We start from the raw sequence: 124,504 nt of genomic DNA on the forward strand, positions 1-124,504 counted from the left end.
AATTTTTAAATCTTCTGGCACAACAGCTGTTTTCAAAGACAAGGTGGAGATGTGAGCAAGTGGCTGCAATATTGACTGTTTCACCTGTTTGACAAGAAATGCAGAAAATGATGTCATGGCCAGTTGAAGATGTTTTAAGATCATCGTTTATATCACTTGAATATCAAGGAGCATAATATTAGAGACAGTGGTGGGCCGTCAGGGCCTGCAAAGCCTTCTCTGCTGGCCTAAACAGAATCACAAAGTTATAGCTATTTTGTAATTTAATAATTTTTCTTAAATACACTACATGTATTATAATTTATACAAATATTTTTCCCATTATCTTATTTTCTCATTGCACAGCTACTGTGCTCCTCAGTTGCTCTGCTTCCAGTGCAGCTTGTTTAAAGTAGAGCTTTTATCCAATCAGATTTCACCTCTGTGTCTCTAGGTAAGGAGAGAGGCCCGAGGCCTTCAGACTCACCAGTGAATCCATGTGCAGTTTAAGTGAATGGGGATGATAGTGTTGATTGGCATAGTCTTCAACCAATCAGATCTTTAGTTTAACATTCTTTGACACGCCAGAGCGGCCTGCAGGCCTACAACTACGTCAGCATTACGTGCAGCTCTGTTTGCAGCAGCAGCGCTGCAGTGAGAGTCAGCGTGTGCTGTGATTGGTCAGTGGGCGAGCACATGACTATTGTGAAACAAAACTTACAGCAGAGGCTTGGTCGGAGTAGTAAGAGTTCAAATTGAAAGATATGGATGAAATTATGATAATTTTTGGATTTTGCTTGGTGTAGATTTTTTTTTTACCTAGCTTTGTTTTTTAACACTCAATGGCTGAAATTGTTAGATAAACGGATTTGTGAGTTGGGATTTAACTGTGGGATTAAACTCTTTGTCAACAAAGAAAAGAGGATGTGATCAGCATTTGGTAAGTCAACTGGTTCGTTTTTGTACATCTAATATCTGAATGGCCCTTGAGTGTGTAGCAGAATGCGTGTTACTGCTGTTGTTTTTCCATTAAGCTAGTTAGCCTAGCCTCCCAGAACACTTGCGGGGCCCCAGCTGTTTTTGTTCCGGTTCAGAGGTCACACAGACCGTTGTCTCCTAGTGAGCGCAGAAAACATTATATTTCCTACAATTTAAGCTTCTGCATTTTCCAAATGCACTAGTATTATTCAAACGTATTGTTCGGTTTGTAAGCCTCGTACCGAACGGTTTAATATGAATACATAACGTTTTATAGTTACAGCCCAAGAAACGAATAATAACCCTAGCTGTGGCGCCATCATGTGGTTATAAGGTGGTATTTCAGCAGTGATAAAATGGTATAAAATGCACGGCCCGCCACTGATTAGAGATAATAGGGACATTTGTTGAAATAATAATATTCCCATGACAAGCAGGAATATTGTTCGCTAATTCATGACCAATATTTTCAAAGAATTCATTCAATTTTTGAGCGATATCAATTGGCTTGTCAAGAGAATTTTCACCATCCAAAAAGTCTGAAGGAAGCTCTGGGGTCGTTTTTTTCTCTTTGCAACACCTGATTTATTACTTCCACATGTTTTTTTATATCTTTTGAACACTTCAACATTTTTCACTGAAATATTTCTTTTTTGCAGAGCTGATGGTATGAGTGCATTTATTTCTATAGGATTAATTAGCAACATGAGTGAATGGGGATTTGAAACATATTTTCTGTCTAGTTTAATTTTTTTCCATCGGTTGACCCAAGCATATTTTGTGATGGCTGACTTATCCTGCATGTAACTGGTAATGCTCATGTTGCAGATGTCGATTTGCAATGGCTTGCCGAGAGAGAGAGCATTGCTCTAGCAACCTCTGCAAAAGTGCTGGAACACATCAGATTTATTTTAAATCCGAAGTCAAGCAGGGTATGGGTGTTGTTAGAGCCCCTTCCAGCTAGTGAGATATATATCTGCTGGGCAATGCATTGAGACAAGATCTTCCAAGAAGGCCAAGAACAGAATATGCAGGGTGTTAGATGTGGTGAATTTGTGGAGTGTCCTAGACTCCCGAGGTTCCCAACCCCAACTTACAAAGTGAACTTTGGTGTTAGAAGGGTAGGCCAGCTGATGGGGGACCGAGGTGGTTTTGGACCTTACGTTATACTTCTTGCTTGGGGTTCCACTCAAACCGAACCTCCCTCCTTGGTGGAGAGGTATTCTGTTGCTTTGGTTTGGTTCTGGAAGTGACCTTGGTTCTAACTTCACCCAACTGGTTCTGTTGGCCGCCCTGCTGGCGAGTTGCTTTGGCGTTTACCCTAGCACAAGGCATTTGTGAGGCCTTTTTTTCTTTTCTAGGATTGTAACTGTTGTATAAACCAAAAGCTTGTAAACTGAGTAGAAAGTGCAAATAGTGACCGAGTGATAATCAGCGAGACCGAGACCAGAGAGACCGAGGGCTGCTGACACTATTTCAACATGTATGTTACACTAGAACTGCTACGGTGCTGCGACAGGTGTGTTACTAATATTACAGTATCTGTGAATCATAACGATCCTAGTAACTGTACACACTGTTCAGCTGGTCGCTACAGACAGTGTTATTACACTTTTACATATTATTTAGCCTGAGACAACATTGAAACTGACTTCACGTTGCAAAGTCTTTAAATTAGCTCTCCGTGGTTGAGAAGCAGCAAGAAGACGTTTACAGACTTTACCAATAATTTCTCCTCCGCTGTGATCCACAGCTGTCTCCTCTGAGCTCATCCACTGCGCCCGCTCTCCCTACTCGCCCACTCACTAGCTACGGTAATCCTTTTATAGTCAAGAAACGTTCGCCCATACAAGGAGTATGTCCCAGTGAATTGCTTCATAACAAAAGACACAGTGCAAAAGTCTAAAGACATAGTATTAATTAGGTTATTTCAGCTAGTGTCTCTTTCAAGGGAGCAGAGCTTCTCAGTAAGACCGGCCTGAGCAGCTTCAAGGCATTCTGGCAAATAAATCTACACACTCAACAGCAGCAACGTGCCGTGTGGATCACGGCGCAGACGGGCCTTCGTGCTAACAAAGCAGCTTAGCTGCATTGCAGTACACAGTTTCACAAAAGGCAACAAGGAAAAAACTAAAAACAGTTACCCACATCCAACCTACCCACCTACTGTCTTTACTGGCTTCATATGAGGCTAAATGTCCACACAGTCAAGAGGCCTAAAAAAAGGCTTAGGGTTCAAGAGTTGACAGCTGACTCTTTGTTGAGGAGATCAAAGTGAGCATAAAAGGTGTTCAGCTCATTTGACAATGTGGCCTCACACAAAGCTCCTGCTTTTATAGCCTGTGACATTCTGGAACGTCTGCCACGTATCTTTAGTGTTGTTGGTGTTGAGGTCTCTCACCAGTCTCTCTCGACGTCTCCTCTTTGCCTCCTTGATGCCAGCTTTCAGTCTTGATCTGGCGATGCTGTATGCGTCCTTGTCACCTGACTGAAAGGCAGCTTTTTTGACTTTGGATAGTGCCATCACCTCTCCATTCATCCAGGCAAAGGTAATGATTTTATTGTCTTTATGATCGCCACATCATAAACACATTTGCTGATATGTCACTGTTAATGTATATTCTTCCAGATCGATGTCATTCTCTTGGGTGGCAGCATCCCTGAACATGTGACAGTCTGTACATTTAAAACAGTCCTTTAGAGCAGCTGTAGCTTCATCTGTCCACACTTTAGCTGTTCTTTCTGATGGTTTAGCCCGTTTAATTAGCTTGGCGTATGGAGACAGCAGGAGCAGGGAAAAATGACCTGATTGTCCAAAGTGGGGGCGGGGGAGAGCTCTTTGTTGCTGCCAGGAATACCTGTGTAGACATGGTCTTGTGTATTATTTCCTATGGTGGCGATGTGGATATGCTGATGGCATTTAGGGAAAACAGAGCTGACTGAGGTTTGTTTGATTAAAATCACCAGCTCATATAAAAGTACCATCCTGTTGTTTGTCATGTGTCTGCTGATGACCTCATACAATTCCTGCCGTGCATTTTGTGAATTTGCATCCGGAGGAATGTAAACAGCAGCAACAAAAACACTGGTGAACTCTCTGTGCAGATGATATGGCTGTCATCTTAGCATTACAAATTAGACATCAGGGAAACATTGTCCATTGACTTTGACTAAGTTTGAGCACCAAGCATCATTGATGTTTACACACAGTCCGGCTCCCCTCTTCTTACCAGAGTCCTGTGTTCTGTTGGCACGGTATACAGTCCGCCCGTCAAGTGCAATATCTTGACCTGGGACGTTATGATGAAGCCAGGTTTCTGTAAAGATGTGTGCTCAACAGCCTCTGATCTCCCGTTGCTGGGTCAGCCTGAGTCTTAATTTATTGATCTTTCTTTTGTCGCGATAATTCTCCCAAATAGACATGGCATCTATTCTATTACTTGTTGGGTTGAAGATTTACAATGTGTTGTAAAGCCATGGCAGTTTGAGCTTAATGTTACGGTTACAGACCCAAATGAAGAAGACTAAGAAGAGTAGAGAAGAGGGACCGTGATACGCCAACAAAGACACCATGGAAGAAAAAGCTGTGCCATAGTCTCAAGTCGGCATCTAGTAGCAGAACGACAGAGGAATAAAATAAATGTTTCCAGACATCAGAGCAGAGTGATGTTTGCTATTTCAATCTATTTAGAACCGCCTTGACAGCCTTGACAGCAGTGACAGTTTCGTCTGCACTGCATCTCCATTGTCATTATTACTACTCCTCGGTCCACAGGGGACAGCAGCCTTAGTCCCGCCCCTGGCCTGATTGGCTATTTGTTAGTTCCCTTGCTGCACATTGGTTGAGCACACTTTAATGGAGAAATAGCTGTTTCATGTCAACATGCCAGACAACTCAGTCCACTCGAACTCAGCAGAGTGGGATGATTCAGAGATCTGGACACAGGCAAGGCAAAACTCAGACTATTAAAAACAAAATGAACGACTAAATCAAATACATGAAATATAAACTGCCACTTTTTATAGAATTACTGGTAGAATAAATCTTCACCAAGGAATAAAACAAGGAAATGTATAAGAGAGCACCGCACCAGCACACACGCACTGTGCTGCTAGGCAACACAGTAGTTGTTTTCTTTTACCTATACAAGATACAGTAATGCTAACCTTCACCCATAATGATCATCATGCGTTATTTTATTGCTTTGTTGTGCTGTTCACAAACTCACTCAACATGTAACTGTTCTAGAATGTCTCCTCTCTGGAGCGCTACAGCCGCAGACGCATGATGCTGATTTATCTTTTTTCTTTTGTTCCATTCTCACAGTTTATCAGGACATTTTCCTGTGACTTTTGTTTTATCACAAGTAGGCCTACAATACGTGTGATTAAAAAAGTACTCTATCATTTTTTTAAATACAAATACACACACACACACACACACACACACACACACTTTATAATGACAGTACATTTAATTATTACTTCCACCCCTGGAAATAAACAAAAGCCAACTGAATGTTACCTGCACAAGTCCATTACCTATAGTGACCCGTCCAATCAGCGCATCTCTTCCTAACCCCTCAGAACCTTAGTTTAACAATAATTGTATTGTAACTGCTTACTAGCTTTAAACTGCATCTTCTTTCCTCAGCGGATGGAGTTTGTTCAGTTCATGGCAACTATGGCTCAGCGGCAGCAGAGTCGTCCTTCAATCAGAGGATCGGTGGTTGAACAAACATTTGTTTTTATTTAAATATATTTATTTCCCCCGATATAAAAGAGCGCTGTACAAGAACACAAGGAATAAGTTTAGTTTTTTTAATAAAATGCTAAAAGAAATCTGCTTTTTATCCAATCAATAATTCATTAATCAAAGTAATCGACAGATTTGTTGACTAATTAATCCTCAAAATAGTCCTTAGCTGCAGCCCTAAATGGAAGAGGGGAGAGATAGTGAGGAGGACATAGGTGAGAGGGGAACGGTGAGGATGAATATGTCTAGAGTGAAGAGGCAGTAGGCCTGTTAGAGGAGAACAGGATTAGAGAAGGACTGGGCCAGAGAGAGGGAAAGAAGTAGACAGTGAATATAGCACTCTTCTATTCTGCCGCAACCTACCGGGCGGGCGGGGGGGGGGGGGGGGTTACTGCCGTGGAGCCTGAAGCTTGACGCGGGACGTTTCTGGTCCCGAGCGCCGCGGCTTTACTCCATCTGGCACGCGCATGATGATAGAAATGAATATGTAATGATAACGACCGATAGCGTGAGATGGGCAGGCGTTAAGATCAGCTTTAACTTCCCCCGGTGGCGACTCAGCTTCGACATGGTAGGACAAAACCTGTTCCGGTACAATAATGTAGTGGAGTGCTCCTTCCTATTGGTGTGATGTTTCGTGTTTTCCAAAAAAGACGCAATGCAAGGAGTTGAGCGAGTAACATTAGCTACGCAGCTTAAAGTGGAGCAGAAAGCGGCAATGGTTACATCCCTCTCTCTATTACAGCAAGCCGCTTTCTCTATTTACCTCCGTCTTCAAGTTTATAGTCGCGTCCGAACACTATAGTCCGATAAGTGACGCTTGTTAATGGAGAGAATCTGCCGCTGAATTTCATTCAAAAATCTGGCAATTAAAATATCCCTGGCACCCAGGCAAATATGCACACCTTGCACAACACAACTTGACAACAATGTTGAATTGTCAGGATACACTCTTCCATTCGGCAAACATACGACTCACGAACCACCTCCTACTTTATCAAAATCTGAACTCTTAGAATCGATTCGTCATTCCGTCACACTCTGTGCTGGGCGGAAGCCAGCAGTGTGACACGATTATAAAAGTTAATATTTTGTTGCCATTAAGCCATTTTTGAGCATTTAATAAAGGCCGAATTTGGCTGAAGACCATCAATAAGGAGATTATTTCATGTCGCACACGAGGCGAGAAGCATGTCAGACATTTAACAAGTTCATTTTAAATTCCTACAGTTTTGAATGAAGTTTGGAGCAACGTCGCCTCCGTGCGGAAGAGCGGGCGTACTGACGTGACACTGGCACATCTGGTTTCCGACCACTGGCGGCGCCTTAGTTACTGGACAACATGATTTGGTGTGCGTATATATCAGCGCGTGCAGTCGCGAGTGAAAGGTGTCGACTCTCTGGCGTTTGTCCTAGAGCGTGCAGCGGCAGGCCTGTCTGCTTTGGCTCTGTTCCCCCGGCAGGACGGCGGAGGCCAAGTTAAAGTTCAGCTCGATCCTTTTCCCGGTGTGTGTGTGTGTGTGTGTGTGTGTGTGCGTGTGTGTGTGTGTGTTATTCAGCAGAAAATGGCCGCAGTAAGAGCCAGCGGCCTGAGTTAGAATGGCAGTCCGACATAGGGCCTCCTGCCTCGGCATAAACACAGCTGCAGTTGTGGAAGTGAACCACTAGACAACTGCAGATGCCACTGTAGAAAAGAGAGCAGCCAAATGTTGCCCCTCCATCACCACGGGCTCTATCAGAAGGAACAGGACACAGATTAGGCCTACATTTCATGGAAGCTAAAATGGAATGCTGCTCCAGTTGAAGGATTAGAGAACTGAATAATATACAACTTATTTCTAGCAACAACAATAATAGGCTAATGGGTCAAAAGACTTCAAAGTAAAACATTGTTGTTTTTAAAAATACAAGGAAGTATAATCAGTGCAACCGTTTATAAGTGTAGAGACAAACATTTTACTAGAGACCACCTGGACGATCTGTGATCCACCAGCCGTGACGTCAAATCGAGTAAGGGGCATAAAGTGGGGGCCAATGGCCGACTTCCAATTTCGTTACGTGCACATTGGTGCTTTGGTCTGAATAACGAAATGACATTAATTTTAATAGAATAGCATACGGACATATATCAACCAAGCCTATTTATTGGGCATGTCCATAATGTACCTTAGTGACATGTCAGCTGCATTATATATATTAAAGTTATATCTCAATTACAATCACGACAATACTTGTTTTTAGCAGTGCATTCATAGCATTTAAGTAAAAGTACCGCTCCGTAAAGATACTCTATTTTATTAACTTTAACAATGTGAAAAGTGCATGATTATTATTAGCAACATGTACTTAAAGTATTCCGAGCAGAAACATGCATTCCATTGTTCTACAGATTATTCTGACTGTATAAGTAGCATTTTGGTGGAGGCGGAGCTAATATGAAATATTTTACGTAGTGTTGAGCAGTTAACAATGTGTCATACTATATAAGATATTTATATTTTAGATGTAAAATATTGATATGTTCAGTGGCATTGCAAGTTGCAAGATATATATAAATACTGTATAGTAGGGGTGTAACAATACACATATTCGTATTGAACCGTTCGGTACGAGGGTCACGGTACGGTACGCATTATACTAATATATATACTCCCACCACGGAACAAACACATTCTACTCCGGTGAGGTGACTGGCTAAGTGGAGAGCAGGGCTGTCCTTCAATCAGAGGATCGACGGTTCGAGCTCCGGCTCCGCTAGTCGCATGTCTAGTCTATGTGTCCTTGACCAAGACACTTAACCCCAAATTTGCTCCCGTAGCTGCTAATTTAGGCATATGGTGTAGAAATGTAGGTCGCTTTCTGCATCTGCTAAATTACTGTAATGTGAGGGGAAAGGCGCGCAACGCTAAACTATCACAAGAAGAATACACAAGTTGTATGAGAAGGAGAGGACTAGCGACGGCGTTACAACGTGCACCAGCTGCTGCTCTCACTGGAGACTACTGGACATCGCTGGGTAACCTTCATCACCTCTGAGTTACAGCATTATAGTGATGAACAGTAGAGCTGCATTCACATGCTCTGTCATGAAGACACAACACACACATTTAGATGAAACGTGCCGAAACATTTGATTCCTGTTGCACAGCAGTGGAACGTTTCACATGACGTCACACACTGAGCACAGATAGTGAAGAGATAGAACTGCTGCTGTGTAAAGAGAATACTGCTGTTAAAAATAACCTTATTTGTTTAAAGTGTTTGCAAACCAAATGTTATTGTACTTTTGTTCATATAGCAGTACTTTTAAAATAAAAATGTGCAATACACTACTTTGGAATTCATTATTGAACTTTGCCATAACAATGCAATGCAAATAATTGCAAAAAAATCATGCGATTAATCGCGATTAAACATTAATCGTTGCCCAGCACTAGTAACAACACATTAGCTCACTACTGAATGGTGATGAAGAGCCATGTTCTCCAGACACAAAGCTGTGTGACTGTAACAACACATTAGCTCACTACTGAATGGTGATGAAGAGTCATGTTCTTCAGACACGCCTACTTGAGAGTCTCACCAGCGAGGATTTGGCATTTCTGCGTCGTATTGAACAGTTACACCCCCCTAGTATGTATGTATGTGTATATATCAAGTACTATTTCTCTCTAAGATGTATCCTCATGGAGTAGAAGTAAAAAGTAGCCGCTAGCTCAAATGTGTTGTCAAGTATAGTACTTGAGTGAGTGTATTTAGTTACATTGCAGCTGGTTTGTGGATGTACATCATAACCCTCCGCTGCTTGCTGTGTGGGATGAGGCCGATGTGTTCACCTCTCCGTGTTCACCTCTCCGTGTTCACCTCGGGCTCGTCGTGAACACAGATGGTGATCGCGTGAAGGCCAGCAGACGGATCCTCAGATGAAGGGAGCGTCAGAGGCCTGTGTGTCGGGAGGCACAGCAGCTGCTGCTGCTGCGGCTTTAAGCCCGTTTGGGATGGGCTCATTTCATAACGTCATTTCACCTTCTTTTATTCTTCGCCCCCTCATCTCCTTCCCTCTCGAAATGACGCCGTCCCCCGTTCTCTCCACAGAATGACTATTCCGAACTTTTTCGCTGTTTTTCTCCCGGCGGAGCATTTTTCCGGAGACTCAACTTTTCTGGCTTGTCATCATTTCTGGAGTTAACGCGGCAGAGTCATCCGAGGCGACCGGAGCTCTCCTATTTGGATCGTTCAAAACCCAGCGGAGCAGTCCAGGAAATGCAGCGTTTTCTCTAACCCGGAGGTACAGCTGCCGAACCGACTCAGCGGGAAGAGCACGTAGGAATGTGCAGGAACTAACGGCGAGCCTCGGGATGTTTCCGTTAACGGAAAGCCTGGTGCGATTGTGATTCATCCACATCATGTTTTCTCCTCTCGCTGTGGCTCAGGTAAAACCCGCTGGTCGCTGTTGTAGTAGGGCCTGCCCCACATGGAACTGTGTTGATTTAATGATGCAGTGTGTATGAAGGAAACCCAGACTGACTGTCTGCACTCAAACCATTTCAGCTAGTCCTCGCTGCATAATAGGGCAGACAGCGGTGTGATTCCGATCAGCAGCAGGTAGTGGAGGGTGGAGAGCTGCAGCACATAGACGGCACCAGGCCGTTGCAATAACACGGTTGTTAGCTGGGACCTGCTGACAGGAGATCACCTCTACTGACCTTAGTCAGCTTGTGTGCTATGCGGGGACTCCACTGTGCCATTAGCTGCCCACCGTATTCCTCTCTTTGGTTAGCTGTGACACGTGACACATCCATCTGTTTGGAAACAGACTTTTGATCCTCTTGTATTATACACACCTACTGATGCCATATGCACATCTAAATTCCTAAAGTGTCGTTTAAAGAAAGTGCGGCATCTGTTTCACTGTGAGTTATGAGAGAGGAGAGTTGGTGTACAGTGTAATGGTCACTTTTCAGCTGATGTTGGTGTTTGATTGATATTTCTGTCATCATTTTTAATTATGACCACTGTGGTCCAATAAATGACAAAACGTAAACATATTCAGGTTTCTCTCAAGAACTTAATTTTGTCAAGATGAAATGACTGAAATTGTAAACTAATACGCAACTCTCTGCTGATATGACAGTTGTTATGTCTGCTTTTACTATTGTTACTGTTATGACTGATCACTACCCCTGTTAGTCCTTTTATTAATACCACAGCTATACAGCACTGCTGTTGCTGTTATCACTACTGCTGCTGTCTGTACTTTTGGAGTAGTATTGCTGTGCTACTAGTAGGGGTGGGAGAAAAATCGATACAGCATAGTATCGCGATATTTTTTTAGGGCAATATTGTATCAATACACGGAGCCAAGTATCGATCTTTCAAAACAAAGATGGAGGTATCGGAGAAAGAAATCAGAAATGCGCCATCCGCGTTTAAATCAAACGTCTGGACTTATTTTTTTAACAAGGAAGGGAAGAAGGACATGGATATGACACATGGATATGACTTTTTTCACAGACAGCTGTGCCCAAGCTCTACAGAGAAGTGAAGCTTAAAGTGGAGGAATCTTTGAGTACAGCAGTAAGAGTTGCATTAACTTGCGATGCGTTGACGTCAAGCGCAGTGGATTCCTATGTGACTATAACAGCACAATATCTCACAGAGGACCTGCGACTGATGTCTCGTTCTCCAAACTAGAGCAGTACACGTAAGTCACACCGGGGCAAACATTGCAGACGTCTAGACATATAGTTAAGTTGGACTGTGTAGACTGTAATACAAACAGTTCAGTTCGTCAGGTGCAACATTTATGACAGTGTTGGTCAGTCTGTCTGCTTGACAATCCCATTTTGCTACAATAAAAATGATTGTGAAGTGAGATGAACAGACTGAAAACGTTATCTTATTAGATAAAACATGTTGACAAAGTTTTCCTTTGGGGACATCATTTGCAGTTGAAAAAAGGTAATGAATCGCAATACTCAGCATATCGCAGTATCGTGATAATATCGTATCGTGGGACCTCTGGTGATTCCCACTCCTAGCTACTAGTGTTTAACTCTTGTACGATCCACATTTCTTTTGCTGCACCGTTATTTACCACTACTGTTGCAACAGCTACACATTAAATGACTGGTACTATTATAAATGCCACTACCAAGGCTGGATTACCAATTTGGCAGCACCACAGGAACCCAGGGGCCTCAAGATTGCACATTGGTTATTGCTTATCTTGTGCTGTGTCAAAATCAAGGTGTAAGACCTTTATTATTTTACTTTGTATTGTGCTCACATTGTGTTGCTGAATATAGTAACACACTGCTACCATGTGTGATCTGCTATGATCTTCTGGGTTTGTCAATAAAAGTCAAGAAACACAATGTTTGAAAATGACACGCGATAGAACAGTGATCCCCACTAATTAAGTTAGTATGGGGAAATCTATAAAGTATATTCAACGTGTCCTCATCCAACGGTTTGTACGAAGCTGAAATATGAGCTGTTTGCAGTGATGTTTCTGCCCTGGTCTGTACAGCTCTTTGATCAGTGTGGGTCGTTTATAAATACATTTGATTGGTCGATATCTTAAGATTGGTTAGGTTTAGGGTTCAAATAATTACAGAAATATAATTACTTAAGTATGTAAGTAGGGCTGCAACAACGAATCGATAAAATCGATAATAATCGATTATTAAAAGAGTTGGCAACAAATTTCATTATCGATTCGTTGTGTCGCGCGATTATTACGCCACTCAATAATGACGTCACATAAGGCTGACTTCTTGTGGTCAGTAGGTGGCACTAAGACTATGACTCAATATAGGCGTGTAGATGTAACTCTTAGGGGCCGATCACACCGAGATGCGTCGCAATAGGCTCTGCTGCTTCAAAAACGGCCATTGGAAAAGTTTGGCAAAACAGCAGATGAGCCGGTGGAGCAGGAGTGGGTGTGAAACCAGGCGATCAATAATAATACATTTTATTTATAGAGCGCTTTTCAGAATACTCAGACACTTTACATTAAAATCATCATATAAAAAAGCTATACACTAAAAACGTAAAACACAATATTGGTCACAACCTCCTGTAAAATTTGCCGAAAACGCCTATCCAAGGCATACCCAAAGTAAATTGAAAGCTGTTCTTGAACCATTTGGAGTACATGCATGGTTTTGGTCTCTTTTGAAAGCTAACACCCAACAGCCAGAATCACTGTAAGCTACTGGCATTGAGTAATAGAAGTTTGAACACACTGAAGGAGAAGGTTTCTATTTCCGCTTGAATATTTCTTTGCAAGCTGATGCCTGCAGATGACTATATTTATTAGCTGGAAAACACAATGGGACCATAGCATGGAGCCTTAACTAGTCCAGTTTCAAATTTGATAGCAATAGCACAAAAAATGAGTATTTTTGACATGGTTTACTGGGAGTATGTCTTGGCCCTTTTAAAAAAAATGACATGTGGGGACCCATAGTATTACACCCAGCCTATGTGAAAATGTGTATTCATTATTCAAACTAAAGCTTATTTATGTCTAAATACAGTCACCTATGAGTTATTTCACCATTATTAATTTTAACAAATTCTCAGAAATCTCACATACCACACCTTGGCCTTGGCTCAGACACAAGGACCTGACTCACTGTGTCAAAATTGACTTCCACATTCTGCCTCTAAGTCCACCCCCTGAATCTGCATATCATTCTTTTCGTAATTTCATTGGCTATACGAAGCGTGAGTCATCAGAACGATCGGTTGCAATTGGCTCGAGCATCACACAAAATAAGATAGGCGGGCACGAGCCTTCAACTGGGACTCTCGTTGGCTATTCTAGGCTCTGAAGAGCATATGGAAGCTCCTAATAGGTCAAATGAGGTGTCAATCGAAGCGTCATAATGCAGCAGCCGTTTTGAGATACAGACAGCACCCTGTTTACATGGAAAGTGAAGGTATATTGAGAAAATAGATCGCTAGTTAGCATATCTGCCGGCTAATTTGAAATGATGCAACAGCAGTCTGTGGGTGTTTATGGACGTAATAATGTGTTTTGGACTAAATCTTTTACTGGATTGGATCGCCATGACCTTTGCCAAATGTAACAAGAGCGTTTTTGTTGGAAGATAATCGATGGTTGGATTTCTATCAAGCTTCAAAGCAACTGCTTATTTGTGGGTTGGTGGTTTGACAGAGGCATTGACTGAACCTGCTGTTGTGATTGTATCTTGAAATGGTTTACATGAATCGAATCTCAAGAATCGTAGCTTTCTAACGAGATATCGCTTCAGTGCCTACCTATAAATAGCCGTTGTGTACATGACACAGATGTGCAGTAAACACTCCGAAAGCCCGCGGACGGGCCGTCGGAGCGGTAACAGGTAAGCAGTTCTAAAAAGGTGAGTTTTGATTTGTGATTTGAACATGGAAAGATTGGTGCAGTCTCGGATGTGTTTGGGGAGAGAGTTCCAGAGGGAGAAGGCTCTGTCGCCCCATGTCCGGTGCTTGGTCCTGAGTGGAAGGGACAGGAGGTTGGCATCAGAGGAGCAGAGCCGACGGGATGGAGTCTGGTGGTGAAGCAGATCGGTGAGGTAGGAGGGGGCCTGATTATGGAGGACTTTATAAGTGAGGAGAAGGACTTTGTATTGGATCCGTTGTGGGATGGGGAGCCAGTGGAGATTCTGGAGAACAGGGCTGATGTGATCGAGGGAGTGGGTGAGCAGGCGAGCAGCAAAGTTCTGGATGTTTTTCCTCGGAGGAACTCAGGCGGTGCGGTTCCGTGGGGTGATAACCTCTCTGTGCGTCAGAGATACTTTCTTCGGCTCAGTAAAGGGAGTGTTTCTTTCCTTACGGCTGGAACAAAGTCGACTTGGCTGGAAAGAAGAAGAGGAATGCTTCTCTTTCTCTGAAGAATCTGTTTCTTCACTTCTGCAGGAAAATTGTCCGCTTCCTCTTCCATGATGCAAACTAAAACAAAACATACTAACAGTCCAGTAGATTTGTCCAGCGAATGTAAAACTGTTTAACCTAGGATTTTCTTTTAAAAACAGCAACATTATGTTCGTGCCTCCTTGCACCGACAACGTCAGCGGGATAAGCGACGCTCCGTGGTTTTGTAGAAACAGGGCTGAGCCACGGCGCACCTGGGGTGTCTGTGGCCCTCGGCCAATTAGAGGACAGTGTTGCATTTGGGTGAAGAGTTCACACCTAGATTTGAACTTCTTTCTGGTGGGGGTTTGGTTGCTACAGTATCTACCCAAATCAAGATGGGCCTTGCCTGCAGAATCGGCAGGCCCAGATCTCTTTGTTTCAAAGCACATGGTGAAGCCAAGCACATGGTCCCAACAGTACGCTATAAGCTAACATGCTAACGCTATAAGCTAGCAGCCTAGCCTGCATCTTTAGCTGCATAAAATGATACTAATGGTGCTAATTTCGGTTTGAATTATTGGAATACAGTAGTTCAAGTACCCACTAAATATGTAGTGAAGCCTCATGTTTATGTTGTCAGCTTGTTCTTTTCGCTTCGCAAGTCCTGTGCGGAGTCTTCAGACCGGTGCTACCTTCAAAGCTGTAGAAGCAGTCAGAAGTACCTGCACATGCGTGTTCCACCAGTCAGCACTAGTGGTGTAACGGATCACACCTCACGGTTTGGCACACTTGTGAGCCGCAAATTAATTGAGTTTTTTTTTACAGTTTAATCATCATAGTGTGTAACTGCTGCTGTTCCTTTTCAAGTAACAAGTCTCCAAATATCATTTGCAGAGTGTCAGTGAACATATATAAAGCAGTAGTGTGTTCACGTGAACGGAGAGTGTTAAAAGCATTTTCGTGGCGAGCAGAGGAACTTGAGAAGCCCCCGGCGTCATTTAAGTCGCAAGTTTGGGAGCATTTTGTCTTCCCTGTAACTTATAATGACGGGATGAGGGTGGTGGACAAAACCGTTACGGTTTGTAGGCTTTGTTTAAAGAGAAAAACACACAATAATGGCAGTACAGTTTGAAGCGCCACCATGCCGGTCTGTCAGCAACGGGGGCCAAGGCACAACAACAACAACAACAACAAGGTATTATGACGGCATTTAAGAAACCGTTTGTGGCAGAATCAGACCAGGCTAAAGCTATTACAACATCTATTGGGGTCCTTATTGCTGCAGACATGAGGCCATTCTCTGTTGTGGAAAACAAAGGATTTCAAAATCTGGTTAAAGTGCTCCAGGGCAACGGAGAGCTACGTGACTGTGACCGCTCACTTCATCACGGCAGAGTGGGAGATACATATTCCGGTGCTGTAGACGCGCCCCCTCTGGGAGAGTCACACAGACACACACCTGGCACAGGTGCTGACAGAAGTAGTAGAGTGGAAGCTAGACAGGCCCAATAGTAATATCCCAGTCACCACAGAAAGGTCGACCCTCTCTCCGGACAATGTAGATATTCTCATCTTTTTGAAAAATGTTTTAAAGTTGCAGACCATTTCACAGTAATGGTAAACATTATTTCAGTGTATTTAAATGACATAACCTGACAGGAAGTAAACATAGACCCAAGTTGTTGCTGAGCAGTTCAGTTCAGTTCAGTTGAAACAGTGGAAGCTAGCTCACTGGCTGTTTTCTTCTGTCAATATTGATCAAAGTACAAAATGTGCACTGCTGTCATTACGATGTACTGGGAGCTTCTTGTTGGCAACACACAGTCTATAGTTCCATATTCATTACATTTTATATGAAACATTACTCATATTAGCAGTACGGTGAAAATATAGACACTTTTCAGAGTAAAGACCATCACCCGAGCGTCGCCCAAGTGTTCTTTCTGCTTTCTCTCATCAGTCACTTTCCTATAGCATTTAGACATGTGTATATATATATGTATATATATTCATGAAATTTGACACGTAGATTCTTTGATATGTATGAATTAATATTACTTACACTTTGATGGCGATCGCCGAAGAAACTGACAGCAAAAAGACCGGCAAGTGCGTCACACCGGGAAACGTCTGAGCCAGGCCAATAGCGGCTAGCACTGTCTGAACAAGGAAACAGAGACGCTACTTCCATCACCCGAGGACGTGAACACTCAGTGGATTAAGTTTATTTTTAGGTGTTTTAGTCTTTTTTTACTGAAATGTCCTCACAACAAAAGGAAAACTCATTCTCAACGAGGGTCAGTAACATCTTCAAAACTGAATCTCTGGATGGATCTTTACCCGCTGTCTGTAACCCAACTTCAAACTTGGAGCTGTAAGTTTTGCCACTTTAATATACATTTATATACTGTGTATTTAGCAGACTGTCTGTTGACATTAGCATGCTTCAATGCTAATGCGGCTAGCTTCAATTGTAGATCCACAGGCTGGAGTAATGGAGTAACATTAGGTAATACAGAGAGACTGTGTGGACATTTAGCCTCATATGAAGCCAGTTAAATAAAGACAGTAGTAAGTTGGCTGTGGGTAACTGTTTTTTGTTGCCTTTTGTGAAACTGTGTACTGCAATGCAGCTAAGCTGCTTTGTTAGCATGAAGGCCCGTCTGCTCCGTGATCCACACCGGTCTGTGTGAGCACGTTGCTGCTCTGTGGAGTGTGTAGATTTATTTGCCAGAATGCCTTGAAGATGCTCAGGCCGGTGATACGGTTTAACCAGGGACCCTGTTAACTGGTGACCTTCAGCCGAATGTGTCTGTTGTCATAGTTACGGCAGCTGTTAAAAACGAGAAGAGAACATGTAGCTGTCCTCGTGAATGCCGCATTGTTTAATTTTGCAATACAGTGTCAAACTTTCTCATTTACAGTCTTTGGTCAAAACATACCGGATTCGACGTTGGAGTCTTTTGATGAAACGAGTCCACTCGAGTTTGAAACGTTGCTTGTTGTTTATGTGTTGAAACAGGAAGGGAGCAAATTGCCCTTCCTTTGAAATAATAAAGTTGGTAAAAAAACAAACAAAAACAATCGTTTTTGGAGCCTGTTTTGTGAAAACATGTGTTACGTAGAAGAACTCTGTAGCACAGTAAAAAATAATGTATATATGGGATTCTAACACATATCATCGAGTGGAAAAATAGTTAGCAGAGAGAGGCAGTACCACTACGCCACAACCAGCTCAAAGGTAATATTGGAGGCATACAGTAAAAGGTAAATCACAGTCAGAAGTCGCTCCTAAGAGCAGAGGGAAACCAGATCAACTTGTGACCACACTGCTCCCATGCAGCATTTTGACGTGTACTACGGAGCACTTTTGAATACAGCTGGTTTCTGAAACAAATCTTTGTAGCGCTGCAAATGAATGAGGCAGATGTTTGTGATGTTGTCATGAGGATGTTTTCATGAGGTGAAAATACACAATGTGTATGAGGCAACAAGAAAAGCAAAGCCATAAAATTAAGAATTCAACCAGCCAAGAACACAGATATGTCAAGTTGAGTTTAATAAGTGAAAGACATAATCACATTCCATTTGACTCACATAGCATCACAATATTGGAACCACCAGGAACCGGGATCAATTTGTTCCTACCAACTCAATGTGGTCAATGCCCATGGTCTTTAAACGAGATGGTGAACGAGCACATGGGTGTAATGTTTGGGTATCCATACACTAGTGACCATATATTATAGGCCAGTATGTTTTTATAAAACTTGAATACCACAAAAACAAATTTCTCTATCTTTCAGATTGAATGCACATTGTGTTCCCATGTGCTCGTTCACCATCTCGTTTAAAGACCATGGGCATTGACCACATTGAGTTGGTAGGAACAAATTGATCCCGGTTCCTGGTGGTTCCACTGGGTGTGTAGCACGGCCCAGCACAGAGAGAGACTATTTGTGTCCAGGTTGCTAATGTTACATTTTGCTTAACTTTTTGTATCAAATGCTATTCGTTACCCTTGAGTGTGCCCACCATGTGCATATTGTGATGCTATGTGACTCAAATGGTATGCGATTATGTCTTTCACTTATTAAACTGAAATGAACTGAACTTGACATATCTGTGTTCTTGGCTGGTTGAATTCTTAATTTCATGGCTTTGCTTTTCTTGTTGCCTCTGATGCGTTATTGTCCACATTGTGTATTTTCACCTCATGACAACATCACAAACGTTTGCCTCATTAATTTGCAGCGCTACAAAGATTTGTTTCAGAAACCAGCTGTATTCAAAAGTGCTCCGTGGTACACGTCAAAATGCTGCATGGGAGCAGTGTGGTCACAAGTTGATCTGGTTCCCCTCTGCTCTTAGGAGCGACTGCTGACTGTGATTTACCTTTTTTTGTATGCCTCCATTACCGTAGTGCCGATCGTGGCGTAGTGGTACTGCCTCTCACTGCTAACTATTTTTCTACTCAATGATATGAGTTCGAATCCCATACATACATTATTTGTTACTGTGCTACAGTTATTCTACGTAACACGTTTTCACAAAACGGGCTCCAAAAACGATTATGTGTTTTTTTTATCAACTTTATTATTTCAAAGGAAGGGGAATTTGCTCCCTTCCTGTTTCAACACATAAACAACAAGCAACGTTTCAAACTCGAGTGGACTCGTTTCATCAAAAGACTCCATCGTCGAATCCGGTATGTTTTGACCAAAGACTGTAAATGAGAAAGTTTGACACTGTATTGCAAAATTAAACAATGCGGCATTCACGAGGACAGCTACGTGTTCTCTTCTCGTTTTCAACAGCTGCCGTAACTATGACAACAACAGATGCATTCGGCTGAAGGTCGCCAGTTAAACCGTAACATCGGTGATACTGGGAAGCTCTGCTCCCTTGAAAGAGACACTAGCTGAAATAACCTAATTAATACTATGTCTTTAGACTTTTGCACTGTGTCTTTTGTTATGAAGCAATTCACTGGGACATACTCCTTGTATGGGCGAACGTTTCTTGACTATAAAAGGATTACCGTAGCTAGTGAGTGGGCGAGTAGGGAGAGCGGGCGCAGTGGATGAGCTCAGAGGAGACAGCTGTGGATCACAGCGGAGGAGAAATTATTGGTAAAGTCTGTAAACGTCTTCTTGCTGCTTCTCAACCACGGAGAGCTAATTTAAAGACTTTGCAACGTGAAGTCAGTTTCAATGTTGTCTCAGGCTAAATAATATGTAAAAGTGTAATAACACTGTCTGTAGCGACCAGCTGAACAGTGTGTACAGTTACTAGGATCGTTATGATTCACAGATACTGTAATATTAGTAACACACCTGTCGCAGCACCGTAGCAGTTCTAGTGTAACATACATGTTGAAATAGTGTCAGCAGCCCTCGGTCTCTCTGGTCTCGGTCTCGCTGATTATCACTCGGTCACTATTTGCACTTTCTACTCAGTTTACAAGCTTTTGGTTTATACAACAGTTACAATCCTAGTAAAATGCTCTGTGTAATTAATTCATTCCTCCATACTTGATAAAACTGATTTATCATTTTTACTGTGTTTGTAGCTCTTGCCATAACTACACATGTAAGATGATAATGCTGTAGTACACTATACCTTTCCTCCTGTCACACTTACTGCCATACACCTTGATGTTATTACATGACAGTATAATGTAACAGTGAATCTGCAATGTTTTACAGGTGATCTGAGGGTCCTGAAGCTCCTGTCTGATGAGGTTTACCTGAACCCAGCAGACTCTCCACACAGTATGAGAAACCACCACTGACCTGAGAGCTCCATCAGCATCTGACAACTTCAGTCTACAAGAAACCCTTTACTGATGGAGCACATGATCTGGACAGTTTACATACAAGTTATGGCTTTGCTACTTTTTTCATTATTTTTACCCAATATATATTTTAATGTCAGTTTATGAATAAAGAGCTTTATTTTTAAGGATGTTTTTTTGTCATTTTTAAATTTACAATTTATAATCTTGTGGTATTAGATAAATATAACATGTTCATTCACAAAGGTTTTATGTAATAACACTGTTTAAACACGTGATGTGAAAAAAAACCATTTATCTGTTTCAGTCAAACTTTATTTGAGTAGACAGATGACAATATGAATTATACAATATGATCTACAGTACTTGGAAGTCTTTCTAACAATCTGAAGCTTTGACAATTTCACAGCATAAATATGGCAATATTATATAATATGTTTGTATAAGATTATCAATTCCACCTTCAGTTCTGTTGACATGCTGCCATGGTAACATAGGCACAGCTCCAACACTAATCAATATACCATCATTATGATCACTTTTGTATGTTTATCAAGTGTCTTTTTACCAGAAATAATCACCTAACTACTGTTTCAGATTTAATTTCCACCGTAACACGTTAGCTCTGTATCTCACATGGATGTATAAAGATACAGTATCTCCTCACATCAAATACTTTTTTCTTCACTGGGCTCCGTCGATCATTTCTCACAAATATACAGTGAAGGAAATAATTATTTGATCCCTTTGCCGATTTTGTAAGTTTGCCCACCTACAAAGAAATGAACGGTCTATAATTGTAATGGTAGGTTTATTTTAACAGTGAAATCCAGAAAATCACATCATATAAATGTTATAAATTTATTTTGCATTTGATTGTGTAAAATAAGTATTTGATCCCCTAGCAAAACATAACTCAGTACTTGGTGGAGAAACCGTTGTTGGCATGCAGAGGTCACATGTTTCTTGTAGTTGGTCACCAGGTTTGCGCACATCTCAGGAGGGATTTTGGTCCACTCCTCCTGCAGATCCTCTCCAAATCCTTAAGGTTTCGATAATACTTGTGATCTCTGTTGAATGAAAAGATTATTAATGCAACTCCATTGCACAAAGTTATTTATAAACATCTGGTAATTTATGCCTGGCAAGCTTTACTACTGTATCCACACGTTAATGAGACGCTAGGCTTGATGATTTAGGCAACAATAATGGCAATAAATAAAATAAATTTGATCAATTAGAAGTTTTGTTAATGTACAATGTTAAAATGTCTAGGTTGTTAAAAAACATGTCAGTCCACCATGAGGGCAGCTGACTGCTGGAGCTTGCATAATCTTCTTGCATAATCTTTACAAAAATCTGATACATCACCATATTTGGAAATTCCACGTGTAGTGTTTAGTTTTCATATATGTCCAATACATGTTTTCCCATATGTATGTAGATTTCACTAATGCTGATTGACTATGCAGCTCAGAATCGTACACCACACCAGCCAAAACATTTTCACTCAGCCTCTCCAACCTGCCCATTGGGAGAACCGTGAACACACCACGGTTCAAAGAATCAGAGCAAATTATGAGCACACAGCTAATACCTTTGCTATATGTAATGTTATACAATGATAGGACAATATAAGCTGTTTCTGTACATCCTCTGGACATTTTATTTGAGTAGCCATCTATAGATAAAGTAAAAAATAACCAGATCAGAGTATCTTTTTTTGGTTATGCCACTTGACTAACCACAAACAGACTTAAATACTGATTGAGGTCCACCAGCTTATTCTGAAGCTTCCAGCAGCATCTCATGATCATGGAACAGTGGTTGTTCAAACTTTCCATCATTCATCTATTATATTTTATGATCATAAAGTGCTCAAAATAATGGACAATTTAAACATCTACAGTTTTATGACAACTGACCACCACTGAATGTGTCATATGGTCGCAAACTGTGGAACAAGAAAGTAAATTAACTTTGAGTTTAGATTGTTTTGTCAGAAAGCATAGCCAAAGTTCAGGAGGATCAAACCGCTATCCCAATGGCCCGCTTTCCTCCTGAGCCACAAAGAGCGAGTGAAACATATATTGATTACCACTGAAGTATACATCTGCTTTGTTAGATGGATGACTTAAAGCTGAAACATGTCTGGTATACTCCTGGGAAAATATAGCCCCTGCCTCATGTGGGATCTGAGGACATTGTGGTAAAAGGTGCTTTGGTTATAATTGTGTGTGTATTTACGTTCATGTCTATCCGCCATGTAGGATGAGTTCCATCCGTTCATTGAGGCTCTGCTGCCCCAGGTCCGTGCCTTTGCCTACACATGGTTCAACCTCCAAGCCAGGAAAAGGAAGTACTTCAAAAAACATGAAAAAAGGATGACCAAAGACGAAGAGAGAGCTGTCAAAGATGAACTGCTGGGGGAGAAGGCAGAGGTGGGATGGATAAATAGAGTGGTGTATAGTAGAAATAAACAATTATGATTTGTTTTACAATTCAGGCTTAAATCAACTTCTGATGAACAAACTGAAGACGTTTTCTCAATCCAGTATTTTACAATATGTTACGATACTTTAATATTCCCATATATTAATACATTATTTAATAAATGAATTGACTCTCTAACTCCCTTTTCAATATCATCCGTTCCTAGGTGAAACAGAAGTGGGCCAGCCGTCTTTTGGCCAAGCTAAGAAAGGACATTAGACCTGAATGCAGAGAAGACTTTGTGCTGTCAATCACTGGGAAGAAAGCTGCGTGTTGCGTCCTGTCAAACCCTGACCAGAAAGGCAAAATGAGACGCATAGACTGTCTTCGACAAGCTGACAAGGTAAACTAGTAAAATAGTGCAAGGTTCACTTCCAGTAGTTTGTTCCTCAGTCTGTTTGCACCACAAACCAAAAGGATAAGTAAATGTTGATGTTATTGATGATCTTGTCTGCTCGCTGTAAAATCCAGCTGTTCCTGGGGCAGCTTGTGTGTTCTATCCCCAAGGTTTTTTCATAAACAGAAGAATGGTTTTCTGAGAAAAAATAATACTCAAACTATCTAAGTAGGAAATAACTAAAACATCATTCAAAGTCTGTCGGCCATTTAATGTCTTCTTTAAAAGTTATTTAGATTATTATTGGGAGTTGATCACATGCTCACAGATATTTTCAGTAAAAGTGGACCTCATTATGTGTGTGGAGCCTCCATGCACAACGGTGATTTACGTCCCCATGTGACTGGTTGCGGCTTCCTAGCCATCGGCAAAAAAACGTAAAAGTGGTGCTGAAAAGCTGAGAGAGAGGTCCCTTGAGGCTGATGCAGTCAAATGTTTTCAGTTAGGCACCTCAGTGGAGTGTGGATAAAGGTACTAGCAGCAGAGAGAGCAGCCCACTGAGCCCAGGGTTACCAGGGTACCAACTGTTGTCAAGGTTCTGCAGAACGGGACACAACATACAAGGTTGATGTCCTACATGGTCATGATCATTGACAAATTGTACTTAGCATTAACAAATTAGAGACTAAAAAATGTTGACTATTTTTTTCTTGTTTCTCTCATTTCATGAAGGAACAAAACCTACACAAAATATAAATGTTGGTTGTCTATTATTTAAACTGCTGTATTGTCCAATTGGATTTAATATACTAGTATACTAATTTAGCAATTACTAATATACTAACCAGTGGCTGGTGGAAAATGTTCTAGCTAGGGCTGTGCCACATCCAATAAATTTCAGCAAACATCCCAGTATGATGTAATACAAAAAAATTAAGGTATCAAAAACGCATTACTACTTTGCAGTTAAATATTTAACATTTATTCCAACACAAAAAAAAGCAGTAAATAACACTTTGATAAACACGTCAGGACATCTTATTTTTGTCACCCTCACAGGGAATTCAGTAATATAATATGTATTTATCATATAATAATATTCAGTATAATATAAAACACACACACATATATATATATATCTATATATATATAGATATATATATATACAAATATAATATAATAGAACATGTTTATGTATTGAGATGCCACTATGGACCTTGTTTGTTGGGGAAACTAATAGGGAGGTAAAGATCAGGAGAAGTAAACATGAAGTGCACCAGCTCGCCAAACCTTTCTGTGTACCAGCTACTAAAGAAGCTTCGCATGTACTGCTTCCCTTTCCCGCTAGTCTGCTGTCTGATTGTGAGGTCAGGCTGATCTGGGATCAGCTCTTTAACTGCAGTTTCTCCGCCAAAGTTCTCCTCTCAAACGGGGTTTGGAGGAGTAGTGCCCACGCTCGCCTTGACTGTAGATACTAGTCCTGACAAGGATGCGCAGCTTAAGGGCAATACAAATTTGTATAACTTATTATTATTATAAAAAAAAAATGTTTTGGCTCAAGGGGGGCGGCGCCCTCTATTGGCCAGCCGCCACTGATACTAACATTATATTTAAAGGTATCTCATCAAACATTTATGGTCTATGTAAAAATATAGTGGAATAATGTCTACCTGAGCAGAGAATGAAGTGTCTCCCCCTCTGTGTGTTGCTTCTCCTTGATTTGTTGACACAGCAGGCCACAAGCTCTTTAGTCAGTGCATGTTAGTGCATGTGAGCGTGCCTCACTGGCTGTCAAGTTATTTTGTTAATGTCTGCACTTTCCCCACTTGAAAGGGATTGACGAGTCCACCCGAAGGGTCCCAACTGGATTTCACTCAAATGACCAAACTAATTTTTTTCTTTTGGTAGGTTTGCAGTTCATCAAATCACTTAGCCATAGTGTGGCGTCGTGTAGTGAATTGTAGTTCAGCTTAGTTCACTTAGCTCACTTAGTTCATCTAGGTAAAAAACCTTTAAATAGAAAAGAAACAGAAAACAGAACCCATATTAAATATACAAATGAATGTACACAGGCAAAGCTGTCATAATGGCTTGATTAATAAAGCACCAGTGCCACATCCTAAACATGCCCTGATATTAATCAATGCAGTTAATGCTCTACGTCATGTGTATTTACAATACTATCAGTAAACAAATTAAACCGCTTAAACTATTACAATTTACCACAACCAGATAGAACCCATTCCCGGACAATCAACCACAACAAACAACGGTATTACACAACAAAGGGCCAGACTATTGGCGTATGCATTTGCCACAGAACCCTGTGACGTAACGCGAATGCTAATGCTAAAATACAGCTGATATCGCCGTCCCGACTTATGGCGTCATCATGGAAGCGTAGCACCCACCCTCCAGTTCCCCATCAGGTACATACTGATAGCTCTACCAGCGCCTCTGACATAGTTAGTTTTGTTAGAGCCATTAGCTGCAGGTCGTCGGCTCAGCTGTCGCGCTGTTGAGAGGCAATCAAAATGCTCCCAATCTTGCATTTAGCAGCTTTAATGTTACAATATTATGTTATACTAATTGGCGTTGTCGGCAGGATCCCAAGAGAACTACAACTGGAAAGTGCAAAAGTTGAATTACTCTTGCTTTGTTAAAACTAAAGTTATAGTATTTATAACTGTAAAAAGTAAATACAGGTTGACAACATTAACAAAAGTAAAGTTGGCTAATGATACCAATTTGTTAATAGCATTTCATTTGATAGGTCAAGTAGTTGACTGGGTTTTATTATGTAAGCAGTTGTGGGATGCAAAATGTTGACAATTTGGGGCAACATGGTCGATGATTTAATGAATGGAATTTTCCCCACACTGCAAATCAAGAAAAACATCTAGATTACAGATCCATATGCAACCTAGGTTATTATAACCTTAAACAAATACAAAGTTAAACAAATAATACATTTAGGGTAAACTAATTAAATAACAGTTATTAAGGTCATTGACATTAACAGTCGTAATGGTGGTTTACACTGTTGGTTTTTGCAATTTACTTTGTGTACAGCGGTAACAGCCAGTGTTACTGTAGCGCCGCTTGCTGGAGACAGAGGGAACAGTAGATTGTGAGAGACGAGTCAAAGAGAGGTCGCAAACCAGTGAGGAGAGAAGGAATATAAGAGCAAAGAAAGAAGTTTTGAGTAGTGTAAACTTTATTTTTCCAGTTTTTGAGGATTTCGTGTTCCTGCTGACGTTGCTGGAATCTGTTTTTTTTTTTTAGTTTTGAACAGGGATATGATGAGTTAAAACTGTATTTTGTACATGTCAATTAGCAGGCTATTTCCTTTTTTTCAAGCTGAATGTGCAGCCAAAATTGCTAGTAGCTATGTATTTTGTGCATTTCCTTTGTGTAAAGGGAATTGAGAAACTACATCCAACATGCATGGTCAAGTTTAGCCTCGTTAGCATTGTATGGTAAACAATGCCGCCATTATAGGGTACGGTGCAGATAAGTAACATATATTTAGGTGCTAGCTCTACTCAAGTACTTATTTCGTGACGGAATATGTAAGAATATAATATTTGTATGTATATTGCATTGTTATACAACAGGCCAGGTTTTTTAGTTATGAGGATGGCTTGGAGTTTACACACACAAAGCTGGGAAATGAAGATGGCAAGCCACCCATAGGAGAAATCACGTTGGATAGGCATCTTATTCTGCCAGACCAACCTACCAAAGCGAAATAAAACAGGGAGAAATATTTATTTTCTGAGATTTTGGTTTTATTTTGGAGGGTTTAAAGAAATTTATATGCACAATTCCTCCGTGTGTATGTGAGGTATGTGATTTGGTACCAATTTATATGTGTCTACTACTATTTGTCTGCATAAATAAGCAGGCAGTTCAAACGCACTCCTTGGTCTGTGGTCTGTTACTTCTGAGTTCTAGTTACAAACGGCTCCTCCGAACCTAGACTCCGGTCCTAGCTATCTGTAAATAACTACAGTGCTACACATATGTTTTGTGTGTGAGCTTCCCTGGTCTCACACACATATACAGAAGACTATTCATTTATCCTGCTGTAGATGACATCATCTAATTTTATTTGGTTGACAGGTATTTCAATTATGAATTTGAAGTAAAACTTTAAAATGCATAGATGACTTGAAACTACTCAGAGTATGGTTCACATAAAGGGGAGCATTGGTGCAGTGAGTCCTCATGGTATATTGTTATTCTCACCTTGGCAAGAGTTAGATTTATGCTGTTTTCAGTCAACAATGATTGTGTTTTGTCTGTTTCAAGGTGTGGAGGTTAGACCTGGTGATGGTCATCCTGTTTAAAGGAATCCCATTGGAAAGCACAGATGGAGAGCGGCTGGTCAAGGGAGGCCAGTGCTCTAATCCAGTCCTTTGTGTCCAGCCTAAACATATCTCTGTGTCTGTCAAAGAGCTTGACCTCTACCTCGCTTACTATGTGCAAGAGAGAGGTATGTACGAACACACACTTTCACTGCGGTAAAATTCAAATACTGACTCACTACATCAGGATGTTGACAATACAGCCAGGAGAATACACCTACATATTTTTTTCTCCTCTGTTTGCATGTTGGTTTCAGGCTTCCCATTCTCTTTAAAATGAAAGCACTTGTCAGATCGTTGTCACAAAGGTTCTGAATCTAAAACAACATGGAATAAATCTTTGGTAATATTAGCTATTAGTCACAATAAAAGCCTACCGCTGCCTTGATATTATAATGGATTTAAATTGAACCACATGCAGGTAGTGGGATGGTATCATTTTCATAGTAGAGCTTTAACATTGCTTAATTTCCCTATCTATCTATCGATTGATATATCTATCGATCTATTGATCTATCTATTACTTAAAGCTTTTTAACCTGTTTCCACTCCAGTAAAATTAGCCTAAAACGCCTCTCCAAGGCAGTTTTCTAATAGATGGGACTTTGTGCCTAAATGCCTGACAATATATTTACTTTTCTCTGAAATAAATACTATCAATGTGTTTAATACTTAATATTAACCTGTTACCACTACAGTAAAATTAGCCTAAAACGCCTATCCCAGGCATACCCAAAGTAAATTGAAAGCTGTTCTTGAACCATTTGGAGTACATGTATGGTTTTGGTCTCTTTTGAAAGGTAACACTGAAGTTTTTCCCCCAACAGTCAGAATCACTGTAAGTGCTACTGGCATTGAGTAATAGAAGTTGGAACACACTGAGGTAGAAGTTTTTTTTGTTGTGTTTTGCAAACAGATGCCTGCAGATGACTATAGCTGGACTTATTAGCTGGAAAACACAATGGGACCACAGTATGAAGCCTTACCTAGTCCAAGTTCAAATTGATTGATAACAATACCACAGAAAATGAATATTTTACACGTTTTTCTAAGGGTATGTCTAGGCGCTTTCCAAAGAAGGCCATTTGGAGACATTTTATATGTGAACTGAATTTACGTTCGAAAATATATAAATAATTACGCATATCTGCCGTCTAATTTGAAATGATGCAACAGCAGTCCGTGGGTATTTATGGACGTAATAATGTGTTTTGCACTAAATATTTTACTGGATTGGATCGTCTGGACCTTTGGCAATGTAACAAGACTGTTTTTGTTGGAATATTATGGATGGGTGGATTTCTATGAAGCTTCATCAGTGAGTTGCCTCGATTTTGTAACTGTTTGTTTGTTGGTTGGTGGTCTGACAGAGGCGTTGATTGTACCTGCTGTTGTGATTGTATCTTGAAAGGGTTTGCTGAAATCGAATCCCAAGAATCTTAGATTTCCAAAGATATGTCGCATCAGTACCTACCTATACATAGCAGTTGTGTACATGACACAGATGTACAGTTAACAGGCCGTCAGTGTTAAGAGGTTCTCTACCTCTTTCCACTGTTTTACTGTCGGCAAATATGAAAAACTAAATTATTGACATCAATAGAATTATTAATGTCAGTAAGATTATTAACAATTAATAATATTAACGGGGTACCACCCTGAGAACAGGGATCAATAACCAAACTATAAACTAAGTCTCATAATTAGTTTTCACTCACAATGTCAATAGTCAAAGTACTATTCCACATTCAAAGTGAACAGTGAAGGTTGAGTTTGAGCAACAGGCTACAGCTATTATCACAATACACATGCACAACATAATCACAGAAAGCTGCTCTTTAAAGTATAACAGAGTTTATTAAATTCCACTAATAATTAAAGCTGCGACCAGCATTAATCGGGCCCTCGCAACTTCACGCACGTCGAGGGTACTGAAAGGACTCTGTGTAACGCGGCCATGCATTTCTGTCACCATCATACACCGCGTGCATGAGTCAGATGATATTTCCTGCGTCGACCAGCAGCATAGCAAGATCATGTTGCCAGGTGTTAAGCCTCAAATGTTTTGATTGTACCTCCGATACAATCATAAATGTAAGCCTGTTAAGATCATTAAGAAAATGAATGTGTGTGAATGCGCTTCAGTGTTTGTAACATAACAGACTGTCAGTTTACTGGGATGGGGGTCAACTCCCTGCTGTGTCCTGCTGATTGTATTTGGACTTACATGAAAGTTAACAGAACAGTAGTGCCATTTGCTTTTACTTGAACACTTTAATTTAACACTGTTTTCATTTTAAGCTCTTTTGTAACTTTAAATTGTAGTGTGAAGCATTCATTGTAACATTTAACCTGATTCTCATGTAGAAGCTCTGGACAGATCAATTATACTAATGCCCACTGACATGGTTTGAGGATCGACTGTTATCTAACTTTTGCTCTCCAAGCATCTTAGTTTGCACACATTTAGATCAGAGAAATCTTTTTCTCATGGTGTGCCCACAAACCCTTTTAATAAGTTCAGTGTTTGGGCCGCTGTAATTATAGAATCCTGCTAACGTCCGTGCTTATCAGTAGGTGGCACTATGACTATGAGTTAATATTGGCATGCAGAAGTCCTAAAATCATGACAGTCATCAAGCATGTCAAGTTTGACATGTCAAGATCGCCCATTGTAACGGGTCGGGCACCCCATACTCCCGCAGCACCCCCCACAAGAACCCCCGAGGGACCCGTTGAAAGCCTTCTCCAAGTCCACAAAACACATGTAGACTGGTTGGGCAAACTCCCAGAACCCCTCCAGTAGTCTTGCGAGGGTAAAGAGCTGGTCCATTGTTCCACGGCCGGGACAGAATCCGCACTGCTCCTCTTGAATCCGAGGTTCGACAAACGGTCGGAGCCTCCTTTCCAGCACCCTGGCATAAGCTTTCCCCGGGAGGCTGAGTAGTGTGATACCCCGATAATTCGAGCACACTCTCTGGTGCCCCTTTTTGAAAATGGGAACCACCACCCCGGTCTGCCAGTCCATGGGCACTGATCCCGACCCCCATGCGACACTGAAGAGGCGTGTCAGCCAAGACAGCCCAACAGTGTCCCGCGCCTTCAGCATCTCAGGGCGGATCTCATCCACCCCCGGCGCCTTGCCACCAAGGAGCTTTTTTACTACCTTAGCGACCTCTGCCAGAGATATGGGTGAGCCCCCCCCAGGTCTTCAGGCGCTGCCTCCTCTGCAGAGGACATGTTGGTCGGGTTTAGGAGTTCCTCAAAGTGCTCTTTCCACCGCCCGACGATGTCCCCCGTCCGGGTCAACAGTCCCCCCCCCCCTGCTGAGAACAGCCTGGGGTAGGCCCTGCTTTCCCTTCCTGAGCTGTCGGATGGTTTGCCAGAACCTCCTTGAGGCCAACCGAAAGTCCTTCTCCATGGCCTCCCCGAACTCCTCCCATGCCCGAGTTTTAGTATCCGGGACCACCGCAGCTGCAGTCCTTCTGGCCTGAAGGTACCTCTCAGCTGCTTCAGGAGACCCCCGGGCCAGCCAGGCCCTGAAGGTCTCCTTCTTCAGCTTGACGGCTTCCCTCACCTCCGGTGTCCACCACCGGGCTCTCGGGTTGCCGCCACGACAGGCACCGATGACCTTCCGGCCACAGCTCCTAGCGGCCGCGTCCACAATAGAGGCATTGAACATGGTCCATTCGGATTCCATATCCGCAACCTCCCTCGGGATGTGTGAGAAGTTCTTCCGGAGGTGGGAGTAAAAGACCTCCCGGACAGGGTCCTCCACCAGACGTTCCCAGTTCACCCTCACTATACGTTTGGGCTTGCCGGGTCTTTCCAACCGGTTCCCCTGCCATCTGATCCAACTCACCATCAGGTGGTGATCAATTGACAGCTCTGCTCCTCTCTTCACCCGAGTGTCGAAGACATACGGCCGCAGATCAGATGATACAATTACAAAGTCGATCATTGATCTCCGGCCTAAGGTGTTCTGGGACCAGGTACACTTATGAGCCACCTTATGTTCGAACATGGTGTTCGTTATGGCCAAACCATGGCTAGCACAGAGGTCCAATAATGAGACACTACTCGGGTTCAGATCGGGCAAGCCGTTCCTCCCAATCACCCCCCGCCAGGTTTCTCCGTCATTGCCCACGTGAGCGTTGAAGAACTATGGAGTCGTCAGGCGGCACCCTTTCCAGGACCCCTCCTACCGACTCCAAGAAGGCCGGATACTCCGAACTGCTGTTTGGTGCATAAGCACAAACTACAGTCAGAGCCTTGCTCCCCGCAACCCGTAGGCGCATGGAGGCGGCCCTCTCGTTCTCCGGGGAGAACTCCAACACAGCGGCGCTCAGCCGGGGGCTCGTGAGTATCCCCAATCCCACCCGGCGCCTTTCACCTTGGGCAACTCCGGAAAAGGACAAAGTCCAACCCTTCACCAGGAGCTTGGTTCCAGAGCCAGTACTGTGTATGGAAGTGAGTCCAACTATATCTAGCTGGTATCGCTCCACCTCCTGCACCAGCTCCGGCTCTTTCCCCTCTAGCGAGGTGATGTTCCACGTCCCTAGAGCTAGTCTATGCTGCCGGCGATCAGCTCGCCCAGGCCTCCGGCCTGACCCGCCGCCGGGTCTGCATTGCACCCGACCCCGATGCTTGTCCACAGGGTGGTGGGTCCACAGGGTGGCTGCTCCATGTTTTTTCTTCGGGCTGAGCCCGACCGGGCCCCATGGCCACCAGACGCTCGCCGACAAGCTCCCCTCCTGGGTGCCCCGGTTTCCCTGGTCTGGGCGAGGTGGCTGCAGACCGTGCGCTGCTTATCATCAGGGTTATTTTTAACCGCTCTTAGTCTGGGCTCTCCCCTGAGACCTGTTTGCCTTGGGAGACCCTACCAGGGGCTACTGCCCCGGACAACATAGCTCCCAGGATCACTGAGCCACTCAAACTCCTCCACCACGTTAAGGTGACGATTCGTGATTTAATGATTGTAACAATTAAAGAGTAAAATCCTTTTTGTTTAACCAGAAACGGCAGCTATATATCTCTTGACTGAAACAGTGATGTTACAGTGTCGTAAAACACACTAAATTCAAACTTGACGGAAAAAAAATAATACTATGAAAATTAAAAATAAACTGAATTAGTATGGAGAGAATTTCTAAAAAGCTACTATTTGTCATGACAAGTGGTTCTGAGGTCCGTGGATGTTTTTGAATCATACTCGGAGTTGCTGTTAGTGACGCAGAAGTTATCTGGGAACGTCTGAACTGAGCTCTTCTTTCTCATTGGTTGGTTAAAACCAAGTGTATAAATATGTTTAATGCAGCTATAAGTTGACTCCAAAAACTACAGAAAGAACTCAGTGTTCACGTCTGGTTTTCATATTGTGGCTTCAGGAGCTGTAACACCATTAGCAGTTGTTAATGGGACAGGACAGCAGAGATACAACAGCAACTGTAACTAGTGACATCGGGTCTCTGCAGCATTAATAAAATATCAAGTGACTGCAAAATAAACATGATGGACATGTGGAGGGCAAGGGCTCTATCTCACTGTGCTCTCAGTGTCAGGACTGTGGTTTTAGTACTGTGATTGTAGACACAGCTTCTACTCAGCAACACACTCAAAGAGTGCTCTAAAACCTATGCTGTTTCTAACAGCACCATAGGAGTAAAGTCAAAACGATGCAGTTTAGTTGTTATTGTTTACTTGACCTGAATGTACAGTATACTGGAGACATCGTTGGGTTGTATATTTCCTAAACTGACTGAAGGCTTATGTTTAGTTTGTGGACCATGGTCCATATCTCAAACACTTTCACTTCGTAAGATACAAAGCTACAGCATTTACTACTGATGGCCCGTCTGGTGGAATATCAATCTTGATTCCACCTGCAGCTGTTATCAGCTCAGGCAAACGTTATGATATATTATCTCTCCTCTCCCTCATATTCCATGAGCTAATTCATACTGCATATAATACGAACTACCACTGCCATTGATTGGGTTTATGTCTCCCAACAACTTCTTAAAAAAAAACATATATTTATGTAGTATTTTTCAGGACCCTACACAATTGAGTTACCAATGAACTGTGGGCCTCAGATGGTTGATGGCTTCTGCGCCATACAATTGTCCCAGTAAGACACGAGTGAGCCAGCCTGGCACACCTTAACTGAAAGTAGCCATTATTAATGTTTTTACAGCAGTAACTGTGTGACAAGTCAAAATATCCACCATGGTGACTAACACTTAGTTGGTGGGACAGAACTTGGAGGATAAAGGGACCAGACAATTTCAGACCAAAAACATCAGGGTTTCATTCATTCATTCAAAAAAAAATGGGGCCATCTGGCTGCTGCTGTAGAAGCACTATATAATGATGGACTCAACACGACTCAGACCACAGAGCACCTAAATATCCCAGTACACAGTGATGATAGGCAAGTATGTATGAGACACACCAGCTAAGAGAAACCCTGATGGATGTGTCAAAGTGTTCTTTCCCCTCACTTACCTGTTTCAGAAGTCAGTTCTCGTTCTTTTTGTGACTCTTAATCCGGTAACCGTGTCTTGTTACAATTGTCCTGATGTATGGATAGATCAAGTCTCTCTCTCTTCAGAGGCAGAGCAGAGCAGCAGTCCCAGTCGTACAGGAGTGGGTTCTGACCAGGAAGACAGTCGAACCGCCACCATGGGTAATGTAAAGGATACTCCATTATAGATGAATATTCAGTTTTTCACTCCGTGGAACCTGGTTATTCTGTAATGTACAGTACATGCATAATGTTTTTGTCGATGTATAGGACTGTTTTCCATTATTACTGTCTGTTAATTTTCTTCATAATTTTGTTCAATAATATGAACAAATACAATAATTACCTTACCCATAGATAATCCTTCAACTTTGTTAGATGTGATGGATGAAATTCATACCAAGTCCAAAAGAATATTCAACCATTTGGAAGAGAAGAAGGATTGTGATCACGAACAGTAACATGTCATCCATGTATTGAGATTGTATGGCCTGTACCTCTTAACATTATCTGCATCACCATCCTTTGCACTAGGCTCTAGTATTAGGGCTAGTAACGCAGACTGAAAAAGCTACACTGTGTGGTGATGCACATTTATATTCAGGGTCTAGGAAGCCATTCTAATAATTTGCTGGCATCCAGGAGGGAATGAAACGGTTGACAAATGGATGGTGGTTGGTGGATCTTTTTTTCTATACAAAGAAGAAAATATTTCAGATCTGATTAGTATCAAACAAACAATAATAATGAATATATACATATATGCATATACATATATTGGGATATACAAAATATATTGAATTTAATTGATAATGCTATCATTGTTTTAAGTCGCATCATTAATGCTTTCACTATCTGGCATGTCAATCATTTCTCCTTATTAACATAAGAGTAAACTGCTCTCGTTGTGCCTGGAAGGGTTTGAAGGGAAAAGAAGGGAGTCACATGGCCTGCAAGGCGGAGTTATATAATCTTGGGGGAGTGGTCTAATCTGCCTGATTACACACTGATGAGTACCACATGCCATGACAATTGGTGCACTGGTTTTGTGTTGGACCAATGCTTTAGGATTATGATATAAGGTTTTCAAAATATTCCCAATAATGGGTTTAAATTCCAAACCCATTATTGGGCATAGCAAGAAACTGGAGAGACTTTAATCTTAATGTTACACAATGCAAAACCAACACATTGAAAGAATGAAACAAAAGAAAGGTAAACATAACATAAAAGCAAACTATCAAAATAGATAATTCCACAAAGCTTTGCACAGGGGAAACACTTTGTACACAAGCACAACTCAATTTAAAAGAATGGTGCACTGAACATCCACAAAGAATTGATTGAGTGAAAGAACATCTCATCCCACTGCTTGAGATGCACACAAACACAGCAGACGTTTCTAAATGCAGTTGTGTTTCTACAGATGGTCCAGAGTTCCAGGAGAGTTTTGTGACATCAGGCGTTTTCAGTGTCACTGAGCTGGTCCAGGTCTCAAGAAGTAAGTGGCATTTACTATTAGCTTTAATCTTTACCAACCCACCACCACCATCCATTGTAACACCAATCTTTTGTTTCAGCTACATTGAGCATGTCGCTCCGTATGATTGAAGAGTTGGCAATGGGACAGTTCAGATACTGCGCATTGACAGGACAGCACTATATTCCATCAAATTTAGAAAACATGAGTTTCCCAGTCATAATTATAACTTGGATGCTGATGCCAATACTAATTGCAAGTAAGAGGCTGATAATTATTGCCATATGACAGGAACATGTCTCAACATGCATGGCATATTTTGGAGGGTTGCTCTATGGACTTGTGTAGAAATAAAAGCAATTTCATGCCAAAAAGAGTACAGTGATATACATAAATGCATATATTCGCTCAACTTCAGCTGTGCCACTACACCCACCTCAGTGAAAGTGAAATAAATAAACAATGAGAAAAAAACTGACTTGCACCAAAAAACATGGCATTGCAACAAAACCATTGTTTCCAGTACATTTTTGACTTTATGAAATGTAAAGCCAAGTCAAGTCTTTGACTTGCTAGTGGGACTTCACTTCTACATCAGGAGTCCTAAACAAGCCACTGTGAACACTTCACCATACATAATTCAAGTGTTTAACAGGACAGTTATACAGTAAAGTGAACCTACAGAAATGCCAACGGCTGATTCAAATGAACATTATCACATTTTAAAGCAAACTAATCCAGTGTGTCTGTTTTACATCTGAATGTGATAATCTGAGGTATCATCTTTACTCTGTCTGCTGCTCTGAACTGACAGACACATCGTTTTCTTGTATTAGCTTCACACTTTTGCAAGAGGGATGTAATAATACAGACAACAGATTTAGTCAACTCAACCCAAGTATTTAAATACATATTTAATTTTCAATATGTAGTGTGTGTGTGTGTGTGTGTGTGTGTGTGTGTGTGTGTGTGTGTGTGTGTGTGTGTGTGTGTGTAGCTCCAGTAGTCACAGGAGTAGGACCTAGTTTCTCTATGGGAGAGCTCCAGGGTCATCTGGCCTACGACCTCAACCAGCCAGTCAGCCTTAGACGATCACTGGCCAGCACCTCATCCAGCGGGTAATCACACACACACGCACACACACTGACTAACTTTTATTAATCCTTACCATCAGAACATCAGGGAATACATAATAAGCTGTAACAATTATTGATGTCAGCCCTTACCATGACTTTAAACTAAGCTTAGTTAGACCCAAGTTAAGACCCTCAAACAGCCTTTGAAGAAAGTTAGACTAGCCAAAATGTCCTCATCTGGCTCCCTCTGTTGGTCATATTAGAAGGCCCACCCTCAACCAAAGTCTGTATTTCCAAACCAAATATCACATAACAAGTTGACAAGGCTGTCCTGTTCCATAGGCTCCACAAATGCTGCCTTGTCATTCACAATCTCAAATCCATGATGTGCCTGTCACTAAGGATTGGGGAGGGTCTGGGTAGATGGACTGATGAGTGGGTGGATGAGTGAGCGAATGGATGGATGGGTGAGTGAGTGAATGGATGGATGGAATGGATGGATGAGTGAGTTGATAAATGAGTGGATGGATGGATGAGTAGATGGATGGCTGGATGGGTGAGTGAGTAAATGGATGAATGGATGGAAATTGTCAGTAGTCAGATGGATGGATGACTGAGCTGATGAGTGAGTGGATGGAAGGATGACTGAGTTGATGAGTGAGTGGATGGATAGATGGAACTGTTAAGAAGTTAAGGGGTGTCACTCAGTGTTCTCCAGCCATAAATGCAAGACAGACTTTGAATCCAGTTTGTAATAAAGTCAAAGATTGTTCATTTCCATGCAGCCTACTAAAGCTGAGTCCTTACCTTGGCTTTTTGTTGCATGTCAACCTCTCTCAATCTAGCCGGTCCTAACAGTGTGGAGGACCAACTAGCCTTCACTATTATCTGTTGTCTTAACATTAGCTCCAATGAATAGACCCATGGTTGAGTTACCTACCATGACCATAGCATAGCCAGGCCAGATTCAGATTAATTTACAATTCACAATTCGTGGTGGGAAGTAAAAAACAAAGAACAAAACAGCAGTACAAAGGTAAACAAGCAGAATAAATCTTTAGCTCAAAGTGAGTCATGTAAAGAGAGGAAGAACATTACTCCTGCAAACTGTCCTTGGTTTATCTGCCAGCGCAACCACAGTCCATGGCTTTAGCTTCTGTTCAGGAGGAGTGCAGAAATTGTTGTGAGCTAAAGCAAAAGTAGTATGTAAAAAAATCACAGCGTTCAATAATCACTTTGCTGCCACTGACTCATGAGGGTCAGTTTACTGGTCATGTGAAATAGCTGTATTATGTCCTCTGTAGCTCTACAGGAAATGTGTCATGGCTGTGAAAATAAACCCGATTATGTCATCACAGGTTATCAAATTCATATCAAGTCAGCATTACAAACTGACAATGTGAAAAGCATGTGTTTGACATCATCATCAAATGGTGACATTATGAGAAATGTGAAGCCCTCCCAGGATATTTCCAATGTCATGGAGGTGTGACTCTAAATTGCTGGAGTACTCCTTCAATAATAAATGTAATAGCTTCATAGTTTGGTCAACTGAAGCTTCTTATAAAAAAAGTTCAAACTTTTATAGAAAATTATAAAAAGATCAAATTGACAATTTATAGTGATACAAAATTAAAACAAATTCTCATACAAAAAAACTGGTCATTGGTGTGTAGAGTGTATTTACTCTCGCTTGCATAACTCACATTACAAACTGTAGGTTTTGTCGGTGGAGCTAGTCAGTGTCATGTATTTGCTTAATGGTGTCTCTTCCTCAGGCTGAGAGTCGGAGGTTTATTCATAATGATGCTGTCGCTGTGTGAGGTATTTTAATGAACTACTTCAATCACAATCTAAATATGATTGTAGTTGGACTACCAGCAAGCTACTGCAAAATATAGTTGAACTACTAGTTTGATTACATTACATGCACTACTCCCCAACACTGGTTAAACCTTTTTGAAGCTTTATTTATGGCAAATAATCTAATGCATAGATGTCAGCTATTATCCAAAACATCTGTATTCACTAGAGGCCTTACTTCACTCTTTACCCTCCGATCATTTCTTCTACTGTAGATACTGAAGCACTTGCAGTCGAGAGACCCCAAAGAACCTACTTAAGAAGACACTTTGGACGTATACTTTCTAGCTCTCTGCTTCCATTACTTCACACAGTGCAACATGAAACCATGATCCTAAATATCTGAGTGTCTTTATATATGTCCGCAGGAGTAAGCGTCATAAATCTGGCTCTATGGAGGAAGAGGCTGACAGTCCAGGAGGGGAGTATTACCACTCACCATCCTCTCCCGCCAGCAGCTCCAGGAACTGGACTGATGACATTGAAGGAGGTAACGGAATACGAAAATGTACATCACATTTATGGGGAGTTAATAAAGATATACATCATTTTATTCTGTTTGGTTGTATATAGTATCCCCGTGGTGAAATATATCATCAAACACTAACCCACGTGCTTCTGCAGAAACAAATACATTATTACAAAGGGAAGTAAACAATCTCACTTTACAGACACAATGAATATGTGTGTGTGGGGCGGGGGGGGGGGGGGGTGCTACTCGCAGGTGAGCGACTGTTGCATCGTGCGCGCGGATCGGGGCGGAACACCGCCGTGCGCGATACAGAGAGCAGGGGAATTGAAAACGCGCGACCATCTAGTGACAGACATGACATGCCGGCGTGTAAATAAATTAAGCACAAGTACTCGTCCTTCAAGCTCCCGTCTCTCTGCTCTTCTACTTCTTCTACTCTTCTACTCCTACAGGGTGCGCACATGACAGCTCTCATCTCGTTCGCCCCCTGGTGGTCGGCTGATTCAGGAAGCGTTTGATTTGATATGTAGCAGAGCAAGTATTTTAAACGTCAATATCGCAGACGATCATGCTCATTTAATCATGGCAGCCAAAATCGTGATCGCGATTAAAATTCGATTAATTGTGCAGACTGAAAAAAAAAATCATAATGCGTCTCTGGTATTGTTCAGGGGGCCGGACCAAATGTGGACAGCCCGCGGGCCGTAGTTTGGGGACCACTGCTCTACAGCAACGCCAACCCTTGTTCACAATAGAGCTTCAGCTTTTATATAAAAATGTTTTAATTTACAGGGACAAGGAATAATAGCTTGTTCCAAAATATGAGCTAAGGTCTACAATCAGGAAGCTGAAAGTGCACTAATTCAAGCCAAACTGTACAGTAGCAATTATCCTTTGTTGGGACTTCACTTCATTTATAGTTTGGTTATTGGTTCCTGATGTCAGGGTGGTGCCCCGTTATTATCAACATTTGACATTAATAGAAACATTAACATTAATAATTGTATCAGTATTAATAATTTAGTTTTCATACTTGCTGATAACCAAACACGCTCCTGCCAGATCCCAACACCTCTAATATTAATAAATGATGGAAATCTGGGTTAGGGCTGGACACAGGGATCAGTGTGTTGTCAGCAGTCATGTGGGTGTTGACTTCTATAAAGTGACAGCTCAGCTGCTTTGCATGTATTGACGAGCACACAAGATGCAGCAACAGCAATGAAGACTGACAAGGGCAAGATGAATCTGAGTGGAAGGCCCTCCACCGGCTCAGTCATTGACAGCTCTGTGTGGGTTTAATTACAGTATATGTTAGCTATTAGTGATGGAATATGTGTATATCAGATCATAAAGCATACATGTCACCATTGATCAATCAATATTAGAGAGTAAACGGTAATTGGACTTGTATAGCGCTTTTCTAGTCTTCCAACATGTCAAAACACTTTTACACTACATGTCATTCACCCATTCATATCCATTCATACAGTGATGGCAGGGGCTACCATGCAAGGTCCCACGGGAGCAAGTTGGAGTTAAGTGTCTTGCCGACTAGTGGAGCCGGGGATCCTCTGGTTGAAGGACGACCCCCTCTACCATTAAGCCACAGTCGCCCCATAACAGAGAGGAGAGGAGTACTCTGTCAGAACGCTAACCATCAACTGTTTATTAGAAGTGGACATGGTCTCCATGACGTCACCCATTGGTTTGTGGACTGCAGTTTTAAAGACTAGATTTTGGCATATTGGCCAATGACATCTTGGTTTTTGACCATCTCCACCTTGTTTTTTGCAACCAGAAGTGACATGAGAGTGGAGCTAAGTGCAACAGATCGCTAAATAAGACATTTTAAGGCAACAGAAATGTTACAATTGACATTGATGGAGTGAAAACACACTGTGAAAGGGTTAAAGTTGTAAGAGGCTGATCATGTCTTCAATCGTCAATAGTCATAATTAACAAACATCAACATGTTTACATGTTTATTGGAGGAGGGTACATGTCTGAGGAAATGTCTGAGGCATCTAATTTCACACTGACAAAAGGCCAATGAGGCAATGGTGGTGCTGGAGGCTTTAAACCAAAACGTTTCCAGTGCTGTTGGTTCTAGCATCAATACATATGTCCATCTGTGTTTTTGTTTTAGGTCTGTCTCCTCCAGTGAAGAAAGCAGAGCTGGACAGTCCTTCTTCCCAGGAAGACTCACCAAGACTGGGCTCCTTCACTCAGCACCACCGGCCAGTCATAGCTGTTCACAGTGGTCAGTGTGCATAAATATATATAGTATACCACACACACACACATGCAGGTGTGTCTGGTATCCTCACCTCCAATTATTATTATTATTATTATTATTATTATTATTATTATTATTATTATCATCATCATTATTATTATTCTCTCAATATAAATTACATAAATTATATAAAAGTTATTTTCACACCTTTTCTGCCAATTGAATTTTGGCATTCTCCTGAGTAATCTGCCCCTCTTCACATAAAATCTTGACGTAAAAGACAAGATGGCGGCGTAACATACCATTGTAGAAGAGGCATAGTCCGTCTAATAGTGTGATTTTTTTCTACCCCTGGCCTCCTATACATTCTGCGGTCGGCACAAGAGAAAATTCCCGTCGCCGAATATTTTACCTCCAAAGAATACTTGACCTAAAGACAGGAAACTTCCCTCAGGCATCAGCCACCATGTGCATGAAGTCTATCATTGCCCAGTACTGGAGGTAACTCCGACAGCGCCGGTGATCTTGAGTTTACTCTCTTCAACAGAATTCCCATATTTATTTGTTCGCGACGAATATTTACCTGTGGGGAACAACTAAATCCGAACAGAGATCTTTTTTTGATTTTGTTTTGGAAAAGGATTTACTCAACATAAAACAGTTTTTGTGTTGAACTCTTTATCAGGACTATTTATTTGTGGTCTTGCCTGCAAAGGACACTTTATTTTGTTAAATGTGGTTTAAATTGTAAATACACAATTCAATACACTGAAATGTTTAACTGTGGTTGCCTTGTCGCTCTGGTTATTGCTTGAAAATTTGTGTGCTCTTAATCTGGTGGTTCAGATTTATGAGAAGTCGTTTCATGACAGAGTGAATGGTGCCTTGGTTCATGTATTCATGCCGGGCAGGGGTCACTAAAAGGGGGACTGTGGTCCGGGTTCGGACCCAGACGCTGTTGTATCTGGACCCTGGACCTTAAACTGATTTTGACGGAGCGCTTCTATTTCAACCGGCGCAGCTTTTCTAGCCCTTACGGTACTTGTTCAGCGGTCCAGGAAACACACCGATCAATTACATGCGTTGTAAATCACATCACATGATGCTACCCGGGCAAACACATATGTGTATTCTGATAAGCGTCCCCCTCGAATGAGATAAACACACACACGGCAGAGACAGGGAGAGAGACCCAACAGCTCGAGAGAACGTGAGTCAGATAACTTATTTCACCTGGCGTTCTCCAAAAAGAGAAAAGTGGACAGAGAGACCAGAGCCTTTAACCAAGAATGTCCATTCTGTTAGTTTAATAACTCCAGCGACAACTGTACATGTTTAAGACTTTTACTGAAACTTCAGCTCAACAACAGCAGCTACATCTATTACACTCCTGTAGAACGACTGACTTACACACATGCACACTTAACAAACTCCCCTTTCTCTTTAAACAGAAATCACAAAAAAAATATTCTAAACTAAACTTGTAACTTTAATTATTAATGACAAGAGAGTTTGAGGGTAGAAAGGCTTTTGTTGTTTAGTTCGTTTAGCCTTTCAGTTGCCATACACTTTAGCTGAGAGCCCTCAGTAGAACGAGTGCAGATGTCCCCTTCTTTGTCAGGCAGTCAGCGAGCTGTTCCTAGCTGACCACATGATCTGCTGGATGGTCCCATAGTGTAACAATGACTGTAATGTAATAGTGGACAAGCTCCTTGATGCTGCTGATTTTGAGGCGGATTTTAGTAACTGTTTTGGTGGACTTGACAGCATCAAGAAGAGATTGATTGTCCATTACACCCGCAATGGGCAAATTGTTGCGTGTGCAATCACCTGTGGTAAATTCTGAGTAGATTGTAGCCAAGAAGACTGCACTGTCAATGCCATCTGCAAGTGCCAAAGTCTCTCCTGCTAAGGTGCTTCGGACAACTCTCCTGATCCTCTTTGACTGCCAGCATATGGGTGAGAATCTTCCATTCTCTCCCATAAGCATGACCAGGTGTCTCAATGAACACCGCTAGTTTCAGCGAGCTGTCTTTTCCCATGTGCTGAAACCTCAAGGTCATCTCTTCGGATTTCAGTTTCCTTACAAGTTTGTTTGCACAGTGTCAAGTCTGAACAGTGTAATGCTTTGTACTTGATGCTAGGATGGATATTTCACACATTATGTTGAGTCTACTTTGCCTTGCTACCCACAATATTTGGCCAATCTTTAGTCAGTTTCAGTGTCTGTTAGAGGAGCCTCTCGCTGTGTGGCTCTGGTGTGGTCCACAGGAATGGATTGCAGAATATTTATGCAAATACTTTGTTGCACGTGTCATGATTTAACCTCCATTCCAATGTAGCTGAAGCTGTTGTGCTCTTTACGTCCAACTTGAAAAGCAACTTTCAAGTGAGGGATGACTTGTGGAGAATGTTTCTTAACCACCTCAGATAAAATCATCCACCTGACAAGCAAGGACTCCCATCCCCGTAGGAGTCATCCAGCCAGTAGAACAGTGATGGATCAACTTGTGACACAGTAGCTCCCAACTGCTGCATAATGTCTTTCACTCTGTTATACTAATACAGACAATTATCTGCAAGGCCATAAACACACTCTTTCAACTTCCATAGAGTTCCTTTGCTCTGAGCTTCTTGGAGAGGACAGATATAGACATTTCGGGTTAACTTTTTGCCTTGTGAATTGGCTGCTTTAATGTCCATAGAGTTTAGCTGCCATTTCTTTTGACATATCACTCTTTTGGGAGCTCCTGAGTGTTCACTTCTTCAAAGCCTCTTGCAACTAATCTAGGGTAAACTTTAACTGATCTTTTGGTACAACACCATCAGGTGTCTCCTTGAGTGTGCACACCCACCTCGTAGAGATGCATTTCTGGCCTTCAACTGTCACCTCTTCAAACACATCATTATTTTTCTAGTTGCTGAGTTCACTGTGTTTGGTAGACATGAAGGCATCATCATTCACAATAAGTATGTCTTTTTCAGGATGGCTAGCACATAACTCAACATGCTCAGTTGGGACCACTTGAAGATTGTGTACTTGTCCTAGGTCAACGGAACCAGTAGTGCCAGAAATTTCCTCAGGCTCAATGGCCTCCAAATTATACCAGTATTTGTATGTTCCAGTGGCCTTTCCTGCCCTGCTGAGGATTTTTTCAGTGTGTGCTTGGCCACTCCCACTATCTGTATAAGTAATTACCTGTCCAGTTTTCAGACTAAGGCCTTCACAAGTTGTGGTTGAGTTGTTCGGTGATACATCAGATTGATCATGACTACTTCCTTCAGGCTGTATTGATGGGTGAGGGGGTTCACTGTTATCCTCACCATTTGTAGGCCTCTCTTCCTCACTTTCATTTTCAGTGTCAGAGTTATTCTCATTAAAGCCATGTTCTGGTAATGTGGTGTGATGTTCAGTCCCCTCCAGCTAGTTGCCCTTTCTCCCAGCACTGCCTGTGGGCTATCTACTTTTCAAAGCCTGGAGTGATGTACGCGAACGTATGTGCCTCCATGCCTCGCAAATATTAATGCACCATCTTGGCCGATGACCACACCTAGACCTTTCTATTCTGTATAATCCACCGGTTTGTAGTTGACTTTGTCCCGTTTCGTATTGGTCATCAATCGGCCGCAGTTGTTTACGAAGGGTTCTTCGGATCCTTTCAGACCACTCAGCTTCTGTAAATGCAGCATGTAATGTTGTGATATGCTGGGCTATCCAATTACTCATGTTAATACCTTCCAGAGCTGGCGGATTAGTACTGAGACCTTAAGGCAGATTTGGATTTTGCCCATATACCAGCTGGTAGGGACCGTAGCCATGCACGTTGTGCATAGAGTTCTTTGCCATCAAGGCCCATTGCTCTATGGGCTGTAAGCTGCAGTTGTTTTCACTTCAATGTTGAAGCTTTCAGCCATGTCCCTCATATCTTTGTTGTTGAATTCACCCCATCTGTGCGGCGGACCATGAACACATATCCAGCAATGTGTAAAATGCTTCACAATCTTTCTGGGTTTCTTGGTGGTTGCTCGTGCAAATCCACGGCAACAGTTTCATTGTAGGTTGAGGCCATGAGGACACCCACCGCTGGCTTTGGCTTTGGTTTGCTATATTTAATGCACTTCTTACAGTTTTTTATAATGTCTTTAAGGATTGTGGTGCATTCATCATCATCATTACCTGAGCAGGCCAGTAGTTTTTTCAGTCTGTCAGCAGAGGCATGTCCAAATTGCTAGTGTAGTTTGAACAGAAATTTCAGTTTTTCTTTTGTTTTCATGTTTTCTGTCACAGTGAGAATGTCATCTTCATTCTGGAGCTCATGTTCATCTGGGTTATTCTCATCTCTAATGTAATTTTTAACTGTCCAACAATGATTTTAACAGAGAGTAGACAGAATCATAATGGGACTGAATTGACTCAATATCTCCAAGTCATGTGTGTCTCAGTGTCTCTGTGTGTTTGTCAACTGCACTAATGAGCTCATATAAACACCTGTGTGCTTGGGTGCATGTGATTTTCAACAAAACAGTGATTTTCAACTAAACTACCTGTCAAACATATGTCCTTTATACCAAAACCATGAGTCCAATTAACAATTATGGGTACTGTGAGAGAGATAAGACTTTGTCGAACGTGGTAATGTGGATTTTATGTTTGTAGTGTTAACAAATTTGAGCTCCAGGGCAATATACAAAACTGGTACCGTCTGCTTTCTTTGAGAAATTAGTGGTGAGATTTAACATGGAGTCTAATGGAGCAGTTGATTGGAGTTCATGTCGCTCTGCGGCTATTTGAGCCAATTGTGTAAGTCCGTTGGATTCCAATGACATCTATGTGAGACAGCACAACATTTACAAGCTTTTTGGCCAAAAATGGTGTACAAAGTAAAAATTGTGGGACATGGAGCATTTTGTTTGGAAAAATCACAGAATATTTTCCTGCTCCGCTCCACTCTGACAGTTATGCCCTCACTCTAGCTCTGAACATTCCATACAATACTTAATCTGTGACTTAATGAAAACTGTGCTAGCTATCAAAATGTCCATTTGGCTCAATAAAGGCCAGCGTTTTGTAAATGTTTTAAACTTCAAATCATTGTTCTACGTTAATGTATGGCTAGTCAATATGGGCCCAAAGTTAATTTTTTTTTTTGCTGTCTACATGCCGAAACCCCATTCAAGTTAATGGAGAAAATTTGGTCCGTTTTTGGGGATTTTCGGGAAAACAGCTGGGCGAATCTCTCTAGAAAATACATAGCACACTATTCCCAATCAGGCCGCACGTTTTGATGTATTTTTTGCGCAGGTGTTGGCACCGCTGTGTGAGGAGAAGCGCACCAAACTTTCTTGATAAACATTATTATTATGATTAAGCCCGATGGATTATATACAGTATGTGCTGAAGCAGCATTCCAACAATAAAGAATAGGACAACAATAAGCCCGCAGGATTACAGTCAGTGTGCTATGGCACGGGCCTTTGTGCCACAAAGCCACACTGAAAAAAGGATGTCTAAAAAAAAGCACTAACATCACATCACCTTAAACCCCAAAATAGCGCTGTGTTACACTACTTTTCTTAAAGGGAACATGTCACACTTACAATGAGCAGCATCAGAGTATTTTCCCTTGGGCAGGACACTTAGGACAGGCAAAAACATTTGCTAGAATGGTTACCCGTTTCTATTTGCCCGAACAGAATCCGCTGACACAGTAAAATATTACCATTCTTGTCCACAGTGTCAGTTAACTCTCCAGGCTAGAAAGGAGATGGGGCTCCCTTCCTTAACATGGCCATCATTGATACACCCTTTTCCCATATTGCCATGGACATTGTAGACCCAATAGAAAGGAGTAGTGCAGGCGACAAGTACATTCTGGTTATGCCACAAGATTTCCTGAAGCCTTTCCCTTGAAAAAGATTAAGGCCTGCCAGCTTGTCAACTGCCTCATTCAGCTGCTCTCTAGAGTCGGAATTCCAAAGAAGATCATTGCCGACCAATGCACCAACTTCACCTCAAGCCTGCTGAATGAGGTGCACAGCAAGGTGTGAAGACCAGTCTCTACCATCCACAAACAGATGGGTCAGACTGGGACTAATGGCTTCCATTCTTGCTGTTTACATACAGAGAAGTCACACAAGCATCTACAGGGTTTTCACCTTTCCAGCTGTTATAGGGACATTTAGTGTGGGGTCCTTGGATGACTTGAAAGAGGCCTGGGAGGGTCCCATGCTGCAACAGCAGTGCAGTGAGCTCTCATATGTCCTGAAAATGAGAGTCAAACTGGACGAGTCTCAAGAGCTCGCCAATGGAAATCTGGCTCAAGTACAGCAGCGACAGAAGAAAAGTTATGACAATCTTCTAGGAGAAAAGTTTTCCGGAAGGGCAAGAAAGTTCTCTGCTGGCAACGTCTGACAGTAGTCTCCTTGCCAAGTGGCAGGGGCCATGCAAGATTACAAAAAAGGCCTGCCCAGTCACTTATGTACTTTTGTTTACCAGACTATCGGACAAAGCATTAATTCGTCCATGTAATCCTTCTGATAGAGTGGGTAGACCAACCAGAGCAGTCTACAACCTTGTGGGCATGCACCGTTGTTGGCGAGGAAGAGATTCAGGAGCAGTATTTTCCAATTCAACTGAAATTGTTTCCAGATCTGAGACATCTCACGCCAGATAAACGCCAGGAGCATATGCCAAAAGAGCTCTTCAGTCTAAAGCCAGGATGTACACACCTCATTGAACATCCAATCCTTCTGCATTCACCAGAACAGCTGCCAATCAGGGACACCACCTGCTGCATTTTCAGCCAGACTGAAAGAAGAAGAAGTGGAGGAGATAATGGCTACAGGAATCATTGAACTTTCTCGCAGTGAATGGTGTAGCCCTGTTGTGTTGGTTTCAAAGAAGCATGACCTGAAGCTGAGATTCTGTGATAACTTTTCAAATTTGAATGCTGTGTCTGCCTTTGTTCCCTATCCAATGCCAAGGGTTGATGAACTCATTGAATGCTTGGGAACTCTTTCAACACATCCAGAGTGCTGGCTGGGGTTAGTCGGTTGGAATCGCAGACTCAGCCCTAACCTTTCATCAAGATCTGCAGTACTAACTGACATGACTTGCAAATCCAGCCCGGTAAAGGTTAAGTGGACTCAAGAAAGTGAGAATTCTTTCAAAGACTTGATAAACTGTGTCAAGATCCTGTTTTGAAGTGTTTCGATTTCACTCTTCCCTTTACTGACCAGACCGATGCTTCTAGAGTAGGTCCCGGAGCAATGTTATTGCAAAGACAGGATGGAAACCAGTTGACTGTGCAGTATAGCAGCTGAAAACACTTCCCAAAGGAAATGAGGTAGTCAACAGTTGAAACAGAAGCTCTGGCTTTAAATTAGCAGTAGACACCTTGAATTATTACTTGATTGGCAAAGAAACAAAGAAAAAAATCAATTCCAAAAGCCTAAACTGGTTTAAACCACGCCAAACCCCATCAGGCGTCAAAATCTCAACTATGTCTGAGATTTGGTTGAAACCACAACGCACTAGTGGGCCACGGGAACCCTAGGGAGTCCCTGTGACACGGCCCTGATGTTACCACAGCTATTTCAGCCGGGGTTACCTTCACACTGGGCCGTCCAATTTGACTAGATTCGTATGAAAGGAGGCAAAACAACACTGGTACCTTTAAAGAAAAACCCCTAGGTGATAGTCTTAACTTCGCTGATCAAACAATAAACTGTTTTGGATCCCGAAGGAGGAGCGGATAAATTACCCCGCGTTCCCCCACTTTAACCTGCAGAAGGAAGATCACGGAATCTCAGGATTCTTTAAGTCTGCATTTGCTGTTTTTTCCGCCGCCAGCGCGCTGTTCAACCCGCCGATACAGAAGAACAAATCCCCACCGAGCGAGTGCAACCAAGAGGTCCTAAGCCGGAGAAATTCCGCCTTAAAAGTCTTAAGAACGCACCAATTACCACTGATCTCAAGTAAGAGGCTTTGTCTGGGCAGAGATAGGTCATAGTGTGTTTGTAACCTTGTTTTGTTTAAGTTAACTGTACTATTTACCTTGTTAGTGTGTATTTTATGGACCACTGAGTCCCATTTATTGTTGTGTAAAATAACTGTTGTCCTTATTGCAGCTGTAATAGTGTTGTTCCACGCTACTGATTGTTGTGTTTAAATCCGCCACCACGAGTAAAGCTGGTAAACTGTACTTTATTAGTCAAAAGTCCAGCACCGCGACTGCCGAACCAGAGTTCTCCAGTCGGGCTTCTGTGTGATAAAGTCACGGTGGCTATACTTTACTGCTGCGTGAGAATTTATTCTTCTTCGTCTATTTTTTTAACGCACTCACATGCTCACGCACCCATATATGCCGTTATGCTTATTTCATACACACGTGCCGTGGAAGCACAACCTCCATTGTGTGTCTTATTGCCCCGTTAAATAATTGCGGCCTCGCCACCATTGTGGAGCATTCTGTGATGTGACTACTTTATGTGATAACATCTGCCTTCTTGCTCCCCCCTCTCTTTTTCCTCTCTCCTCCGCATTGTTAAGTCTCGTGTGGCGCAATCACTTATGAGACTACGTCGACTGTTTTTCTCTTTTTCTCTCTCCTCCCCCTCCTACACACACAAACACACACTCACACACATAATCCCCTGACCACGTGATCGTTTGTTGCTTTTAGGTAGTATGCTTGTAATTGCATAATAGATGTTTGTTGATTTATAATACTCTTGAATAAATAAATAATGTTATTTTTGATTATTTAACATTTTTCTATGAGCATTTTGTGCATATGTGTTGTGATATTAGCTGGATGTAATAGTCTGTGCTCAAATTCAAACCTTCAATGTTCACTCTGAATGTGGGCGACCATGGCTCATGGGGTAGAGAGGGTTGTCCGGTAACCGCAAGGATTCGGTTCCATCCTTGGCTACCACGTGTCCTGTGCCGGAGTGTCCCTGAGCAAGACACTAAAAAGAAACGAACTGCTCCCCGGGCGCTTCTCAGGAGCAGCCCACTGCTCCCTGCATAGGGATGGGTCAAATGCAGAGAACAAATGAATAAAGTATAATAACAATAAATAAATAAATGATTGGCTTTGACTATTGACATTGTGAGTGAACATACATTTTTATACTTTATCTACAGTTTGATAATTTTATTAATGTCAATAATACAATTTTCATACTTGCTAATAACCAAACACGCTCCTGACAGATTCCAACACCATTCTACATTGCAGTGGATCCACAAAATGAAAGACACTAATGCTAGAATTACCAGATGGTATTTTGTCTCCCCAGCCTTATCGTTTTCAGGTCCAGTGTAGACCAGGACACAAGAATGTCATCGCTGACTTCCTGTCCCATTTAACATTTCTGGTTTAAGTAAAACACGGACAGGTACTGTTAAGTTTAGTTATTGTTTATTGGTTCACTTTGCTTTGCATAAGTTAATCATTATCTTTCATTGTTACATACCATACCCACCATGTGTTCCAGAGTCAAAAGGAGTTGCCCACCCACTTCCTCTTCCTTCACCCTTGTGATCTGTTCTGCATGGGTGCAAAAGTATTTGATATTTTTAACTATGTAACATGTTCTAAAGGTTAGTATAAAGAAATAACTTTGTTACTTCCCTGTCTCAGGAGATGATTGAAGTTACCTGCAGTCATGGTACGGACTAGATTTACTCCTGCTGATGGAAACCTCTATTTAAGCAGATGCTTTTGGCTGTTATTGGGGATCAGTGTAAAGCTGCGTCCATATGATATTATGTAAATATGAGTTACCTTTATTATGAGTTGAGTTTTTTCAGTTTAGGCAAGTTAACTGTTTAGTAAATATATTTTTTTGGTTACACGTGTAACAGGGTGCCACTATATATAAAACACCTTTGGTTTTCCGGACAAAGTTTCTCGTGTCTGCCACCTACCACTTCCCTAGCCACTCCTGTCAGGCTTCCTCACACACACATACATACAGTACATATGCACGCACGCATGCACACACACCCACACACACATACTCAAATAAATACATACACACATACACATACATACATGGAACAAAATGCCATTTACTGTGTTGTCTCATGTCTCTCTCTGTCCAGGTCTGTCTCGGAGTCCCCACCCCTCGTCATCTATTCATTTCTCACCCTCGTCCTACTTTCCCCACGGAGCCATCCGCTATCCTCCTCACCTGACCCAGGACCCCCTCAAAGATCTGGTCTCATTGGCCTGTGACCCTGCCAATCAAACCCCCAGCTCAGTGAGTACAACCAGTCAAAAAAAATGTCACAAAGCTCAGCTACTACTTTAGCTGAATAACAGCTAGCGTTTTACTGTGCAAATAATTGTATGTCTTTGCAGACAGATTATTCTACACTAGTTATGAATACAAACCAATACCAGCCAGTTGCAGTGCCGTAAGTGTAATACCAGCAGCACTGTAGAACTACAGATGTAGACACCAATGTGCACCATCTACTGATTTTTTGACAGAAGCTCCAACGCCACAATAAAAGAAAATTACTTATGCAGGTTGACCAATGTCTATATCAATATGTTGTTGATGTTAAACTTGAATTCGTTTGTTTACTAGTAGAACAGGTAGCTCAGGACGGACTCTACCTGGGAAATGATTCAACAAAACTAGTTTGTATGATGTGCCTGGCAAAACATGATGTTTGCCAGAAATATAAAAACATTACAAATTAATTTGCTAAATTTGAAAACGCTGAAATGATCTGTTTCACAACCAAAAGCTGTTTTTGAGTATTCACTGTCTAGATTGAGGTTAGTCTGTAAGTCAGTGTGTTACTATAAATAGTATTTTCAATATTTCATTTTTGCTGGTGGCATAAGATTTAATTGAAAAAGCTAAACAAACAGACATGCACAGACACCAAGAAAGCGAGAGAATAGAAACAACTATTACATTTGCAGCACCTAATACTTGTTTTGTTTCCACTGCTGCTGCTATCACTTTCATTTCCTTAAGGATTTGCAGGTTGGTATTTATAGAACTAGTCAGACAAAGACTGGAGTTTGTGACAAGGCAGCTTCGTAGGATTCAATAGAACTCTATAAACAACCACTCAGTGTTAATGTGAGCCAGTAGCCCCAACTGTTTCCTACATATTGGACATGCACAGGGCCACTCTCTGTTAAGTCATTCGCGGTGATCTTTGTTTATGTGAGGTGAGTTCCAAATGTGATGATGAACTGCCCCTCTAAGGCTTTTAGCTTCAGAGTGCTAATGAATTGTAAAATGTTTTGGATGTATTATTTAGGACGACAAGGTATAGCAGCATTGCAACACGTGAAATTTCACTTTCTCTGTTTGATTGTCTGATTTTTCCAGCTGAATGGCAGCAACCAAGGGAAAGTGCCCAGTCACTACATCTCCTCTCAGATGCTGGCCCCCTCTGGACCAGCACCCTCCCTGGCTCCTCCTCCATCCTCCTTACCCAGGCCGACTCTGCCTGCAGAGTCCAAGGCCACTAGCACCTCCTCTGATGGGGGAGCAAACTCACCCACGTCACCCAGTAAGTGGTCAAAACGTACTTAATTTGTCAGTGTTGATGTGTGGCATGACGCATGATGTATACGTATATTTAAAACCTTCCAACACAATATGTTATCATTTATAGTTAAATACAAAACAGGTTGAGATACAAGTGCAGAAGAAAGATAACGCAAAGGGTTTACTGGTGTAAACGCTCCTGGGGAGTATTCCAGACTGACAGACTGACTCCTCACGATGTGTCCGCAAGCACTCTTTTGCAATCACACTTTTGTTATAATAATAATAATAATACTTAATAGTAATAATTATTTGTATTATTACTATTAGTGGCAGTAGTAGTAGTATAGTAAACACATGAAAGAGCGACTGGTGACATGTTCCTACATTGTGACGGCCAAGTGTTACTTTGTTCCTCTCAGCTCATCATAAGAAGTGAGTGCAAACACATAACTACTTCTTGTTCTTGTAATGACACAGTGACTCTGCTCATTTGGTGATGAAACTCTTAATTAAATCTTTTCTATCCTTACTGTAAGGGACTGATTTATATTCCATAAATATATTCCATAAATACAATTGTTTATACTTATATTTATTAGTGCTGGGCAAGTTAACGCGTTATTATCGCGTTAACGCATACATCGTTTTTTTATTATTAAGCGGACATTTTTAACACAAGAACCGGCTGACAGGCAGCGAGCGGTGAACAGCTGTTTGTGTGGCGTCTCTTCCGGTCCTAAGTCCCTCCATGTACAGCTTCTTATCACCTCTATGTACCAACGTACATTTATAACAAATACCAAACATATTACGGTAATCAGCGTTGCATGTGTCTGACCAAAATACCAAAAAAAGCAAAAAAGAAATGATTCATTTAAATTATTTTTTTAGAGTTTGGAATATGTACAGTAAGCATATCATTTAGTTATCGCTACTGAGAATTTAGCAAACATAAAAAAAACATAAAAACATGACGTAGATAGGTTTGCAGCTTTCAAAGTGTATATTTCAAATTGCATCTCTTACACACATGAAAATAAAGTTGTGCTGAATATCTATTATCAGAATCATAACTGTATTTTAACTGCTACTGTGTAAAGAGAATACTGCTGTTAAAAAGAACCTGATTTGTTTAAAGTGTTTGCAAACCAAATGTTATTGCACTTTTGTTCATATAGCAGTACTTTTAAAATAAAAATGCACAATACACTATTGAATTCATTATTGAATTTTTTAACAATGCGATTAATTACGATTAATCGCAAAAAAATCATGCGATTAATCGCGATTAAAATTGTAATCGTTGCCCAGCACTAATATTTATACTTAGTGCAAAAATGTTCTTTGGTTATAATATGAATTTGATTTGTTTGTATTCAGCTTTGGAACTGGTTGGATTTCTATGAGTTCAACAAGTTTAAATAAATAAATGACACAGCGTTCCCTGTACTTGATAAAAAAAAAAGCTCATTGAATCATATTACAATCTTTAGAAGAGGTCATGACAACTTATGTGAAATAATGTAAATAGATGCAAGGAACTGTTTTGTATAGTTTAAATAGATCAATTGAAACTGAGCGGGTTGCAATCATTTCAAATTATCCTTAACAACAATTTGTCATTACAAACCACTAAGAACGTATCTCACAATACATTCATAGAGAGAGAGAGAGAGAGAGAGAGAGAGAGAGAGAGAGAGACTTTTTTTCAGATTTTTCGAAAACCTTTATTTTCCAATAAATCAAGACACTTAAACAATGATAAAAACAAGGATAAAATAATTAGGAAGGTTAAAACACAGCTGCCCTTCAACAACAGAACAGACACTTATAGTGAAACACCACTGAGATACAAACTCATCAACATGTTTCATGAGTGAATACAACCTGAAGGCCACTCTGGCTCTGGCTTTCAGCAGCGACACAAACACTGACAGCAGCCCCTTGCCTGAAACATTTCCCTCTGGATTTGTCCTTTTGTAAATGTACAGTTTGGTCTGTCCCACTATGAAGTTCAACAGCTGCCACTTCTTAACTTTGTTATAACCAGCACCAAATATAAAAGCAGTTTCAGACCAACTCGTATTGCAGTTTAAAAACTAAGTTTTCAAAGTCTCTTGTAGTCCAGAACATTGTGAAAAACAGTTTCTGGTTCCTGACAAAAAGGACATTTATTGGACACAGTGGGACTGATCTTTGAAACAAAGAAGTTGACAGCCAGTCCCCCCTGCAGGATTCTCCACTGACCTTTTGTTTAAAGGTGCTTTACAGCCTTCAAACCAGTTTAATCTCTCTCTCCACACAGTGTCTGTTCTCCCACTCAGCTCTCTCTTGTTCAAAGGTTGGAAACAGTATTTGTACAGAGCTTTCCCACTCAACATGTACAGGTCTGCAGCTGCAACAGGTATAACACCAGTAATGGTCCGTCAGTCGGGTCTACTTTGAGACCGAGTTCAGGGAAAGGATCCCCTTCACCAGGAGTCTCTGCTCCGGTGGTGTACTCCTGCGGTATCTGCAGCTCCTTAGTCGTCAGCCTTTTAGTCCATGTGTTTAATATGTCTCTGGTGTGACAACTTGACCTCAGACCAAGTAGAGAGGCCACTGCTTCTCTGTTACCAAGTCCTGGACCTGCAGCATCCACTCTGGGCCTCAGCTTCACTTTCCCAGCTGAACACAAACGCTGGGTGATGCCAGGTCTGCTCCTTTCCCGAACATCCATCAGGGCCCCGTGGAGTAAAGGCTCCTCCGGGAGCCAAACCAGTGCTTCATACATGCTTCATACATAACCTGTGCCATAGAGTAAATGCTACCAGGTTATTTATTATTTAATATAATTCAATTCAATTTATTGTTTCACAAATTAGCTTCAGAGGGCTTTACAATCTGTACACATACGACATCCTCTGTCCCAGGACCCTCACATCGGAACAGAAAAAACTCCCCAAAATACCTGTTAACGGGGAGAAAAAATGCAGAAACCTTAGGGAGAGCAACAGAGAGGGACCCCTCTATCAGCATGGACAGAAGTGTGATAGATGTCATGTGCACAGAATGAAGATAACAGAGTTACAACACATTCAATGCATATGACAGAAATTATTAATATAATGAGAATAGTAAGTATAATAATGATGGGAAATTGACAGCTACTAATAATAACAGCAGCAGTGGATACAGTGGAATGATAAGGATAATAAAAGCAGTAATGGTACTAATAATAATAATAATGATAGAAGCAGTTGGTGTCAACCCATGGTTCCAAAGAAAGCAGACAAGCGTCAAAACCCAAAGAACAAGAGACTTCCATAAGATCTCTAATTAGTGACAGATTGTCAACAATGGACCTGTCAGGAAGACAATAGGTTTGGGTCTGGTGAAGGACCTTGTCCATGACCTTCCTCACACTATTATACCACTTCATAGTTTGTAGACTGGACGCCAGTTCTTCATTTCCGAAGGTGCCTGCTCTACTGCAGCTTCTTTTTCACCATTACTTTTCCTGTCCTCTTTCTCTCTGCTTCACTTGCTTGATTTGAGTTCTCTAGTTTCAGTTTTTATACGGACTCTGCTGTGTCTCTGCTGTCCCCTCGCCTATATACTGACTCTGCTGTGTCTCTATAGTCCCCTCCCCTTTATTTTGACTGTACTCTGTCTCTGCCGTCCCCTCAGCTGTATACTGTCTCTGCTGCCCCCTCAGCTTCATTCTGCCTCTGCTGTGTCCCTGCTGTCCTTTCACCTTCATTCTGACTTTTTCCTGTTGCTTCTGTCCCCTCGTCTTTATTATGACAAGGCTGAGTCCCTGCTGTCCCCTCACTATGTTCCTTCTGACGCTGCGTCTCCTCTTGCCTCCTCTCTTCCTTTCTTCTTTTACTGCTGCAGTGAGAGGAGACACTGAAACAAACACAGCAATAACAACAATGCCCGACTCAATCACTTTGTTTGCTTTGTCTACATTTTCAACAAAGATTACCACAGCACTGTTCATTTCATCAGCAGACTCATTGCTCAAGTCAACTGGACTAACAACTAAGGACATCTACAGGACCAGATCTTTTCAGTATAACTGCTTTCAATCAGTTGTCACAAACTGTCAGTTAGTATCCACCATGCTGATGGAAACACAGGAGCAGCGACTGAACCGCAGAAAATTAAGACAGAACGTACAAACATTTCAAGCTACACAGACACTCAGGACACATGAATGACTTAGAAATTCAATATCCTGATAATAGGCCTGAGTACAAAGTCGGAGACAATAATAACAGACTCTATCAAGAGGAACACTGCCTTGTACCCCCTACTCTCCTCATCTCCTTGTACAACCAACACCTCAAAGACACTCACACACAGCAACACAAAAGTTATGTTTCTGTGTGATTCCAATGGGAAACACATTCATATAAAACGCCTCTAACCAGGCAGAAGATCCAAAAAGATCCGGAGCCGCACCACCTCAGAGACCATGGAGAACCTGTCCAATACAAACCTCAATGTTAAGGATATTAAACATGTATTAATTGACCCTTGGATCTCCACCAGAAATACGATCATGGTATTCAAAAAAAGCCCAGATCACAGAAATCCATACACAGTTTCACTACAGGAGGAATCTCATCTCAACATACAAGTACTAGGGCATAACCATCAGTGCATCTGGGAGGTATGGCAAAGAAATACATTCCCTCACAGATTAGGCACACATGGACTACTGTCGCATCACAAAATATCTAAATATAGTCGTTTCAAATCTGGCTAAAACCATTCAGTGAGGATGGGTTGAACATTATTCAACCCATTATTGTGTGGAAGTGAAGAGGGGGCCCTCTAATGAACCAGTGGCATACATCTTGGGACTATCCCCCATTGAAAAAAAACGTTCAAATTCACTTAAAACTTAACCTACAGGTATGTAAGGAAATCCTCAAGGTCCACAGAAACAGCCCAAACCACAAATGTAGAGCAGAGCTGCGAAGCTTCTCTGTCACGCTTCAGGAATGTGAGGACCCAGACAGGTGGTGATAAATGATTTAATGATAATTCAACTTCAAAGAAAGTCCACAAAACAGGCAATCTGAGGCAAATCCAAAAACATACCAGGAGCACTGACACACAGGAAACAGACTGGACTTAATACAAAGTAAAAAGAAGAACTGTCAGAAACAAGGGAAGCACACAGACTGAATACACAAGGAGAGGGGGGTGATTACACAATGGTGGAAAATTACTAAGGCAAAGTAAAGCCAGACATGATGCAGGAGGAAGAGAGAACTTGCAAAATAAAACGGGAACTAAACAAGATGTTATGCATGATTAACAGAGCGACCCAGTTCCAGGTTCACTTGGCACAAGCTGATCCTGAATCCACTATCAAAGTCTTTCTGAGTAACAGCCCCTGCCCAGAAACAGATCCTCTCAGAGAAACCTACCAGCTCAGAAACAAAGAGCATCTAAAAGTAATTAATAAGGAGAATAAATCCAAATACATGTCATATTGGCTTAATGACACATCTATCACCAAATTAGAATGTTATTGTTTATTGAAAAGAGAATAGTCTTTCGCACAATAGAAAGATTTGATGACTTACCATCATTTTATTGTAATTCCTTTTATTATCCACCAGTTATCTATTTTTCTGTTTAAGACAATAAGATGTGATATAATTATACAATCAATACCCTCTTTTATATAATACCAATGCAGTGGCTGTTGGAAACATGCCTATTCCGAACGGGCTGAGTGCTTGGTGTCACTTCTGGCAGCTTTCTGGAGAACCGCTCATTCAGACAACTTCCACATTTAACACTGAGCTTCCTTGGTCCTCAGCAACACACCTGCTGTGACATAAGTGAATTACACTGCTGAAATACACTGGATTCAGGAAAAAACACCAGGGGCAGACTTTACTGTCAGACAAGGTAGACAACTGCCTGGAGCCAAAAAGCTACAGATTTATTATGATGTTTAGATATGTAATTATTACTTTTTATTCTATGAGAGGCACTTAAAAAATATACAACTGGACATATTGTAAGTAGTGTACATACTACTTACTATGTACTACTTCAGAGGAAAACATTGTAGTACTACATTTTACTGGTCACGTTGCAGATTCAGATTTGACACGTACAATTAAAAAAAGATGCATTATTTTGCATTAATTATGATAAGGAGAGTAGTTTTTTTTATTATTACACTACCAGGTTAATTGAACATGGACAACTGATTACGGGCGATGCTGACCTTGTTGTTTTTACTAGCAGCTGTTGTCCAGTTAAAGTCTGCATTATTACGGAGGAAGCGGCTGTTATTGGAGCGATTAGCGAGCGGCGTGACCAGCGGTGTTATCAGACCTACGGAGCGGCCGTCTGAAGTTACGGTTAGCGACACAAAACGGAGGACTTTCCTTTTCTTATGAATGCTTATTTTGTTCTGCACAACTATTTAAAACAGTAATTGCTCTCCAGTAGGACAGGGACTTAAGTCACTATCAGAGCTACGAGTGAGAACAGACAACAACGAAACCGAGGGAACGAGTGGGAGACGTGTGTTGACCACATTTATGGACCAATAATCTAGTAAACTTTGATGTCTAAGTGTTAATTTTAAAGTAAATTTGATGTGTGTGAGGGAGAGATGGAGCAAGACCAGCAGTGCTGTAGCTAACGTGAAGTCTGAAAAATTAAACTTCTAGCACGTTCCACGAAATGTGTCCGTTTGAGTTCATAGAGGAAGATTTTAGTATCAAAGTATCAAGTATCAAGTATCAAACACAACCTTTCATTATTAAAGACTACTTTATTACTCAGTCGTATTTTTTTTAACCAAGTAACCAATCTACTTCCTGTTTACATCGGCACCCACACGCATGCCCAGTGTACGTGAATAGTCACGTGATATTCGTTTTCAGGCGTTTTAGTGTGGACGGAGATCATTTCGAAAATGATGCTGAAACGCCGTGTGGACGGAGATCGTTTGGACATGGCCTTAGAGGAGGTGGAGGTGAAAATGGGGTTAGAGGAGGTGGAGATGAAGAGGGGGTTGGAGGAGGTGGAGGTGAAGATCGTGTTAGAGGAGGTGGAGGAAGAGAGGGTGTTAGAGGAGGTGGAATTGAAGAAGGGGTTAGAGGTTGTGGAGGTGAAGAGGGGGTTAGAGGAGTTGGAGGTGAGGATCGAGTTAGAGGAGGTGGAGGAAGAGAGGGTGTTAGAGCAGGTGGAGTTGAAGAAGGGGTTAGACGTTGTGGAGATGAAAAGGGGGTTGGAGAGGTTGATGTGAAGAGGGAGTTAGAGGAGGTGGAGGTAAGGTGGAGGTGAAGGGGGGTTAGAGGAGGTGGAATTGAAGAAGGGTTAGAGGTTGTAGAGATGAGGAGGTGGAGATGAAGAGGGGATCAGAGGAAGTGGAGGTGAAGACAGGGTATGATGAGGTGGAGGTGAAGATGGGGTTAGAGGAGGTGGAGGTGAAGATAGTGTTAGAGGAGGTGGAGGTGAAGAGGGGTTTAGAGATTGTGGAGATGAAGAGGGAGTTAGGAGTTTGGAGATGAAGAGGGGGTTAGAGGAGGTGGATAAGGGGTTAGAGGAGTATATCATGTTAGAGGAGGTGGAGGTGAAGAGAGGGCTAGAGGAGGTGGAGGTAAGGATGGGGTTAGAGGATATGGAGGTGAAAAGGTTAGAGGCGGTGGAGGTCAAGGGGGGTTAGTGGAGGTGGAGGTGAAGAGACGGCTCGAGGAGGTGGAGGTAAGGATAGGGTTAGAGGAGGTGAAGATGAAAAGGTTAGGAGGTGGAGGTAAGGATGGGGTTAGAGGAGGTGGAGGTAAGGATGGGGTTAGTACTTTAAACACTGATAAATCCAACTGTGGACATGTCTCTTCCAATAACATCCATGATGCTACTTTAAAGGCCTTGGAAAGAGCAGTTGATAAAGGCCCCCTACTCAAAAGTCCATCCATTCAAGGTCCAATCCATACAGTAGCTGTTCTGGAGCTTTCGATCGTAGTTTTGGGAGATGAGTGAAGTAAGCGCTTGTGGGACAGGCAATCATAAAATCATTGATTTTCTTGCAGGTTATGTAAACATGAGATACAGTTTGTAATCTGAGGGATGGTACAGGTCCCTGCTTGGTTCTCCATAAACAGGGTTTAGCAAGTCAAGAAGCTTTGTGGTTTGCTTTGCTGAATGTATTGTAATCCTTTATTTTTTTCTATAATCTGTATTTTTATAGAATTGGTTGTCCTGCTCCATAAAAAGCGATAGTTGCTCTTGTGTTTGTTATAGCTGTCCTTAGTGGGATGTGATACTTGACTTATTACTATCCAAAGCACATCCAGAATCAGCAACTGAGCCAGGGGTCCAGAATTTGTCCCCAAAGAGACAACAGAGGAAACAATGAACACACATGACATGATATTCTGCTATGTTCCTGCAGTAGAAGTGGGTTAATATTACCAGGTATTGGACATTTTGCCAGTTCCACAATCTGGAATACCTCTCAGATCAGGTGTAAACATATCAGCTGGGTGGAGTTTGACTTCCTGTCTGCAATAGACAGACATTAAAGACAGTGGAGCAGGTACAAAATAAAACAACCATAGAGTGACTTATTTGCCAGCAGTTAGGGTTGGCCAGTTTGATGCTGTTCTCTGTTGTAGCTGCTTATTGATATGGACAGATTTAATTTGATGTAGCCTACTGCCTTTTGCAATTTAACAAGCAACATGGCATTATGAGAGACAGTATGAGACTGATGTTGTTAACGCAAACACCCTCAGCATACTCGGCCCCTGGGACACCCCCTGCCAATCGCACCTCCTTCGTTGGAGTCACCCCTCGAGACCCAGGTGGACTCTACCAAGCCCAGGTTAGTATGGTTCGTTTGACAATGTTGAACTCAATTTAGAAGAGATTCAAATCTCCAACCCAGAGGTTTGGATGTGTCCTTCTCTGAGACCGCTGCCATTCCCAACATAGATAAGAGGTCAATCAAAAATGAATAAACAAATCAAATTTACTTTGTGGTGCTCAAAGCTCAACAAGACGAGAACGGCCGTGCTCACAATAATTTTTTAGAATGAGATAACAAGATAACCAACTCATTATATGGAGAAAACCAAAGGGCGTCTCTACCTATTACTTCTAGTGTTTATCAGAGATCAGGAGTACAATGCCAGCATGTATAGATGACTGGCACTCGCGTCTCCACAGTCAAATCAGCTGACACTAAGGTAGTAGTGCACTCATCTAGTGACATTAATGGGAAATGTATTCAAGCGGTTCAGATTGAGCTGAAAAATAGAATAGAATATGTCTATTCATTCTATGAAGCTGACAGCTAGCGGCAGACTTCACAAAAGTTGTACACAAAATACATATATAAAACAAATAAGATGAATTCAATTTTGCTTACAAGAAGTATAAAACACATTACCTGTGTCCCTTATCAATAAACAAGAAGATACCACTAAAATGTGAGGGAAATACTTTTAATCTTTGATTTTTGGCTTACTGGGGGAAGACATCTGACTACATACAGAATGTATTTTGTACTTACCCTTTGTGAACACCTTATATCAGGGGTCTCAAACTCATTTTCACTCTGGGCCACATCAGCATCATGGCTGCCCTCAAAGGGCCGGTTGTAAATATAAGACTGTGTAAATGTAACCACTCCTAACATATTGGTAAATAACTGCAGTGTTTGCCCTAGGTTTGCAGCTTTTGGGGGTGTGTGGGGGGGTGCTACTCGCAGGAGGGCGACTGTTGCATCTCCACCGCATCCGCTGGTGGGAGTGTGCGCGAGCGGATCGGGGCGGAACTCCGCCGTGCGCGATACAGAGAACAGAGGATAATTGTAAATTGTATCAAGTCTAACTTCTAATTTTTTTTTTTTTTGCTGGCGGATTCGCGGGCCACATAAAATGACGTGGCGGGCCGATTTGGCCCGCAGACCTTGAGTTTGAGACCCCTGCCTTCTATTGAAAACAGGAATTAGTCACATGTATACGCTAACCTCTGACCGTTACCGCTAATTGTTGCTAGCTGTCAGCTCGCATAGAGAGTGGCATGAACATTTTTCTTCCTCCAAAGTGGGGCGTGACAGAAAAAGTTTGAGAACCACTGCGCTAAACTCTGTGTCTGGCTCAACCGTCTCGCTTACAGGAACGGGATTATCTCCTAAACTGATCAAGCAACAGACCCTCACAAATTGTTTCGCGATGCTGCTCCGTTTTGGGGGGTTTGCATTAAATCGGATCCCGGAGCTCGCAAGTGAATGCCAAGTTGTTTTCTCTTCGGTCTACGAAATCTACCCAATAGTAGCCACAGCCATTCTGTGGGACCACAAATGGTCCAGCAAGACCTACTCTCGACAACCTCGCAGTTGTTTACCTCATCATCAAAGGACGCCGCAACGCCCCATCCATCATGCAGATCACACTCTGTCTAATCCGGCACTCTTATTACACACCAGTACGTTCTCCACGCAGCACAAGTCTGGGCCACTCCAACGCCATCGTTTTTCTCGTTTCTCAATCCAGAAGTTTAGAAGTTCAACTGTCTTGGAGACAGTGGTGGGCCGTCAGAACCAGCAAGGCCTTCTCTGCTGGCCTAGACAGAATCAAAGTTATAGCTATTTTATAATTTAATTATTTTTCATAAATAGCTTTAATTACCACTGCTGTAAAATTCGCCTAAAACGTCTATCCTAGGCATACTCAAAGTAAATTGAAAGCTGTTCTTGAACAATTTGGAGTACATGCATGGTTTTGGTCTCTTTTGAAAGGTAACACTCTGAAGTTTCTTCCCGAATAGTCAGAATCACTGCATGAAGCCTTACCTAGTCCAAGTTCATATTTGATAATACCACAGAAAATGAATATTTTACACATTTTTTACCATGAGCATGTCTCGGCGCTTTCCATAAAATGGAGACCCATGGTAACCATGGTCACATACCTAGGCTGTGTAAAAATGTTTATTCATAATTCAATCTAAAGCTTATTTACATTGATATAATGTTATCTATAAGTTATTTAGCCATTATTTACTTTCACAAATTCTTAAAAATTCTCGATAACCACACTTTGGACATCACGGACACAACTTGCGGTTTCAACAGTCACTTCCACATTTTGCCTCTACATCCACCCCCTGAATCTGCATATCATTATTTTCTTAATTTCATTGGCTATACGAAGCGTGAGTCATCAGAACGATCGGTTGCAATTGGCTCGAGCTTTTCACGAAAGACAAGGGGCGGTCATTGTCCTTCAACAAGGACTCTCGTTGGCTATTCCAGGCTGTAGACAGGACGTGGATGTAAGGATTACAGATACTTGAACCCAAAAGCACAACTCGGAGACAAGAAATACAAGTTAGCTTTTTACTTGTTTTCAGGCAGGGTCAAAACCAGGAGGTCAGTCTGAACAGGCAAACAAATCCGATAAGGGGCAGGCAAAAATCCAAGGTCAAAAACAGGCAGACAGGGTCGGCAGGGAACAAGTGCAAGTGAGGGGACCTAAATAGAGAGTGCTAACGAGGGAATGGGCTGCAGGTGAGACGGGTGTGGAGGACCAGGTGAGGGGAATCAGAGGTGAATGGTAGGATCTGAAATGACAGGAGAGTTAATAAAACAAGCAGACAGGATGAAAACAAACTAATATGAAGGGGAATTCGTGACAGAACCGCCCCCTCTAGGGACGGCTCTCGACGTCCCACCGGGCTGGTCAGGATGAGCCTGGTGGAAGTCCGAGATCAGGGAGGGATCAAATATTCTGCGAGCGGGGACCCATTCACGCTCTTCGGGACCATAACCCTCCCAGTCCACCAGGTATTGCAATCCCCTACCCCATCGCCGAGACTTGAGAAGGCAACGGACCGTATAGGCAGGTGCCCCATCAATGAGCCGGGGGGCGGAGGGGCCCTGGGGGAGGGCTGAAGGGGGCTCTCCTTGACGGGTTTAATCCTGGAGACATGGAAGGTGGGATGAATTCTCATGGATGATGGCAGGCGAAGACGGACAGCAGCAGGATTGATTATTCGACACACAGGGAAAGGACCCACGAAGCGAAGAGCCAATTTCCTGGATTCCACTCTGAGGGGAAGGTCCCGCATAGACAGCCAGACACGTCCTGGGGCAAAACGGGGTGCAGGAACGCGGCGTCTGTTGGCAGACCTTTGGTAACGGTCGGACGAGCGCAAGAGTGTGGTGCGGGCCTGCCTCCAAGTGCGTCGGCACCGCTGGATGAATGCCTGGACTGAGGGGACACTGGCCTCTTGTTCCTGCTCCGGGAAGAGTGGTGGCTGATATCCACGGGCACACTGGAACGGTGAGAACCCGGTGGCTGAACTGGGAAGGGTGTTGTGGGCATACTCGACCCACAAGAGCTGCTCAGACCAGGAGGAGGGGTTGCGGGAGCAGACACAGCGTAAGGATGTCTCCATCTCCTGATTCATCCGCTCAGCCTGCCCATTAGACTGTGGATGGAACCCTGACGAAAGACTGACCGTGGCTCCCAGCAGCCTGCAAAACTCTGACCAGAAGCGAGAGGTGAACTGTGGTCCCCGGTCGGAGACCACATCCATGGGCAGACCATGCAGCCGGAAAACATTCTGCAGTAATATCTTAGCAGTTTCTTTGGCAGTAGGTAACTTTGGTAGTGGAATGAGCAGAGCAGATTTGGAAAATCGATCAATGACCGTGAGAATAACTGTGTTACCGTCAGAAGGGGGTAGGCCGGTTACAAAGTCCAAAGCGATGTGGGACCAGGGACGACTAGGAACTGGCAGAGGATGAAGAAGCCCAGAGGGAGGTTGGCGAGTGCTCTTATGCTGAGAACAAACCTGGCAAGCACCAATGAACTCCTTGGTGTCTTCCTCCATGGAAGACCACCAGAAACGCTGTCTGAGCAGTGCTAGTGTGCGTCTGATCCCAGGATGGCAAGCTAGGCGGGAAGAGTGGCCCCACTGGAGGACCTGAGGACGGAGATTGACAGGAACAAACAACCGGTTATCAGGACAAGCACTGGGGGCAGGGTGTTCGGCATGGGAGCGCTTTACTCTGTCCTCCACCTCCCAGGTTACCACACCAATAACTCACTCAGGACGGAGGATACTTTCAGGATGGGAAGGAGAGCACTCTCGCTGGAACTGCCGAGACAAGGCGTCGGGCTTGACATTCTTTGAACCTGGTCTGTATGAGAGTGAAAACTCAAAACGGTTAAAAAAAAAAAAGAGCCCACCTAGCTTGACGAGAGTTCAGTCGCTTGGCCGAACGGATGTACTCTAGATTTTTGTGATCTGTCCAGACCACAAACGGCTGCTCCGCCCCCTCTAACCAGTGCCTCCACTCCTCCAATGCCAGTTTGACCGCCAACAGCTCCCGGTTGCCAATGTCATAATTCCTCTCCGCGGGGGACAGCTTCCGGGAGAAGAAGGCACATGGGTGAACCTTTTGGTCCTCAGCCGACCGCTGAGAAAGGACCGCTCCTACACCAGTGTCTGAGGCGTCCACCTCCACAATAAACTGCCGGGCAGGATCTGGGAATATGAGGATGGGAGCAGAGGTAAAACGTGACCTTACCTCACCAAAAGCCCCTGCTGCCGCAGAGGACCACCGGAAGGGCACATGCTGGGAGGTGAGAGCGGTGAGGGGAGCAGCCACGGAACTGTAGTTCTGGATGAACCGCCGATAGAAGTTTGCAAAGCCCAAAAAGCGTTGAAGTTCCTTGCGTGTGGACGGGGAGGGCCAGTCAGCAACTGTTTTGGTCTTGGCAGAGTCCATCTGGATATTACCAGCATTGAGAACAAACCCCAGGAACGATACCTCTGTGGTGTGGAACTCGCACTTCTCCGCCTTTACGAAGAGGCGATTCTCCAAAAGCCTTTGGAAGACTTGGCGTACATGGACCACATGTTCCTGTTGAGACTTCGAGAAGATAAGAATGTCATCCAAATACACGAAAACACAAACATTGAGCATATCCCGGAGAACATCGTTGACCAACCCCTGAAAGACTGCAGGGGCATTGGTGAGACCAAATGGCATAACTAAATACTCATAATGTCCACTAGGAGTATTAAAGGCAGTCTTCCACTCGTCCCCCTCTCGGATTCTCACCAAATGGTAAGCATTGCGGAGATCGAGCTTGGAAAAAATGGTCGCACCTTGTAGCAGCTCAAAGGCAGAGGCAATAAGTGGAAGAGGGTACCTATTCTTTACCGTAATGTTATTGAGTCCTCTGTAGTCAATGCAAGGGCGCAGGGATTTGTCCTTCTTTTCGACAAAGAAAAACCCCGCTCCCGCTGGAGATGAAGAAGGTCGAATGATTCCTGTAGCCAATGAGTCGTTAATATATCTCTCCATAGTTTTTGTCTCAGGAGCAGATAGGGAAAAAAAGTCTACCTCTGGGAAGAGATGTACCCGGGAGGAGGTCAAAGGCACAGTCATACGGGCGATGAGGTGGCAACGAGGTGGCCCGGGATTTGTTAAACACCTCCTTAAGGTCAAGATACTCCTTTGGAACCCCGGAGAGATCTGGAAACTCAGAAGAGATGGGCAGACTAGGGGCAGATGATGAGGCAGATTTAGACAGACAGCATGACAATGAACACTCCACTGTAATACAGTTCCTGACGCCCAGTCGATGTGTGGGTTGTGTCTCCTAAGCCATGGATAGCCCAAAATGACCGGTTGCTGTGGTGCATGGATGAGATGGAAGGTGAGCATTTCATTGTGATTACCTGACATTGTCATTGGCAGAGGAGTGGATTGATGGGTAACCCTGCAGAGGAGATGACCATCTAAAGCTGTGGCGTGGATGGGTTCCTCAAGGGCCACCTGCCCGATCCCCAGCTGGGAGGCCAGCGTTCTGTCCATAAGATTAGCATCGGCTCCAGAGTCAATGAGGACTGAGACAGTGCGATTATTCCCTGAACAGAACAGCTGAGCATGAATCAAAGGGCGAGAGGGCAATTTTAAGTTCACATTCCGACTCACCAGCGCCCTCCGGATGACTGGTGAGCCATCTCTTTTACCGGACAAGAGGTTACAAAATGGCCGCTCTGGCCGCAGTACAAGCATCGATCCTCCTGCAGGCGGCGCTGTCGTTCTGCTGTGGAGAGCCGGGTCCGCCCCAACTGCATAGACTCAGGAGAGTCAGCCGGACCGTCAGAGACCCGTTCCGAAGGAGACCCCCGAGGATCGTCTGACCGGCGATGTGGCCTTTGTGGAGCAGCCGACAAGTCCCTCTCTCTTCTCCGTTCCCGCAGACGGCCGTCGATACGGATGGAGAGAGCGACCAACTCGTCCAAGCCAGCAGGTAGATCTTGAGCCGCCAACTCGTCCTTGAGGCGGTCCGAGAGACCGTTATGGAAGGCATCGAGGAGCGAGGGGGCGTTCCAGTTGCTCTCGGCTGCTATGGTGCGGAACTCGATGGCGTAATCAGCCACGGATCTCCCTCTCTGCTTCAGGCCAAACAAACCTCGAGCAACCTCTCTTCCAGGTGTGGCATGATTGAAGACCTTCAGCAGTTCCTCGGAAAACAGCTGGACTGAAGAGCAGGTTGCCGACTGTCGCTCCCACTCGGCGGTTCCCCAGTGCTTGGCTCTGTCCGTGAGGAGAGATACGATATACGCTACTCGAGACCTCTCGGAGGGGAAGGCGGAAGGCTGAAGCTCAAAGGCGAGGGAGCACTGAATCAGGAATGGCCGGCAGGAACCAGGGGCACCAGAATAACGCTCTGGAGGGGGCAAGCGTGCATCCGACACGGGAGAAGTGCGAAGAGGAGGACTGGGAGCACTGGCATCATCTGGACCTCGGGTTGCAGCGGAGACACTCATCAGATGATCCCGGAGAGACTCCATGCTGCGCTCGTGACGGACGCTCATAGCCTGCATAGCTTCTGCTAAGAAGGTAAGCTGCTGCTCGTGGCTTTGCAACATGTTGGTCAGAGTCAGAGGTTCCGTCTCGGAACGTGCAGAGTCGGCTGGGTTCATGTTGGCCAGATTGTACTGTAAGGATTACAGATACTTGAACCCAAAAGCACAACTCGGAGACAAGAAATACAAGTTAGCTTTTTACTTGTTTTCAGGCAGGGTCAAAACCAGGAGGTCAGTCCGAACAGGCAAACAAATCCGATAAGGGGCAGGCAAAAATCCAAGGTCAAAAACAGGCAGACAGGGTCGGAACAGGCAGAACAAGAACAATATAAAGATACGCTGGAGAACTTGGCACTAACACACAAGACAATCTGGCAGGGAACAAGTGCAAGTAAGGGGACCTAAATAGAGAGGGCTAACGAGGGAATGGGCTGCAGGTGAGACGGGTGTGGAGGACCAGGTGAGGGGAATCAGAGGTGAATGGTAGGATCTGAAATGACAGGGGAGTTAATAAAACAAGCAGACAGGATGAAAACAAACTAATATGAAGGGGAATTCGTGACAGTGGAAACTCCTAATAGGTCAAATTAGGTGCCAATCGAAATGTCGGCATGCAGCCGCCATTTTGAGATACAGACAGCGCCTCTGTTTACATGCGAATGGGAGTTATGTTGGAAAATAGATCGCTAGTTAGCATATCTGCTGGCTAATTTGAAATGATGCAACAGCAGTCCGTGGGTATTTATGGACATAATAATGTGTTTTGGACTAAATATTTTACTGGATTGGATCGTCTGGACCCTTGGCAATGTAACAAGACCGTTTTTGTCTGACTTTTATGGATGGGGGAAATACTATGAAGCATAATTGGTGAGTTGCGTCGATATTTTAACTGCTTGTTTTGGGGTTGGTGGTCTGACAGAGGCGTTGAGTGTACCTGCTGTTGTGATTGTATCTTGAAAGGGTTTGCATAAATCGAGTTACAAGAATCTTAGCTTTCCAAAGAGATGTCTCATTAGTACCTACCTTTTACATAGCAGTTGTGTACATGACACAGATGTACACTAAAAGTTGGTAACAGGTTAAGTAGAGCTTTTATCCAATCAGAGTTTGCCCCTATGCTGTCTCTAAGTAAAACAAATCTGCCTTCAGAACTACAAGTGAATCGATTTGCAGTTTATGTAAATGGTCACGATATTGTTGCTTGTCATAGTCTTCAAACAATCAGACTTTTAGTTTGACATGTTGGGCGTGTTCTTTGACATGCCAGAGCCTTCTAGCTGGCCTACAAGTACGTCATCATTAATGTGCGGCTTGATTGGTCAGTGAGCTAGTGGGACTGTTGTGAAACTAGCTAGCAGAACTTTGCAGTAGTAGGAGTTAAAGTTTAAAGATATGCAAGAAGTTTTTACGTGACATTACATTTTTAGCGTTTTGACATGTTTGGCGGTGACAATCCTAATATCTACTGCCTCTGTCGAGCGGACATTTTCAGCCCGTATTCAAACGTATTCAAGAAAAACAAATGGGGAGGCTCGACTGTCATCACTGGTGTCCATGGCAATCGAGAAGGACCTCTTACTGGAACTAAAATGCACCGATGTACAACCGTGTCATTGTAATGAAAGAAAGAAGGATGGACTTTGACTTTAAATAGTGAACAGCAGCTTTGGTAAGTGAACTGCTTTTTTTTTTTTATATCTGCAGTAGTGTTACTACTGTGTTAATTTTTCTATTGTGTCTTTTTTATGATATGGTTAATATTGTTCCCTCTGATGTGAATAATATTTGAAAGGCCCGTGCCCTTGAGTGTGTGGTAGAATGCGTGTTTTAGTGCTGCAGTATTTCTGGAATGTGCAGAGGCCTGTTGAATCATGTTATTTGGGTTTTATGTTATTCTACCTGCTTTGTTGTCATATAAATATATGTGACTGGTTCTTGTGAGTTTGTTGTTGTCATTGTGTTAATTACATAGATTTTGACCATATGCATTACCCGTTAATGACTAAGCATCCCGTCATGCGTCATCCGTCATGTATCTGCACTCTGCAGTTAGTGTATTAGCCCTCATAGGTGTTGAGCTTCATGTAACATTTTATTTTACTTGTCAAATGTTGCAGTGTTATGTGAATATGCAGTTTTTACAGAAAAATATATATATTTATAATATATATCCGTAGCTGTGGCATCATAATGTTATTAAACTTAATCTTAAAAAACGTAAACTTTATTAGTCGTTTTTACATATACATGAAATTTGACCTCTGCATTTAATCCTTCCCTAGCATATTGGGAGCAGTGGGCTGCTGAGAAGCAGAAGTGGGCTCGGAGGTGGTTCCACTGTAGTAGGACAGCACTGAAGGCCCAGTAGGATGGAGGAACCCATCCTAATTTGGTTCCTCCATATTCTACACTGTAGTTCAACTTGTAAATCCTGCCACAATTTTGCCGATCACAAATAACAGAACTCCATTTTTGATAACCTTTCTCCATCATCATTTCGTTCAATTGGTCATCTTGGAAGAGTTCCCACTACTTCCTCGACTGCACCATAATCTTCCCGTGGTTCAATCTTGTCCCATGACTTTTTTTTGTTAACTTTGCCATCAAGAACTCTTACCAATCAATGTAGTTTAGTAGAATAAGCTTCTAATCTAACTCTTATGCGGTAGCCCGAGCCTGGCCTCCAGCCGTCCTAACTATCTAACCTAATCCATACATTCTCACCCACCTCGCCTCAGATCCAAGTCCATTACTTAAACCCATTCCTTACCCTTGCATTGTAGGGTTTAGATAAATTGCTACCCCCACTACATTCACTCAGATCTCAACTCAGCTCAATATAGTCTCAAGTAACCTTGGATTTTGGGGGGTTTGTTGTGCCCAAGTGCTATAGCGGAGTCCCTATTGAAGCTCTCCACAACGCATTCAGCTATAAGCGGACGTGCTACATGAAGTTCAAGCTTCACATATCAATCATGTTTTCCTTTAATAAATCTGTAAAACGCTTCTATTTGATGGTGTAGTCCTTGCTAGTGAAATGTATGTTGCTTTTGATTAGTGAAACATGTCAAAATGAATGGGAGTGGGAATTATATTTCAAATAACAGCTTGCAAAATCATACAACGCAGCTTCATCACGTTCCAATGGACAGTTTTCTGAACGCTGACGGTGCTCGCAGGTTCATTGCATGTCACACTCAGATGGGTCCAAAAGTCTTGGTGGTAATCTGTTTCAGACTGAAGGATATCAGTTTGAGGCATGGCAGAGGCAATGCCTGCCTGGTGAGTGGTAGCACAACAATGGAAAGAGCAATTTACTCAAATGATCCATCTGCACTGTTTGAAAATACCGCAAAAAATAGCTGTAGTACACACAGGCATTTGCTGTTTATAGTGTGTTGATGGGAACGAAAAGGAGCATGTTTGAGTTATCAGCATCTAAGAAAACTAAATTAATGACATCAATAGAATTAGTAATGTCAGTAAGATTATTAATGATTATGAACAATAACGGGGCACCACCCTGCAAACAGGGACCAATAACCAAACTATAAACTAAGTCTCATAATTATTATTCACTCACAATGTCAATAGTCAAAGTACTATTACACATTCAGAGTGAAAGTGAAGGTGTTGAGTATGAGCAACAGACCACATCCAGCTATTATCACAATACACATGCACAAAGTAATCACAGACACCTGCTCTTTAAAGTATAACAGAGTTTATTAAATTCCAATAATAATGATCTAGTCAACTAATGTCTAAAACTAACAACAAAACTATACATTCATGAGCACGCTACCTAAAATCATCAAACTGTGTGTGTGTGTGTGTGTGTGTGTGTGTGTGTGTGTGTGTGTGTGTGTGTGGGTGTGGGTGTTAGTGAAAGAAGATGAAAAAAAAGAAAAGGGAGGGGTAGTTTCACTCAAAGCAGGGCAGAACCTCACTGCAGCTGTGGAATACGGAAACTGTTAACATATCACGAGCCGGGGATTCTGTTCTGTTCAATGATAGTCACAGTTATAACGATACAGTAACTTAAGCAACACAAACAACTTAATAACAATAACCTAAATCTAGCCCAGACACTGTAAGTAGCCTTACTGGTTAGGTGATTTCGTGGTTGAAGATGTGGTCCTTCTGAGTTTATCGGTGGAACTCAGGCAGCGTGGCTCCGTGTGGCCCAATAGATCCTCTCGGTAGCAGAGAATTTCTTCAGCTCAGTAAGGGAATCCCCGTCCTTACGGCTGGCACAAAGTCGACATTTGGTTGGAAAGAGAATCTGCCCTTTTTCTCTGAAGACTCCGTTTCCTTCACTTCTGAAGGAAAATTGTCCTTCTCTTTTAAGGATGCGGAACAAAAACAAAAGTCTCTATTCGTCCAGCGAATGTAAAACTGTTTAACCTAGGATTTTCTTTTAAGAACGTTGCGTGTGTGCTCCCTTGTCGAACGAGATCGAGGGATTAGCATAGAGATGGGGGAGCAAGACTGTTTTATGGAAACAGGGGCTGAACCACAGGGGTCCTGGGGTGTCTGTGGCCCTTGGCCAATTAGATCGCAATGTTGAGATTTTATTGGTTTTGCATCTAAACATTCCTCTTATCACAAACCCAAATCAGGCTCCAGGTTGCTCTGCAAACAGGAAGGCCTGATTTCTTTGTCTCAAAGCAGATGGGCGAGGCACATGGTCAGATCCCAACTGTGTCATTTTGGGTTAACCACTGTGTTCCCCATCAGTTCATTTGGTCTGCAGCCTACTTTGGTCCTACATTTCTGACACTGTAACAGAATGTTGACACCATCCAGAGCTGCAAATCAGCGATGCAGGAGCAATATTTTTAATTGACTGCCAAAGATCTTCTCTTTCGATCGTCACCTTTGATGTGGTAAACCCCAAACTGCACAGTGGAGAAGGTTTCTTAAGAGAATCGGATGTCCAGACAGAACACACTTCTTGTGCAGAAGCAAATGACTCAAGTTCATAATGTAATTGGATGAATTGCCTTGTCATGATTTGATTGTTGCCCACATGGATTATTACAGCTTGGGTTGAGGATGAGCATCAACGCAGGATTCAGTTTTAAACCATCTCTTATTCTGTGTGTAATGGCTCTCGAGCTTGACTAACCTGACAGCGTGAGCAGCAATGGACCATGGATCCTCTCAGGCTCAGTGCTGAGGGGAATTAGACTCATACTGAATAACCTTTCTCACTGCTACTGATTGAAGCTAATCAGGAAAGTTCTATGTTCTTTTCAAATGTTCCACAAAGTGGGTCAGCACCAATCAGTTAAATATGATCTTTATTTGTATTATCAATAGCTTCACAGTCTGTAAGAAGTCATAAAAGATGTGCAAGCATGTTTTTTTATGGTTCACAAATAATATCATTTACAGCAGGGGTCACTAATAGGCGGACCGCAGTCTGGATCCAGACCCAGACGCAGTTGTGTCCGGACCCTGGACTTACAACCGATAGATAATTGAGAATTATACAATTTTGACGGAGCACTCCCATTTTAACCGGCGCAGCTTTTCTATCCTTTATGGCACTTGTTCAGCGATCCAGGAAACACACCGACCAATTACATGCGTTATAAATCACATCACGTGATGCTACTCAGCCAATCAAATATGTGTATTCCGACAACTTTCCTGACTCGAGTGAGATTTACACACACGGGAGAGACGAGTAAAGAAAATGAAGAGTAGGAGAATTACGTGAGTCAGAGAAGTTACATGCTTTTCTTCAAAAAGAGAAAAGTGTTCAGAGAGACCAGCGAGACCACAGTCTTTAACCAAGAATAGACTCTTTTAGGTTAATTTATCCCACAGGCAGTTTAAAACCAGTTTGTCTCAAATGTTCAGAGACCGTGGCGATTATTAAAAGCAGTAATGTGAAGCACCACTACGAGACAAACATACCCACTCACATCTGAAATTAAATCACAGATAATAAACAATCTAAGAGCCCAATGTGATCAGAATCCTAAGACATGAATTCACTGTCAAACAATGATGTTAACAGAGAGGAATAGTTATAGAATAATAATTTACTTTTTTTATTTGATTTGACATCAGTTGTTTACTACATACAAACGTTAATACAACTGTTGGCGACTTCAATATACAGTATATGGGACTAAATCATAGCGCAAGTTTGACATTATTGTGATGTTTCGCACCTTTGCATGAGGAAATTCTCTCGAAATGGACCCCTGATTTACTGTGTGTTGATTACCAATGTTAGGATGTATGTACTTGTGTATGAAGAAATGCAGGCTGAAGTTAAACATTTCTAATCTTGTGTCTTTGTCTCTGTTCCAGTCTTGGTATCTGGGCAACTGAGTGACCTGTGGAGGAAAGGGGCTTGTCAAAGCAGCACTGCTCTGGAGGAAAGGAAACGATGCTGTCATGACATTACCAGAGGAAAAATATATTCATCTTTGTAGAAGTATATGTGGTCATACATATATATAAATATACAGTGTAATATATTTGTATATCTGTATGTACCCAGAAGAGACAGCCTGGATGGAAGAAGGATGTTATTCTCCCTCAGCCATGTTGCAGACACAGAGTGAACTATGCCATGTGACACTAAATAGTTCTCACAAATGGCCTCTGGTGCGAGTTGTGATTGTCAGTGGTTGGTCTAAGATGAACTCAGATCAGAATCAGGCCTCAACACACCACATCCTAAGAAACCTGTATCCCAGTTGTGTTCCCAGGATGAGGCCCGTGTTCCTGGAATGGATGTCAGCCTTTAGCCCTCTACCCTGGGTCTCTCCAATCCAGTGCAAGGCCTCCTCCCTGGGACAGACCTCATATCCCCTCAACACCCAGAATGCCCCTCTCCGCTACAGGTGCTGCTTATAATATATATATGCAAATAAGCCTCTCTTTTTTCTGAACCCACTAGAAAGAGAGATCCTGTTGTATGTAATGTTTCTTTGCACTTTTTAATGTGTTATGGATACATCTGAAGAATATTTAGAGTTGAAACAGCAGTTTCTTTCTCTCTTCCCACCAAAACACAGATGCTTTGTCTTTTTTATTGACAATCATCAGCCTAAAACCATTACGTTGCTTTGCTATGCTCCTGTGTTTAAGACTGTTTGAAAATGCTTTTGTATCATAAATCAAAACGTAACAGTGGAATAGAAGAGCTATATTTTATGCCTGCTCAAACACAACATCATCATTTTGTCATGACAGTATTGTTTGGAGGAGACATGCACCTGCCTCTGAAACCTGGACCATGTGGCAGCAGCAGACTGGCTGCTGATCTCAATGTGTTTGAAACTGTAGCATAGTGTGTGCGTGCGTGCGTGCGTGCGTGCGTGTCAGATTGTGAGTATGGTTCCTACATTTACACCCTCATCCCTGCTCTGTTTTAAAATGATTTCTAGATTTGGTTTGTGTCTCAGAGAGCAGTGATGGGTTAGTCCTGGTAAGAAGGTAAATTAGAAATAGATACAGCAGGCACAAGGATTAAGTCCATGATGAGGCATGTTAGCAAGCTGGCAGGCTGTGGTGGGTTTCTCTTGTACATGTTGATGGTTATGGTTCAGACTGACTTGAAGTTTCTTGTTCAGCTCCAGAATGGTCTAGAAGCCAACCCGACCTGACCAGTCTGCAGCAGTAGGGTTTGTGTTGGAGTTCAGGTTGGCCTCAGTGATATGGTTGGTTTCAAGTCCAACCTTGATGGTTTACCACCGGTAGCAAGGAACAAGTCAAGCATTTCAAACAACAAGTTTGCTTGCTTTTCTGTGTCCAACCTTGACACAATATTTGGATAATGACAGTGCTTTAGTGAGGCAAAGCAATATTCTAGCTTTTCAGTCAAGTCAGTCAATACAAGTCAGTCAATACTCTTTTGAAAAACATGTAATAGCTTAAAATCTTACATGCTGCATTTTAACTTTGAGTTAGAATCCTTTAAGTAACAAAGAGAGAAATGTCAGTTCAGCAGATAGCAACAACTCAGTCTGTGTGTAGTTGTCAAAGATCTGAACACAGAAGCAGAATCAAAGGATAAAATGTAGCGTTATTGATATTTGTCAGTAAAAGTCAATACATACACCCTAGCCTTTTGCTATTTTGTACACCATCTCTTTGAATATCAATTTTTATATTTGAATCTCCAAGGCTTTGCAACTATAAAGCAGTCTATTTTAAACGCGTTGCCTGACGATGTGGATTGGTGTTTCTGTGTTGAGGTGCAATCAGATGGAATGGCAAGCCAATTTGCGTTATTCACATGAATTCAACCGCTGGAGGGTTTCCATGGTCCAAAGACATTATACTCCATGATTTGGTCGCTTGCAAACAGTAGAGGAGAAATCACGACATTATTTTACAGCAGTGGTCCCACAGGTGTCCTCCATCTACCTGGAAAGACAAAATGTCTTCCAAGGGCCAAACCAAAGTTCGAATGCACTAATTCCCACCATGTCTGAGCAGTGGACCTGATGTACATCCAGTGAAAAGTAGGGGCAACATGGGGCATGGGGCGACAGTGGTCGAGCAGGGTTGTCCTTCAATCAGAGGATTGGCAGTTTCGATGTGTCCTTGGGCAAGACACTTAACCCCAAGTTGCTCCCGTAGCTGTGCCTACGGTGTGTGAATGTTAGTTAGTCCTGCTGGGCACCTTGCATGGTAGCCCCTGCAGGTGGCACCTTGTGAAACACCCAGTGGAAATATTGGATTCATTCAACGGTGTCATTTTTGGAAAAGAATTGATCATTTCAGTTGGAAGGCAGACATCTGTGAAAGCTGCAACCCGCTGCAGTGAAAGATAACTGTCCCCTGGCTCAAATTGAGCCAGTGAACCAGCTGCACACAGCATGCAACAACCAGAGAGTGTCTGTATGACGGCTCTGACTCGAAAATCACCAGAAACAGTTTTTCTTTTGCCCCTTTGCTTTTTTAAATGTTACTGTCAACACTGTTTTTTTTTTTCACTTACACAGAAGGATCTCTATAGGATCTTGTGCTGCCTAGGATCTGAGTCATTCTGTTGACTCTGCATGCAGTAGGGGCATGTTTATTCGCATTGCATTCAGTCTGATCACAGGAGTCTTTTCCTTTCCCAGGGTAAGTGTCAGTGTCTACCAGGGGTTCAGCATTTCCACTGAAGGTGCTGATATGAGCTGTTTGGTAGGGCCAGGTTTAAGGTTTCGTTAAAGTTGGTTTAAAGCTGATGTATACTGCATGGTGCTGCCCTGGTCGCTGTGTTGACCTAATGAATGCATGGCTCAAACTGATGATACCTCTCCCTCTCTATCCCGCTCTTCCTCCTCCTCCCCTTTCTCCCTCTGTACTCTGTATTACATCCGAAGACAGTGGATTGAAGGGCTGTCTATTTCTTTAGATTTTGATAATAGCCCTGTTATTAAACTTCTATTTTGCACGATATTTCATGAAACACATTATGTGCCTTGCCCTTTAGTTAAAGAACAATAATACATTATGGAGAAGTGATATACTTTTCATGATACAGCTGATAGCACTTAGAAAACAACAATAAAAAGTGGCATGTGTGCTTGCTTGATATTAACCAGTGCAGCAGGTAGACTGGGGCAGTGTATTAACTGCAAGCTCAAAGGCTTTCATCAGCTTCAGTAGAGGCTGGGGCCGCGCTCATCCTCTGCTACTATCCACCTGAAGACTGTAAACGTCTGCAGGGAAAGGAAAAGTCTGACATTTAGGCAATTCCACATGTTTGCTATCATACTCAGAGTCTCATGAGAAGAATGATATCTGTCATTCCACCGTCCAGCAGCCCACACATAGCTAACATCCAACCCTGGCACTATTATCTCAGCTCAAGGTCCATTTGCTACCTTTGACCATTACATTCGACCTCATCTCACAGGTTTCATCAGCCAATGAGTCGGCTCTGGTGGCATCCAGAGACCAAAGTATGGAACTTTGGTCTGCTGAAAACAAGTGGTCACATACAGGGGAGATCTCAACCCATATCCTGGTTCAAGGATGGTGGTTATGATTTGCCCTCCAGATTCTGTATCACATGATGAAGTTCTATACTTTGATCATGTGACAAGTGAATCATCCCCATGACAGCTGAGCAAACTCTGCAAGGTCAGGAATGACGTGGACACAGATGTGTCATCATCTTTTTCTTGGTAACACTAGAAAAGAACAGTAGCACCCAAAAACCTGGACTGTTCCTTTAAGAGGGCATTTTCAATGACGATCACCCCGCCATAACCAGGTGTTCTCATCGAGCTGATCTGGTTCAGTAGCTCAGCTGTTTCAAGCTATAGTGATGGCTATAGTGATGTGTGGACATTGACAATGTTGCTGTGTGTGACACAGTGTTGAAAATTAACTGGATGTGTGTTGTCCCTAAATGGGGAAGCCAGTTGGTTGTGAATGAAACACTATCGCGGGGTACAGTTTGGCTATCTTGTATCTCAAAATTGCACTTTGCAAAAGCTAAAACTTTGGTTCTGAATGGGAAGTCTGGTGGTTAAGTATTGCCTAATTGTTCACATCCTGTTCCCCCTGGTCTCCTGGTCTTTTGGAGCTATGCTATGTATAGGTAGGTACTGATGCGACATCTCTTTGGAAATCTAAGATTCTTGGGATTCGATTTCAGCAAACCCTTTCAAGATGCAATCACAACAGCAGGTACAATCAACGCCTCTGTCAGACCACCAACCAACAAACAAACAGTTACAAAATTGAGGCAACTCACCGATGAAGCTTCATAGAAATCCACCCATCCATAATATTCCAACAAAAACAGTCTTGTTACATTGCCAAAGGTCCAGACGATCCAATCCAGTAAAATATTTAGTGCAAAACACATTATTACGTCCATAAATACCCACGGACTGCTGTTGCATCATTTGAAATTAGACGGCAGATATGCGTAATTATTTATATATTTTTTAACGTAACTTCAGTTCACATGCACATTTTGCTGGTGTCTGTGTCTCAGAATGGCGGCTGCACTCTTACGTTTTGATTGATACCTCATTTGACCCAATAGGAGCTTCCATGTCCTGTCCACAGCCTACAACAGCCAACGAGTCCGCGTTGAAGGAAAGTGCCTGCCCCTCTTCTTTAGTGTAAAGCTCGAGCCAATTGCAACTGATCGTTCTGATAAATGAAGCTTCATATAGCCAATGAAATTTCGAAAATAACGATATTCAGCTTCAGGGGTTAGATTCAGAGGCAGAACGAGGAAGTAACCTGCGTAACCACGAGTCAGGTCCCTGCGTTTGTGCGTTAAATACAAAGTGTGGTTTTTGAGAGTTTTGGAGACTTTAGGAAAGTGAATGATGGCGAAGTAACTTATAGATTACTGTATATCGACATAAATAAGCTTTAGTTTGACTTATGAATACACATTTTTACACAGCCTAGGAATGTGACCATGGTTACCATGGGTCTCCAAATGGCCTTTTTTGGAAAGCGCCTAGACATACCCTTAGAAAAACGTGTAAAATATTCATTTTCTGTGGTATTGTTATCAATCAATTTGAACTTGGACTAGGTAAGGCTTCATGCTGTGGTCCCATTGTGTTTCCCAGCTAATAAGTCCAGCTATAGTCATCTGCAGTCATCTGTTTGCAAAACAATATTCAGGCGGAAAAAAAAAACCTTCTACTTCAGTGTGTTCCAACTTCTATTACTCAATGCCAGTAGCACTTACAGTGATTCTGACTGTTGGGGAAGACACTTCAGAGTGTTACCTTTCAAAAGAGACATGTACTCCAAATGGTTCAAGAACAGCTTTCAATTTACTTTGGGTATGCCTGGGATAGGCGTTTTAGGCTCATTTTACTGGAGTGGTAACAGGTTAATATTAAGTATTAAACACATTGATAGTATTTATTACAGAGAAAAGTAAATATATTGTCAGGCATTTAGGCACAAAGTTCCATCTATTAGAAAACTGGCTCCAAGACTGCAGCTCTCTGACTATTAGCCTGCATGACTTTGATCATGTGACAAGTTACTTCAAACACAATAGATGAGTTTGAGTTTATTATATGGATCCATGCACTTAACATTATTGTTACTCAACTTGGCTTTTAGATCATGTTTTAGTTATTGCTCGAGTTATTATGTTGCTTGTAGCATTATAGTTTTAAACACAACAGTGTGTGTAAAATATGTAAAACATGGACTTATCAGTCATAAAAAGGATGTATAGAGTGTCTAAATTTGTTATGTTTCTGCGTTTTATTTTGGCTTTCTTAAAATGGTGGCCAAGCCGCAGTGCAAGGGAGCCATTAAATGGTTAAAATTGTGGGTGGGCTGCTTTCAAAGTTTAGCCATGTGAGGGATGATGAATGCTTGTAGTGGGAGAGAGACCAATTTGGAAGTCAAATTAAGTTAATTGGAGCTAGAATGCGCACCTCCACTAAGGTGGCACAGTCCTCTACATTAGTTATTTTAATCTGACACTGAATCAGATTCAAGTTGATAGGTGATAGACCCCAATGTCATGCTGATAAGCATTTTTACAATAATATTGGGGCTTTAAATGGGAGTAGGAAAACGGGACCCTACCAGACCTGGCTAACTCAGGTCCTGGGTCAGGTCTTGGATATCAGTGGACCCGCAAGGACCTCTCGTTAGGAGTTTTGTGGCAATTGATGAGCCGAAGTGAAAAGGGCTTTGTAAATGACCACATGAAGGCGCTATCCCTACAGATGTACACCTGACACGAACATTTGTATAATATAATGCCGCACAACTCAACACAACAAAGCTCAACATTGCCATGCATTTAAATCACCTCTCTTGGAAGAAGTGCAAAGATTATGTATATTGTAAGGCTGATGTACTGCAGTGGCTTTGTGGGTGATGGCCAAGATTACAGAGCACATTGTACTTTAGGAATATCATCACTGCTTCATTTTGTCTAGCAGAAGCTCTGTTTGTAGCTCAGAAAAACAATTTATTTAATTTCTAACCCTGGACTTGTAGAGATGATGATTTTTTTTCCTGGCTACCAAGATAGGTTTGATTCTGTGTTGAAGCAGGTTATGAAGTGTGAATCCTCTTCACTTCAATTCTATCGCTGACAACAATCAATGCACAAAGAAATTGAAATGGTTCCCTACATGACAGCAGCCAGCTGAGGGGAAGACAAATCCACTGGGTTGTGAAGGTGTGTCAGCTGTGCAGTGGGATGTCTCTTTATTCCATTCTACAAAATGTACTGAATAGAGACATTTGATTATTATAAATGAAATACCCCCAAGCAAGCAAAATTGCACAAGACATACAGTAAGCCCAGGACTCTACAGTATACCAAGCACACTCTGACAAGGTGAAGTACCGTGCAGCTTTCAGTGACCGGGGTCACACTTTGAATGTTGACAATTTCAAGTCAAAAGTGTGGTGAGGGAAGAATAATGTGTTCATCACAAAACTGAACTTGGAGAGAAAATAGTAGACATCAGTTCAGGGCAAACAATGTGCTCTCTCGGGTCAGAGAACGTCACACCATCACTTTCTCTGCTCTATTCAAATATACTAGCATGCAGACAGCATGGACGGAGAATGACAGTGCCTATCATTTTACTGCTAGTTTTCTCTTATTTACTATGGAGTGCTTTACAATATGTGTTGTATCCAAACACGACATGGTCCTGAAGTAACAAGCCATAAACCCCCAAAGAGTTGAAGAAAATCTAGAGTAAACAGACCAGGATTCATAGCTCATGGTTCTTCACTTTAGGTTGGATCATGTTCAGGGATAAGCGGTGGCCTAAACCCCTTTGTCTGCTTTATCTCTTACCAGCACACTGACCTCATAGGACCTTTTCACACAACATATTTTGACATGTCAGAGTTGGAAAAGCTTTATTCCCTGGTATTGTGCTTGTGGTTCAATGTCACACTGAAACACATGATTAAGTCGGAGCTGTTGTTAATGTTATTACTTGCCATTCCTACTATGGCAAGTAGAACTTTATACTATGAAAAAGGCCTGCTGCTGACAACATAAACAGGATCATTACATTATGATTACACACATAATAGAAATTGTTGGGGAATTACATGCAGTAAACGGTCCTGCAAGCCAGGACGCTGTTCGGGCCTTTGTGCATTAGTTATATATAAGGTTGTTGTTGGCAACCAAAGCATTAGACTAGAGAGATGCTGAGCTGTGAATGGTACTTTGGGCGAAGTAGGAGAATGGCCGGTGCAGAGTATTGGTCAGTTATATTTAAAACCCATTTATACTGATAGTTAATTCTAAATATCATATTAACTCGTCAACAATATGTGTGTGCCAAATAACAACTCAGTATAATGAACAATATAACTTGTAGGACACACAAAGAGACTCCTAGAGACGATCTTGCAAAGCGATGACACCGGCCAAAACTCAAATTCTTCCCCACTTCCTACCCCCCTACTTCTGGCGCCCTTGCCCAGACCACAACCATCTTTGAACCTGGCCTTCATTTTGTTCTAAACTTAACACCTCTAATGTTTTGTGATTTAAGCGGTTGTGACTCTTCACAGACATAAACACCTGGCAAAGGGCTCTAGACCTCCTCTCAGGTAGTCTCGCTGCAGGAGGTGTCACCTGGACCGCACTTTGCCATGATGATCCATACAAAGACTCACAAGGTGAAACAATACCAGCGTTGGCGTTGCAGCTAATAATTATGCACATAAAGATGCAGTGTGTAGTTAGTCATTATGTACTATTTAGCCTTTGATTCAGCATCGTTTCAGCGTTTGAGTTATTCAGCAACAGTTTGTTAAGTAAGTATCTATAGGAACAAATCATACTGGTTCATTATTATCTTCTTTACAATCCTTGATTTTTTTTCAGGAGCTATTAGTTAACTATGCACCCATTAGCACTTCCTAATTTCATCCTCACTAGTTGGGGACTAGTGAGGATTTTGAGTACCTTACAGTTTACTGTTACTACCACACCTTTATGGAGCCAATGTGTTCCATAGTTGTCAGTATCCCCAGTGTTAATAACGTAACCACTGGATCCACCTGATGGTGTGTTAAACGTGGTTGGAAGCGACTAAGATGACATGATTGTAGTTTATTTCTGATGGCAGGTTCTGAAATCCGGCCTACTTTTATGGAAATGTGCACTCTAGGAATTCAAAGATCTTTTAAATTGTTGGCTAAGGGCTGATTAACATGTTCCCTCTAGATCTAGATCTTTACAATACAAACCAAGTGCTATTCAGACCACTGTTAGCAGAGAATAACCAGACAATGTTTCTGTACGACTCCTGTTAAGATGCATCATATCAGGATCATAACTGTTTAACCATTGTGATTGGCTGGTTACGGTTGGTGTAAGCCGTTTTAGTTGTAACAGAACGGCAGGGGGTGATTCCTGTTTGTTAGCTCAGCAGCTGCAGCTGATCAGATCTGTAGCTGAATGCTGTTTGAGGAAAAAGGGTATCTAAAGAATTGAGTTTTGTGGGATTAGGGCATGTTTTCATAGAGGGCTCTTTTCTATAAACTACTAATGGTATTCAACAGTCGACCCTACTGCTGTTGTTGCCTGAAAATGTAGTAACTCCAATATATGTTTCTTTTTGATATTTCTTAATTGAATTGTATTTTTTTAATGGCCCTTCAAACCCCTTTCTGTAATTCAGACTCACAACAGTTGGAAAACCTCTCTTAGTTTCTGAAAATCAGATTTTGTAGTGCTACACGTTTCCTGTGATAGTGATGCCATATTGATTCCTTTCTGTATCTGCGGGTACATTACTTTTGCACACTGTATACTCCATGTGCTGAAGACAGTTTGTTATGAACAAAAAAGTTGTTTCTCAGAGAACATTTTAATGCAGTCTCATATTTCTCATAACTTAGATGTTATAGTAAAGGACTGCTTTGCTTGCTTCCAGAAATATATCCCTTACATCAGAGAGAGCATAGGCATGAACAGCTTTCATCAGTTATTGCATGACCACAGTCCAGGATCACAGACCTTTCACATGAACTGTACATCAGGGTAATATATAATTTTTTTGCTATGGACTACCAACACTAAATCTTTGGTAATCAATACCTCAAAACAAGGGTGAAGTGAAGTCTTATTATTGTGTGTATCGGAACACCTCAGAGTGCTTTATCATACTATGGCCACTCCCTAAAGAACACTTTAAAGAAAGGACTATGCCCCAACTTTCTTGTCTAACTTGACTAATTAACTTGCTATACAATTTTAATTGACACCTGACAACCAACACACAATAAAACATGACTTGGTATCCCAATATAAGAAAATTATAAATGGCGGAAAGGCCATTTGTGTTTCTTATGTTCCAGATTGGTAGAGCTGGTATTAAACCTGGCCTGAGATGTTCACTGTGAAAGGGGCTGCTGCTCTGGGCTGGATGTAGTTTGTAGCAGCTTTGACAAGAGCTTTAAGTACTTTTTCCTTAGGATGTTTTCAGGTGAAGCTGTCAATATTCAACCTTTATTTGCATGATGTAAACTGTTCTTCTTAGACTGCATTTGGACAGGGACAGGAAATGCTGTCAACACTGTGGCATCATTATGTCTTCTCATGGCCATCTAAACTAAAGTCATGAGGTGTTTCTCAAAGTCAAGGGTCCTACCTTGGTAGGACGGGTCCTTCCAAGTCAGGTCCTACAGAGGAGGCTTGGCAAGATTTCTTTCTAGCATTCGGAGAGCCACATTGGAAGACTCTAAAACTCATCAAAATCATCTCTTTCTGTTGTTCCAACAATCACCCACTCAGGTTAAATAAAGTTTAAATAAACTGGCTCTACCACGCCGTCTCTCCCTGTCGTTGCCGGCCTCAGTGCTATTCATAGCACGCTGAACAAGTCTCTCACTGAGTGATGAAAGTGGGATCAAACTTTTAAGTTATGGCTTGTAGATCTAATATGAGTGAAGATCCAGCAACTGGATTGACAATTTCTTCCCTCAAATTTGTTCAGAAACAGATTTTGGCGCGCTGCTCAGGTGAAGTAACTGAAAGTTTACTGGCATATTTCCCCCGTTTCCAAAAGGGTGGAAAGGAAATGTGGGTGTTTTAGGAGCGCGGAAAATACACACATGCATGCTTGAAAAGCCTCTGAGCGAAGAACTCGGTCCTCAGAAGAATTATAAGGATCATTGACTTTCAGAAACACCCATGGACTGACAACTGTCTGCTCAAGGTTGGATTCTGTTCCGGTTTGAATGTCTCATAGTTTGAGTGACAGCTGTCTGAATCAGTGTTTCTGACCTAATGTTATTCTGCTGTGGGGGATATTAACATCTTTGATAATGTCATTATAACCATGTTTAGTCATTGCTATCAGCAACTGCTGTTCAGTTCATTACTGGAAATTAGTATGTTTCCCTATGCAAAAATATATACCATTAATAAACAAGATATACCACAACTCAGCCAACAGACCTCCCGTTTGTTCATTTTATTCATATCTGCTTGTATAATGACTGTGGAGACTTGCCTGCACTCTTAATACAGAAAACAGCCCTGCATTGGTGTTGACGTGTAGTTCCAGGTAAGACATGAAATATGATCCAGCAAGGCCGGTTTGAGGGTTTATGCACAGCAGGTTATAATACATGAGATAGGATATTACAACCCTGACAAGTAAATGTGAGGTCGAACAGTAGAACTATGTGCCGTTACAATGTAATCTACCAGAAAAATATGCTTGCATGTATTTAATAGGCCAATGCAGGGACTTGCTATATGACTGGCCCAGGTCAATTTAATTTGTGGGCTGCATATTTTTCATAATGATAGTGAAAACTATTTGGGAAGACTGGTCAATGGACTTGATGCATGGAAAAGTTTCTGCTCCCAGAGGGACTTGTGGAAGTAGGTAAAAAGTCATGTGGCTGGACAACAGGCAATGGCATTAAACTCCAGATCAAACCAGTTTGGTCATGTAGATTTAGCCTAAGCAGATATAATGTAAATATAAGGCCTGGTCAAACAGCTTAAAGGTACTAAAGCGCAGGGTTAAAGAATGGTGTCAACTGTCTAAGGCTCAGTAGATACCAACACTAGGTGTGGGTGTGTGTGTAATTGTGTGTGTGTGTTTGTGGGGGCGGGCGGGCAGGCAGGCTGTCAAAGCATTGAGTGTAATACCGGAGACAGTTTGCAGTGGAACACACCAGCCACTTTGCATCATGTCTCGTCACTTGACAAAGGTGAGTGCAATAGGGTGGTGGCACACTCACGCAACAGTTTGCAGAAGGACAACGGTACCATGAAGGAGCAAGCAGAAGACGTGGTCAAAGGAGCAGCGAGTCCGGAACCAAGTAATTACTCAGCAGACGCAGACGAACCAGTAGGGAGCAGCTGGAAGGTAAGTTGGGGCCAGGAGGAGGTTCTTCCCATTTCACTCACTTGCATCTGTTAAATGTGAGGAGAGAGGAAACGAGGAAATATGTTTTAAGAGAAATGAGATGTCCTTTCCTCTCAAGCTCTCAATTTTCTGGTCGGTCTACGTTCCTACTCTCACCTCTGGTCACAAACTCTGGGTCGTGACCGAAAGGACAAGGTCGCGGGTACAAGCGGCCGAAATGAGTTTCCTCCGTAGGGTGGCCGGGCTCAGCCTTAGAGATAGGGTAAGGAGCTCGGACATCAGGAGGGAACTTGGAGTCGAGCCGCTGCTCCTTCGTGTCGAGAGGAGTCAGCTGAGGTGGTTCGGGCATCTGATTAGGATGCTTCCTGGAGGCCTCCCACTGGAGGTTTTCCGGGCACGTCCAACTGGGAGGAGACCCCGGGGAAGACCAATTTCTTGTAGCTGCCTTTAAGTTAAGTGATGAATGCATTTTTTTTTAATATTGTTATTATTTTTGTTTATTATTATTTTATTGTTTTTAAAAAATACATTTTTATTTTATTTTGTTTTTTGTTTTGTTTTGCTGTCTGAAAGGCCTAGTTTTTGTATCTGTGTATGGTGTTGGTGTGTTTGGACAAATAAAAGAAATCTAATGCAAGAACATTAATAAGTACTGGACTTAAGTACAATTTTGAGATACTTGTATTTTCTTTTCATTCTATTTCCTTTTTCTACCCACATTTCAGAGGGAAATATTTGCACAGAAGACATGAAGAGTTTTACTTTTTTTTTTTAAGTACTATTACTTTTATTACTTTAACAGTTTCCTGAAAACGTTCCTGATTATACTTTTTACTTAAGGACCTTTACTTGTAACTGAGTTTTTTCACAGTGTAATATTAGTACTTTTTCTTCAATGATGTGAATAAAAGTTGTTTAATGAAACACTACACTGAATAAATCAAAGGTTATTTAACAAGGAAACTGCAATAATAATGATTAGTACTACTTATTAATAGATGACTAAAGAGTCTGAAATCAAGTTTTTCGATGGGATGAGCTGATTGGCTGGCCTGAAATCATGCCAACGGGCAGCAGGCACAGGTAGAAAACCTCTGAAATCTGTTCAAAGTAAAGTCATTTGAAGAGTGAATGTTTGTTTTATATGGTATTACTGTTGTTAATAAGTATTGGAATACAGACCCGTGTTGTGAGCCGAAACATGTGCACCCTGTTGCAGACTGCCGTATTGAAGACGTTATTTAATTATGGGTTGGCACTGCCACTGTGAGTATGTTTGATAGTGACTTTTATGCGGTGAAAAGGATAATCCTGCAAAAAGATTTATACTTATTTATTTATCTTATTTGATGTAGAATAGTTAAAAGTGCAAACAGTAAATACACTTGAAGGATTTTACATTAATTAAATCGCTTAGTGACCTCATTGTCATGACAACAGAGCCCACTATAAAGTCAAAGTTCAAGGTAAATCAACTATTTTTTTACAGTCAGACTCATCACATGTCTCAACACTACAGCCTGAAACATTCACCCAAATAGTTTAAGACGCCTTAATTAAATTAATTAATTAATTACATAATGAATCATTACATACAAGTAATTTAGTGTTTGGCTATTCACGTTCAACTGTGGGAAAGTGGCAGAAATATGACTTTATCACAGTTATATATTATGTCCCTTATTTAGGCTATTTGTTTATGTATTTAATTTAGCTCTCCTTAAATTGATCGCTGTAGCAAACACATTTAAAAACGCGCAACTTTTATTTTGAAGGCGAGCTTGTCTCTGTTTCTGTCTCTCGACTTCCTTGACTCAATTTTCATTCTTAACGTTGGATAATGGAACGAGTTGTTGTTTTGGTGCGTTGAATTGCATTGCACGTGTTCATTCAATGCAACAATAACACAGACAACCCGTTAACCGCGTTTAGGCAGCATCGGCTATCGAACAACGAACTCACACGTAGCAGAATACATGGACACAAGTAGACCAATTAAATTAGGCAATACCCGTATACTGACATTGTATACATACAATGTGAACAATGGCACAGGAATTATACTTCGTGCACGGACCTTACATAACCCATATCTAATTTACAATATTGTCAATTTCAGAATTATATTGTAATATTAGTTCATGTAAAAGGAGTCAATGTTGAACCTTATGCCTACAACTATTTTGCAATTGCTCAATACTGGGTGCCACCCATTCCAAACACGTGCATGGGCCTGGCGCAGATTTCGCCATGAATCCAAAAATCACCAGACTTCGTGGATATTTTCTTTCACATACAAAAAATATCTTTCTTTCATTTTCTTCTATCTATTTATTTTTTTAAATACCTATCTCTTCTGTGTTCTGTGCTTTGCTCAACTAATAAACAAACAAACTATTCATTGCAGCGGCCACTTGAATGGCAAAGGGTCATACGGTCATGTGCACTGCACCTTATTATACACTAAATCTCCCCTGCTGTGATTATGACTTGTTGCTGTTGAAGATAATCCTCTATGGTTCCACTCCCAGTCACTACGCGGCGGTAAGGAGTGTTATGTTGGCCAACGGCAAATAAATGTCAAGAAGAAGAAGATAATTCCCGTTCCGTTTCCAGGGCGATTCAGTTGGCGGCTGAGAAGCGCCAAATCAAAAAGCCTGACGGGATAACAACTAAAAAGTAAAGGGTCTGTGTGATGGAAGCCATTGCCTCTCAGAACTAACCGGTTTACTAACGAGTCAGTTTACTAACTCAGTGAAAAGCGTGTTGATGTTGAATACAACATGGAGGAACTCTTCAGCAAAGGGTTGCAAGTGAACGTGAGGTGCAGGGACTGTGAGGAGAGGTAAGACTGCAGACATTGACGTGAGATGACCTATCTTACCAAAACCTAGCTTTCTATATTTCAAGACATCTTTCTAATGTGGTTATGTTGGCAACACGAGATGGATATACATGCTACTACTAGGTGTACGTTAACCTGTAACTTCACTTGGCGTTATTGTAACTACATTAACAAGAATAATGACCAACCTTGTGGGTCCGTGTACCTTTTGATAATCGTGTTTTATCGTTAAATCGAAAAAGGAAAATACAGAAATGTCATGGCTTTTTCGTTTTAATCCAAAAACGAGAGAACCAAACTAAAAAAACGAGCCGAATTTGGTTTTTGCCTTTGAAAACACACGCAAAGCACGACAGGTAACCCGGAAGTAAGAATATTTCAAAATAAAAATCAAGGCAATAGAATGACCGTATGCAAGCAATTCTTATATACAGTCTATGATGCAAACATATACACGGGTAACATCAGAAGAAAAATTAATTACTGTAAATAAATAAACTTGGGCCGTTTTGAGTATGTAAGCAACAGTAGTTGATTAGTGGTGGTTTAATATTTATCCATGTACACAGCGACAATAAAGTTTCCGATTAATCATTGTTTGATGCAGTACAGTTCCTAATATAGTTAAATGAATGTCATTTTTGTGTGTGCAGGGTGGTTGCTGTTAGTATTGGTATTTATTTTTCCACCGTATTCTGTTCCTTGAGTGAAGGCAGAGCACAGCCTGTAGAAGGAGATGAAGAGTAAATGTGTTTACCATTTCTACCAGTAGATGGCAGGATAAGTGTATTTACACCAAAGATTTTGCCATATTTACCTGTGTCTTTGTTAATTATCTAGGTTATTGATACATACAATTTGCAACCTAGTTGTGTACATCATGTATTTTCTTGCTATGTTTACGTCATGGGCATGTGTTGTTCATGAAGCAATACATAATGACAATTGAACAATAAAAAGACGTTTGGTTTATTCTTATTAAACACTAAGCATAATAGACCTACCTCATGGATTTATTTGTCACACTTAAATCCTGATTGAATGGTTCAACAGAAGAGGTCAAAGAGCCACGATGAGCAGATATAATGTTGGTTTTATTGTCATTGAGATAAAGAAAGTTTGACTCTAGAATATTTTATATTTTTTCCTAATCTCACAAGAAAAGAGCAAAAAACGGATTCATTGGTTCTCTTTTCTTAGTAAACACATTTACTCTTCATCTCCTTCTACTCTGCACACACAAAAATGACATTCATTAAACTATATTATGAACTGAATTAATCAAACTTTATTGTCGCTGTGTACATGGATAAATAAATATTAAACCGCCACTAATCAACTACTGTTGCTTACATACTCCAAACGGCCCAAGTTTATTTATTTACAGTTATTTATTTTTCTTCTGATGTTACCCGTGTATGTGTTTGCATCATAGACTGTATATAGGAATTGCTTGCATATGGTCATTCTATTGCGTTGACCTTTATTTTGACGTACTCGTACTACCTGTCTTGCTTTACGTTTCTTTTCAAAAGAAAAAAACAAAGAGGGATTTGAAAAAAAATAAATATGCTTGTTATTTGAGTTTGGTTTTCTCGTCTTTTCTTTTTTGGATTCAGACAACAAAATAACGGAAAAACGGCTGTGCTTATCGTTTTTTTGTTTTCATTTTTTGTTTAAAATGGAAAACAAAAAAATCATGGTATTTCTGTATCTATTGTTGGAAAAAGAAAATGGATATAAATAAAAAGAAATGGCATGCTGTGTCAGAAAGAAATGGCATAGAAATAATAAGAAATGGCATGCTGTCACAAAGATGTGGTTTATGAACAAAAAGATGTCTGCTGTCAGAGTGCATGTTTGGCTGCAGAAACCAGGGTGAGGTGCATCATTGTAAATCCCTTGGAGTTGTCCTCTCTTCTCTTGTCCGATACATCCGTGGAAGAGCATAGAGATAGTTTAGGTTGACATTACAACACAAGTCTTGGTCTAAATTGAAATTAAAGCCCAACTCGGTAAAAATACATGTATCGAAAGCCATCCAATTGTAACTGAACACACGGCTATGCAGTAGATAATTGGCTTTATTACCCAACGTGAATTGATGGGGTACATTTTCTTTAAGTTGTCTTGATTTTCACTTTAATATATCTCTTGAGATCCACAACACCTTGGGAGAAATCACACTGATTGGAGTAGGGATGGGTATTGTTGTTTTTTTATCGATACTGCTTATCGGTTTGGTTCCTTATTGATACTCTTATCTGTTCTTTATGATTATTTTGCGAAAGAAAAAGACAATTTGCACATACATCAGGAGTGCTGTGCCTGTCTGACTGTGGACTTTCACTTTCAAGCGGCTCCTGCCATATGAAACGGTATATACAAGAGATACATACCACTGGGGATCGGCATATGCCGCTGAATCACAGTGGCATACCATCGTTCACTTTTCAATCTGCATCACAAAAAGGAGAAGAAAACCGGAGTGGTGGTTCCCATTTTCAAAAAGGGGAACTGGTGACTGCTCCAATATATCGGGGTATCACACTGCTCAGCCTCCCCGGGAAAGTTTATTCTAGGGTGCTTAAAAGGAAGCTAAAACCGATCGTCCAATCTCAGATCCACGAGGTGAAATGCGGATTCCTTCCTGACCATGGAACAGTGGACCAGCCCTTTGCCAGTCATTGCAGGTCTGTTGCAGGGGTCATTGGAGTGTTTTGTGGACTTGGAGAAGGCCTCCGTGTCCCTTGAGGAGTCCTGTGGGAGGTACTGCAGAAATACAGGGTACCTGGGTCGTTGGTACGAGCTATCCAGTCCTTGTATGACCAAAGTAAGAGCTGTGTCTGTAAATTTGCCACAAAGTCAAATGAGTTTCCAGTGCGTGTCGGCCTCCAACAGGGTTGTCCCTTTTCACCAATCCTGTTTGTGATTTTCATGGACGGGATATCATTCTTTATGAATCCATTTTTATTTGTTAGATTCATATGAAGCAGTTTATCCTTTTTAATTTCTTAATTTTACAGAAAAGCAAACATCCGTGTCACCATTGAGCTTCAGTTGACAAACAGTCCAGTACACAAAAGGGTGAGTAGGAGTTCTGCATAACAATATAAATAGTCTTATCTGTATTTTTTAGTCGTCCACTAATTGGAAAAACACTTCTCAGTGTAACCTTTTTTATGTTTATAACAGCTTTCGGCCTGCTCACTTAACCTCTGGTTGTTTTTGTTTGTATTAGGATCTTCTAGTGAGACTAACAGATGATACTGATCCATATTTTCTCTTCAACCTCTCTATATCAGAAGAAGATTTCCAAAGGTAAGTACTGGTAGAGCTCTATACATTTCAATGCTCGGTGTTTGAACTCATGTCATGAACAGGTTTTCTTCAACTTTCTCTAATGTTGTCTTTCTTTCTTATTGTTTGTGTAGCTTGAAAGTCCAACAGGGGCTACTGATAGACTTTGCATCATTTCCTCAGAAGTTTATTGACCTGCTTAATCTGTGTTATTCTGAGCAAGAGTCAGACAATCCAAGGTAGGAAGAAAACCACCACTCAACATTACACTGTCCTACTGAATAAACCCAGCTTCACATTATATAAGGATGTGTATCAGTCTTACTAATTCCATTGCAATTCATTTTCTTTTACATATATATTGTGAGATATACAAAAAAAGATGAGTGCATTTGGATAATAACTCTTAAGATTGGTTTCATATTCCTGGAGAGAACTTGACATGCTTGTAATTGCTTTTTTATCAGTTGATAAAGTTTTATCTGTGGGATGGACAAAATATGTATACACTGTAGTCCAGTGAAACAACACCAGACTACATGACTGTTTTCTTATCTTTTCCACAGGTTTCTCCTGCACTTGTCAAGTCAGTCTCCAGTGCTTGAAGGCCCTGCCAACTTCAGTGTTGTAGAGACAAATGCATTCAAACACCTGAACCACTTGTCTTTGAGGCTTTTTCACGGCTCTGATAAAGAGATTAAAGACTATCTGGCAGTGTGTCTCTCCTCTCTCAAGGTTGGCTCATTCATCAGAATACTGTAGAACTGTGATCAAACTGAGGTTTGTCTTGTGGAGGTTTGCATAGGGATACTTTAATCGTAACAATCCCAAGAGCTTTCATGTCTGTGCTGTTTGTTGAAGTGGTTGACAATTGCTCATTGTTCGTACATTTCCGCCAGGTCAGTTTAAGTAGTAGTAATGACTTGATACTCTTGTAAGAGATCATAGCAAAAGCAAATCAATAGATCACAAGGAGAAATGTCTTCTAATTGGAAAATCAACAGATATGCCAACCTTCACCTGGATATATTTGGAAAATAATTTATAATAAGTACTGGTTTCAGTGGAATCATCTAATCTAAGCATCCATAATGTTTTTCATGTAACCCAAGCCCTTTTGTCCTAAGTCATGTTTGTTAAGACATGTTTTCTCAATGTTTCAGGCAGAGAAGCAGGCCCTAGAGATGAAGCTTCAGAAGACTGATGAGGATCTGTCCAGGCAGCTGAGTTATGCCCAACAGGTGTGCTTCTTATCTATTCATTAATAAATTCACCTAGAAACTAATCAAACTTCAAATGTTCCACATCTTTCACATTCAACTTTCACATCCTATTAAAACCTATCTAATTATTCAACATTGTTTGAAAACCGTCAAACGTGCTCATCAACTTTAAAACGTTTACGGCACTTTGGACTTTTTTAAAGCAGTTCAACTTTTTAATTTCTTCAAGATTCAGGAAATTGTCAGAGCCTCTGAGATTTTACCAAATGGGGTGGGATGGAATGGGGGACTAGAGAGCCGCTGTAAAATCCTCTTGAAATTCAACTTGCTCTAACTTCCGCAATGTTCACTCTTTATTAGTGGTGTAACGGATCACCCCTCACGGTTTGGCACACATGTGAACCACGGATTAATTTCTTTTCTTTTCTTTTTTTTACAGTTTAATCATCGTAGTATGAAATAAAGTTTTACTACCCCTCATACTTTTTCAGGTAATACGTCTCTAAATATCTATGCAGAGTTGCAGTGAAAAGATATAAAGCAGTAGTGTGTGACGGGATAAGGGTTGTGGACAAAATGGTATTTAGGCATTGTTAAACGAGAAAGACGTACGACGACGGCAATACATCGGGCATGTCCACACACGTAAAGCGCCACCATCCTGGTCTGTCAGCGACGGGGACCAAGGCACAACAGCAACAACAACTTATCACCGCGGCATTTAAGAAACCGTTTGTGGCAGAATCAGATCAGGCTGAAGCTATTACCAAATCTATATTGGTTATTGCTACAGACATGAGATTGTGGAAAACAAAGGATTTCAAAATGGAGAATATCCTCCACCCAGGGTATTCTATTTCCATGATAGAATGCCATGACAATTGAATGTAATGAGAGCGTACGTTTGGATTGACAATTTGATCAACCAATCATATTTGGATGTGTAGCCAATGGGTGTATTCTTTCAGAATTTTCCCTGCCCCAGGGTATTCTAGAAGTACCACTCACAAAAACTAGCTTACTGCTAATTACTGCTAACGAGCTCAGTTCGACACAAGAGGCTGTACTGCTGGGAGTGCCTGTTGTTTGGGACAGACAAGAGTGCATGGAATTGGAAAGACTACGAGAATATCAACTATATGAAAGGGGTGTAACGGTTCACAAAATTCTTGGTTTGGTTCAATACAACACAGTGGTGGCACTGTTTGGTACGTTTCCATACAGCAGAAATGCCAAATCCTCGCTGGTGAGACTCTCGAGGGGACGTGTCTGAAGCGTTTTGTAGTCCGTGACGTCCGGCCGTCTGTTGTCAGAGCAACAGCAGGAACTTTGGACATTTGATTCTCAATAGCATTAAGCATGTTAGTACAGCCTGGTTTTCCACTCCAGAGTAGGGTCTCATATCCACGGCTATAAATATAACAATCACCGTGGCGATTGTTATATTTATGCTTTAGCCCTGTTTGAATCAGTAGGGAACAGCTACTTAAATGCCGCGGGGAGAGTTTGTAGCCTGTGTGCTGCTGTTGGTTTTCCTGCTAAGCTAGTTTAGCATAGCGTGTAGAATGTTGTTTTTCCGTGGTGGGAGTATCAGACAGCACGTTGTCTGTTATGTCGGGTGGTTTGCCTTGTTGAGCACATTATATTTCCCACAATTTAAGCTTCTGCATTTCCCAAATGCAATAGTATTATTCAAATGTATTGTTCGGTTCGTAATGCGTACCGTACCGCGAGCCTCGTACCAAACGGTTCAATACGAATATATGTATTGTTACACCCCTACTATTTCACTAAGGCTGCACAAAAACACAGCAGGTCATCTTAAGGCAACGAGAGCTGGACGCACAGAGACAGAGAAGCAAAGATGCGAAACGGTAAAAAAAAACAGTTTTTGAAACGTCATTACCTGGAGCTACTAGTAGAGCGAGTCATCCACTCATCACAGGGTTGGCCTGTCCATGTGTCCTTGACACTGTACCCGATGGGCAGGCCAGCGCCGTCACTAGCAGCGTATGAGTGTGTGAATTAGAGGTCAATTGTGAAGCACTTTGTCTTTTTAGGTAGAACAATGTTCTACAAGTATAGTTCATATATGGGAGTGGTTGAAAAATAATCTGTTTAATTCATAACGCATGTATTTCTCTCACAGACGCTGTCTGAGAAGACTAAAGAGTTAGACAAACTGCGCTCAGAGTGGACAAGTCAGACCAGCTCTCTGTCCAGCCGTCATTGTAAGGAGTTACAATCAGAGAGAGAGAAGGCTCTAGAGGTAAGACTCATCTGCACACACCATGTTTCTGATGCCAGGTTGTATTAGCTGTGATGTGTTATTGCTTTCTCAAAGTTCTGATGCTCTGCCAAATGTGGTGTTGTATTTAGTGATTTATTAGTATTCATCATTTATTTGTTTGGAACTAGGGATGGCGGGATTAACCAATGAGCACGGCGTAACGTAATAACCATAAGAATTGAAGAATCTATGTGTGGGTGGGGGTGGGGGGGTTGTACCTGAGGCGTTCAAATATAATCTTAATGTTAAGATGCAGTTACTCCATGGGGCTTTTATTTTGAAAGGGTGGGATTGGATGGGGGAGAGAGGGGGGGAAAGGAGACAGAATCATAATATTTGACACACATACACAGGTTATTAAGTTACAGGCTTCATCACAAGCGTTCCAGTTAGAATTCACGCTGTGGGGCTTTTATTTTGAAAGGATGGGGCGGTATTACAATGCCTTTGCATGAATATCTCCAAGTCATTTGTTTATGCGCGTGTGGGCCTTTTTCAATACCCAAGTTCACAAGTACGGACTTGTGAACTTTTGGAGTATGGACTTGGAGTCTGGACTCCAGAGTCCAGAGAACGCAGTACGGACAATTGGACCTGTCAAACGCTCCCATTATTTCTTTAGAGATGCATACCTTTTGTTTGAGATACATACCTTTGGAAATGAAGGTTCCCTATTTGGAACTAACTAAGCTCATGGATGAACGGCAAAGACATGCGTTCTGCATCAGGACTTGTAAGAAAGGTTTATGTGGTGTCTTTAGTTACAGAGCAGACTTCAGCAGCAGACGGAGCTGCTCCGTCAGGAGCTGGAGAATTCTCATAAGAAGAGCAGCCAGCAGCTCCACAGCAGACTGACAGAGCTGGAGGCCTCCTGCAGAGAGCTGACAGAGAGGAAATACAAGAATGAGTCTGTCATCAGAGACTTGAAGATTAAACTAGTGGGTGTAGAGGAGGTAAGTGGATGGGGAGGCTGGATGTGGGGGTGGGGGGGGGGGGGGGGGGGGGGTGTTAACAAACGGTTTACTTTTTACAAAAACAGTACAAACTGGCCTCTAAAATGAGCAGCAACGCTTGGGTGTGGGGCTCCCATTCCGTGGTGTAGTTATTCTGTTATTTTGTTCACTCCTGTAGATTATACAGATTATTTCAAGAAAGATTATTGACGCTGGGACTGTTTTCCTGCTGTTATGTGTGTAGGAGTGCCAGCGTTCCAAGCAGCAGATCCTGTCTCTCAGGAGGGAGAACAGCTCTCTGGACACAGAGGTCCATGACAAGGAGCGTTTGGGGAGCCAGCTGCAGATGAGAGTGGCTGTTCTGGAACAGGAGATCAAAGATAAGGATCAGCTCATGCACCGCTCCAAAGAGGTGCTGGAAGCTACTCAGCAGCAGAAGGTAAGAGCAACTTCAGCTGTGTTTTTTTTTTTATTTGCCTGAAAAGCCAAAACGACAACTTGAATAACCCTGAGACACTTAATATCATATCAACTTCATCTATTTCATTTTTAGAGGTACAGTTCACAATTCAGAGAGCAGTTATTTTCTGCAGGCACAGTTTTGTCCCTTTAATGCAGTGGCGGGCCGTGCATTTTATACCTGGGCCTTCAGTGGTGTCCTCCTAATAACCTCATTATGACGCCACAGCTACAGTTATTTGTTTCTAGGAGTGTAACAATACACGTATTCGTATTAAACCGTTCAGTATGAGGCTTACTAACTGAACAATATGTTTGAACTAGTGCATTTGGAAAATGGAGAAGCTTAAATTGTGGGAAATATAATGTTCTTTCGGTGGAGCCACTGTGCTCAACATGGCAACCCACCCCAACGTAACAGACAACGTGCTGTCTGAACTAGTGCATTTGGAAAATGGAGAAGCTTAAATTGTGGGAAATATAATGTTCTTTCGGTGGAGCCACTGTGCTCAACATGGCAACCCACCCCAACGTAACAGACAACGTGCTGTCTGACACACCCACCACGGAAGAAAATCATTGTACTCTGCTGAGGCATGTTTGTTCTGGGAGACACACTATGCTAAATTGTGCAGGAAAACCAACAGCAGCACACACGCTACAAACTCTCCCCGTAGCATATAGTTAGCTGTTCTCTACTGATTCAAACGGGGCTAAAGCAATTGCCACACAATCCCCATTTCTCCAGACCATAATTCTTGCTTTGTAAAAGAAAACAGATACATGAATACGAGCATGACTGGGTGCTTCATCATTAACTGACAGTGCATATAGTCAAATCAATGTAATTAACACAATAACGAGCAAACTCAACAAGAACCAGTCACATATATGACAACAAAGCATGACAAATCAATCCAGCAAAACTGCGGTGCTAAAACACAAATTCCACCACACAATCAAGAGCATGGGCCATTGAAATATTATTCACATCAGAGGGAACAATATTAACCATATCATAAAAATGACACCAGACAAATTAACACAGTAGTACGCTACTGCAGATGTAAAACAAATGCAGTTCACTTACCACAGCTGCTGTTCACTATTTAAAGACAAAGTCCATCCTCCTTTCTTTAATTAAAGAGTTTAATGACAGAACATCGGTGGGGTTCAGTTCCAGCCAGAGGTCCTCCTGAGAATGTGTTCGTTGAGTTGTAGATCCACTCGGGTCTAAAAAAGTTTTCAAAGGCACTGTAGCTTGTTAGTGTCTTGTCGTGCTATGGTTTCTTGTTGCTGCCTTGGTTAGCAAATCTAGCCTAGCTCTAAACACTAAGATGCTCAGTTGCGAATAAAATGCATTCCCAGCCATAAAATGTGCACAGCTTCTATGACGCTGTTAGCCAGAAATACCGTTACAAATCCTTTTCCTGGCTGGATCAGGGCTGCTAGCTGTGTGGTTGGCCGACCCTTTCTTACGATGTCCAGCTTTTCTGGAAATGTCCTTCTCCAGAAAGGCGTTGCCAGTAACTCCCAAATCCGTTTCTCCTCCTCCTTCAGCCATTGAGTGTTAAAAAACAAAGCTACACCAAGCAAAATGCTAAAAATGTCATGTCAATGTCATAACTTCTTACATATCGTTGAACTTGAACTCTTACTACTACTACTAAGTTCTGCTAGCTAGCTTCAGCTTCACAACAGTCACGCTAGCCCACTGACCAATCACACCGCACGTTAATGCTGAGCTGCACGTTAATGCTGATGTACTTGTAGGCCACCTAGACAGCTCTGACATGTTAAAGAATACGCCCAACATGTCAAACTAACAATCTGATTGGTTGAATACTATGATGATCAACAATATCGGCCCCATTTACTTAAAATGCAAAGGCTTGCTAGCAGGCCTTGTGCCTCTCTTCTTAGAGGCTGGAAGCAGAGCAACTGAGGAAGAAAGAAGCTGTGCAATGAGAAAATAAGCTAATGGGAAAAATGATAAGAATACATGTAGTGTATTTATGAATGAATGATGAAATAGCTATAACTTTCTGATTCTGTTTAGCCCAGCAGAGAAGGCTTTGCAGGCCCTGACGGCCCGCCACTGGTGAACACTCACAATGTCAATAGTCAAAGTACTATTTCACATACAGAGTGAACAGATAAGGTTGAGTTCGAGCAACAGGCCACATATCCAACTATTATCACAATACACATACACAAAGTAATCACAGAAAGCTTCTCTTTTTTGCATGACCTGCGTGTCACAAACTATTACAAAGTTGAGGCTGCCAAAACAAGCACAAATACCCTGCCTCAGTGATGTGAATATACATGACTACATTTGAAATTATGGATATGATTTTACATAAATATATTTAAAGCAAACATTCATTTTTCTCCCACAGTCTCATATCCACGGCTATAAATATACCTTTAGCCCTGTTTGAATCAGTAGGGAACATCTCTCCCCACACCTAAACGCCGCGGGGAGAGTTTGTAGCGTGTGTTCTGCTGTTGGTTTTTCTGCTAAACTAGTTCAGCATAGCGTGTAGACTGTTTTTCTTCCGTGGTGGGCAGCACGTTGTCTGTTACGTCGGCTAGGTTGCCATGTTGAGCGTAGTGGCTCCACCGAGAGAACATTATATTTCACACAATTTAAGCTTCTGCATTTTCCAAATGAAATAGTATTATTCAAACATATTGTTCGGTTTGTAATGAGAACTGAACCATGAGCCTCATACCGAACAGTTCAATACGAATACGTGTTTTGTTATTAGTGCTGGGCAACAATTACAATTTTTAATCGCATGATTTTTTTGCGATTAATCGCATAGTGATTGCAATAATTAATTCAAAAGTAGTGTATAGCACACTTTTATTTTAAAAGTACTGCTATATGAACAAAAGTGCAACAACATTTGATTTGCAAACACTTTAAACAAATCAGGTTTTTTTTAACAGCAGTATTGTCTTTACACAGTTATAATACAGTTATAATGATTCTGATAATAGATATTCAGCCGGTGTTCACAACTTTATCTTCATGTGTGTAAGAGATGTAATTTTAAATATACACCTTGAAAACGGCAAACCTATCTACGTCATTTTTTTTTGTTATGTTTGTTAAATTCTCATTAATAACTAAATTATATGCTTGTTATACATATTCCAAACAAAACAACTTTAAAAACTAAAAGAAATAATTTAAATGAATAATTTATTTTTGGGGTATTTTGGTCAGACATGTGCAACGCTGATTACCGTAATATGTTTGGTATTTGTTATAAATGTACGTTGGTACATAGAGGGTGATAAGAAGCTGTACAAGGAGGGACTTAGGACCCAGGGGAATGTAAGTGAAGGAAACAGGAAAAGACGGAAGAGCTCTTCCTGTCTCTTCGCCACACAAACGGCTGTTCACCGCTCGCGGTCGGCCGGCCGGTTCTTGTGTTAAAAATGTCCGCTTAATAATACAAATAAAACTGCGTTTGTTTTCTAGGAATCAATGGAAGAAAATGCTGAAAGTAAAGAACTTCAGGTTACAAAACTTGAGGCAACGGTGAAATCCCTGTCTGAGGAGCTGATAAAGGTTTGCTATGGTTTAAACCTACAAGTGAACACACAAAGAAACTGTTACCCATCAGTATCCCTCAAACTGGCTTTGTGGCATCTATTCATAGATTTAGTTAATGCATCGCTCTCTAAAGAAATGTTGCTGTTATTTAGCATTGATATAAATGGGGTGTAGAAAATAATAGATGCACCTGTTGGTGTAACTAATAAACTAGCTGAGTGTATAACTGCACCTTATGTTTCAATACGGTCCATTCCAGTGTCTTACTTCCTTCTATTTCTTTGAAATCCAGGCTAACGGTATCATTAAGAAGCTGCAGGGAGAGGTTCGAGGCCTAGTTGGAAAAATAAAAGTGAAAAACACTGTGACTGTGTCACAGGAGAAGCTCCTCCAAGACACATCAGGAAAACTTGAGAAAGTTGAAAAGGATCTACAGAGCACTCAGCAGCAGCTCGTCACCAGGGATGAGCAGGTATGTCTGCATTTCGCATGTAGCTTTCTTCATCTTAACAGCGCTGATGCTTTTCAATCAGGAGTCCACTTACGCAACAAAACTCTGATTTTAAATTTACAATTATTTCAATATGCTTAATTCTAGATGGCGATGATTAGAAAAATAAACATGTTTCAATTTTTCTTTTGTATGATTAATATTATCAGTCATGTTGGTACTGATACTAACATCAGTAATGATCAGTTAACTTCCATATCGGTGCAACTTTATAAAGTATCTAATCCTAATAATCTAGTTCGTATCGTCCATCCCCACCTCACCTCACTTTTTCTTATCTTAAATGTGTGTACTCTGTAAATCACTTGTTTGACAAAACATCTGAAACCAAAGGGAAGGAATGTATATTTTATACTTATTACATAATGGTGCCCCCTGGTGTCTTTGCATTCATTTGTTGAAGTAGTGTTTATTTGAGATACAACTATATAAACACATCTTGTCCTGCACTGGCCTACAAACTAATGTTCCCTGGTTGAGAGGCACCAAACCAACATTACACAGGGAACATCAGTTTGCAGGCCAGTTGGCATATTAACAGGAAAGACGCAGTTTGATGTTAACTGGATTTGTGTATTACAGGTTTCAAAACTGAAGGAGCAGTTGGAGACAACGGTACAGAAGCTAAATGAAAGCAGAGAGGTGATGAAGACAAATGAGAATGGTGAGGAAGCTTGTCTCACTTAGGGGGGAGAGCCGGTCGACCTTCAACCACAAGGTTGGTGGTTCGATCCCCGGCTCCTCTGTCCTCACGTCGTGTCGGTGAGCTCCTGCTCACAGTTCATGAATGTGAGGACAAGAATAAAACTGATCTTTATACACTCACGGGATAACTGATGGGTCCTCTAAAGTCAGACACGTTGTAAGACACATAACTTGTGTTTTTACACACACAAATTCAGTAACCTCTTTAGAAAATGCTGAAATTCTATCTCCCCCTTCTCCCTCATAGACAATCCAGCAGTTATACAAATGTTGTTGACTGTTGGTCCCCAGATGTCTCCTACTTAACTGAAAAGTTCATTCTCAGTGCACATTCCACATGTCCCTTACATACTGGACCACTTTGCTTCCAGCTAGTTGTGATGTCACAGAGTTCTGCTTGTACATACATATACAACAACTGCGAATCAAGGTGAGCACAGAGGAATGTTTCAAACTCTGCACATTCTGGTCAAACTTTAGAGTCACGTAACAAGAAGCAAAACAACTATTTTAACACATTTAGCCGGACCCTGAATAATGTTGGGATCTGGCAGGCGCGTGTTTGGTTATCAGCAAGTATGAAAACTAAATTATTGACATTAATATAATGATTAATATCAATAAGATTATTAATTAATATGATTATTAATAACGGTGCACAACCCTGAGATCAGGGACCAATAAATGAAAGTCTCATAATTAGTATTCACTCAAAATGTCAATAGTCACTATTCCAACAGGGAAGGTTTGAATTTGTGCACAGGCCACGATATCCAGCTATTATCACAATACACATGCACAAAGTAATCACAGAAAGCTGCTCTTTAAAGTATAACAGTTTATTAAATTCTAATAACATTGATCAAGTAAATAATAGTATAAGCTAACAACAACTACTATAATTACAAGCATACTATCCAGAAAAAACAATCCTGTAGTGAGGGTGCACGTGTGTGTGTGTGTGTAGGGGGGAGAAGCAAGAGCAAAAGAAAAATGGCAGCCGTGGCCTCGTAAGTGATCAGGAGACTACAAATTGGCAAGGAGAGAGGAAACTACCAAAAAGACATCTCGTCTCGTAATGTGATTACGCAACGCAAAACTACAAAAATGGCCACGATTGTTTCACGGAGCAATGAGGCACACAATAGAGGCTTTTACACACCTCGTGCGTCTGAGATGCACAACCTATATGAGTGTATGTGTACGTGTGTGGGGGGGTTAGTTTTAACAATAAGGAAAACACTCAAAACAAGGCAGATCCTCACCGCCGCAGTAAAATACAGAAACTTTTACCTCATCACACAGAAACCCGACCAGTGAACTCAGATTCAGCAGGCACGGCACTGGTCTTTTAACTGATAGTTACAGTTACCAACCTTACTCGCGGTGACTCATCTAAACATAACACTATTACAGCAACATTGAATAACACTCTTAAAAACAGCATTGAAACACAAGTATTGCAGCAACAACACAACAGTGACTTTTACACAGCACTAATTTAACTCAGAGGTCTGTAAACATACACAATAACACGTAAACTTCAAACAAAACCAACAAGGTTACAAACACACTATGACTTATATCTGCCTAGACAAAAGCCTCTTACTTTGAGATTTCTTCGTGTCGGGTGTTTCTTTGAATTTCTATCTTATTCGGGATCCGGCACTTCACTCATTTGGTGAAGCTGCGCTGCGATAAATCTTTCGTATGGCAGCGGGAATTCTTCAGAAGTTAAGGGAGTTTTCTCCCTTATGACTGGCAAATGTCGACTTAAATGGGAATGTGATTCTTCCTTCTGCAGGTTAAAGTTGGCAGAGTACGGGGCAAGTTGTCCGCTTCTCTTTCACATCCAAAACAAGCTATTGTGTGACCAGCGACTGTAGAACTATTCCAAAGTTTTCTTAAGAACACAACGTTGTTTGTGCCCCCTAGCATGCAAAATCTAATCGTGTGGGATGCCCCAGAGCTGTAGATAGCGCTGATGTTTATAAGTCTCAGTGACATCATCGCTATATCACAGGGATCCCCCTCGTCCAATGAGACCTCAGTGTTGAGTTTGGACTAAAGATTTAACGTTTGGTGGGGTTTGGTGTGATTTAACCCAAATCAGGCTGTTGAACTGTGAGATAGGCTCAACTCCCTTTGTTCCTGCCACATGGTGAAGTCCCAACAATAAGATAAGCAAAGTTCTGATCCAGATAACTGACACACCCTGACTACTGCTTCTGTCTGTACACGGATGTGTGCTGCACTTTAGAATCTGACCGGCATTCAGCACTAATTATCAATACTTGACCATTTCCATACCTGATACACACATTTAGCTCAGCAGAATAATGTAGTTGGGTTTCATACCCATACACTTCCTTTTGTGATGCTCATAACTTTAAAAAAATATATATTTATATAAGAAATGAGCAGCAACATCTTTCACCAGTAACCGTGTCTCTGGTTCCAATGAAAACTATTGTCATGAAGCATGTAAGCAGTCCATGTGTGGACAGTGTGTTCATTTGATTTCAATGACTTTCTAAGCACATAGCCATACGGCTGAAAAGCTCTGGTGTATTTCTGTCAGCAGAAAGACGTAACAGTTTAAAGATCAGTCACAACAGTGAACCGCGGCACTTCAATACTTCCTGACATTAGATCTCACACTTATGACGCATTATAGTCATTATAATACATTGAAGATCAAAAAACCGTGTCACTTTTTGAGCACGCTCATCTTCTGTGCTATTGTTCTTTTACTACAGTTATAAATTGGCTCAACAAGCAGCTAAATGAAAAGCAGCTCTCCAGAAAGTCACAGTCTGCTGAACCTTTGGACAGGCCGTCACCTCTATCCACAGCAACAGGACTAAAGGTACACTGTAGTTCACATGAGCAGTACTGTCACACTCCACTTACAGTACAGCAACAAAATTAATGATGCACTTTTCCCTCAGACAGGGAAAAGTGCATCGTCTCCTGTTGATCAGCGATCAGTGCAGCAAACCATCAGACACACGTGAGTATATTCTTTCTTTCCACAGTATACACTTGTGTATAGACTGTACAATACAGTCATTCTAAAGAGGACTAGCATTTCACTGTTTACTTATTCAAGCTTTAAATCAGAATTGAGTTTCAAAGTCCGCTCTCTGTTTTATCATGTCGGTCATGTTTGTTGAGGAATTTAGTTCAACCATTCAATGTCATTTTCACTGTGTTCTTCTTGTCCTCAGTGGAGACTCTGCAGGTCTGGATTCTAAGTACTTTGAGAGGAGAGATGATAGCATCCCAGTCTATGGTCTGTCATCTAATGTGTTTCACAAAGGTAAACCGCTCATGATTTAGCGCTTCACAATGAATGTTTTAGCAGGGAAACATTGTGTCTTCTAGCACCACTGTGCCGTGAGAGATCGTCAGGTGTGCCGTGGGTAAATCTCCAATTTCACTTAATCGGTCCCAAAACGTATTATTTAGTTGCTGCAAATTGCCCATTGTTGAGCATCTGAGCTGCAATATAGTGGCTGAGTAAGTGATAAATACTCTTCATGCCAGTGGGTGGCAGGATCAACAAATTGAGAGACTTGTCATTAAATTGTGTATATATGCTGTATTATGCTACAATGTGTCATTTAGTAACTTTTTTGGTTGTTTGTGTGCCACGGGATCTTTTTATGTAAAAAATGTACCGCGGCTCAGAAAAGGTTGAAAAACACTGTTCCAGCGTTAGTGCAACCCCCCCCACCCCCACACCACCACCACAACCACAACCCTAAATGCTAATTTGAAAGTCTTTTGATTAACGCGTCCATTTCCCAATTTGTTTTTCTTTGTAGAGTTCTCTCCGCAAACAAAGCCCTCCGTAGCTTCTGCTTACTTCTCTGCATGAAGCAGTAGCAGGTGGAGTCATGACATCACACAGAATTTCAATTCAACTCCAGGTGGAAGTGAAACCATCACAGGCTCCTGTTCTAATCTGTCACTGACGTGCTGTGTTAAATCACTTTTTAGGTAGCTTCTATTGCTGTTTTAATTTGTGTGCTGATGGTTTACACATCTATCCTCTGATTTGTGGACACAGTAAATGCTGTTACACCTTTCTGAATGGCAGTGATCATGGAGAATGTAATAAAGTCTTTAAATTCAAATATACTATTTTTTCTAAAAAAGTATATGAAGTTTGCCATCCTTTTGTGTTTATTTTGTTTGATTTGCTGTTTTATTTCAGTTATGAAGTGTAGTTTTTAATAAAGTGTTTCCATCCTTATTGCTGCCCATAAGATTTCTAGGGTATTTACTGCTTTAAAATCTACATTTAATTAATTTCATCTCACTTCAAGTCCCCTTAAAATATTGTGTGAAATAAAATAAAAAAATGGTGCTGTTCAGTATTTGTCAAGTATGGCTATAGAGTCATCTAATGCCAGAATTTGGGACTTAATTTCATTTTTAGGTGGCACACTACTCACACATCTTTAAACTACATAATACAGGAAACACTGCGCGATGAGGTGGAGACACAGGTAAATCGAATAACATGTTTATTTTGCAATTCCATTGACTAAAACTATAATTTTCTCCAATCTGATTATAGAATTTGTAGAATGTGAAGATTTGTTTTGTTTGATATAATCAGAACGATGCTTTTAAGGAAGTCCTATAGCGGAGCTTAGCCATGTTATCCGCACACGGCAGGTCAATGGAAGAAGTTTGCACCACAAAGATTGACACTTTGACTGTTTATTTGACAGTTGTAGAAGCCTCAGGCCTGGCCTCTTGGGCTGGTGGTCAGGAAGAGACTCGAGTGCAATCCCTGGCAGGGATGGAGTGGTCCTGGGGGGGTGCGGCCTTTCTTGGCCAGGAGGGCCAGCATGGGGAGAAGGCCCATGACCAGCAGCTCAGGAATGGTGACCAGGGCCCACAAAACCCTAAGAAAAAACAAAGAAAAGACGAAGAAAAAACAGTTTAAACTCTTCAAAAAGAGTTAACTAATGAACACAAAACCCTAAGAAAAAAACGAAGAAAAAACAGTTTAAACTCTTCAAAAAGAGTTAACTAATGAACACAAAACCTGAAGAAAAAACAGTTTAAACTCTTCAAAAAGACACATTAACTAATGAACACAAAACCCTAATATGAAGGCAAATCAACTGTAAAAATCTCTAAATGAGATGCGTGTGTAGAGGTCCCGCGTGTGCAAATCAAACAGCAGCGCACGTATTTTACTTTGGCGAGCTCTTTTACATCGCTCTTTTTCATCCACTAATTACTTGTAAGTGAGTTTGGCAAACAGTTCATATACAAACAATGGGTCCTAACCCTGGCTCCAGATCCTTGACCGGTTTAAGGATTTGGAGTCAGGGTTAGGATCACTGTTTGTATATTAACTATTTGCCAAGTAAGTCCTTACTTGGCAAACAGTGAGTCCTTACTGTTAATATACAAACAGTCGTTCCGAACCCTGACTCCAGATCCTTGACCGGTTTAGGGATTTGGAGTCAGGGTTAGGATCACTGTTTGTATATTAACTGTTTGCCAAGGAAGTTCCCAAACTTAAATCACTTACAACTAATTAGTGAAAACTTATTCAGATCCTCTACTGCAGTAGAAGCAATTTTGCTCGCACGGATCTCACTTACGGATTACACATGACATCTATTGCACTTCTGTCCATCCTGGGAGAGGGATCCCTTCTCTGATGCTTTCCCACAGGTTTCTTCCTCTTTTCTCCCCGTCAAAGGGGTTTTGGGGGGAGTTTTTCCTGTTTCGATGCGAGGGTTCTGGGACAGAGGATGTCATGTGAACAGATTGTAAAGCCCTCTGAGGCAAGTTTGTAATTCGTCATTTAAATAAAAAAATAAAAATTTTATGTGATTGAATTATGTCATGCTTGTAAATCGTTGTTGAAAATTCTAAGTTGTACTACTGTGATGTTTAATATTTTAATGTGTAAAAATACATTTTGATGTATAAATTCAGGGACAATCACTGATGAGTTCTCATTTGCACCCAACAGCCTGAAAATATACAGTAAGCTGGCTCAACTGATTTGACATGTTGGTCCAAATATAGTGTCTTTAGTCTGTTGGTCATCTAAAGAGAATAATTCAATTAAAAACACCTGAACATTACTTTCTGCAACATTTTGCTGGTTTAGTATGAGTCTAAAGCGGCTTGAGAACTTAAGGCAAGGTTCATTTAATGTCACAGCACCTTTCAAACTGCAATTCAAGGTTTTATGGCAAGGAAATGCATTAGAAAGGTTAATATATCCAGCATCCCGCAGCAGACGTGAGCAGAGGGCTGTAAAGACCCGCTGACGACATCATCAACTGTCTGCAGAGACCCGAGGCCCCGCCCACGCTGCTGCACAGAGCGCCAACATTTGTATAGTATTAATTATCGTTAATATTATTTATTCATTCAGATGCATCGATACCAAAACATATTTCTGATATCAGTCCAAAACTGACTCAAATAGCTGAATCAGCTATCGGTGACGACATGCAGATCCGGTATTGGATACCAATATTTAAATAGATAACAATTCAGTACATTTTTATCTATGTATTTATTTGTCTAATTTTGTTTTTCAAAGTTAGAAAAGCAATGTTTAAGTCAAGCCTGATTTTGCCTTAGACATAAAATAATGATCATAGCAACTTCCACAGAGTGAGGCATACAGTTAATTAATCCAACACTGGTATCAGATCGGTACTTGGTATCGGCCGATACACAAAACCCAGGTTTCATTATCGGTATAGGGACGGAAAAAGTCAGATCCTTGTATCTCTATTTATTTATTTGTATTTTTCATGTATTTATTTATTACTGTGTTTATTTACACATTCATGTGTTTACATACGTACATTTAAAAACGTAGGTATCGAATACTGGAAATATATATACATAAAATTGTGTATCAATTAGTATACTGTAGTAGTTGATCTGCTGTTCAGACGCAGTTTATAGAACAACAGCGGCAGTGAATTAAAATCACCGGCAGTCAGAAGTGAGATTTGAACCCACGCCTCCATACAAACAAACGCATACTAACTTTACACAGGTTCAGGTGGTTATATGTGCATAGCTACTAATCCTCAGATGAGGTGAGTGAAGGTATGTGACTTTGGGCCTACCTGACTTCACAAAGCTGGTCGTCTCGTGGTCATCAAACTGTGCTCCCTTTTAAAACCAGGTCCCACCATCATTTGTCTTTGGATCGCTGGATCAAAGATATAGGTAATGCCAATTTACGTCAACGTTCTGAAAGAGTTTTTACAAACAGTTTATCTTGCAATGGTTTCGTGCAAATGTTACACACTGAATGATGATGATGATGTTGATTCAGTTTTCCAGATGAATTTATTGTGCTGTGAATACAACAAGACAGTCTCAGATGAATATCTGCTTCTGCGATCTCGACTGTCCTTTCTGGTCCAGCGCGCTTATCTTAGCCTCTTTACCCCTACCCCTATTTGTAGGCCTCTGCTCGAAAATTGCATACCCATACTCAAAAGAGTGTATCTCTCTAACTACAAGGTCTATTTGAATAATGTTGATGTTATAATAACAGAAACACTTGTGAGAGTTGTTCAGATGTGTAAATATCAGTGTATATGTTACTGGTTAGTACTAAATGAAGATGGCACACAGCTCAAATTGAAAAAAAGCACTTTAATTGTGTGTGTTTGTGTGTGTGTGGGGGGGGGGGGGGGGGGGGCTCTCGGGGTAAAGAGGCTGTTAGACAAGAATTACATGAATTGTGAACACACAACCTGAAATATACAGCCTCCACACTAGTGACCCGTGGGCTGGGATTCAGTCCTCTCTCCACCCTTTTCTTTGTAGCATCCAGTTCCAGCTGAAAGAACTTTGGGGAAGGAAGATCAGAGATGCTGTCGATTCATTCTGGCTGGGGAGGGAGACGCCACAATGAGGCCATCTTCATGAGGTTGCGCACAGGAAAGGAGCCTGGCCAGAGACCCGTGGATTCCAGCTCTGTCTTGATCCAGATCCTCTGCTGCTGTGAACAGGTCCACTGGAGGAGGACGGGTGGGGACAGCTCACGGTCGGGGTAATGGCTCACCTAGTTAGACAAGAATAAACAGAGCAAATCAGTACGATTTTGGGTGCGTCCTGATTTAATCTTTTTGACATGAAAAACATTCTAATACTAACATTGATCTCTCTGTGCAGGTGACAGTTGACCGGGCTCTGCAGACGTCTCAGGAGAAATCAGGGGGTCCTCTGACACCACAGAGAATATTAAACATGTTGTTATTATTATTGACAGTAACATGAAGCAAGAATGTAACATGACATCTACACTGTAAGTCCGTGAAACTCAGCAAGCTGGAGTTTAACAATAAGACTACTCAGGAGCAGCACACAAGGGGCAGTTTTCAGTCAAGTGTGAAGCGGTTGGGAGGGGAGTCGGCACCTACAAGGGAGGAGAACTGCTGTCCCTGATGGGGATATTGTCAAATGGTGGAACGAGCCCTTTGAGGAACTCCGAATCCCGACCAACACAATTCGAGTTGCAGCTGGGGGACCTCAGAACGGCTTCTCTGCTCTTTGCAGATGATGTTGATCTATTGGCTTCATCAGGCCGTGACCTTCAGCACACACTGGGGCAGTTTGCAGTGTGAAGCGGTCAGGATTACAGTTAGCACCTACAATTATCAAGCCGTGGTTCTCAACCAGAAAGTGGAGGATTCCTCAGCCCTGGGTGGGAGTGAGTGGCTGCCCCAAATGACAGAGTTCAAGTATCTCTGAGAGAAAACATTATTCACATAGTGCTTCTTTTCATCCAGTTTCCTAGGAACGCAGCTCAGAAGACTTTGATTGTGTGGAGGAAAAGCTAACCCTGGGGCACTAAGTAGAGTTTTATTGTGTTGAGTAAGCAGAGACAAAGAATAGTGTTTCTGCCCAGTTTTGAACTGGGGACCTTTCGCGTGTGAAGCGAACGTGATAACCACTACACTACGGAAACCACTGGAAACCACTTTCACGCACGTGCCCAGGCTCAATGCACTATTCACACTTGACTGCAAACATTTCAGATGCCAGACGACATGATTTCCGAATGGATTCAGTCACAGCTGCTGTGTCATTGAGTGACAGTAAATGTCTACTACACTTAAAGCCTCCCCTGTATAGCTCTAAGAATTCCCTTTAAAGGCCAGAACAGCGCCACTTTTTTTTTACTGGCCAAAGATACTGTTAGAGCAGTCCTCGTTAGTACATTGGACAGTATCTCTGCTTGTCACGTGGAAGACCAGGGTTCGATTCCCTGACGGGGAGTTTTCTACCAGCTGCTAGTAAGACAACAGCCATTTAACACAGAGATGATGCATATTGAGCTCGTTCCTATTATCAGAGACAGCTTCACATTGAGGATATGATCACCTACCTCAGCATGCATGATTGTGCTTGAAAGGTTTCACATCACAATGGAAAATTCATCACGACCAAGACACAATTATTTGTCCATGAAATGCGATAATCCTACCACACGTTGGTTTAGGAAGCTATGGAGAAGGACTTCTGGACGGTCTCAACAAAGTTCTGGAAAAAAACAATAAGACTACTCAGGAGCAGCACACAAGGGGCGGTTGGGAGGGGAGTCGGCACCTACAAGGGAGGAGAACTGCTGTCCCTGATGGGGATATTGTCAAATGGTGGAACGAGCCCTTTGAGGAACTCCGAATCCCGACCAACACAATTCGAGTTGCAGCTGGGGGACCTCAGAACTGCTTCTCTGCTCTTTGCAGATGATGTTGATCTATTGGCTTCATCAGGCCGTGACCTTCAGCACACACTGGGGCAGTTTGCACTGTAAAGCGGTCAGGATTACAGTTAGCACTATTCACACTTGACTGCAAACATTTCAGATGCCAGACGACATGATTTCCGAATGGATTATTTGTCCATGAAATGCGATAATCCTACCACACGTTGGTTTAGGAAGCTATGGAGAAGGACTTCTGGACGGTCTCAACAAAGTTCTGGAAAAAAACAATAAGACTACTCAGGAACAGCACACAAGGGGCGGTTGGGAGGGGAGTCGGCACCTACAAGGGAGGAGAACTGCTGTCCCTGATGGGGATATTGTCAAATGGTGGAACGAGCCCTTTGAGGAACTCCGAATCCCGACCAACACAATTCGAGTTGCAGCTGGGGGACCTCAGAACTGCTTCTCTGCTCTTTGCAGATGATGTTGATCTATTGGCTTCATCAGGCCGTGACCTTCAGCACACACTGGGGCAGTTTGCAGTGTGAAGCGGTCAGGATTACAGTTAGCACTATTCACACTTGACTGCAAACATTTCAGATGCCAGACGACATGATTTCCGAATGGATTATTTGTCCATGAAATGCGATAATCCTACCACACGTTGGTTTAGGAAGCTATGGAGAAGGAGATGATGTTGATCTATTGGCTTCATCAGGCCGTGACCTTCAGTTTGCAGTGTGAAGCGGTCAGGATTACAGTTAGCACCTACAATTATCAAGCCGTGGTTCTCAACCAGAAAGTGGAGGATTCCTCAGCCCTAGGTGGGAGTGAGTGGCTGCCCCAAATGACAGAGTTCAAGTATCTCTGAGAGAAAACATTATTCACATAGTGCTTCTTTTCATCCAGTTTCCTAGGAACGCAGCTCAGAAGACTTTGATTGTGTGGAGGAAAAGCTAACCCTGGGGCACTAAGTAGAGTTTTATTGTGTCGAGTAAGCAGAGACAAAGAATAGTGTTTCCGCCCAGTTTCGAACGGGGGACCTCCCGCGTGGGGGCCGAAAATAGTAAGCCTTAAATCTCTTAACTTTTACCATTCATTCTCTATGGTAGTTCTTATCACTACGGGTGTCATATATTTCTGGCCACAAGCGAGATTGTGGGGGCGCTGTTTCTCACCTTCCATACCAGTAAGGAGACCCTGCTTTCCCCTTTGAGTGACAAACGTCCCAGCATCACACAGACTACAGTAAACAACCTTTACACAGAGTTTTATCACGGCTCTATCTTCGGACAAACATATCAAACGTAAGTACAGCTCATTGTTTCTAGAACTAAATGAAAGCTTCTCAGTTGTATTTGTGGCTAAACTGTTTTTATAGTTTATTTACATTTTGTTGTTTAGCATTGTCAGGTTGTAACTCTGTCTGTTGTTAGCTAACGTAGCGTTAGCACATCTAGGTTATGTATGTGACGTTGTGTTCATTTGCTGTATGTATGTAACGTTCTATTTCAGCATTAACAGTGTGCATTTTAAATGGGTAAATACTACAATATATGTCTCTTATTTCAAGTGCTATGAAAGGTGAGCACCGAATACTTTGTTTTCCTGTCTGTGTGAAATATAATGCTGATACCTAGTTATTACAAATGCTGATCAACGTTAACACGAGGAGCTCTGTATATAAACTACATTGTGTTTGGCTGTGCACAGGAGATAATGAAGAGGACCATCAACTTCTTCCCAGGAAGGATGGCGGTGTCCTTCAGGAAGGGTCCATCTGCGGCAGGACCCCTCTGATGAGGCCATGAGAATTAAAAACGACCCATCGCTTCAGGACAAGTCTCCCGCTCAGAGACATGATCTGGTGAAGACCAACGGTCTCACTGTGGTCCTTCAGCAGGGAGGCGATGTGTCAAACCGACAGGAGGTGATGGGGGAGTACGTGCTGCAGTTTGGTAAATACAAGGGTCAATTATTCAGATGGCTTCTAGAAAACGATATTGGCTACACCATCTACCTGATGAAAAAGGTAGAAGAAGAGGAGAGAGATGGGACTTTCAACCCCCAAGGGAACAGTAAGGACAGCATGCTGTCATTTCTGGACTATAGCAGGAGCTTCCAGGAAATTGAGGACCTGAGGGAGTACCTACTCCCCAGGAAGCCTGCTTCACCAGTGGCATCAGAGGGTCACAATATTGTTGGCTTTGGAACCAGGGCCAAGGACACCTGGAGGCAGATCTGGGAGAGCAGGGCTGATGGTTATGCTGCCTTCATTTTAGGAGTGAAGTGCATCAAAAACAGCAGGATGTGTAACCTGCAGCAGTACATCCTCAAGCAGCAGAGGGCTGAGTCATGTCCACCACCTGCAGAAGTGTCCGCTACCTCAGCTAGTGCCACGCCGACATCTGCAACTCTAGGTCAGCTCACAAAAACATGCAAATACAGATTTTATGTGAACATTTAATGTACCAAACACACAGTTAATGTTATTGTTTCATCTCCTAGTAATGGAGGAGGATGAGGAGCTGGAGAGAGAGATGTTAAATCTGTCTCCATCTAAATATGACACTGGACTAAGTGAGTGGATCTACTTTAACAAACAGAGTATTTTTAAGTTGTACTGTACATGTTTAAAATGTGGCCTGTGCTTTCAGGGCCACCAGCAGCAGTCTCCAGAGCCCCGGCTGTGTCTCCATCAACAGGTCTTTCTCCATCAGTGTGGAGGCAGAATTCTGCCGTTACTATTTTCTTTCAAATAGTTTATTATTTTGGCCGTGTTCTGGCCTGTTCTGATGCCTGTCTTCTATTACTCTCCCACTAACGTAAGGAATTAACATGTCAGCGATGATGGTACGATTATTACACGAGACTAAATACTATTAGTGAATTAGAATGTATATATTTAAAGCACTAGAATAAATACTATTAGTGAATTAGAATGTATATATTTAAAGCACTAGACTAAATACTATTAGTGAATTAGAATGTATATATTTAAAGCACTAGAATAAATACTATTAGTGAATTAGAATGTATATATTTAAAGCACTAGAATAAATACTATTAGTGAATTAGAATGTATATATTTAAAGCACTAGAATAAATACTATTAGTGAATTAGAATATATTGTATATTGTTTCAGCACTTGTGAATATGTGTATGGATACACCATCTACTGTATATTTAATTTACTGTTCATTTCTTTTATATGTGATGTTTTTGTGGCATTTTGGTAAATAAAAAATAAAATATCTTGAAAGCATCACTCTGACTGTCTTTACTTTAGGGGAATTAATACATAGAATATTAAATATTCAAACATTTATATATGCTCAGCTGTAAAACTATTGTTGTGCCTTAATATCAGTAAAACTAAAGCATAATATTTGGAGATTAGTATCTTATTTGCATAATTACTTCAAGATAAATCTTGATTCTTTGATTTGAATGCACTTTGTGTTTATGCATTAATGCTACTACTAATAAACTATCATCGTTTTTGTATTATGGACACATTCTGTAGCTAATCATTTGAACTAAATACTGGAGGTTTAGTTTGGGTAATGTGGGAATCGAACAGCCTCATGTTGGAAGGGCTTCTGGTCTTGAAAATGTCTTCTACGGGTATACGCGGCTGGCCCCCGCGATTTCACAGTTTCATGACATTTTCATCAATATCTGCTGTTTTCAGCACCTTACTGCCTAAAGATGCAGTTTTCATTTTTTTATGCCCTCAAAAGACGTTTCAGGCTAAGAGAAGGCCAAAAGTGGATTTTGTGAAAGTATACATAGTTTCAAAGATTTTCTTCAAAAAAGTGCCTCAGGACTGTGTATTTCACAGTTTCATGACATTTTCATCAATATCTGCTGTTTTCAGCACCTTACTGCCTAAAGATGCAGTTTTCATTTTTTTATGCCCTCAAAAGACGTTTCAGGCTAAGAGAAGGCCAAAAGTGGATTTTGTGAAAGTATACATAGTTTCAAAGATTTTCTTCAAAAAAGTGCCTCAGGACTGTGTATTTCACAGTTTCATGACATTTTCATCAATATCTGCTGTTTTCAGCACCTTACTGCCTAAAGATGCAGTTTTCATTTTTTTATGCCCTCAAAAGACGTTTCAGGCTAAGAGAAGGCCAAAAGTGGATTTTGTGAAAGTATACATAGTTTCAAAGATTTTCTTCAAAAAAGTGCCTCAGGACTGTGTATTTCACAGTTTCATGACATTTTCATCAATATCTGCTGTTTTCAGCACCTTACTGCCTAAAGATGCAGTTTTCATTTTTTTATGCCCTCAAAAGACGTTTCAGGCTAAGAGAAGGCCAAAAGTGGATTTTGTGAAAGTATACATAGTTTCAAAGATTTTCTTCAAAAAAGTGCCTCAGGACTGTGTATTTCACAGTTTCATGACATTTTCATCAATATCTGCTGTTTTCAGCACCTTACTGCCTAAAGATGCAGTTTTCATTTTTTTATGCCCTCAAAAGACGTTTCAGGCCAAGAGAAGGCCAAAAGTGGATTTTGTGAAAGTATACATAGTTTCAAAGATTTTCTTCAAAAAAGTGCCTCAGGACTGTGTATTTCACAGTTTCATGACATTTTCATCAATATCTGCTGTTTTCAGCACCTTACTGCCTAAAGATGCAGTTTTCATTTTTTTATGCCCTCAAAAGACGTTTCAGGCCAAGAGAAGGCCAAAAGTGGATTTTGTGAAAGTATACATAGTTTCAAAGATTTTCTTCAAAAAAGTGCCTCAGGACTGTGTATTTCACAGTTTCATGACATTTTCATCAATATCTGCTGTTTTCAGCACCTTACTGCCTAAAGATGCAGTTTTCATTTTTTTATGCCCTCAAAAGACGTTTCAGGCCAAGAGAAGGCCAAAAGTGGATTTTGTGAAAGTATACATAGTTTCAAAGATTTTCTTCAAAAAAGTGCCTCAGGACTGTGTATTTCACAGTTTCATGACATTTTCATCAATATCTGCTGTTTTCAGCACCTTACTGCCTAAAGATGCAGTTTTCATTTTTTTATGCCCTCAAAAGACGTTTCAGGCCAAGAGAAGGCCAAAAGTGGATTTTGTGAAAGTATACATAGTTTCAAAGATTTTCTTCAAAAAAGTGCCTCAGGACTGTGTATTTCACAGTTTCATGACATTTTCATCAATATCTGCTGTTTTCAGCACCTTACTGCCTAAAGATGCAGTTTTCATTTTTTTATGCCCTCAAAAGACGTTTCAGGCCAAGAGAAGGCCAAAAGTGGATTTTGTGAAAGTATACATAGTTTCAAAGATTTTCTTCAAAAAAGTGCCTCAGGACTGTGTATTTCACAGTTTCATGACATTTTCATCAATATCTGCTGTTTTCAGCACCTTACTGCCTAAAGATGCAGTTTTCATTTTTTTATGCCCTCAAAAGACGTTTCAGGCCAAGAGAAGGCCAAAAGTGGATTTTGTGAAAGTATACATAGTTTCAAAGATTTTCTTCAAAAAAGTGCCTCAGGACTGTGTATTTCACAGTTTCATGACATTTTCATCAATATCTGCTGTTTTCAGCACCTTACTGCCTAAAGATGCAGTTTTCATTTTTTTATGCCCTCAAAAGACGTTTCAGGCCAAGAGAAGGCCAAAAGTGGATTTTGTGAAAGTATACATAGTTTCAAAGATTTTCTTCAAAAAAGTGCCTCAGGACTGTGTATTTCACAGTTGCATGACATTTTCATCAATATCTGCTGTTTTCAGCACCTTACTGCCTAAAGATGCAGTTTTCATTTTTTTATGCCCTCAAAAGACGTTTCAGGCCAAGAGAAGGCCAAAAGTGGATTTTGTGAAAGTATACATAGTTTCAAAGATTTTCTTCAAAAAAGTGCCTCAGGACTGTGTATTTCACAGTTTCATGACATTTTCATCAATATCTGCTGTTTTCAGCACCTTACTGCCTAAAGATGCAGTTTTCATTTTTTTATGCCCTCAAAAGACGTTTCAGGCCAAGAGAAGGCCAAAAGTGGATTTTGTGAAAGTATACATAGTTTCAAAGATTTTCTTCAAAAAAGTGCCTCAGGACTGTGTATTTCACAGTTTCATGACATTTTCATCAATATCTGCTGTTTTCAGCACCTTACTGCCTAAAGATGCAGTTTTCATTTTTTTATGCCCTCAAAAGACGTTTCAGGCCAAGAGAAGGCCAAAAGTGGATTTTGTGAAAGTATACATAGTTTCAAAGATTTTCTTCAAAAAAGTGCCTCAGGACTGTGTATTTCACAGTTTCATGACATTTTCATCAATATCTGCTGTTTTCAGCACCTTACTGCCTAAAGATGCAGTTTTCATTTTTTTATGCCCTCAAAAGACGTTTCAGGCCAAGAGAAGGCCAAAAGTGGATTTTGTGAAAGTATACATAGTTTCAAAGATTTTCTTCAAAAAAGTGCCTCAGGACTGTGTATTTCACAGTTTCATGACATTTTCATCAATATCTGCTGTTTTCAGCACCTTACTGCCTAAAGATGCAGTTTTCATTTTTTTATGCCCTCAAAAGACGTTTCAGGCCAAGAGAAGGCCAAAAGTGGATTTTGTGAAAGTATACATAGTTTCAAAGATTTTCTTCAAAAAAGTGCCTCAGGACTGTGTATTTCACAGTTTCATGACATTTTCATCAATATCTGCTGTTTTCAGCACCTTACTGCCTAAAGATGCAGTTTTCATTTTTTTATGCCCTCAAAAGACGTTTCAGGCCAAGAGAAGGCCAAAAGTGGATTTTGTGAAAGTATACATAGTTTCAAAGATTTTCTTCAAAAAAGTGCCTCAGGACTGTGTATTTCACAGTTTCATGACATTTTCATCAATATCTGCTGTTTTCAGCACCTTACTGCCTAAAGATGCAGTTTTCATTTTTTTATGCCCTCAAAAGACGTTTCAGGCCAAGAGAAGGCCAGAAGTGGATTTTGTGAAAGTATACATAGTTTCAAAGATTTTCTTCAAAAAAGTGCCTCAGGACTGTGTATTTCACAGTTTCATGACATTTTCATCAATATCTGCTGTTTTCAGCACCTTACTGCCTAAAGATGCAGTTTTCATTTTTTTATGCCCTCAAAAGACGTTTCAGGCCAAGAGAAGGCCAAAAGTGGATTTTGTGAAAGTATACATAGTTTCAAAGATTTTCTTCAAAAAAGTGCCTCAGGACTGTGTATTTCACAGTTTCATGACATTTTCATCAATATCTGCTGTTTTCAGCACCTTACTGCCTAAAGATGCAGTTTTCATTTTTTTATGCCCTCAAAAGACGTTTCAGGCCAAGAGAAGGCCAAAAGTGGATTTTGTGAAAGTATACATAGTTTCAAAGATTTTCTTCAAAAAAGTGCCTCAGGACTGTGTATTTCACAGTTTCATGACATTTTCATCAATATCTGCTGTTTTCAGCACCTTACTGCCTAAAGATGCAGTTTTCATTTTTTTATGCCCTCAAAAGACGTTTCAGGCCAAGAGAAGGCCAAAAGTGGATTTTGTGAAAGTATACATAGTTTCAAAGATTTTCTTCAAAAAAGTGCCTCAGGACTGTGTATTTCACAGTTTCATGACATTTTCATCAATATCTGCTGTTTTCAGCACCTTACTGCCTAAAGATGCAGTTTTCATTTTTTTATGCCCTCAAAAGACGTTTCAGGCCAAGAGAAGGCCAAAAGTGGATTTTGTGAAAGTATACATAGTTTCAAAGATTTTCTTCAAAAAAGTGCCTCAGGACTGTGTATTTCACAGTTTCATGACATTTTCATCAATATCTGCTGTTTTCAGCACCTTACTGCCTAAAGATGCAGTTTTCATTTTTTTATGCCCTCAAAAGACGTTTCAGGCCAAGAGAAGGCCAAAAGTGGATTTTGTGAAAGTATACATAGTTTCAAAGATTTTCTTCAAAAAAGTGCCTCAGGACTGTGTATTTCACAGTTTCATGACATTTTCATCAATATCTGCTGTTTTCAGCACCTTACTGCCTAAAGATGCAGTTTTCATTTTTTTATGCCCTCAAAAGACGTTTCAGGCCAAGAGAAGGCCAAAAGTGGATTTTGTGAAAGTATACATAGTTTCAAAGATTTTCTTCAAAAAAGTGCCTCAGGACTGTGTATTTCACAGTTTCATGACATTTTCATCAATATCTGCTGTTTTCAGCACCTTACTGCCTAAAGATGCAGTTTTCATTTTTTTATGCCCTCAAAAGACGTTTCAGGCCAAGAGAAGGCCAAAAGTGGATTTTGTGAAAGTATACATAGTTTCAAAGATTTTCTTCAAAAAAGTGCCTCAGGACTGTGTATTTCACAGTTTCATGACATTTTCATCAATATCTGCTGTTTTCAGCACCTTACTGCCTAAAGATGCAGTTTTCATTTTTTTATGCCCTCAAAAGACGTTTCAGGCCAAGAGAAGGCCAAAAGTGGATTTTGTGAAAGTATACATAGTTTCAAAGATTTTCTTCAAAAAAGTGCCTCAGGACTGTGTATTTCACAGTTTCATGACATTTTCATCAATATCTGCTGTTTTCAGCACCTTACTGCCTAAAGATGCAGTTTTCATTTTTTTATGCCCTCAAAAGACGTTTCAGGCCAAGAGAAGGCCAAAAGTGGATTTTGTGAAAGTATACATAGTTTCAAAGATTTTCTTCAAAAAAGTGCCTCAGGACTGTGTATTTCACAGTTTCATGACATTTTCATCAATATCTGCTGTTTTCAGCACCTTACTGCCTAAAGATGCAGTTTTCATTTTTTTATGCCCTCAAAAGACGTTTCAGGCCAAGAGAAGGCCAAAAGTGGATTTTGTGAAAGTATACATAGTTTCAAAGATTTTCTTCAAAAAAGTGCCTCAGGACTGTGTATTTCACAGTTTCATGACATTTTCATCAATATCTGCTGTTTTCAGCACCTTACTGCCTAAAGATGCAGTTTTCATTTTTTTATGCCCTCAAAAGACGTTTCAGGCCAAGAGAAGGCCAAAAGTGGATTTTGTGAAAGTATACATAGTTTCAAAGATTTTCTTCAAAAAAGTGCCTCAGGACTGTGTATTTCACAGTTTCATGACATTTTCATCAATATCTGCTGTTTTCAGCACCTTTCTGCCTAAAGATGCAGTTTTCATTTTTTTATGCCCTCAAAAGACGTTTCAGGCCAAGAGAAGGCCAAAAGTGGATTTTGTGAAAGTATACATAGTTTCAAAGATTTTCTTCAAAAAAGTGCCTCAGGACTGTGTATTTCACAGTTTCATGACATTTTCATCAATATCTGCTGTTTTCAGCACCTTACTGCCTAAAGATGCAGTTTTCATTTTTTTATGCCCTCAAAAGACGTTTCAGGCCAAGAGAAGGCCAAAAGTGGATTTTGTGAAAGTATACATAGTTTCAAAGATTTTCTTCAAAAAAGTGCCTCAGGACTGTGTATTTCACAGTTTCATGACATTTTCATCAATATCTGCTGTTTTCAGCACCTTACTGCCTAAAGATGCAGTTTTCATTTTTTTATGCCCTCAAAAGACGTTTCAGGCCAAGAGAAGGCCAAAAGTGGATTTTGTGAAAGTATACATAGTTTCAAAGATTTTCTTCAAAAAAGTGCCTCAGGACTGTGTATTTCACAGTTTCATGACATTTTCATCAATATCTGCTGTTTTCAGCACCTTACTGCCTAAAGATGCAGTTTTCCTTTTTTTATGCCCTCAAAAGACGTTTCAGGCCAAGAGAAGGCCAAAAGTGGATTTTGTGAAAGTATACATAGTTTCAAAGATTTTCTTCAAAAAAGTGCCTCAGGACTGTGTATTTCACAGTTTCATGACATTTTCATCAATATCTGCTGTTTTCAGCACCTTACTGCCTAAAGATGCAGTTTTCATTTTTTTATGCCCTCAAAAGACGTTTCAGGCCAAGAGAAGGCCAAAAGTGGATTTTGTGAAAGTATACATAGTTTCAAAGATTTTCTTCAAAAAAGTGCCTCAGGACTGTGTATTTCACAGTTTCATGACATTTTCATCAATATCTGCTGTTTTCAGCACCTTACTGCCTAAAGATGCAGTTTTCATTTTTTTATGCCCTCAAAAGACGTTTCAGGCCAAGAGAAGGCCAAAAGTGGATTTTGTGAAAGTATACATAGTTTCAAAGATTTTCTTCAAAAAAGTGCCTCAGGACTGTGTATTTCACAGTTTCATGACATTTTCATCAATATCTGCTGTTTTCAGCACCTTACTGCCTAAAGATGCAGTTTTCATTTTTTTATGCCCTCAAAAGACGTTTCAGGCCAAGAGAAGGCCAAAAGTGGATTTTGTGAAAGTATACATAGTTTCAAAGATTTTCTTCAAAAAAGTGCCTCAGGACTGTGTATTTCACAGTTTCATGACATTTTCATCAATATCTGCTGTTTTCAGCACCTTACTGCCTAAAGATGCAGTTTTCATTTTTTTATGCCCTCAAAAGACGTTTCAGGCCAAGAGAAGGCCAAAAGTGGATTTTGTGAAAGTATACATAGTTTCAAAGATTTTCTTCAAAAAAGTGCCTCAGGACTGTGTATTTCACAGTTTCATGACATTTTCATCAATATCTGCTGTTTTCAGCACCTTACTGCCTAAAGATGCAGTTTTCATTTTTTTATGCCCTCAAAAGACGTTTCAGGCCAAGAGAAGGCCAAAAGTGGATTTTGTGAAAGTATACATAGTTTCAAAGATTTTCTTCAAAAAAGTGCCTCAGGACTGTGTATTTCACAGTTTCATGACATTTTCATCAATATCTGCTGTTTTCAGCACCTTACTGCCTAAAGATGCAGTTTTCATTTTTTTATGCCCTCAAAAGACGTTTCAGGCCAAGAGAAGGCCAAAAGTGGATTTTGTGAAAGTATACATAGTTTCAAAGATTTTCTTCAAAAAAGTGCCTCAGGACTGTGTATTTCACAGTTTCATGACATTTTCATCAATATCTGCTGTTTTCAGCACCTTACTGCCTAAAGATGCAGTTTTCATTTTTTTATGCCCTCAAAAGACGTTTCAGGCCAAGAGAAGGCCAAAAGTGGATTTTGTGAAAGTATACATAGTTTCAAAGATTTTCTTCAAAAAAGTGCCTCAGGACTGTGTATTTCACAGTTTCATGACATTTTCATCAATATCTGCTGTTTTCAGCACCTTACTGCCTAAAGATGCAGTTTTCATTTTTTTATGCCCTCAAAAGACGTTTCAGGCCAAGAGAAGGCCAAAAGTGGATTTTGTGAAAGTATACATAGTTTCAAAGATTTTCTTCAAAAAAGTGCCTCAGGACTGTGTATTTCACAGTTTCATGACATTTTCATCAATATCTGCTGTTTTCAGCACCTTACTGCCTAAAGATGCAGTTTTCATTTTTTTATGCCCTCAAAAGACGTTTCAGGCCAAGAGAAGGCCAAAAGTGGATTTTGTGAAAGTATACATAGTTTCAAAGATTTTCTTCAAAAAAGTGCCTCAGGACTGTGTATTTCACAGTTTCATGACATTTTCATCAATATCTGCTGTTTTCAGCACCTTACTGCCTAAAGATGCAGTTTTCATTTTTTTATGCCCTCAAAAGACGTTTCAGGCCAAGAGAAGGCCAAAAGTGGATTTTGTGAAAGTATACATAGTTTCAAAGATTTTCTTCAAAAAAGTGCCTCAGGACTGTGTATTTCACAGTTTCATGACATTTTCATCAATATCTGCTGTTTTCAGCACCTTACTGCCTAAAGATGCAGTTTTCATTTTTTTATGCCCTCAAAAGACGTTTCAGGCCAAGAGAAGGCCAAAAGTGGATTTTGTGAAAGTATACATAGTTTCAAAGATTTTCTTCAAAAAAGTGCCTCAGGACTGTGTATTTCACAGTTTCATGACATTTTCATCAATATCTGCTGTTTTCAGCACCTTACTGCCTAAAGATGCAGTTTTCATTTTTTTATGCCCTCAAAAGACGTTTCAG

The 124,504-nt window shown here is 41.4% G+C and overlaps 2 protein-coding genes across 6 annotated transcripts; both read left to right on the forward strand.

Moving 5' to 3' along the window:
- The first annotated feature begins 9,882 nt into the window (after positions 1-9,882).
- nfic (nuclear factor I/C) lies at positions 9,883-75,550 on the forward strand. Of its 2 annotated transcripts, XM_079158067.1 has the most exons (13): positions 9,883-10,146; positions 22,646-22,816; positions 23,035-23,211; positions 27,520-27,703; positions 34,189-34,263; positions 35,528-35,602; positions 36,579-36,699; positions 38,889-39,010; positions 41,142-41,255; positions 51,346-51,503; positions 52,599-52,782; positions 61,526-61,614; positions 74,964-75,093. In XM_079158067.1, exons 1-13 carry the CDS (start codon positions 10,120-10,122, stop codon positions 74,982-74,984), a joined length of 1,518 nt encoding a protein of 505 aa, XP_079014193.1. In that variant the 5' UTR covers positions 9,883-10,119; the 3' UTR covers positions 74,985-75,093. The 2 variants fall into 2 exon arrangements, with proteins under 2 accessions (XP_079014193.1, XP_079014192.1); XM_079158066.1 differs by lacking the exon at positions 61,526-61,614 and having other exon boundaries at positions 74,964-75,550.
- Positions 75,551-89,609: 14,059 nt separating this feature from the next.
- Positions 89,610-107,228, forward strand: sass6 (SAS-6 centriolar assembly protein). Of its 4 annotated transcripts, none has more exons than XM_079158384.1 (16): positions 89,610-89,825; positions 92,852-92,912; positions 93,067-93,146; positions 93,260-93,364; positions 93,692-93,860; positions 94,289-94,366; positions 96,498-96,617; positions 97,400-97,591; positions 97,836-98,030; positions 101,547-101,636; positions 101,914-102,093; positions 102,715-102,796; positions 105,597-105,706; positions 105,789-105,850; positions 106,068-106,159; positions 106,668-107,228. In XM_079158384.1, exons 1-16 carry the CDS (start codon positions 89,764-89,766, stop codon positions 106,718-106,720), a joined length of 1,731 nt encoding a protein of 576 aa, XP_079014510.1. In that variant the 5' UTR covers positions 89,610-89,763; the 3' UTR covers positions 106,721-107,228. The 4 variants fall into 4 exon arrangements, with proteins under 4 accessions (XP_079014510.1, XP_079014511.1, XP_079014512.1 ...); XM_079158386.1 differs by having other exon boundaries at positions 89,750-89,825; positions 93,349-93,364; positions 106,668-107,227; XM_079158387.1 differs by lacking the exon at positions 89,610-89,825 and adding an exon at positions 92,521-92,658 and having other exon boundaries at positions 93,349-93,364.
- The last annotated feature ends 17,276 nt before the right edge of the window (positions 107,229-124,504 follow it).

The sequence above is a fragment of the Pholis gunnellus genome (assembly GCF_910591455.1).
Source record: "Pholis gunnellus genome assembly, chromosome: 4".
Lineage (NCBI taxonomy): Eukaryota > Metazoa > Chordata > Actinopteri > Perciformes > Pholidae > Pholis > Pholis gunnellus.

Bases quoted from the DNA above. Each gene is read 5' to 3' on its own strand.
- nfic (XM_079158066.1), top strand. From the start codon at position 10,120: ATGTTTTCTCCTCTCGCTGTGGCTCAG. The intron at 22,817-23,034 runs GTGGGATGGATA...ATCCGTTCCTAG, and splicing joins TGCTGGGGGAGAAGGCAGAG to GTGAAACAGAAGTGGGCCAG. The intron at 39,011-41,141 runs GTAACGGAATAC...TTTTTGTTTTAG, and splicing joins GACTGATGACATTGAAGGAG to GTCTGTCTCCTCCAGTGAAG.
- sass6 (XM_079158384.1), top strand. From the start codon at position 89,764: ATGGAGGAACTCTTCAGCAAAGGGTTGCAAGTGAACGTGAGGTGCAGG. The intron at 93,365-93,691 runs GTAGGAAGAAAA...TCTTTTCCACAG, and splicing joins CAAGAGTCAGACAATCCAAG to GTTTCTCCTGCACTTGTCAA. The intron at 102,797-105,596 runs GTGAGGAAGCTT...CTTTTACTACAG, and splicing joins GATGAAGACAAATGAGAATG to TTATAAATTGGCTCAACAAG.